A 144,179-nucleotide genomic window follows, 5' to 3' on the forward strand; every position below is an offset into this window, starting at 1 on the left:
TGCTGGTTTCATCATATCCCACAGACTGTAGGGAGTTGCCTCAGTGGCCAGAAAGGGTTAGATTAGGGCCCCTTCCAGCTGCCACTTGGCTTTACATGTCCCTTAAGGCCTTTTCATCCCCTATAGCACCTGGAAGAAGCTCAGCTAGCTTTTGTTCAGTTTAGTGTGTGACAGAGGATGTATCCACACTATAGAATGAACACAGTTTGACACCACTTTAACATCCATATCTCAATGCTATGGAATCATGAGAGTTACAGTCTTACAGGTCTTTAGACTTCTCTGCCCAAGTGTGCTGATACTTCACTAAACTACAACTCCCCTGATTCCGTACCATTGAGTCACAGTTGTTAAAGTAGTGTCAAACTGGATTAATTCCGCAGTGTAAATCCACCTAGAGCAGTGGTTCTCAACCTGTGGATCCCCAGATGTTTTGGCCTACAACTCCCAGAAATCCCAGCCAGTTTACCAGCTGTTAGGATTTCTGGGAGTTGAAGGCCAAAACATCTGGGGACCCACAGGTTGAGAACCACTGACTTAGAGTCAACAGCAAAAGAGTATCTCTACGTTTTTTTTCTTCACACGATTTTGAAGCTACACATGAGGCTAAGAAGGATATCTACACTGGCAGCTAAATGTGTTGAACATTAAGTGTGTTGAACATTGATTTGGAAAATGCATTTAGTTTCAACGTGACCTACCTCACAGGTTGGCACTGAAGGTAAACCAGAAACTCATCTGCACTGCTAGGGAAGAGCTTTGTGATCCAATGAAGAAAATGCAAGATATAAACACAAATGAAGAAGAAAGATGTAAATCTTGTGTGGTATCAGTTGGATGGACATACAGGAAGCACCCAAATTTTACCCCAATCCAAAATGACCCTGCCTCTGGATTTTCTCTTAGCAGGTGATTTTCTAAAATCAGGTTTCAATGTGCACAGTGCCCAAAGTCAGCACCAATTTATTTCTCTCTAGAGAGGATTACATGTGCCGTAATTCCTTGGTTTTACTCAGAGAACCCTGCAGGGAATATCCAGAAATAGGTCTATCAACCCCCAAGGGTTTTGAGTGGTCCATATGGCAGAAAGAGACACGAGGCACCACAGAAACCACACTTAACTGCCTTCCTGTGGTGGGCAGTATTGAGAGATGTGACTGTGGTTGACCAAGGAAGGGCGGGTGGGGTGAGGGCAGACCTTGAATGTTAGAAACACATCCTGGGCCTTGTTGGCTCACCACTCCAAAATGCCAGCTTGAGACTACAATGCTGTGGACGCTTACTTGGGGCTCACCCATTGTATTCATTGGAGTTTGTTTCTCAATAGCTCTGCCTAGGCATGGACTGCATGGTTACTCTGATTTTTTTTCTCTGACACATGCCTAGAATTGCAAGATTAGGATTGCCCCAAGCAAAACCTGAGATTTTTTTGATGTCATTGCCAGCTACTAAGACCCTAAAGCAGTGGTTCTCAACTTGTGGGTCCCCAGATGTTTTTCCTGCAACTCTCTGAAATCCCAGCCAGTTTACCAGCTGTTAGGATTTCTGGGAGTTGAATGCCAAAACATTTGAGGACCCACAGGTTGAGAATCACTCCCATAAAGGCATTTGATTCTTTCTGGTCTTGAAGCTAAGTAGGGTCGATCCTCCTTTCTACTTTGATGGGGACTGCTAATGAATATCAGGTGCTGTAAGCTGTATTTCAAAGGCAGAAACAATATTCTTTCTGTTTTTTAAAAAACCTATGAAATTCATGGGGTAATCAGAAGTCAATATGTGACTTCAAAGAATACACATAAGGTTGCCCACAGCTTATCATTCAAATGTATGTACACCCGGAGAGAAACTATGTCTGAGAGAGCACACTTTCTGATTAGAAATTAAGACAGAAATCTCAGCCAAATGAGGCGTTCCCAGATTGAGGTGAAATGAGATTATTATTCCTTCTCACTTACTTGGGAAGACTGGATAATGAACTTTTAATCTAGCCTAAGTGATTCTACTACAAACTGGATGGAGAGCAGAATGAAGCATGAGCCCTGGAATCAGGATGGTTATAAAGGAAAGGAGAAACTGGATTAATATATATATACAGACCACCTTGAGCATTTTGGCCGGTTAAAGCAACAAATTAAACCTTTGCTATTTTTAGCAAACTGTTGCTCTCCTACATGAACTGGAGATTTGCACAGAGCTATTTATTTATTTAATTATTTACGGTATTTGTAGCCCGCCTTTCTCAATCATAAGACGACTCAAGGCGGCTTACAAAATTGGCAGCGATTTGATGCCATAAAAAAAGGTAAAGGTAGTCCCCTGACATTAAGTCCAGTCATGTCTGACTCTGGAGTGTGGTGCTCATCTCCATTTCTAAGCCGAAAAGCCAGCGTTGTCCATAGACACCTCCAAGGTCATGTGGCCAGCATGACTGCATGGAGCGCCGTTGATTTGATGCCATACATTCATAAAAATACAATTAAAACATTCAACATAATATTATAAAAAACATACGTATCAAACCATTAAAAACATATGATCACCAGTGTCATCCTGTTTAACTCATTGCCTGGAAGGGAACCCAGCAAAATGAGAATTTACAGTCTCAGTATCCTAGCAGGCCCTTAAGTTCTACTAGTCCTACACATACATGTTAACCTACATTTGAACTCTGTATTGCTAGACAGAATGAACTTCCAATGTAATGCTTAGCATTTAATGTGATGTTTTTAATTGGTTGGTTTTTAATGTTTCAAAGTGTTGTTTATTTATCGATGATATGTGCACACGCAGCATCAAATTGTTGCCTTTGTAAGGCCGTCCTGAGTCCCCTTCAGGGTTGAGAAGGGTGGGGAATAAGAAATAATAAATAGCATTCCAAATTCTTTTACATTCCTTCTATTTCCGCAATCATAGCATACTGAACTGACATTTGCCGTGAGTTTTCCTCTCAAATCCTTTTTTACTGAGTGACCACAGCTAAATAAGATGCCATCATCATATACAAAGCTGGAATTGTTTGCTTGCTTGTTTTTAATATATGTGACTCATTTTGCACCTAATTTGAATTTACATTTCATTTTACTGGTATGGGAAATTCATATACTTGGGGTTTTTAATCTGAAAAATCTGATGCCATCTAAACCTTAGTCTGCTTTGCTCTTCAGTGGACCTGGAGTCCAGCAACATACAGAAACTTGCATAGAAGGAAACCTTTACTTGCTTGTGCAAAGATAATGAGGAAAGTAAACAAATGCCTAAGAGCCCTTCCACACAGTCCTATATCCCAGAATATCAAGGCAGAAAATCTAACAATATTGGCTTTGAACTAGGTTAGCTGAGTCCAAACTCAGATAATGTGGGATTTTCTGCCTTGATATTCTGGGATATAGAGCTGTGTGGAAGGGCCCTTAGAAATAACAGCAATTACAGGTCAAAATCTCAGTGTCTTCTTCTGATGTGTCCCTTTTGCAAACTCTACAAAAAAGGAGGAACTGATCAGAGGGACAGCATGAATATGTTGGAAGCAAACCACAGTGGGCCTTCAGTGTGTGAAGGGGTTTGCTTCCAGGCTGTCCAGTGAATACCAAAATCTATAGATGCTCAAGTTCCATTACACAAGACAACAAGTATTTTTCTTCAGATATTATTTTAAGTCATTCTTACAGAGTTTTTTGCGCTGAATTCAGATCTGTGTTTGCTAAAGCAGGGTACACATCCCAGTAGTGATTGGCATGTGACAAAGTCCTTTGGAATTTCTCCTCCTGAATATTTTTGAACCGTGGTTGGTTCAGCCTGTGAAAGCAGAACTCGTGGATATGAAGAGATGACTGTATATGGTCATTGAAGCAACCATTCATCCCATGCCTCTGCTAAAGGAGACTCCTCCTTTTCTGGCTAGCCATCTCATGCATGCATGGAAACAAAGGGCTCTTTATCATCTCCAGCAAACACTTGAGTTTTTTACAGTCATAGGCAGCCTTCTTTGCCCTTCAGGGTATACTATGGTAAGCAGACAAACAGGTGGAGACCACTCTTGGTATATGCAGAAGGTGGTGTACAGTGGCAACATACTTTGACAGATGGTGTGCTTTTTGGAAATTATGTATCAGTAGAAGGGGACAAATCATGCAAATAGACTACTGCAACGCACTCTATGTGGGGTTGCCTCAGAAGGCTGCTCGGAAGATTCAACTAGTCCACGTTCAGGAGCCAGGCTGCTTACAGGCTGGGTACAGGGAGTGCACAATGCCCTTGTTACGCCAGCTCCACTGGCTGCCTATTAGTGTCCGAGCACAATTCAAAGTGCTGGCTTTGGCCTATAAAGCCCTTAATGGTTCTGGCCCAGTTTACTTGTCTGAACGTATCTCCCGCTACGATCCACCTAGGGCCCTAAGATCATCTGAGGAGACCCTGCTCATTGTCCCCCCATTGTCACAATCGCATCTCATGGGGACAAGGGACAGGGCCTTTTCTGTGGTGGCCCCCTGGCTATGGAACTCCCTCCCGAGTGAAATTAGATCTGCTGCATCCCTCTTGACCTTCCGGAAATAAATAAAATCCTGGCTATGGGATTAGGCCTTTGGAGAATAGGCTGACCTACTGACGCGTTGACTTATTTAGAACTGATGGGTTGCCCTTGGATAATGATTTAAATTGGTGACCACTGACTATTTGTTGTCTGTTTTTATATATTTTTATATTGTTTATACAGTTTTATACTGTTTTATATTGTTGTTACTATTACATTGCTGTTAATTGTATATTTATGTTTTGATGTGGTCGCCATGGGGTGCCACTTTGTTAGCAGTCCTGAGTCCCTCTGCAGAGGTTGAGAAAGGATGGGATATAAAAGCCCTAAAAAAATAATAACTTTATAAAATAATAATAACTAATAAAATAATAACTTCCAACTTTATGGTCAGAAAATGATCACGTAACTTGTGGTGGGTGATGAGGAGGCACTGGCTGTCAAGCTGCTGCTGCTGCTGGACAAAGCAAGAGTGCCACATCTCGATCTCCTTCACGTGGCTGGGCAGATCCAGGTTAAAGACAATGACCGCCCCGTGGGAATCCTTTGTCAGAGTCTCGAACTTTTCATCGCCACTGCAGTCCCACAGCTCAAACTGACATCCTGCTCCTTTGCTGTTCCCGTTGAGATGTGGCTTCTCGAATTCAAGAATCCTCACTCCTGGCTCCTTGGGAGACACCGAAGACCTCCACTTGCCTCTTCCGTTGAACCGGCTGCAGCTGATCCATTCCTCCCTCAAAGAAGACCCCAAGGACATCCGGATGGAGTTCATCAAGTATCTCAAGAAAATCACCAATTTGGTGAATGAGAATCGAGACAGAGAGGAGATATCCATTATCGCTTAAAAGCAGGAGAACTATGGTGGTTGGATACAAAAAAGGATACTTTTTTGTTTTAAAATTTCCTGTTTTTGGCAACTTCACCGGTGACTTATTTTTTCTTTTTTGACAGACACTCCAGGTGCTCTCCTGTTCAATAAAACCGAAGCTGTGTGTGCATTTAAAAAGAAGAAGAAAAAAAGAAAATGATCACGTAACTGTGCTGGTGGATCACAAGTTTCCTAAAGAGAATACCTCCGCGGAAATTTATAGATTCTCTAGCACAACTCTGGTCAACTTCCAGCAGGAATTTATTGTAAAGTCACAGTGAGGCTGTAGAGATTTGGAGAAAGTTACTGCCTCTACTAATTTGTATTTCATTTAGATTTTCATAAGAGTTTTGTGCCCCCAACCCCAACAAATGTGGAGGACTGACTGTATATGCACCACAAACTACTGTAAGACATTTGTACTTGTGTACATTAAATTGGTAAATGTTTACAGCTTCCTTCATATATCTAGGCTAGACGACCCAGCATTATATAAACACAATAGCCAGCGCACAGTTATCTGAATTCAGGGGTCATGGGTACATATTTTAATTTAGACACTACAAATACATAAAGAGATTGCAGAAAAGTTATTTTTTCTTGGTTTCTTTTCCCTGAGGAAGATATAAATCAGAGGTTTTGTGATCCTTTAATTGACTTTTTCAGGAAAGAAGTCTGAAGAACTGAGCAAATTATCTTATGACGAGATAAAGTTCTAGGCTTTGTGGTAAAATTAAACATTATCAAGTCACCGGTTTCCAATGTTACAATTCAAGTGTTCTTAATGAACTCAAATGTTAAATTATCTTAATATAACATTAAGATTGTGGCACAATGGGTTAAATCCTTGTGCCAGCAGGACTGCTGACCAAAAGGTAGGCAATTCAAATCCGTGGGGTGAGTAGGGTGAGCATCTGTCAGCTCCAGCTTCTCAAGTGAGGACATGAGAGAAGCCTCCCACAGGATGGTAAAACATCTGGGCATCCCCTGGGCAACGTCCTTGCAGACAGCCAATTCTCTCCCACTAGAAGCGACTTGCAGTTTCTCAAGTTGCTCCTGACACAGAAAAAATCTTAATAGTTTGAACCAAACAATTGGATAACTGCACTGAGTCCCCAGGGCAGGATAAAAATAAAGTAGTAGTAGTAGTAGTAGCAGCAGCCAAGATAACACAATTAAGAAATATCAACCTGGCTTGGTTAAAGTAGTGAAAAACATTTTAAATGTAAATACCCAACATACAAATGACTTGCTGAGGAAATATCAGAGCTTCTTTAAAATGAAATCCTGTCTTGCTACATTTCTAGATTTGCAAGTGAGTGTCAACAAATAAGTGGGCAGGCATGACCAACTAAATATAGATGAACTTTCACGAAAGTTGGCATGACTAAAGAAAACTAAAGAAAACAACAAACAGCAAGTTGCCTTGAGTTTCAATTTTTGGGGAAGTAGCAGGATATAAAAAATTCCTCAACATGAATAAATTACAAAGTAATAGTTAAATCTTAAAAAACTAATATGTTTCTACCTGTGATACTGTTGGCACTCAATTGACTTAAGTAGGGGGAGAAGAAAGTGAAATCTTCTCTTCCCAGTATTCTCAGGCTAAAGCAAACTGCTGCCTAGATTGTATCTTCTTCCTTCTCCCCCACCCAGGCATCTAGCTGGGGGGGGGGGGCTGAGGGGCTTCAGCCCCCCCCCCCCCCAATTCTCAGGGTGGTCCGCAAGAAGACCTTACTGGTACGCGAGAAGGCCCATCCCTAACCTTTGTCATCTTGATCAGACTTGATGTTGCTGGGTCACCTCCTGTTTAGGTTTTCATCTATGGCATGCTCACAATGTTGTAGCCTATAATTGTGGACTTCTCTTTATTGTGACCCCTTTGCTAGCAATGAAATGTAGTACATGACACTATGTGATGTGTCTGGAGAAATTGTGTCACAGTGCAGGTTCACCATGTTTGTCCCTGTGTTATGAAATAAGGTGTTATATCCACATTTTGACCTTTCCCTCTATTTTTGTTTGGTCCTGTCGTCTGGTTTTCCCAGGTCTACACACATGTAGTAACAGCAATCTGCCTTACATGTGCTCCCTTCTTCCTCACTGTGTGTATTGTGTTTGGTCAGTCTTTTCCCTTGAGAACCGTGGCTTTAGATGTGGGAGGGATCTGTGGGCTTCCTTGGAAAGACAGGGAGAAATACAAGGCTTGTGGGTGGGAGGACAAACCTTGGGTCATCTCATCTGCCGCCACCGTTGCCACCACCACTGGTGCTGTGGTTTCCCTGCCCCTTGCACAGGGGCGGCTCCTGTTATGTAATATCAGCAGCCCACAGTGAGGTGGGGCACAGACGGTACAGCTCTGGCCACCTGGAGCGTGTATGGGAGTAGCAACGGCAGCGATGGAGGCACCCTGAAGGCTCTGATCCACCTGGCCTGAAGAGGGGAACACCGCTCACCTCTTGGCAAAACTGGGGGCCCATTGTCCTGCACATTCTGCGAAACTCTTTTATTCCTCTTGACCCCACCCCGATCTACATACCTGGCTGGTCATCCAGAAATTCCTGCAGGTAAGAGACTGTGCCACTGCCTCAAAGGGCACCATTGTTCCTATGCCTCTTAATGGAAGGGGGGATAATTTCTGTCTCTGAATGCATGGCTAGGGAAAGGGGGCAAAGTCTGAAGTTGGAACAGGAGAGGCACACTGAGTGATTCACATTCCCAAGTGAACATTTAGAACTGTAGAGGTGGCTATTGCTTTTTGGGGGGCTAAGCATCACTTTCAAACTTTCCACTGGACAGCAAGTCCTGCTGGAATGTGATTCCTGGCTGTGGGGACTCCCTTTCAAGCCCTTTTCTCTTTGCTGTTTATTTCTTGCTAGACTTTGCTAAATGGTTCTTAATCAGGCATCCTCAAACTGCGGCCCTCCAGCTGTTTGGGCCTTCAACTCCCAGAATTCTTGACAATTGAACAAGCTCATTAGGGCTCCTGGGAGTCGGAGGCTGGAGGGCCGCAGCTTGAGGATACCTGCTCTTAATAATTATAGATAGTCCTATTAACTTGTTGCTTATGTATTTTTGTGTACTCAGGAGAAAATATATCTTTCTCTCAACAATCTAGATCTAATATTGAGATATATAGGAGTAAGATTCAGATGCATGAATGTGTATGTGCTTTCAAGTCAGTTGTTGACTTTTGGGGATCATATGAATTTCATAACGTTTTCTTAGGTCGAGGATTTTTCGGAGGTGGTTTTGCCAGTTCCCTCCTGTGAAATACAGCCTGCAGAACTTGGTATCTGTTGGTTGTCTCCACATCAAAGTATTAACTAGAACTGTGATTAACTTCCAAGACCAGAGATGATCTGGTGCTTTTGTGATATTTATGTCTCGATGCATAAAACCCACTATGAAATATGGAAAGACAAAACCAAGAAAATGTGTGCTTGTGTGTATCTCTAAAGGCACCTGCGTGTATAGTCTTGTGTGCATCCACAAGAAGCCCAAGAAGCTGTGATAGGAAGCAGTTGGAGCAGAGAAAAGCAACTGAAGGGGAAAAAATTGATTATTTGCAGAAGGAAATTTTTATCACCTCGCTCAGCCCTAGGTTTGATAATGCTGGGATTCATAACAAGCATGTTTATGAAGTCCTTTTCGCCTTGTATTGCAAGATGATTAGGAAATATTAGAGAACATCACTGACTTTCAGACTCATTTATAGTATTGCATAATTGGAAAATTTTGCTTCAGGGTTCTGTATAGCAGGGCAACATCATCTCTTGTGAGCTATCCAGGGGCTAAATTTGAAGTCAAGGCTTAGTCCCCTTCCACACAGCTGAATAAAATCCCACATTTTCTTCTTTGAACTGGAATATATGGCAGTGTGGATTCAGATAATCCAGTTCAAAGCAGATATTGTGGGATTTTCTGCCGATATTCTGGGTTATATGGCTGTGTGGAAGGGTCCTTGGACCCTAGAATCTGTTTTGTATTTATGCCAGGTAGTCTGAGGACATTGCAGCAGGATGGTGCAATGGCAGGAGCATTTAGTTTGTCCAGCCTACAAAACACCATGAGGTGCCTAATCCAGGTTATTTTGAATAATGACTAGAGGTGGCCAAGTGGTGTATATGCAGTCATCTGTTGAGATATATTGCCATCTTTGCCAAAATACAAGGGATAATGTGTATTGGTTTATTCCACATTGGGTGTGAAAGTGACCGAATTATATTGTAATTTGGCAAAGTGGTTTTGTAGGTTTTATTTTTATTTCAGCCCAGAGGCAAAAGTTGTACAGAAGTGTGTGGGTTTTAAACAAAGCCTCTTTCAAATAATGTTCAGCCTCTTAAGACTGGTAGCCAATTTTTTGGTTTTTTTAATCGTGTCAGGAGCGATTTGAGAAACTGCAAGTCACTTCTGGTATGAGAGAATTGGCTGTCTGCAAGGACGTTGCCCAGGGGACGGCCAGATGATTTGATGTTTTTATCATCCTTGTGGAAGGCTTCTCTCATGTCCCCGTATGAGAGCTCACCCGCCTCTCCCCGGATTCGAACCTGCGACCTGTCGGTCTGCAGTCCTGCCGGCACAGGGGTTTAACCCACTGTGCCACTGGGGGCTCCTGGTAGCTACTGTCCTGCCACTATTGGCTTGGCAAAATGGTGAAGAGATTTCTTTCACTATTCTGTTTCTCTGGTCGTCTAAGTGGCTGCAGATGTATGGCTTTTCCTATCAGAATTCACATCTTAAGGTTGTTTTGTTAAGCTAAAACATGTGCGGGCACACACACACTGAGCTCCTTGGTAGTAAGACAGGATGAAAAATAAAAGAGAGTATCTTCAAACGTATTTAGTGTGCCTTTTGTTAGCTCACCCCCTCCATCCCCAATCTGGCATTTCCGACATGCAGGACGATTTGGGGTCTGGCATCTCCATTATTGCAAACTGTAGGAAGGGGAGTGAAACTTGTCTCTCCTCACTCCTGACAGATTATGGCAGGGATATCAGTATACCTCATGAAAGTTGTCTGCTTCCCCTAGTAACAGTGTTACTGAGTAGTAGGAGGTCAAGATGTGCAGAGAGCCCTGTGTTAAGATGAAAATTTTAATTAGATGGCATTTAGGTTTTTTTTCCTTTCCTTTTCCCTGAACTGGTGCCTTCTGTCCTTTGAGTACTACTTAAAACCTTCTCTTCTGCAGTATAGTTTGCTCGTTAAGGTAAGAGTAAAGATTTTCCCCTGACATTAAGTCCAGTCATGTCTGACTCTGGGAGTTGGTGCTCATTTCCATTTCTAAGTCGAAGAGCCAGCATTGTCCGTAGACACCTCCAAGGTCATGTGGCCAGCATGACTGCATGGAGTGCCGTTACCTTCCCGCCAGAGCGGTACTTATTGATCTACTCACAGTTGCATGTTTTCGAACTGCTAGGTTGGCAGAAGCTGGTGCTGACAGCAGGAGCTCATGCCGCTTCCCGAATTCGAACCTGCAATCTTTCGGTCAACAAGTTCAGCAGCTCAGTGGTTTAACCCATTGTGCCACAGTTTGCTCCTTAGTGATGTGAAAATATCACTATGTCGCTCTTTCCCCTACCCTGGCTTTTCCTGAGTAGCAGCCAGCACCACATAGGAGTATAAGAAGCCACTTCATAGTGAATCGGGTGGACATTGCTCCATGTAGCTCAGCGCTGTGTATACTGACTTCCAGCAGCTCCCCTTGGTTTCATACAAAGAGTTGTACTGCCTATGCCCAGAGATGTAAAGAAGAGACAAAGTCTCAGGGTGTTGACAAAGATGATTTTCATAGAATCATAGAGTTGAAAGAAGCCACAAGACTCATCCAGTCCAATCCCTGCCACACATGCATATACAATTGGAGCACTTCCAACAAATGGCCATCCAGCCTCTGCTTTAAAATCTCCACAGAAAGAGATGTCACCACACTATAAGGCAGCAAGCCTAACACAATGGCAAACAGCTCCTACTGTCAGGAAGTTGTCCCCAATGTTTGGAGGAACCTGTTTTCCTGTAGTTTAAATTCATTATTCTGTGTCTTCTTCTCTGGAGCAGCAGCAAATAAGATCTCAATATATGTTCAAATATGTCAACATAGCTGCTATGTCAGCTCTTAACCCTCTCTGCTCCAAACCAAACATAACTAGCTCCCTAAGCTGGTTTCCGTATCTTTTACAATGTTTGTTTCCCTCCTTTGGTACATCTTGGCAATATTGTTTTTGACTTGTGGTGACCAGAACATAATAAAGTATTCCAGGTAATATTTTTCCAAAACAGAGCACAGCTGCACAATTACTTCCTTTGATCTAGACATTATGTTCCTATTGATGTAGCGAGAATTGGCTAACTGCAATAATAAAACTGTCTTTTTCAACACCCTTTGGCTCTTCTATATATCCATTCTATTGGGTGTTGCTGCTTTTCTTTTTGGTGATGGCAAAGATCGGATCTCTACTACTAAGCCATACCCCTTCCTTCATCCTTGGCTGCCATATTATGTGGAATCATGAACTCATGCAACTATAGTCATCACTATAGCACAGTCAGTTTTAAGGTCCAACTCGGTATTTTAATGGTGTATTTCATATTGTATTTAATGATCTGGTTTCTAAGTATTTATTTGTTTGTCATATATGTGAAAGGAGCCTCCAGTGGTGCAGTGGGTTAAACTGCTGAGCTGCTGAACTTGCTTACCGAAAGGTCATGGATTCAAATCTGGGGAGAGGCGTGAGCTCCCGCTGTTAGCTCTAGTGTCTCCCAACCTAGCAATTTGAAAAATGCAAATGTGAGTAGATCAATAGGTACCGCTCCGACGGGAAGGTAACTGCACTCCATGCAGTCATACCAGCCACATGACCTTGGAGGTGTCTACGGACAACACCAGCTCTTTGGCTTAGAAATTGAGATGATCACCAACCCCCAGAGTCAGACACGACTGGACTTAATGTCAGAGGAAAACTTTTACCTTACTTATATGTGAAAGACCTATGGTCTAAGCACTGACTAAACTATGACACTAAGGAGGCATGTGCTTGATGGGCCAATTGGGAAGTATCGGTATAGGAAGCTATCATCTTCCAGGACAGACTATTCATATGTTTAACTCTGTAATGTCTACTCTGAGGATCTCGATGGGAGAGGGCTTTCCCAACGCATGCTAGCCAAGCAATGCATCTATGAGATCAGAGTTAGTGACACAGATCTATTTCAAGGAATCTGCATATATTGGGCCCACATACCAGTCACATATGTTTTCCTGCAGCATTGGATTATTGCACTGCAGTAAAGTTACTTAATTGTCAATTCTTTCCAATTCTTCTTTTGCAAGAAGAAATTTTTGGATTGCAGTGATTCTGTTTTAAACTTTGAAGGTGTCATTCCCACCTCCCACAACCTTTTCTACTGTTGTCATGCTGCTGGGGGATTCTGGGTGCTGTAGTCTACAGAAGTAACTTTCCTCCACACACTATTCTAATCTCGTCTCTTTCAATCACTACTTAGCCTCAATAAATCCACAAGCAAGACATAGAGGTGATGCTTTTCCCATGTGCTGGGAGAGTGGATAAAGCACCATCACAGAAGTGACACTTTACACAGAGAAGGCACCAGTTAATCCCTTACAAAGGATCCTTCTTGAAACTTAGAAAGCTGAAGTCAGTGTCAATAGCACTGGATTAGGTAGTCCAATAGTTTGACTGAAGGTAAGATATCTTCCTACGCCCTTAGTTACCACCTGGTACTCCACATTGCCTATGAACACAGAGGTTCAGCTTTTCTGTTGCAGATGTTCATTTCATACATCTATTCTCATGTTGCTTGATTAGTTTGTTTAAAACCATTCCTTTTTTTTAAAGCCCCCAGTGTTCCACTTTATTTATCGTGTCATCAGCAACCATACCATTATATTACAATTCTAACAGAACAAAACAAACACAGAGATTAAAAAGAAGAAGAAGAAGAAAAAACATACAGATTTTGCAAACTTGGTAGTTGGTTAAATGTCCTTTGACCAGTATCTGGCCACTTGGAGTGCCTCTAGTGTTGCCGCAAGAAGGTCCTCCATCGTGCATGTGGCAGGGCTCAGGGTGCATTGCAGCAGGTGGTCAGTGGTTTGTTCTTCTCCGCACTCACATGCCGAGGATTCCACCCTGTAGCCCCATTTCCTAAGATTGGCTCTGCATCTCGTGGTGCCAGAGCGCAGTCTGTTCAGCGCCTTCCAAGTCGCCCAGTCTTCTGTGTGCCCAGGGGGGAGTCTCTCATCTGGTATCACCCATGGATTGAGGTGCTGGGGTTGGGCCTGCCACTTTTGGACTCTCGCTTGCTGGGGTGTTCCAGCAAGTGTCTCTGTAGATCTAAGAAAACTATGTCTTGATTTAAGTCGTTGACGTGCTGGCTGATACCCAAACAGGGGATGAGCTGGAGATGTCTCTGCCTTGGTCCTTTCACTATTGGCTGCTACTTCCCGGCGGATGTCAGGTGGTGCAATACCGGCTAAGCAGTGTAATTTCTCCAGTGGTGTGGGGCACAGACACCCTGTGATAATGCGGCATGTCTCATTAAGAGCCACATCTACTGTTTTAGTGTGGTGAGATGTGTTCCACACTGGGCATGCATACTCAGCAGCAGAGTAGCATAGCGCAAGGGCAGATGTCTTCACTGTGTCTGGTTGTGATCCCCAGGTTGTGCCAGTCAGCTTTCATATGATGTTGTTTCTAGCGCCCACTTTTTGCTTGATGTTCAGGCAATGCTTCTTGTAGGTCAGAGCACCGTCCAAAATGACTCCCAGGTATTTGGGTGTGTTGCAATTCTCCAGTGGGATTCCTTCCCAGGTAATCCTCAGAGCTCTGGATGCTTGTCTGTTCTTAAGGTGAAAGGCGCATGTCTGTGTTTTAGATGGATTAGGGATCAGTTGGTTTTCCCTGTAATAGGCAGTAAGAGCACCTAGAGCTTCGGAAAGCTTCTGTTCTACCACCTCATCTGCAAGGACATTGCCCAGGGGACGCCCAAATGTTTTACCATCCTGTGGGAGGCTTCTCTCATGTCCCCACATGGGGAGCTGAAGCTGACAGAGGGAGCTCAACCTGCTCTCCCTGAATTCGAACTGCTGACTTTTTGATCAGCAGTCTTGCCAGCATAAGGGTTTAACCCATTGCACCACCGGGGGCTTCACAATGATGTTAATATTACTGTATATACTCGAGTTTAAGCCTAGTTTTTCAGTCCTTTTTTTAGGCTGAAAAAGTCTCACCCCTGCTTATACTCGAGTCAAGGTTATTTATTATTTTACTTTGTTGTTATTATTTTTGTTGTTTTACTTTATTATTGTTGTTATTACATTTATTATTGTTATTGTTACATTTATTATTTTACTCTATTATTGTTATTATTACATTTATTATTTTACACTATTATTATTATTATTATTATTTTACTCTATTTATTATTATTGGAAGGATACGTAAGCATATTTACATTGAAGGTTAGAATAATGGTTGAATCAGAGTTGGACAGTCTTATGTTGAATTAGTTTTATGTAAATATTCAAAAACATTTAACCAACTGATGTCTCAATTAATGTAATTTTATTGGTATCTATTTTTATTTTGAAATTTACCAGTAGCTGCTGCATTTCCCACCCTCGGCTTATATTCGAGTCAATCCATTTTCCCAGTTTTTTGTGGTAAAATTAGATGCCTCAGCTTATATTCAGGTCGGCTTATACTCGAGTATATACGGGCAACTTACATAATACACCCCGCTCCCCGGATTCGAACCGCTGACCTTTCAGTCAGCAGTCCTGCTGGCACAAGGGTTTAACTCATTGTGTAACTGGGGTTGAAAGATGTATACCCATCAGTAGTCAGAAAGATTATCCGAGCAATGCTCCCCTTTGTGCACACCTATCAATGCAAATCAGGTTTTTCAGCCTAACCTTATACCAAATTTAGAAGTTGGATGCCACTCCGTATTTATATATTCAGCCAAATTCCAAAACTGTTTTAAGTCCAAAAATGAAACAATTCCATTCATCATTATAGGCGTGAATACATTATTTCCCTGAACCAAAATCAAGATTCATGGTTATTTTTCAAATGTTTTCTCTTTCTTTCCAAACCTAATCTATATATATAAATTTGTTAGGGGCATCCAACGAGGAAACAAAACTCAAAAAACCCCCAACGAAACTTAACCAAAATTCCCATGCCCATAACACAACCCACAAGGTACAAACATATCTACTCAAAATGAAAAACAACACAACAACACACTCACAAAATGGCAAAACAACAAAACTCAAAAATCCCCCAATGAAACATAACCAAAATTCCCATGCCCATAACACAACCCACAAGGTACAAACATATCTACTCAAAATGAAAAACAACACAACAACACACTCACAAAACGACAAAACAACAAAACTCAAAAATCCCCCAACAAAACTTAACCAAAATTCCCATGCCCATAACACAACCCACAAGGTACAAACATATCTACTCAAAATGAAAAACAACACAACAACACACTCACAAAACGGCAAAACAACAAAACTCAACAATCCCCCAACGAAACTTAACCAAAATTCCCATGCCCATAACACAACCCACAAGGTACAAACATATCTACTCAAAATGAAAAACAACACAACAACACACTCACAAAACGGCAAAAGGATAAAACTCTAAAAAAAACAACGAAACTTAACCAAAATTCCCATGCTCATAACACAACCCACAAGGTACAAACATATTACTCAAAATGAAAAACAACACAACAACACACTCAAAACGGCAAAAAAACAAAACTCAAAAAAAACCCCAACGAAACTTAACCAAAATTCCCATGCCCATAACACAACCCACAAGATACAAACGTATCTACTCAAAATGAAAAACAACACAACAACACACTCACAAAACGGCAAAACAACTGAGCATGCGCATTGGTGCCCAGCCGCAAGTTCCCTGGCGAGCGCACATGCCCTTCCGGCCAACGTTCCCTCTGCGGAAACCATGGCCACTCCAAGCCCCACCGCGCCGCTTCCCGCACACACACACACCCCTACCGCACACACACACACAACCCCACACTCCATCACTCCCCCCGCCGCCACACACACACACGCAACCCCACTCCCCCCGCCGCTGCACACACACATGCAACCCCACACTCCATCACTTCCCCCGCTGCCGCACGCACACATGCAACCCCACTCCCCCCGCCGCCGCACACATACACGCAACCCATGCTCCATCACTCCCCCCGCCGCCGCACACACACACGCAACCCCACTCCCCCCGCCGCCGCACACACACACACAACCCCACGCTCCATCACTCCCCCCCACGCCGCCGCACACACACACGCAACCTCACGCTCCATCACTCCCCCCGCCGCTGCACACACACACGCTCCATCACTCCCCCACCCCGATCTTACCTTCTTTTACTTCACGCCCCCTCCAAACCCCACCCCGCCCCTTCCCGCCCTGTCAGAATCTAGGAAAGACAGGAAGGAAGGAAAGAAGGAAGAAAGAGAAAGGGAGGTAAAGAAAAAAGGGGAAGGAAGGAAAGTTAGAGAAAGAAGGAAGAAGAAAAGGAAAGAAAAGGAAAGATGGAAGGAAAGAAAAGAGAGACAGCAGAAAAGAAAGAAAAAGGGGGAAGGAAGGAAAGAGATAGAGAAAGAAGAGGAGAAGGAAAGATGGGAGGGAAGGAAGGAAGGAAGCAGGGAAAGAAGGAGAGAAAGAGGGAAGATTGGCCACAGCAACACCTGGCGGGTAAAGGTTGTTATTTCTATTATTATTATTATTATGCTATTGTTCCTATGAGACCCTTTTAGGGGGAATGGGAGAGGTGTCAGGTCCCAGAGGCAATGCATTGCATTATTGTTATTGTTATGATGGTGGTAAAATAAAAGGAAATAAAAAGTGAAAGAAGGAAGCAAACAGGGAGGGAAGAAAGGCAAAGGAAGAAAGGGGGAGGGAATGAAGGAAAGAGAGAAGGATGAAACCAAGTAGTGAAAGAAAGAAAGAGGTAGAGAAGGAAGAAAGGAGAGAAAGGGGGAGGAAAAGGGGGAAGGAATAGGTAGGGACCTCTCTTTCATAATAGTCCAGATATCTACCTCAACTTTGATAAGTTTTACTATAGGCCACAGCAACGCGTGGCAGGGCACAGCTAGTATGTTATACAAAACACTCAGGCTGTAGGAGTAGATGAAAGAACTGTGCATTCACAATGATTAGGAATAGAGTTATGGGTCCTGTGGGAAAATGAGGGACAGAGTTAGGATTACATGAGAGAGAGGAAAGTCTTCTCAAGGCTTCCATGACTGAAAACATTTGGGCACCTCTGGGTTGTTGTAGGTTTTTTTGGGCTATATGGCCATGTTCTAGAGGCATTCTCTCCTGACGTTTCACCTGCATATATGCGGGCGAAACGTCAGGAGAGAATGCCTCTAGAACATGGCCATATAGCCCGAAAAAACCTACAACAACCCAGTGATTCCGGCCATGAAAGCCTGCGACAATAGTTTGGGAACCTTTGCTCTAAACTAATGAGATCGTCAGCTCATCTTGTGATAATGTATCTCACCACTCTAGTTGTATATAATCTTGGATTCCCAGCTGTTGCTCGACAAAATTGTACCCCAATAATATCTGGAGATCCAAGGTTGCATACACTGTTCTTAAAGCATCTCATGATCACAGTGCAATGTGTTGTTGAAGGCTTTCATGGCCGGAATCACTGGGTTGCTGTGAGTTTTCCAGGCTGTATGGTCATGTTTCAGAAGCATTCTCTCCTGACATCTATGGCAGGCATCCTCAGAGGTTGAGGGGTCTGTTGGAAACTAGGAAAGTGTAGTTTATATATCTGTGGAATATCCAAGGTGGGAGAAAGAACTCTTCTCTGCTTGAGGCAAGTATGAATGTTGCAACTGAGCATATAATGGGGATCCTTTGTTGGGAGGTGTTAGCAATCAGGGCCAGCTAACACCTTCCAACAAAGGATCCCCAGGCTGCAATCACCAGGCTTTGAAGCTCTAAGGCCTTTAATTGCTAATTAATACGTGCAATTGCAACATTCGCAACATGTGTGAAACAGACGAGAATTCTTTCTCCCATCCTCGACATTCCACAGTTTGTTGCCTAATTTCCAACAAAACTCACAACCTCCGAGGATGCCTGCTATAGATGTGGGCGAAACATCAGGAGAGAATGCTTCTGGAACATGGCCATACAGCCCCGAAAACTCAAACCAACACAGTGCAAAGTCTTATTGTCTGGTTGCAGGATTTGGTATATAGCCTCTATTTGTGGTGGTTTTTATCTAGATTTGTGAATGAGATCATTGATAGAATGGATCTTAGACATGAAATCACTTTTTAAAATTTGCTTGATCATTTTTTTTGTAGGTAGGGCACTTGATTAAGCGAACTCAAAATATGGAAACTATGCTGAAGTCTTCCTCATATGAATGCTCTTGAGCTTGTCCAGAAAGCTCTGGGTGTGGTTGTCTCTCTCTTTTTCTTGTGCAACATCCCAAATGGAAGGCAAGGAAATTGCAAGGTTAACCTCATGTCGAAACATGCAAGACAAAAAGCAAAGGGTGAGAGGTGATAACGGACCACAGAGAAAGGATGGAGGAAGAAGTGGAGGCTGTGTTAGCTTTCAGATCTCTAGAACTTCCTAGAATAGCTTGCCTCACCTTCCAGAGAAAAAAGCCTCCATTTCCCAGGCAGAAGGGCTGGCTAAAACTAGCTATTAACTGTGGTTAAAGCCAGTATCCACAGACAGACTTGAATGGCTTGGTGCTAAGGCTCCAATTCACTTGGAGCCTTAGCACCACTCTAGCACAACTAGAGTGGTGAGATACATTATCACAAGATGAGCTGACGATCTCATTAGTTTAGAGCAAAGGTTCCCAAACTATTGTCACAGGCTTTCATGGCCGGAATATACTTCTAGACTTGGCATGCATAATTTGAGAAAGTTGTATATTTAAAGGGGATTTTGAGACAGCAAAACCCAGAATTCCCCAGTCACTGTTGTTCAAACAACTCAGTTTCCAAACTCAACTGTAATATGTGTAGTGGGACAGCACCGCTTGATGATCTGCTATTGCCTACTCTTGACTGTTGGGAGCCGTCCAAGATCACTAGTAGATATAAGTTTTCATCATTGCCTGTTGTTGTTGTTGCTATATTTTTCCTTCTGCATTTTGAAATACCAGAAATGGGATTCTTTTGCGTGCAAATCTTGCATTGTGCCGTGTGAGCTACAGTCCCGCCAAATTGTCTTAACAGATTTCACATTTGTTGTTTCTGTGTGCTTCACATCATTTCTGACTTATGGCAACCTTAAAGAGAATCTATCACGGGGTTCTTGGTGAGCTTTACCTTTGCCTTCCTCTGAGGCCCCTTCCACACTGGATTATATGGCATTGTGGACTCAGATAACCCAGTTCAAAGCAGATATTGTGGATTATCAACCTTTATATTCTGGGTTATTTGGCTGTGTGGAAGGGTCTTGAGACAGAGCGTAACTTGCAGAGTTCACCCAGTGGTTTTCCATGTATAAACAGGGATTTTAACCCTCATCTCTAAAGTCATAATCCAATCTATCTCTTTTTTCCATACCCCGGGCACCCCAGACACCTGCAGCTTGCTCCACCCTTCACTTACACCTTCCCGGTGAGGCGCCCCTTCACCTCACAATCGGGACCACGTTAAGTACACAAATCCTGATGAATGAATTTTCTTCTACCATACTTGTAATGCTTTCATACAGTTGCTGCATATGGCAGGGACGCAGCCACTGCCATTTTTGAGTTCTCCCCATAATATGCAGCAACCACAGATTCTCCAATCTGGATTGGAAGTTTCAGCACCCGCTCTATAAGACGACCCCTGGCATATAAGACTACTCCCACATATAAGATGACTCCCATGCATAAGGCTACTCCAGCGTATAAGACGACTCCAGCGTATAAGACGACCCCTGACTTTTGAGAAGATTTTCTTGGGTTAAAAAGTAGTCTTATACGCCAGAATATATGGTAACCACAAAATACAACAAGAGTCCCGTGGCAACTGTAAATGTTAGATGTATTGTGTAATGAGCTTGGTGGGCCACAGGTAATCATATTGGAAGTTGATTCTGGCTCAGGAAAGCTTTAGACCACAATATTTTTGGAAGACTGTCTCAGGGCTCACTTCTACTCTTTGCTGTTTTCTCTGGGATTCCTTGAGATAGCTGAAGTTGAGCGAGACCAATATTTATGTGCATAATCTCTCCCACTCCAAGGTAAAAGTGTTATGGAGTCATGCAAGATGTACTTTTACAATGTTTTTAGCCTTAGCTGCCAAAGAGGGCTGGTGTCTTAGCAAACTACTAATCCCAAGATTCCATAGCCTTGAGCCATGTCAATAACAGTGATATCAAACTGCACCCTTAGCTAAACAGTGAGGGCCCTTCCACACTGCCCCTATATCTTAGTATCTGATCCCAGATTATCTGTTTATCCCAGGTTATTTGGCAGTGGGGACCCATATATTCCAATTTAAAGCAGATGATCTGGGATCAGATCCTAGGATAAAGGGCAGTATAGAAAGACCCTTACTCTGTAGAGAGTTTCTACTTTTTGTGTTTCTTTTAACACTGAGACAAATGGGATGAGCAAGAGTTCCACCAGGCATTTTATCTTTCTTGGCATATGTTTGCCCTCCTAGTTTCATTCTAAGGGCCATATAACCCAGATTATCAAGGCAGAAAGTCCATAATATCTGCTTTAAACTGGATTATCTGAGGGCCCTTCCACACAGCCCTATATCCCAGAATATCACTGCAGAAAATCCCACATTATCTGAGTGTGGACTCAGATAAGTGAGTTTAAAGCAGATATTGTGGGATTTTCTGCCTTGATATTCTGGGATATAGGACTGCGTGGAAGGGCCCTGGGTCCACACTGCCATATAATCCAGTTCAATGTGGATTTCACACAGCTGTGTTGAAGGGGCCTAAGATACAGGTTTTGAATCCACACTCTTCCATTAAGTCCTGGTAACAATATGTTTCAAACTGTAGGAATAATTCATGCAAAAGTTAGTTATGTGGGTCCTTTCATGCTGCAGAGTCATAGAAATATTTTCATTTTTTAATTTAGTCAGTATACATACCCCACTTTTCTCCTGCAAATCTTTTGGGAATCCCAGATGTCATAAACTTTCCCCCGTATGTAACCCAACTCCCATTAGTCCCAGACAGCATTGCAAAGTGATGAAGCAGGTAAAGAGTTGTAGCCCAAAAAATATTTGGCAGGCCCTACGTTGAGAAAAGCTAGAGTAACTCTTTGAATGCCCTAATGGGAGTAGATAGTTGGCTCATCTAATGCTATCTATTTCTACTTAATTATATTTTGCCTTGCCATTCCAAATAGTGCTCAATTTACAAAAGTAAAAGAAAACCATATTTTAAAAAAACAGCAATTAAAACATATAAGTAGGTCCATTAAAAGTACATAAAAAAACAGCAGGCACCTGAAATACAATGCACTTTGAGGGTGCTTTATTCCGCCTACTCGTCCTTCTCCTCCATTAAGTTTTTCTTAAAAGCTAAAAAGCCGGTTGAATGAAATCTTTGCCTGACAACAAAGGTGAGGTTGGCCTGACTTTAGCTGGTAATGAATTCCAGGGCCCGAAAATAGCCACTAAGAGGTCTCCCGTGGAGCCTTAAACCCAGACAGCTTCAAATGGAAGGATGTGATTTTTCCATTATCCTAGTCCAGTGGTTCTCAAAGTGTGATCCATGGAGCCCTTAGGGCTCTGCGAAGCATCCTCCTCCTCCTCCTCCTCCTCCCCCTTCCAAACCTTTCCTCCTCTTTCTTACTCCTCCCCTTTTCCCCCTCCCTCACCACCAAAAGCCTTTTCTCATCACCTCCCTCATTCCAAAACCCTTTTCTCCTCACCTTCTTTGCCATCCAGATCCTTTCCCCCTTGCTTTCCTTGCTTCCAAAACCCTATTTCCCACCCACTTCTAAGGAAGTACTTTGATTGTGCTTTTTCTGCGTGGCAGAAGGGGGTTGGATGGGATGCCCCTTGGGGTCTGCCATTGAAATACTGTTAAGTTTATGTTGGTCAAATAGGCGCCCTTGTCATTCATATATATACATACATATATATACATACACACACACACACACGCTGTATCTATATACATAAAAATGTAATGTTCGTTTTTGAGATTAACCTAACTCAAAAACCTCTGGACGAATTGATGTGAAATCTATCAGGCCGAGTGACCATCAATAATTGAAACACTAAAAAACACAACAGAAGGGACTTAAAAAGCCAAAAAGCAAAAAGATGCTACAGCTCATATGTACAAAAACGAACCCCTGACAAACAAAACACACGATAGCATATCCACGCTCTCTTCCGAACTACAGCTCCCAGCATCCCCTAGATCAGGCCCTTTAGTAAAGGAGGATGATCCAAATGCACTGCTTCCAAGCTGCAAGCTTTCTTCTCCTTGGATTTGTTTTGAAGGCATATTTCCAATTTCCTATTCCTAGATTGCAACTCCCAGCAATCCTCCAGATATAGATAGATAGATAGATAGATAGATAGATAGATAGATAGATAGATTAGAGATAGGTAGATAGGTAGGTAAATTCATCAGGAGGACTGTTGGGAGTTGCCGTCTAAGAATAGGTAGAGAAGAAAGAAAGGGGAGAAAGAGAAAGGGAAAGAAAAAGGGGGGCCGAAGGAAGGGAAGAGGAAGAGAAGGAAGGAGAGAATGAAACTAAAAAAGGGAAGGAAGGAGAGAAAGAAAGGAGGAGAGAAGGTTGGGCACAGCAATGTGTGGCGGATACAGCTAGTATATAATATTATATTATATATAATATATAAACTTTTCTTTGGGTTCCATGAGAAACTTTTACTTCCAAAGGGGCTCTGTGGCTTTGTGTGTGTGTGTGTGTGTGGAGTGACTTGAGAAATTGCAAATCGCTTCTGATGTGAGAGAATGGGCTATCTTGCAACTTGAGAAATGGCCTGTCTACAAGGACGTTGCCCAGGGGATGCCCAGATGTTTTACCATCCTGTGGGAGGCTTCTCTCATGTCCCCACATGAGAAGCTGGAGCTGACAGATGGGAGCTCACCCCACTCCCCGGATGGGTTAAACCCTTGTGTCAGCAGTCCTGCCAGTACAAAGGTTTAACCATTGCACCACTGGGGCCTCTGTGGCTGAAAAAGTTTGAAAACTTTAAAAAGTTTGAAAAGTCCCAAGTCTACTGGGTTTGGCACCATCTCAGTAGGACTTCAGGTGGAAGTCTTTCTCATCCTTACCTGGAATTTCTGGGCTAAAATTAGAGCCGTTCAACATGCACTGCTTGCCATTATAGTTCCTCCCAAGTTGATGAGAATGAAATTGATTTTCAGAAGAGCCCTAGACTTTACAGTTCTCAAGAAGAATTAGCCTTCTTTCAGTAAATTTCCTATCACCCCAAAATTTTATAGAAAACCCATGGGTTGAGACTGCTGCTTAGTGGCTGCCCCAACTCTGTTGCCTTCTCACTTTTACCCAGGGGAGAAGGCATTCACATTGCTTCAATTTTTGCATTTTAAGTCTGACAGATATAAGTGGGGAACAGAATTATTGGCACAGAGATCTCAATGGAGAAGATATCTTCAGAGAAGTTCACCATTCACTCCTGTTCCATTGGTTGCAGTTGCTCCTATTGCTGAAATCATTGTTTTCCTCACTTCAATAGTGAGAGATGCCAGAGTGTGCCAAAGTGTACCACTGCGAACACCTCTTCACAATTATCAAGATGGCCAGACCCATAACAATAATAAGACCATTTCCAAGTAAATGAAATCTGTCAAAATGATTTATTGCCATTTTAGCTGGTTAATTGGGCACTTCTCCAGTTGTTTTTGTATATGATTGAAAACCATTATTCTTAAGCTAGAAGCGGATATACATATTAATATGGCGTCATCTTTGAAGATGCATTTCTCCAATGTAGGAAGAAAGGGAAAATGCCTTTCTGTGGCAGTTCTATCTGCACTTTTTATACAGTGTGCTCTGTAGGTAAAACAATTGGTTTGGTGTCTTTGGACTTCAGCTCCCAGAATCCATGATCACTGGCCAAGGCAGCTCAAACTTCTGGGAGCTGAAGCCAAAACACCCAGAGTATTAAACTTTTTCCTCCAAGTATCATGGTTGTGGTTCTCCTTCTCACTGCTGAAAGGTAAATCAAAATTATAAAACAGGTGAGGAATTGTTGATCATCCAGATCAGCATTTCCCAAGCTGAGCTCCTCCAGTGTTTTGGACTTCAGTTCTCAGAAACCAGCCAGCTTACCAGTGGTTATGATTGTGGGAGCTGAAGTCTAAAACATCTGGAGGAACACAGTTTGAGAAACTTTGCTCCAGATGTTTTGACCTACAGTCTTCATTCCCTTCCTATGCAGCAAATATTAAGAGACTGTAGGCGTCCTAATCTGAAACATCTTGAATGTCCAAGGGTTTTGGATACTGGAATCCCCTTCTGAAGGAGATTAAAATGGCCCCATCGCTGTCCTCTTTTAGGAAGCAAATAAAAATCTTCCTATGTGCCAGGCCTATGGAGAGGTGAATGGTTAAAGTGCTGGCCTTTGATGCAAGGAATGGAATATGGACATGGCTTTTAACCCTGTTTTTATTGATTTTGTATAATGTGTTTTATTGTTGTTATTGTGATTTGTTATCTGGTTGATTGTTTGTAGTGTTTATTTGTACTGCTTAATTTATGGATGTATTTTATGGCATTGAATGTTTGAGTCCCCTTGGGGAGATAGAGCGGTATATAAATAAAGTTTTGTTGTTGTTGTTGTTGTTGTTTTTATGTTGTGTGCCACCCTAAGTTCCCATGGGGAGATGGGGTGGGATATAAATAAAGTTTTACTTACGTACGTACGTACTTACTTACTTTTGCTTCTCCTCTGTAGACAATCCTATTTATAGGTCTCCCTTGTTGAGTCTGGTGGAAAGAACTGTGGGGATCATGGGCCTGTCCAGATGTTATGTCACCTCCTTCATCCACATGTTATTATAGCACATTGTAGGGGCATGAAAAGTACACAAGATAAGTGGTATCTCAAAGCTTTGACCTACCATGGAACTTCTTTTATACACTCATGACTTGGCCAAGATTTTGCTACCATGCACATAGCAGCAAATACATACACATCCCCAACTTCAGTGATATATTCAGTGCCAATTTGCTACTGAGCACAATTCAAAGTGCTGGCTTTAGCCTATAAAGCCCTAAACAATTCCGGCCCAGTTTACCTGTCCGAATGTACCTCTTCCTAGGAACCATCTAGGACAGTGGTTCTCAACCTGTGGGTCCCCAGGTGTTTTGGTCTTCAACTCCCAGAAATCCTAACAGGTGATAAATTGGCTGGGATTTCTGGGAGTTGTAGGCCAAAACATCTGGGGACCCAGAGGTTGAGAACCACTTATCTAGGAGCTGGAGATCGTCTGGGGAGGCCCTGCTCTCGATCCTGCCAGCCTCGCAAGTGCGATTGGCAGAGACGAAGGACAGGGCCTTCTCAGTGGTCGTCCGTCCCCCCCCCCCCCCCCCGCGCCAGCTATAGAACTCCCTCCCCAGAGATATTAGATTGGCCCCCTCCCTCCTAACTTTCTGAAAAAAATAAAGACCTGGCTCTTTGAGCAAGCCTTAGAGAGTGCAGCAGATTAGATAACACGGAACTATGAATGATGAACATGGAATGGCCAGACGATGTTACTGGATAACGTTTTTAACAGGATGACACCTATGATTATATGCTTTAACGGTTTTTATATATGTTTTATATTGTAATGTTGATTGTTTTTAATGGCACTTTTATGAATGCCTGACACCGAACTGTGCCAATCTGTAACCCACCTTGAGTCACCGTATACCCTGAAACCACCCAAACGGTTTATCACATGAGACAGAAAATCCCTCAAATGCTTCTCCTCATTCATAGGACAAATCAAACAGTAACAAGTCAAATGTGCGGTCTTTCTTAACAATTGTGATCTGCTGTCTATGACAGCTGCTTTGTTCTGCCTCATGATAGAGCTGGCCCTTCTGCACACAAACCAAGCAAATCTGGATACAAACCATCAAAGGGTCAGCACAGCTACTGAAGTAGATCAATGCAGCCGAAGTGGTGGTGTTAGAAGCACAAAAAGAGCCCTCACAATTCTTTAAATGCCGGTTATGCTGCATGAAATAAAACTCCCTGTATGGTTCCCATGGTATTTCCATTTGAATAAAATCAATAATTTATACATTCCCATTCATACCTATAAATCAGCACATACAACATTTATGTGTGTGTGCATTACATTTCTTAGCTTAGTTTGACAATACATCTCCCCCTTTCTTTTTGCAATGTGCAAGGGATCCTAATGCATATATGAGAAAGAGTAAATATGCAAGATAAATGAAGCAAATGTGCCATATTTTTCTTGTGTTGCACAATGCATTTTGTTTTTCTTAATCAAGACTCGTTGTATGATCTCCACCCTTAACCACAGGAAATCTTATTCAACAACTCCTCTGGGTTCTGAAATTTCACCAGGCATTGTCCACCCAATTCTGAGGCCCCTTCTACACTGCCATATAATCCAGTTTAAAGCAGATAATCTGGATTTTATTTGGTAGTGTAGAAGGGGCCTGGGTATACTCTTGCAGCCATTGGAACTAGTAATTTTCCTCAAATACAGAGAACTGTAGATGAAGTCAGGAATTTTAAACTATTGATCTTTAAACTATCGAAACTACATTTCAAAACCAATTTCCCATCCTTTGGCTTTTCTGTTCTTCCACATGATCATAAAATGCCTGACCACTAACTTGGTTCATGTTAGTCTCCCTGTATCTTCCCCCTCCCCACCCCTGAAAGATTGAATTAATTATTGTTTTGTGGTGTGTATCTTTTAAAGAAGTAAACCTAGACAGCTTTGGAGCCAGCAGACATCTCAATAGGTAGACAAAAGGAATTATTTCAGTCCTGAGCAGAAGCCAGGAGGAACCGTCAGGTCTTGCACCACCACTTTTGAGACCTGAATAGTCTCAAGCCTCTTGCATTCATGTTTCTTTAAGGTCAGATGTTGCTCTGTATTCTAGAAGATTTCAGTAAATGACTGTGCATTGTAGACAGCATCATGACATGCTTTCCCCACAAAAAAAATAGTAAAAATTAGTATCAGCAACATCAGATTTTGGCTTTGTGGCTTATGAGCGAACTCTATCATATGTCCTTCCAGCTGAGCCTGTGGCAGAATCAGGGCTGGTCCTAAATATTTTGCTGACTGTGATAGACAATTCCCTTTCCATCTCACACTGAAAAGCTGGCTGGATTGGATGTGAAAAGGACTTCAACATAGAGACTGGGAAAGCTTCTGTCACTACCCATAGGCAGCAGGCTAGCTTTGATGGGTTGAATGGTGTTCATAGCCCTGTTCTTCAGCTTCTAGGAAGGCCAGGAGCCTCTGCTGTGAGCCTAATATCTGTCACTGAGTGTTTGAATACTGAAAAATGGCTATTTTCAAAGGTTAGGTAGAAGAGAGGATTTCAGCTGGTGTTGGTTGCCATGCAACCTGGTAACAAGCACCCCAGCTGAAATTCTCTCTTACATACAACCTTTGAAAGCATAGGAGTCATTTCATGTTTTCCAAATGGCAACTCTAAAATAGTCATCTATCTCCAACTAATAGTAGAGCTGGTCATAGTACAAAAATGAGTTTTCATTGTTCAACATATACATATACATGAAACCGCTGGTAGAGGTCATCCAGAGTTTTGGAGTGTGGTGCCATCTATACACAGATGACACCCAACTCTATCACTCTTTTTCACCTAATTCCAAGGAAGCAGTTCCTGTGCTAAACCAGTGCCTGGCAGCTGTAATGGACTTGATGAGGGCAAAACAAACTGGAGCTTATTCTAGACAAAACAGAGGTGCTCCTAGTCAGTCATAAGACTGATCTGGGAATACGAAGTCAGCTTGTATTAGAGGGCTTACACTCCTCTTGGAAATGCAGGTTCGCAGTTTGGGAATACTCCTGGATTCAACTATGAACCGGAGGCCTAGGTATCAGCAGTGACAGGAGACAGGCCTGTAGCGAAATGTTTCAGATTTTTTTAAAAAAACCTGGTTTACTCATGAATTTTAACTGGTTAACCAAATCCCCATGCTAAGTCTATGAGATGCAAAAAATTAAGAGTCCCTCCGTTTGGCAATGCTCAAGCAAATATTGACAATTTATTCACACTGTTATTACTTGCAGCAATAGCCAATGTAGCAAAGCAACCAAGTTGGGGGGGGGGGTGTTGAATGCTCTCATTAAGGAGGCCAGACTTGGTGGAGGTGGTTGACAGGGGCGGAGCTCCAGGCTATTGAAGGCTGCTCTGCCCCTGTTGTGCTCTTTGCTTCAGCGTGAGCTAGGAGGCAGGTTTCAACCCCCCCCCCCCGTGAAATATTCAAAACCCCCCCCCTGAAATTTCAACCCCTCCCAAAAAATATTTCTGCCTACGGCTCTGACAGGAGGGCTTTTGCACAGTGAAACTAGTGCCCCAACTGCACCGGTTCCTGGAGAAGTCAAATGTGCCCACAGTAGTACATGCCTTGGTTACATCCCAGTTGGACTACTATAATGCACTTTACATGGGGTTGCCTTTAAAAGTGCTTGGAAAGTTCAGTTGGTCCCAAGAGCAGCAGCCAGACTGCTAACTGGGGCTGGCTACAGGGAGTGTACAGGTTATCTCTTTCTATGAACCTGAGAGACATCTAGGACCTACTGGGGAGGGCCTTCTCTCGGTCCCACCACCCATTCAAGTATGCTTTATGGGAACCCAGGATAGGTCCTCTTTGGTGTCTTCTCCCAGTCTGTAGAACTCCCTCCAAAGAGAAATCAGATTAGCCCCATCCCTGCTGGCCACCATTACCTTCCCGCCAGAGCGATACCTATTGATCTACTCACATTTGCATACTTTCAAATTGCTAGGCTGGCAGAAGCTGGGGCTAACAGCGGGAGCTCTCGCCACTCCTTGGATTCAAACCTGCGACCTTTTGGTCAGCAAGTTCAGCAGCTCAGTGGTTTAACCCACTGCGCCACTGGGGTCTCCATAAATAAAGATACAGTAATAATAGTAATTGTAATAATAATAATAGTTTGTAGTTAGATTTATAAAGAAATGCATATTCCTTGTCTAAGAAGACCCTATGAAATTAGTGGGGTTGACACAAGCTGACAGGTGACTTGAATGTGCATTCATACACATTAAGCATTTGTGGATTTTTGCATTTGCAATACTTTCTTGTGGCTCATTTATTTCAAGTGGTGTTCACACTCATTCTCTCGTTGACTTTCTTTCTCTCTTGCACTAACAAATGCACAAGTCATTAACCTTTTTGCCCTACTCACACATGCATTCACAGTTCTTGCACATATTTATCCCCCCCCCCATTCCCTGTTCTTCTGTTAGATTTATACACTGTCAAATATAACTAAGCTAATTCATGCCAAAGCAAATAATACCATGAAAAGCAGTCGGTAACTGCTTAAGAAGTTTTGATACTATTTGAAACTTCCAGATGCTCTTCCTGGGCAATCCAAAAAAAGAATGAAAAGTGTGAACATGGTCTGACCAAGGCACAGATTATTATGATCTCCTCCATTTTGATTATGAATTTCAGTTCACCAAGCCTATTACTGAACTCAGGCAGCTGAATGTTGCCTGCTACCTTGAAGTCAAGTGACAAAGAGCAATTCAGCTTGGTGGCATTTCACTCAAAAGTTTGGAAAACCTCCCCGAGGGCCCTTCCAGACAGGTCCTATATCTCAGGATCTGATTCCAGAGAACTGTGGTGATACAATGGGTGGAACCCTTGTGCCAGCAGAACTTCCGACCTGAAGGTCGTTGGTTCGAATCTACGAGAGAAGGTGAGCTCTCATCTGTCAGCTCCAGCTTCCCATGCAGAGACATGAGAGAAGCCCCCCCCCCCCATAGGACGGTAAAACATCCAGGTATTCCCTGGGCAAAGTCCTTGCAGACGGCCAATTCTCTCACACCAGAAATGACTTGCAGTTTCTCAAGTCACTTCTGACACGATAAAAAAAAATCCTGGTTTTCTTTTTATCCCAGATTATCTGGCAGTGGGGACTCCAATTTACTGCAAAAACCTGAGATCATATCCTGGGATATAGGACCTGTCTGGAAGGGCCCTGAGTGGGTTTGTATTGAGTAACAAGGAGGTAACAAGGAGGACTGAAAGGTCACAGGTTTGATTCCGGGGAGCTGCATGAGCTTCCACTGTCAGCTCTAGCTTCTGCCAACCTAGCAGTTTGAAAACATGCAAATGTGAGTAGATCAAAAGGTACCACTCAGGCGGGAAGGTAACGGCACTCCATGCAGTCATGACAGCCACATGACCTTGGAGGTGTCTATGGACAACGCCGGCTCTTCGGCTTAAAAATGGAGATGAGCACCACATTTCAGAGTCAGACATGACTAGACTTAATGTCAGGGGACAACCTTTACCTTTACCTAACAAGGAGGACAAGACAGAACGCTCTGAAATGGCATGAACCAATTATAATCACACTGGCCATCTGTCAGGAGTGCTTTGAAGGTGATTTTCCTGCTTCTTGGCAGGGAGTTGGACTGGATGGCCCACATGGTCTCTTCCAACTATATGATTCTATGATTCAATGAAAGTACTGGAATATAGTAGCTCTAAGGTCCGACCTTGCCCAGCAGTACCGAAAGCTATCAGGTAGTACTGAAACCCCCCCCCCCCTTCACTAGTTTTCTCCCTCCAGTTTGTACACAGCCTCTTGTCACCCCTGTGAGTAAGGCTGTAGAAACATCACTCCCAAACATCCAGTTACCGCAAGAGGAGAAGAGCTCCCACCCTTTCCATGGAAAGCTCATGGCAGCTGATAAGAAAACTCTTATCTTTCTCTTGCAGGCACAGAGTGGGTACCCTTGTGGCTTCATGAATGTCTGATCCAGGCAGCTGTGCGCTGCAGATTCACAGAGCCTGCTCTGAGGTAAGGCGGTGTGGGGAGGGAAGCAGGACACAGGGCACTTATCAAGGACCAGATGGGCCCACCCACACCAAGAAAGGCTGAATAGGATCCAAAACTATCCAGTAAGGGAAGGTCACCCACTGTCACTCAGATTTTTGTGAAGATGTTGGGTTCACTACAGCTATACTGGCATAGGCACATCCCTTTTTTTCTGTTGCCACTCATGGTCTTAGGGCTCATCTCTTGTTTCATGTACACACACTGTTCCCTTCTTGGACTTGTGTGTAATTGAATTCCTAAAAGCAAATGCTGAATCTTTACCAATGTAGCCACATATCTCAATAAATGTGATGCACAGTTTCAACCTTCCAGGAACAGTTGCACTCTCCTTATTCTCACTTGCCTAGGCTACTGGGAAATATTCTCAGTAGCCTATGCAAGCCTCTTGAGTCTCTTGTGGAGTGAGAAAATAGTATGAATAAACATTAAAATAACAATAAACATAATAATAAAAACATAACAATAAACATAACAATAAACATAATAATAAACATAATAATAATAATAATAATAATAATAATAATAATAATAATAATAATAAAAACAATCCATACCTTTTTTTACTGGGATCTGCACACATTACTCGCCAATACATCACACAGTCCTAGACACTTGGGAAGTGTCCGACATGTGATCCAATACAACAGCCAGCAAAGTGTCTGCTGTGGACTCCTCTTGTTGTGATTCAAATAATAATAATAATAATAATAATAATAATAATAATATAAATAATAATAAACTTGGGGACTCGGAGCGGCTTACATGGGGCCAAGCCTGAACAACAATTACAATAAAGAATGACCGAACACAAACCGAAAAGGCAAACAATAAACAATAAACAACATCATAATTACAAAGGACATATGAATATACAACAATATAAAATTACCATAAACAATAAACAAGAACAATAATAATGCAGATGGGTACAGTGCCTAAAGCTTTGGCCTGCACTTAAAAACAATCAGTACTGACAAAATTACCATCTGTCAGCTGCAATAGGCCACCTTACTTGTATCTGCACGCATTATTCGCCAATACATCACACAGTCCTAGACACTTGGGAAGTGTCCGACATGTGATCAAATACAAAAGCCGGCATAGTAATCTTGTTTGCTGTATCCTAATCTTGTTGTGTATCTAATAATATGGCGGAAATACAATCAAGGCTATCAACACCTGGGCCATCCCCATCATTAGATACACTGCTGGGATTGTGAACTGGACACAAGCAGAACTGGATGATCTGGATAGAAAAACAAAAAAACTGATGACAATCCACTACTCATTACACCTGCGTAGTGATGTTGACAGACTTTACCTGCCCAAAAAATCAGGAAGCAGAGGCCTTCTGCAAGTGAAACAAATGGTAGAAGAAGAGAAACATGCACTGGCAGATTATGTGAAAGGCAGTCAAGAACTAACATTGAGGGAAGTCAATAGTAGTAAACTTCTTCAAGTGCAAAAGACAAAGAGGGAATACCGTAAAAACACAATCCAGAGCAGAAGAAAAAACTGGCAAAAGAAGGCTCTCCATGGACAATTCCTGGGGAAAATTGAGAGCCAAATTGACAAAGAAAAAACATGGCTGTAGCTCACAAATGACACTTTGAAAAAGGAGACGGAGGGCCTGATTCTGGCAGCCCAAGAACAAGCCATTAAAACAAATGACATCAAAGCCAGAATTGAATAGTCGGCAACAGATCCCAAGTGTAGACTCTGCAAGGAAGCAGATGAAACAACAGATCACATCCTCAGCTGCTGCAAGAAGATTGCACAGACAGACTACAAGCAGAGGCATAACACAGTTGCTCAGATGATTCATTGGAACTTGTGCCACAAATACCATCTGGTGGGATCACAAGCCAGAAAAAGTTACAGAGAATGAACACATCAAACTACTCTGGGACTTCCAAATTCAGACAGACAGAGTTCTGGAGCACAATACTCCTGACCTCACAATCGTGTTATAAACAAAGTATGGATTGTCAATGTTGCAATCCCAGGTGACAGCAGGATTGAAGAGAAACAACTGGAAAAGCTGACACGATATGAGGATTTAAAAATTGAACTGCAAAGACTCTGGCACAAGCCAGTCAAAGTGGTCTCAGAGGTGATCAGCAAACTGGGTGCAGTGCCTAAAGACCTTGGCCTGCACTTAAACACAATTGGCTCTGACAAAATTACCATCTGTTAGCTTCAAAAGGCCCCCTACTGGAATCTGCATGCATTATTTGCTGATACATCACACAGTCCTAGACACTTTGAAGCATGTGACGTGTGATCCACTACAACAGCCAGCAGAGTGTCTGCTGTGGACTCAACTTGTTGTGTTTCAAATAGTAATAATAATCTGTGTGTGAATAGACCTAACACTCCCTGTTGCTGTACTCTTGAATTTCCAGTAACTAGGGTCCATTTAGCCCGAATCATGACTCTTCATTTTCCATAGCCAGATTTATTCCTATTTATACAGTATGGCTCTCTCTTAGCATATGCCAATTTTATACACATTTGTCTAGCGCCTAGGCCTTCCAATATTTCTATTCACACGGTCTATATATTCCTGGTGAAAGGTCAGTGGAGGCAGAAATAGATCCTTATCCTTATACTGCATTATGGTGTTTGAAGTCCGCTCAGGCTAGTCTTGGAAAGATAGTTTATGGTCGATGCATTTTATTGCTTCTTTGCAGCTCTGGTGCTTTAAAAGGGTCATTTGCATGTGCCCCTCTCTCACAAATCAGCATTAATGGCATTTCTGACACTAGTACCCTGCCCCTTGCTTTGTGATGGGTATATATATATTTGTGTGTGTGTGTTACATCATGATGGTGGGGCATGTTGTAATGTTATGATATCAGAAAACAATAAGAGCAAGAATCGGAAACCAGAGGAAGGGGTTAAGAATGGTTTAAACATATTAGAGATGTCATTTTCGCTGTCTGACCATCAGAAGTGATCTAGAACTTATCTTCCAGTAACCTGACCAGGCAAACACTTGTATTTTGGAGTATTGTGAATCTGTAGTTGTTGAGACCCATATGATCCAATTGCTTTCTTTTCCACCTTGCAGAGCTTTGCTGCCACGGCTGATTTGGGGGGCAGCCTGCTGGACCAGACACTGGGCAGGGCCCGGTGTGACAAGATGTCCCCTTGTCCATCCCAGCAAGGATGGCCACGGGGTACCCTCCTCCCCTTATATAACCCATTGGCAGCAGGGGAGCTTGGTTCACAACGGGAGCTTGGTTCACAGCGGGAGATGGAGCTCACCTGGCAAGAGATCCTGTCTATCTCGGAACTGCAGGTAAGCATGGCCTTGTCAGTGGATAAAGGGTGAATTGCTGGAGCAGCTGTATATGGAGTTTGTCACTCTAGCCTTCACTGCAGTCAAAGCAAGGAAAGAAATACTACTTTACCTTGCAAGAGGCAAAGAATAAGCGTTAATCCCACCGCTTGTCAACCAAAAATGTAAAGAAGCAGCGCTAATCCCACTAGATGCCACCAAAAATTATGTGAGGAAGTATTAATCTTCTTTAATGTCACCAATATTCTGTGAGGAACCTTCTTTTAAATATCAATTAAGCTGCCACCAATATGTTTAGAGACGCTGGTTTATGTCTCTGTTTATCCTTAGTTGTGTTGTGAGGTGATTTTGGTAGTGTGGAATGCACCAAGCATAAAAACAATGGAGGAGGCAGGTTTGAAATACAAAGAGAACAAGTTTTATTGTTAACAGAACGTAATTGTTGCAGTTTTGAGAATTTGAACTTGGCACAAGGCTTGATGTTACAAAATGGCTGGTTTGAGATACTTTCAGGCTTCTGAATGTTACAAATCTACAAACTCCTTCTTTAGTGAAGTGCTTATACTATCTCAGAGTTCCCTATTGTGAATATCCACACGGTTTGCCCTATACTCGGAACAAACCACTGATCACCAGTCTTTCCTTACTGGCAATCCTGAAAACCCCCCTCTGTTAGATTCCTTTAACCTAAGCAATCTAACAAGGTAACACCTTCAGCTCTCTTGCTGAAGAAATATTCACAAATTCTAGGAACTACTGAATTCTCACAGCTTCACAACAGAGCCCCAACTGGCTCTCCTCTTCCCCGGGTCCCTTCCACCGGACTAAACTACTTTCCCCCAGAGTCCTTTCTTGACTCTGCTATTTCCCAGAGCCCTTAACTGGCTCTGCTCTTCTCCGGGTCTCCTCCACCGGACTAAACTACTTTCCCCCAGAGTCCTTTCTTGACTCTGCTATTTCCCAGAGCCCTTAACTGGCTCTGCTCTTCTCCGGGTCTCCTCCACCGGACTGGAGCTTAACTGCCACACTCAAACCTTTTTTTCCTTAAGCTCCGCCCACCTTCTCTGAGGCTTTGTCTTGTCACCATGGCAACCTATCCCTCACAGCTAGGCCATGGCAATAAATGTAATACATAAATACAGATTCAACAAAGTACATTAAACACTCTATAATAAACATTATAAATACAGTTTAAACACATTATAAATAACACTTTATAATGAACACATCTCTACACCTTCCCCCCCAGAAATATTATTTTTTTGGACCATTCCCAGTCCCAGAATGGCAAAAAAATAATTCCACATATTATCCAACAATAAATACATATATATCAATTCTGAAAGGGAAACATATTATGGTTAAGTATATTTCAATTACCATACATACAAACCTTTAACCTATGAAATTCTAGTATCATCTATGGATGTGGTATCAAAGTCTCACATTTTTATACTTATACATATATTCGTAAATATCTATTGCCTATTGTAAAACATATATACCTACCACACTTTATTATAATGGGATTATATCTTATATCTATGGTATGAAACATATACAGTTCACCACTGTAATAACATCATATATTTTATAAGTCTATAATAAAACAGTATACCCATTTTGTTTAAATATTATACTATACTATTTTATACTATATTACACATACATTACCTTTATATAATTTGGATCTACCTGTGATCATCCTCTATCCAATTCTCCATATCAACATCAAATATCCTTGTCCAAATGTGTTTCTATCTCATTAACATATATAATTGACTTTCTACCTAGTCTGGTCAATTTATAAGACATTTATCTATATACCATACCACAACTTTTTTCCATACATATGGTCCCACTTTGTTAATAGCCCACACAATAGTTAAACTCTCACATTTGATCATTGACATAGATGTCTTAGTGTCCAATGTCCCATGGTTCAAACACAGCCTCGGTTGTACTGGACCAACTGTCCACAGCAATGTCTCTTTATGATGATCTTTTAGCTTCCTTTTTTCCACTTCTTCGTTTCTTCTTTTTAGGTTTCTTCTTTTGTCTGACCTTCCAATTATCAGGAACAGTTCTGCTTCCATCGATTTTCAGGGCTTGAACAATGGCTTGCTTCCATGAAGCATCAGGTTGTAGTGAATAATCTGGAATTCCTCGAGCATCTTTTCTTGGCACTGAAGAGAACTCACTGTCCTTGGAAGAACGAACACGAATATTGTCCTTCTTCATGGCAAGCTCATCACTGCTATCTGGACAAACTTCCAAAGCTAGAAATTGCAGCTTTTTCTTTTTATCATCACCAATATAGTCTGTGTATATTAGTTTTCTTGTCAGTCTATCAGCTTGGCTTTTATTCTCTCTTTCCTCTCCGTTCAAGGATAAAGGAGATCTCTCTTCCGACACATGGCCAAATCTTCTTTTTCTGTTTACTTTCTCTTCAGATGTATGGATCTTTGTTTCACAGAAGACCCCTGGATATTCTGAACTCGCATCAGCTTCTACTGTCACATCCAGAGTTTGTTTTCCTTTAGCTTTCTCTTTTACTTTTATTTTATTGTCTTTGTCAAAAAGTTCGGCTGAGGTAATTTCTTTATGTGGCGCTGAAGGAAATACATCTTTTAAGGTCAAGGATTCCTCTTTCTCCTCAGAGTTTATCACTTGTCTTTCCAGACCTATTGTTTCTATACTCTCTTCACTGGCTCTCAAATAATCAGCCACTGGAATCGGCTCTGCTGCAGGGCTTGTTCCTCGTTTGCATGGTCTCTTCTGGCTGTATACTTCTGACTTTATATTTGGAACACCATCTTCAGCAATAAATCTATAGGGTTGTTCTTCTGCTCTTTGTTCCTGTTGAATTTCTCTGACTCCTCCTGTCTCCTTAATAAGCTCAGTAACCGTAGCGCTGGATTCTGGATTTTCATCTCCATCCTGTTGTATGGCAAAACACAGGGCTTTCTGTTCAGGGCTTTCATTGCTACATTCTTTCTCCCCACACGCCATCTCACAGAATTTAATCTCCTCAGCCAAATCATTTCCAATTAAACATTGATATGGTATGTCAGGACTGACTGCAAAATCCCACATACCCTTCCATCCTTTATATTCTATTGGCAAGGTCACCACGGGTGTTGGGATCGTGGGACCTAAACCTTTTAATTTTATTTCAGAGGTTGGCTGTTGGAATTTCTGAGGTATTATTTCAGGGTGCGCGATGCATACTTCGGAACCTGTATCTCTGAGTCCTTTCCTGTCTTTGTTATCAATAGAAATGGTTTCTAAGTAGTCCTTAGATGGGCTGCCTGACAGGATGAACAGACATTGTTTCTCTTGAGGCTCTGAGCTTGAACTCTCCTTTGAAACAGTATCTGCTTCTGCCCTTGGTGTTTCTTTCATTTTATTCACAAAGAGGGTTGTTTTCTCCTTCTTTAACAGGGGACATTGATATTTTAAATGATTCCATTCTCCACATTGAAAGCACCGTCGTTTTACCTCAGGAGCAGTTGGTCTTATTACAGTCTGCCTCCTATAGGGGGTGTTTTCTATGTCAGCACCCTTTTCTTGCTGTGGGCGCTTTTGTTGTGAATAAAATGGCTGCCTGTTTATTCTTTTGTCATTTGGCAGATCTTCCCCTTTGAATCCTTCTTTCAAGGTTGTTATTTGATCCGCCATACCCGCTGCCTCTACAATCGTGGATGGCTTGCGATCTTGAATCACCCAACGAATTTCATAAGGAACTAATTGGAAAAATTGTTCCAATTTCAAAAGTTCCCTCAGCTGATGATAATCTTCTACCTCAGACGTCTTTATCCAACTATCGAACAGTTGAGACAATCTTGAGGCCACCTGAGCAAAACTTTGAGTTTTATCTTTCTTTAAGGATCTGAACTTAAATCTATAATATTCCGGAGTCAATCTAAACTCTTGTTGAATCTGCTTCTTAAACAGATCATAGTCTCTATAAGATTCTTCAGGCAACTGTCCATAAATCTGCAAAAGTTTCCCACTTATCTGTGGCCTAAGGTATGTCATCCATTTTTCCTTAGCCACTCCAAAATCACGACAACATCTTTCAAAAGATATTAGGAATTTCTCTGGACAATCCTCCTTGGTATATTTTGGGAATTTCTTCATCAAATCTGGGGTATCCCCTCCAGATCTCCCTTCCTGGACCTCACTGGATGTTTGAGATAAAGTCAATCTTTGTTTTTCTAGCTCAAACTCCATTCTCTTTAATTCTAACTCCTGTTCTCTCTCTCTTTGTTTTTCTTCCATCTCTAGTTCTCTCTCTCTTTGTTTTGCCTCCATCTCCAGTTCTAACCGTCTCATCTCTAATCGTTTTTCCTCCATTTCCAGTTTGTATTTATAAGCCATTTCTGACATAGGCACTGGCTCTGTCTCTATCTCAGAGCCCGAACTTTCTCCTTGGTCTCCCTCTCTTTCTTCAGCCAGCTTTCTCTGCCGCCTGGTAGCCATGTTTTCAACAACTTTTACCTCACAACTTATTTTAAAATTAAACTTAAGGCACTCGATTAGTTGTTACACGAATCCCGTCGTCTGCCACCAAAAATGTAAAGAAGCGTTAATCCCACCGCTTGTCAACCAAAAATGTAAAGAAGCAGCGCTAATCCCACTAGATGCCACCAAAAATTATGTGAGGAAGTATTAATCTTCTTTAATGTCACCAATATTCTGTGAGGAACCTTCTTTTAAATATCAATTAAGCTGCCACCAATATGTTTAGAGACGCTGGTTTATGTCTCTGTTTATCCTTAGTTGTGTTGTGAGGTGATTTTGGTAGTGTGGAATGCACCAAGCATAAAAACAATGGAGGAGGCAGGTTTGAAATACAAAGAGAACAAGTTTTATTGTTAACAGAACGTAATTGTTGCAGTTTTGAGAATTTGAACTTGGCACAAGGCTTGATGTTACAAAATGGCTGGTTTGAGATACTTTCAGGCTTCTGAATGTTACAAATCTACAAACTCCTTCTTTAGTGAAGTGCTTATACTATCTCAGAGTTCCCTATTGTGAATATCCACACGGTTTGCCCTATACTCGGAACAAACCACTGATCACCAGTCTTTCCTTACTGGCAATCCTGAAAACCCCCCTCTGTTAGATTCCTTTAACCTAAGCAATCTAACAAGGTAACACCTTCAGCTCTCTTGCTGAAGAAATATTCACAAATTCTAGGAACTACTGAATTCTCACAGCTTCACAACAGAGCCCCAACTGGCTCTCCTCTTCCCCGGGTCCCTTCCACCGGACTAAACTACTTTCCCCCAGAGTCCTTTCTTGACTCTGCTATTTCCCAGAGCCCTTAACTGGCTCTGCTCTTCTCCGGGTCTCCTCCACCGGACTAAACTACTTTCCCCCAGAGTCCTTTCTTGACTCTGCTATTTCCCAGAGCCCTTAACTGGCTCTGCTCTTCTCCGGGTCTCCTCCACCGGACTGGAGCTTAACTGCCACACTCAAACCTTTTTTTCCTTAAGCTCCGCCCACCTTCTCTGAGGCTTTGTCTTGTCACCATGGCAACCTATCCCTCACAGCTAGGCCATGGCAATAAATGTAATACATAAATACAGATTCAACAAAGTACATTAAACACTCTATAATAAACATTATAAATACAGTTTAAACACATTATAAATAACACTTTATAATGAACACATCTCTACAGGTGGCAATTAGGGATGTGAGCAATGAGATTGTCCTCAGTTCTTTGGCCCTCTCTAGGTAGACAAACTGTGGCTCTCAGATTAATTTCATATGTCCCTTCTTGGACTGATTTCAAAGGCCCCCAACAAATGATCAGTTTAGCCCTTGTGTGAAGCAAATCAGCTCTTTGTGCACCGTCTTGCTGCAATAGGGGTGAAAGAGTTCTTGTTTTAGATAGTGTCTGGAAAGGAAGATGTGGAAAGGAATGGCAGTAGCCAATGGTACAAATAAATGAATGGGTATATGATAGAAATTAGGAAGTGGGACTTAACAAAGGCAGAGAGAGGTGGCAGAAGGAGAATGGGCTCCCAACACATGGAAAGTGGTCCTTTCCAGGCCATCAACTGCCAGTCCATGCCTTACCATGTCATCCCAGGATGCCACAGTAGTCCATGCTCTTATTACATCCTGAATAGATTACTACAACGTGCTCTATGTGGGATTGCCTTTGAAGACTGTTCAGAAGCTTCAAATGGTCCAATGGGTGGCAGCCAGGTTACTAACAGGAGCGGCACTCAGGGAATACATTACTCCTCTGTTGCATCAGCTCCACTGGCTGCCAATTTGCTACCGAGCACAATTCAAAGAGCTGACTTTAGCCTATAAAGCCCTAAATGATTCCGGCCCAGCTTACCTGTCCGAACGTATCACCTCCTATGAACCATCTAGAAGCTTAAGATTGTCTGAGGAGGCCCTGCTTTCTATCCCGCCTGCCTCACAAGTGCGATTGGCAAAGACGAAGGACAGGGCCTTCTCAGTGGTGGCCCCCTGGCTATGGAACTCCCTCCCCAGGGATATTAGCTCGGCTCCCTCCCTCCTGACTTTCTGAAAAAAAGTAAAGACCTGGCTCTTTAAGTAAGCTTTTGAGAATGCAACGGAATAGATAACATGGAACTATGAATGATGAACATGGAATGGCCAGACGATGTTACTGGATAACGTTTTTAACAGGATGAACACCGATGATTATATGCTTTAACAGTTTTTATATATGTTTTATATTGTAATGTTGATTGTTTTTAATGGCACTTTTATGAATGCCTGATACCGGACTGTGCCAATCTGTAACCCGCCTGGAGTCGCCATATGGCTGAGAAAGGCGGGCTATAAATATCATAAAAAATAATAATAATATGCACCAGATATTTTTGTACGCCACATTGTACGATACAAAGCATTCAGCACTGAAAATAGTTTTATGGAGTAGCTTCTTGATTTTATAATGAATTTCTGCAAGATTTAAGATTCCTTCAAACTGCTGATAATCTCCCCGACTTTTCAGATGCTGTTTCTGTTAGCACGTATTACCTTATCTCACGCGTCTTCCTCTTGGCATGTTTCTCTCTTTCACCCTCCATATGTGCCTCTTCAAATTCTGCAGCACTGCTGGTCAGAGCCGACCTCCAGCTGGAGTGCTCAAGGGCCAGGGCTTCCCAGTTCTCAGTGTCTATGCCAGAGTTTTTAAGGTTGGCTTTGAGCCCGTCTTTAAATCTCTTTTCCTGTCCTCCAACATTCCGTTTTCCGTTCTTAAGTTCGGAGTAGAGCAATTGCTTTGGGAATGGTGGTCGGGCATCTGGACAACATGGCTGGTCCAGCGGAGTTGATGGTGGAGGACCATCGCTTCAATGCTGGTGGTCTTTGCTTCTTCCAGCATGCTGATGTTTGTCCGCCTGCCTTCCCAAGAAATTTGCAGGATTTTTCAGAGGCAGCGCTGATGGAATCATTCCAGGAGTGGCATGTGATGTCTGTAGACAGTCCACATCTCACAGGCGTATAGCAGGGTTGGGAGGACAATAGCTTTATAAACAAGCACCTTTGAAGAGGCACGTATTACTAATGGAATGGGGGAAACAACATGTGATAGGACCCATATTTGGAATTGTGTTCAAAGAGTCTCAGAAACCGAGTGTATCCCAGTGTGATAGTGTCCATAGTGATGGCCCTTGCAAAGACTTAAGTTTAGTGTGTGTGTGACTACTTTGTACTTGGTTTACCACTTTCTGGTTTCCTTTTTGCAATGTTAAGGCAGCCCCCTGCTGGATTTAGACTAGCTCTATCACCACCAACCCAGGAGTTCTTGTGCCATTGAATTCAATGAGATGTTCTTCTCTAAACTCACTGAAGACTACAAGAGCCATCCTGGACGGGATCGGTTTAGTCCAGCATTCTCTTCTGCCATTTGCCACTTAGATGGCTCAATGAGAGATTCACAAGCAGATATGCTGAGATACTGCTGTTTTTCAGAGATGTACATAGTTTTACCATAAAAATGCAGAAGGAGAGAAAAAATAGAATGCAGCAGCACCTTGAAAACTAATTGGTTGTGAGTCTTTATAGACAGAAATTCACTTCTGCAGATCCAGCACAGAATAACACTGAAGCCTCAAGTAAAAAGTCATGGGAGTCAAATAAAATGTAATAGGATCCAGAAAGAAATTTAGGGAAAGGGACATATTTTTTAAAGTTTCTAGATCTTATTACATTCTATCTGACTCTCACAACTGTATAAATATCCTTTATAACTCAAAGTTTTAGTATCGCTATATCTGAAGCAGTGGGTTTTTATCCATGAAAGCTTATGCTAAAATAGAAAAACAGTCAAAGCAGAGGTGCTGCTACATTTCTTTATCTTCCTGCCCGTCTTCCTTATTAAACCTACAATATTGGAGGTGGCATACAGACATCTTGAATACTAGTTACTGGGGACCCTCAACTTACAACTTACACCTAATCTTTTCAAAACTGCCCAGGTTGGCAGCAATAATGCTTTATGGCAGTGAATTCTGCAATCCAGATACGTGCTGGGTGAAGAAATACCTATCCTGATATTTCTGAGGATGGTTGAAAATTGTGGCGAGTACTCAAAGAAGAAAATATTTTCGACATAACTTTCATTATACCTTGCATATTTTTGTACACTTCTATCATGTCTTTTCTTAGGTGCGTTTACATTTAAGCTTTCCTCACTAGCAAACCAGGGAGCCCCCGGTGGCACAATGGGCTAAAACCTTGTACTGGCAGGACTGAAGACTGACAGGTCAGAGGTTCAAATCTGGGGAGAATGCAGATAAGCTCCCTCTGTCAGTTCCAGCTCCCCATGCAGGGACTTGAGAGAAGCCTCCCACAAGGATGGTAAAACATCAAAACATCCAGGCATCCCTTGGACAACATCCTTGCAGACAGTCAATTTTCTCACGCCAGAAGCAACTTGCAGTTTCTCAAGCTGCTCCTGACACAAAAAACAAACAACCAAACAAAACTATCAAACCAACCCAGCTTACTGCCCTTTTCTGCGCCTGTGGGTGCTTGCAGTTAAATTACTATATAGAGTCAGAGGTAGCACAGATGAGAGCAAGAAAACAGCTTGCTCCAAGAAGCCATTCACTAGCCATGCAGAAGCTGTGGTGTGGATGGAGTCTTAGAGCCCGTCTACACATACCTATATCTCAGATTATCAAGGCAGAAAATCCCACAGTTATCGGCTTAGATAACCCAGTCCACACTCAGAAAATGTGGGATTTTCTGTCTTGATATTCTGGGATATAGGGCTGTGTGGAAGGGCCCCTAGTTGTGGGGTGGTAGGTATCCATTACACACAGCTGCCGTGTTAATCTTGACTCTCCCAACACTGCCCCATTCAGCACCCGATTGGGGAAAAGGTGAGGTGCGTGTAGGAGGGAATGGCAGACAATGGGGGATCTGTCTGGAGGGATGAATTGGCCTTTTGTTCTCAGAGGGAATATTATCGAGCCATCCATTGCAGCAAGGTAGGCACCTGCGCAGTAACTTTAATTCCTCCCTCTCTCCCACACTCCTGAAATGTTGCAGAACAAGCAGAAGTGAATGGGATTGAGAGGTCGTGGGTCTACCTTTGGAGTTCTCAGTTCTTGGTAATAAAAAAAATCCAACATGTCTGACAAATCAATGAGTGCAGGCCTCATCTTCTGCCAGAGAAGAAGACTCCACCATGCTCTGAGGCAGCATATTTCACTGCAAAACAGCTCTCACCTTCAGGAAGTTCTTCCTAATGTTTAGGTGGAATCTTTTTCCTGCAGTTTTTATCCATTGCTCCATGTCCTCACCATTGCTCCGTGTCCTCACCTCCAGAGCAGTAGAAAACAAGCTTCTCTCTCCTCAATGTGACTTCCTTCCAGATATTTAAACATGGCTATCCCTCTCAGGTTTCTTTTCTCAGAGCTAAGCATGCCCATCTCCCCATAGGGCTTGATTTGCAAACCTTTGGTTATTTTGGTTGACCTTCTCTGGATACATTTCAGCTTGTCAATATCCTTGAAGTACAGGGGCACGCTATGCTGTCTGCAGTCTAGCATTTAGGGGGCCACATATTCCCTGTTCCCAACTTTTTTTTTACCAGGGACCACTCTCCAACATTAGTACTAAAAGGGTTACAAATAAGTTTTTGGTCAACTTTAGATTCAGTTTGGTTATTTGGGGTGCTGATTCAAAAAATTGTATTGGATAGACCACATCAGCTTTAGTTTCTGACACAGAACATATGCCACTCAGTAGTCGCAATTTGCTCGCCCACAGAAAACCATATTTAGCAAACTAGAGCTGATGTGGTAATAGTAATCTTTCGTGGGTAGTCAGCCGCTCCCCTCCCGACATCCCAGTTTTCTCAGCACTATCAGAGGGTTTCCTGAGACCAGTCGCTCTCATTGCTGTGTGGTTTTAAGGCGACAGTGTAGTAATGTTGAGGCCACTGACCATATTTTCATTCTTGCGGACCACTGGTTGGGAGCCCTGCCCTAAACAAAGCTTCTGGTGGAAGAGAAAGTGGTTAACATTTACAACCTGTTGACCTAAGTACAAGTTATTTGGGTGAAGGCAGGGTTAGAAGTGAAGCTTTGTAGGCTGGCAGTCAATTAATAGCTGAGAATTGTGAGATAGCAGATATTCCTGCACCGTTTTGAGTTCTGCACTTAAGTCTTATCTAAATGAAACCGCTCTCCTGCTGTTGGTCACTCATATGTTTACTTCCTTCTCAAGTGGAATAGATATTACCAACTGCTTTCTCTCAGCTAGTCTCTTATATACCCACAGGGCCTTGATATGCCAACGGAGAGTTGCTATGATCCCATCACATGTGGCCACCCCCAACAGATGGTGCCACCTGCAAGTTATGGACCCTGCACAGGGATGGAGGACAGCTCACTACCCAACTACAGTCAACCCACTCCTGTGTATGAACATATACATCCAGAAACTTTGCCAGGCTCTTGTTCTCTCCACAGCTACACAGGAATGCTGATCTCCTCCCTTGAGCCTCTGGGGCCTGCCAGCCTGAATGCATGTAAAGGAGGACCAGGGATAGCATTGGGCAACAGTGTTTATGGACCCCAAGGTCCCTGTAAGCCCCAAGAAGACATGGAATCAGACTCTGGCTTGTCACTCAACTACAGTGATGCAGAGTCCTTGGAGGCAGAGGGGCTGGAGCAGGCAGAATACACTTCCCTGTACCCCATGGAACATGCACCAGCATATCCAATGCTGGCTCCAGTGTCAGAGGTGCCCATCTGTGGCCCACACACAGAACTTTCTTTGGAGAAGGGACAAGGCCCACGAGGTGAACTGGCAGGTAGCCGGGATGAACGGCGGGCCCTAGCTATGAAAATCCCTTTCCCTGTTGAGAAAATCATCAACCTCCCAGTGGACGACTTCAATGAGCTGGTGTCACGCTTCCCCCTGAGCGAGCCTCAGTTGGCACTGATTCGGGACATCCGCCGTCGTGGGAAAAACAAAGTGGCAGCTCAAAACTGCCGTAAGCGCAAGCTGGAGACATTGGTGCACCTAGAGAGGGAGCTTGAGGATCTGAGTCGCGAGCGCCAGCGCCTGTTACGGGACCGTGGGGAGTTCAACCGGACATTGATGCTTACAAAGCAAAAGCTTGGGGCACTGTATCACCAAGTCTTCTGCATGTTGCATGATGAAGCTGGCAACACCTATTCTCCAGAAGAGTATACGTTGCAACTCACCGCTGATGGCAGCATCTTCCTTGTGCCACGGAATGAACAGCTAGATATTTCTACTGACTGAAGAGGATGAAGAGGACAGGTCCTTATTGTATAAGCAAGCACCATTTTCAAGTGCATACTCCAAATTTGACTCAAGATCATCCCAATGTAGGAAGTTTGGATTTGAAACTCCAAGCCATATGACCAGAATGGAAGACATTATGTTTTCTGATCTAGGACAAAGATGCAAAACCACTGCCATGTATTGCATACAGGTAGGATTGGGGACATATTATTCGAGTTTTAAAAAAGTTACCCCCCCCCCCCCATCACTCCCTCCAACCTGGTATGGTCCAGATATGTGAGTTATACTTCCTGTCTTGCACAGGCAACACAGAAAGCTCCACCACACATTTGGCTAGCGTAAACCTATTTTCTGGTTATTTCCTATCATGTTTCATCCTTTAGGTTCAGTTTGGGCCGTATCTGCCTAGTAGCAAAGTGTGAAACAGGCAAGGCTGAGATCATCCCTGCCACCTTGTTGGTCTCTTCCCATGAATCCACATGTGACTCTTTTAAGTTCTGAACATTTTTTAATTGTACTGTTTTTTAGCATTGCATGCTGTATGTGCCTTCGAGTTGCTTGTTGACTTATGGCATGAATTCTCTAGGGCTTTCTTAAGGAAGAAATACAACTCACAGGTGGTTTTGCCATTCTCTTCCTCTGAAATATTGCCTACAGGTATTCCTTGGCCTTCCATTGAAGTTCAAACCATGGTTGATCCTGGTTAGCTTCTAGACAGGTTCATGTTCTAGTACAACAGCTAAGCTTGGCTCAGCTGAGTGTTCATATTCCAGAAACTTAGGCCCCATCCACACTGCCCCTATATCCCAGGATCTGATCCCAGATTATCTGCTTATCCAAGATTATCTAGCAGTGGAGGCTCTATTTAAAACGGACAATCTGGGATCAGATCCTGGGATATAGGGCACTGTAGAAGGGCCCTTTAGTTGTGTTTGGAAACCTTGCTTTGTGGGTTTTATCTTTCAACTAGAGTCAACAAGACAGGATTAAATGAATTTGCACAAATCCAATTGTACAGGTATTATAACCAGATTTGTGTTGAATTCCAGGAAGGCAAAAGGTCATTTTAGGTTATCGCCCATTTATAAATAGTAATTCATCCAATAAACACAACATCTGGACAGTACTGTTATCTTTAAATGTAATGTTTGTTTTTGCTGACTGTAGTGAGAAATGCTCGACAGGCTCAAAGGCTAAACACCCTGTAAGTTATTTTTAGATTTCTATGAGAAAGTTATGATTCCATGGTATAAACACAGCTCTAAACACAAGCAACTAATATAATGGATTTGAGACAGACTTGAATAGCTTGGCTTTACAATACTGTTCCCTACGAGAACAATGCAGCCACCTCAATCTCAAAATAGTAAATAAATACAAGATGCATCAGAATGCATGGCATGGAAATACCATGAGTGTTGTGAGACCAAAATATTTGTAACCCACAAAGAAACATTTCCTTTCATAACCATGTATTTGTAAATAGTATATTTTCCTTTTCTGTAAAAATAAAAAAATGATCTGGTACACGATTCCCTTTTTCTCTGCTGCTGTGAAAGCATTTAGAGCAAGCACTTCCTTTTAGCAGTGTATCAAAGAGGAATGTTAGATCAAGAACTGAAATGAAAAACTTTGATTTCGATGGCTTTTTAACTGTTAAGACTTAATAGGAATTAGTAACCTATGTCCTTCAAGCTATTAGACTATGCCTCTCATTATGATGGACTATTTCCCAATGTCTGTGTAACTGCACTGAAAAGAAAGCTAATTCTCCCTATCTTCAAAAGCCAACATTGTTTTAATGAGAAAATTTGCATATTGAACTGCAATTGAAAGGTGTGTGGAATTTTCACAATTCTATAAAAATCAGAACTGTGGATCCCAACCCCATCCACTTAGCTCAATGTTTGGCAATAGTAAAAGGTTTCTGAATGTCATTTGCACAAATCAATGTGCAGTGTTTACAGTGGACTCTGCAGCCAATGCTTCAGATGCATTTCATAAAAAGCAAAATCAGCCTGTTTAGCAAGCCTTGCAAATGCTGATTTGGTTACCAGTAAATGTTAATTTGTATATTTTTATATATCTGGTATAAAAGTCTCACTTATCTGATCTTCTGTGTTATCCGATACTCTTATCCAACACCCCACCCTCCTTTTCCTCCAGCATTTCCCCTTTAGAGGCCATGTTTTTAGTTTCCTTCTTTCCTCCCCATTATGGGGGATACCACTGTGTGCAGCCCAAAGGAGGAGCACAGAGCATAATGGTTCTGCCCCCCCCCCCCCACACGCAGCAATGGTTCAATCAGAGTTGGAAGGAGGTGTCGTGGCTATGCAGGACTTTGTAGGAAATATGGGAAGAGAAAAGAATGAAGGTGGGCAGTTGTCTTGAAGATTTGCGTAAATGTATTATCTACCTTTTCATTACAATTCCTTGTTTGTTGCTCTTTTTTCCATCAGTGGCGAGTTCGTTCTCTTCTTCTGTCTGGAAAACCAAACAGAAGGAGAACTCACTCACCACTGATCTCTGCCAGGAGATAAGGACTTCAACTCCCAGAAGCTGCCATATTACTCAACCTTTTCATTTATCCGATGTCCTGCCAGCCCATTTATGATGGATAAGCGAGACTCTACTGTATATAACTAGGGTCTCATAAAAATTGCTCAAACTAATGGGGGTCCTGAGAGGGAAAGTGTTAAGAAGCTCTGCTTTAGAATACACTTAAGCAAGACAATTCTTGGGGAATTTTTTTTATTGCAGTATAAAAATATTCTTCATGAACAATACATAGATACAGTCTAGCTACCCAGTAGCCATTGAACTTTCGTTGAAAGAATTACTTTAAAACTGAACTGAAGACTCCTGTAAGACAGTAAAAAACAAACAGAGACATGATCAAACACAAGGGCATTCAGTTGCATTGTTTTGCTATCGAAAGACACTGAAACCTCCCTCTATGCCTACCATATCCATTTTCCTCATCAAGGCACATAATGAAAGTGTCAAATCCAGTTAACCCTTTCCTTAAGTATATTCATTTCATATTACCAATCCATTTTAGTAGCCTCATTACCTCTTGCCCCAAACAATTTCCATTCTTACCCTCTTAAAATGTGCTTGAAAGACATCTTAGTCCATTATCCTGGAAGGGTGAAATTATAGCCCTGGGAAGCTCTTCTTCTCCTATAAAAAGGAAGACATGTTAAATATCTCCCTGTGTTTAGCATTTATTACATCCAGATACTTTGCATTAAATACCCCAACCCCCTCTACAGCAATACAGCCAGTGCACTGTGATACTGTGCTAAATATTTTAAGGCCACCCAAAGAAGGGAATAAGAGGCACTGTTTCTATAAAATACATTTTATCCCAGTTTCAGGCTCATGACTGAGTGTTTTTAAGTATATAAAAATCATTATGATGTTGTTTGACTAATGCTCATATATATACAATATACATAGATTACAGCACTGGGAAATTTTAAAGCAACTGAACCAGCATTTACAACTCAGCCTCAGATATTTTAGCAGGATAACAAAACTATATAGGACATAAGTAAAATCTGTTCTTACCTACCAGTACAGTAATATAACCTTTCCTTCCTTCTGCGTCTGCCTGCTAGTCCTAAGAGCAAGGAGTCTTACTCTCGTCTGCCTCCTTCCTTCCGGTGGTCACTGAGCACTCCTTTCTAGTCAGCAGAAGCCTGCACCTGGCTTATCTGTCCACTCGACTCAACACACGTCTCTACTCTCAGCTGTGGTAGCGTCTGAGCTGGAGGTCATTCGGAGCTATGCTTGCTAGCCGTTCCTAGTAGCTCAACCATCTCCATGCCTCCCGGATTTGTAAAGCTACTTAGTTTTCAGGTGCGGATGTGCTCTCCTCTGTTGTGGTTATGCTACCATGCCAAAAGCCAGCATTACTTCATGAGTCCTGAGGTCTCGTCTCCCTCAACAGAATAAGGATCCACCTGCTATTGCAAACTCAAGCCAGGTAAAAACCCATCAGGACTATTATGTCTTCATTCTAGATCAAGCCATTGGCCAGTCAGAAACAAGGTCATATATATACAGACACCATATACATCCACCATAGTAATTTTGAACAGGTTTGACCTTCATGCACAAGGCAGTAGAACAGAAATATTAGATGTGCACTCAGCTGTGGCTGAAGATTAGTGGGATCAACATGTGTCACTATGCACATGTTGCCACCTCTGCCTTCAAATATCAATTGCAGTTCTAGTTCCAACCGATTGACACCAAGAAATTAACCCCAGAAAAAATGGCACCCAGAAGGCGCATTTTCTATTGCAGAACTGGACTGGGGAAGAATATGAGTTGCTTTAGAAAACAAGCCATGTGTTACGGAATTTGAAAATGGAAGCAGTCACTGTTTAAGACCCGTCGCAAACTAGCCTCCTGCGGGAGCAAACCTTGCCAGCACGTCCCTGACGTCATGAGGCTGGGCCTCTCGCCCCGCCTCTTTCTCCGTGCCAGAGTGGTTTTTCCTTTGCTAGGGCAGCATTGCCAGCGTATTCTCTCAGTTGAATTCTGCCAACCGAGAGAGTACGCTGGCAATGCTGCCCTAGCAAAGGAAAAACCACTCTGGCACGGAGAAAGAGGCGGGGCGAGAGGCGCAGCCTCATGACGTCAGGGACGTGCTGGCAAGGTTTGCTCCCGCAGGAGCCTAGTTTGCTTTGCTTAGGCTGCCTCAAGGAGAACGGCGATTTGCCAGTCAACTGACAGGTTGGCCGTTTGAATCTGGGGAACAGGGTAAGCTCCCATCTGTCAAGCTCTAGCCTCTCATGCAGGGACATGGGAGAAGCCTTCCATAGGATGGTAAAACCTCAATCATCCGAGCATCCCTTGGGCAACTCTCTCACACCAGAAGTGACTTGAAGTTTCTCAAGTCGCCTCTAACATGGAAAAAAAGTGGGATAATATGCTTGTATTTAAATGCATCTAGAAATACAGTTGCATCTTTTATACAAGGTATGGGCAAACTTCAGCCCTCCAGGTGTTTTGGACTTCAGCTCCCACAATTCCTACCAGCTGTTAGGAAATGTGGTAGTTGCAGTCCAAAACACCTGGAGGGCCGAAGTTTGCCCATAACTTGTTTTATACTGTAAAGCTTACTTGAGACTTGTATCAAGTTATATAATCATCTTTTTCCCAAAGGCATTGGAATCTGCCCATCACGACACCATATTTTGAAAAAGAGCCACACTCTGTAGCCACAAGGAACATATCTGTGGCTTTTAAAGGAACTTTTGCCCACTATGAAAGTATCTTCTGCAATAACTATGATATAATATTAAATGTAAGATCTGCTTCAGTTTTCTTTGCAGCCCCCCTAATCCTCATATATTTTTCTTATCTTTCCAATGGCAAACCCCTTTCACTTCCAGTTCCCTGGGACGAATTGTAAACAAGCTATTTGGGCCTGGCATTATCTGCTATAATTATTGGAAATGCCATAACCCAAGGCATAGTTAACAGAACTTCGAGATATATATATGACTTAACCAAGGATTTAAAACTTGTCTGACAAAATTTATATTCATATACCCCTTCTGCAACATCCCAAAACCAACTGGATTTTTGTGTGTATGGCAACCTATCCCAGCATGTGCCACAGCCAACACCAGAAAATATTTATTATGCCAGTCCCAAGAGCAATTTCTAGCTGTATCTTTGATGACAGCAATTTATACTGGTAGCTGTGTCTGTTTGCAAGTGTTGACAACTCAACTATTAATCTTTAATCCAACACACGAAGGACTCCCCCATATTCCAAGCTAAAACTGAATTCCAAATAGGCAGCTAAAACCAGCATGTTATAGTGAACTAACTTTACACAGCACATTTTAAAAAAGGAGACACATTTATTTAGCGTCATGATCAGTCTAATACAGTTAGCAGTCAACATTATTGGTGTGGAAAAAATAATCTACATAAAAACCCTTGTCGGAATGCTTTGCACTTTCCACAGAACACAAAAAAAACTAAAATATCCTGTTATACAGTTAGTCACAAATACAGTCCTGATGTTTGCAAACAAGCGCTTGTCTAACACATGTCTTCATGAGGCAGTTCTACCCTGCCACAACTGTGCTTGGCTGAGTTCACAACTGTGGTAACCTGTAGCTTCCCTGTCACTTCTCTGGCTCTCCTCTCCTGCTAAAGCTTTGTTTCCTGTTGAATAATATGGAATAAAGTTGTTAATCTAAACATATTGAGACTCAAGGCTATAATCCAACAGCAAGTTCGTTCCCACCAATAGCCAATCTACATCATTTTAGTCTAGACATACTTAAGCTATAATAACTTGCTCTGCTACATTAAAAGTTACTGTTACTATTCCAAAAGCACTGCATATTTATCTATGGGATAAAGGGAAACATCTTACCGAGTTAGAACCGCCTTCCGCCGCCATAGCTTCCTCCTCCACTGCCAGAGCCACCATAACCACCTGAAAGGGTAAGTGTGCAATTCTTAGAAACACCACACACAAGGCAAAAGTGGTAAATATTTAATGTACAAAATGGGAATCAACGCTGGATGAACAAAAAATCCCAACTACCCAATTCATTTAGAGAACACTAAACATTGGGAAACCAAAAGCTAAATGAGCCAGATATTCACCTCTGGTGTTACGACATAAATCGAGAAGACAAGGAAAAAACTAGAGTCTGGTGTAGCAACACTATCCTATTAGGTCCAAGTGCAAACTCCCAGGTACTTACCACCACCACCACTTCCGCCATATGGGCCAGAGCTCCTGCCACCAAAATTTCCTCCTTTCATGGGGCCAAAATTTGAAGACTGGCTGTTGTAACTGCCAAAGTCATTGTAGTTTCCACCGCTGCCGCCACCTCCAAAATTACTTCCTGGACAGAGCAAGAATCAACCACTAATCAGAGATATTTGAAAAAAGATCATTCATACACAGGTTCATTGTATTCAAATCCACCAACAAGGAGCCACAGACCTCTCCCCAGTTTGCACATATTCCTATAACCAGTACAAGTATCTTTTTCTCTGTGTAGCTATCACTTGCGTATTTTCTCAGCAAGTACTGTTTGAGGATGCCTGACATACAGTATTGAAGTGTAATGAATGCTTTATGGCATTACTCAAACGGGTTCCAAAAAGTCTCACTAGTGGCTAAAGCACATGGGTATTTTAGCAAGTAAAATACTTCAATTTTGTTCATTCCCTACATACGAAGAGAGCAAACATACCGTTCTCCAAAGATAACTAAACTAGCTCTCAGTCCTTGTCAACAGTGAGATCATGGGGACTGCACCTCCACCAACATAGATTTAATAATGGCCCTGCAATTCACACTTCAGGTTTAAGGAGTTTTTTGTACTCTCCCAAGACTATATCATTTTCTGAAGCTCATGGTAATGACACATTGTGAGCTCCTGATTCTAAATCCAGAGTAACTTTCATAACCATGTACGATTGTATGCAACCAAAATATCCCAATACAACCTTTATCTGACTTGTTTTCTAAAGATGTGATTGATGCTGGCATGTTTTTAAATCCTTAGAACATCTTATCAGCTAACATGAAATATACCTATCTGAAACACTTTCAATATTTGTTCCTGAGTGGTTTTTAAGAGTCAGGTTCTAAAAGGCTGCCTTTGTATAATGTCTCTGTATGATACGAAACATTGAATCAGCCTATTACGTACCGCCACTGCTGCCACCAAAGCCACCGCCTCCATTATTATAGCCATCATAGCTGCCACTGCTGCCATAACCCCTGCTTCCACCAGAATATCCAGGGCCACTGCCTCCATAGCCTACAGGACAGAAATGACACAGAAATAATAATGTTAAACTGGCATCATTTAAAATTTCCTGAAAGTCCATAAATGTCCCAGCATTGATTATTTATGAACTTACCATCATTGCCAAATCCATTATAGCCATCTCCGCTGCCTCCATATCCTCCTCCGCCACCGCCGCCTCCACCACCTCCACTGCGGCTGCCAAACCCACCTAAAACAGACAAGACAGCAGTTTATATATGGTGGTCTTTTCATTTAAATTGGTCCATGTCCATAATCTCCAATAACTTCACAGCAACATCATTACAAAGAGTGGAAAATAAAACAAATTATTTCGTTTGAGGCAGACTTTTTAGAACCAATCAAAAGTGATTCTGGAAGTCTGTTTGTGCCCAATCCTTACCAAACTAGATGCTATACTGAAAGCCAGTTTTACTTCCCAGCTTACCACCAAAGTTGTGGTAGGTATATGTGATGCTTGCAAGAATGAAATGGCTTATACAAAATGTGAAATTGTACTTTTTGAAATCTTCATGGTTAAATTAAAAAATTCTAGAAAATATAACTGGTTTTTATTCAAGCAACAATACTTACCACGGCCTCCAAAGCTGCTGCCACGACTGAAGTTGTCACCACCGCTGAAACTACTACCACGGCCATTGCTAAAGCTGCCAGAGCTACTGCGGCCTAACAACAAGAAGAACAGTAAGTCCTCTGGAGAAATAGCAAAAGTCAATTTTTACTTGGTTGCAAGCATTGGAAACTTACCTCTTTGGCTTGAAGAGGCACTGGCCATTTCCTGTTTTGACAAAGCTTTTCTGACTTCACAGTTATGCCCGTTCACAGTATGGTATTTCTGAACTAAAGGCAAGAGGGAAATTGACATTAAAACTGAAGGTCAGCAGTTTGAATCTGCAAGACAGGTGAGCTCCATCTGTCAGAGCTAGTTTTTCATGCAGAGACATGAGAGAAGACTCCCACAGGATGATAAAACATCCAGGTGCACCCTGGGCAACATCCTTGCAGACGGTGAATTCTCTCACACCAGAAGTAACTTGCAGTTTCTCAATTCACCCACCCGCCCCTAATATTTGCAATAAACAACTGGTACACTTACTGACAATCTTGTCCACAGAGTCATGGTCATCAAAAGTAACAAAGGCAAAACCTCTTTTCTTGCCACTGCCACGGTCTGTCATTATCTCAATGACTTCAATTTTGCCATACTGTTCAAAATAGTCCCTCAAATGGTGTTCCTCTGTGTCTTCCTTAATTCCCCCGACAAAGATTTTCTTCACTGTCAAATGGGCTCCAGGCCTTTGAGAGTCCTACAGAGCAAGGCAAGAAAAACTGGGTATCACACCTGTGAAGCTTTCTTTGCAGTTATTTCTACTGGAGAAAGTTATCATAGAGTTCATACCACTGGTTTAATTAAAAACTTGGGTTATCTGATATTCCAAAGATGTATGGTGCTACATTGTCAATCAAGGCAATAATCCCAATGTTACTGTATACTTGTCAGCCTTTTATTCAATAAATCCAGATTTCAGAATCAAGCAGATTTAAAGAAAGTAAAGGTCAACACAAAACTAAGGCTTCATTGTAACATTTTTATGTCACTGTTATAATGGAATAAATTGATCCCAAAACTAGTGAAGAGGAACATGGTCTTTTTATGGGCATCGCATTTTATGTTCTGACTTGTAAGTTGCTCTCCATAGAAGATTCACGGTCATCACTGGCACAGAGCAAATAATGATACCAACTCATAAATAGCTTAGTGAACTGGTTTATTTTTATTTATCTTATAAATTTTCCTGACATGGCTATGTTTCCAGTCTTCACCTATTGAGAAGGGCTTCAAACAGTCCCGAATTACAAAGATTCGATTTACAAATGAGTCATAGGCGAGTGGGCTTCGTAACAAGACCCTACTCATAAATGTACAGTAGTAACTTATCAGCAGCCGCGTGACCCAACACCAGTAGCCAAAAGTGATAAAAAGAACAAAAACACACAGCCCAATGTTATTTCTTCCATTGGAGGCTTTTCTTTATAGAAAAATAATATGGTTGCACTATTTACTAGGTTTCTGTAACACAAATAAATATATAGCAGCTTTACACGCAGCACTCTTCACACTGGAGCTCTTACACAAGACTTCGGCCTACTAACTCTTTCAGTGCTTGACTCCCACTTTTGTAATCAAAAATACTCAGTTAATTTTTTTTAAATATTTCTGACAGAGAGAGCAGGAAGTGAGAGGAAATCTATCCCCCAGAAGGGAAATTCACTCCCAGAAGTTATCATGAAGAAAAGGTGTCTCCATTGAACTTCAGCATCAATTCTTGTTTCCACAACAAACCACCTTTTTCGAAATCCAATTATCACAGGGACAGAAGATGAGAGGAAATCTTCTGAACAGGCAGTAAAACAAACACCACTCTTCCCTAGGCTATCCAACGCTTATATATTTGATATAATTATTTTAAAAATTCATGCAGTTTTCAAACATACATAGTTTTCCTCAGTGTCTCTTTATCCTAATTCACTTTTAGGACTCTACCTTCATATATCTAAAAACAAGAAAGGCAACCTAAGATGTTTGTAGCAAGAATTACAAGGAAAGATGAGGACCCTGTACCCATCTGACTATATTAGGTTGGCGTTATGATTTAATAAATATAACTGTTCCAACTTACATACAAATTCAACTTAAGAACAAACCTACAGAACCTATCTTGCTCGTAACTTGGAGACTGCCTGTACAGAACCTCAATCTATTCCTGTTACAATAAACTGAAGAGCAGTTCTTACCTCTCTGGATACAGCTCTCTTTGGTTCAACAACTCTACCATCAACTTTGTGTGGTCTGGCATTCATGGCAGCATCAACCTCTTCCACTGTTGAGTATGTCACAAATCCAAAGCCCCTGGAGCGCTTAGTATTGGGATCTCTCATCACCTAGAATGAAGTATTCAAATCAGTATTTCATTTTGCGTTCTGCATATACCAAGTGGGGGCAACCACTTTCCTTAAGGTTTGTTGGTGGTGTCATATATCAAGTATGGGTAGCACTGAAACTAATAGTGGATACAGAACAAATATATTAAAGACCAACCCTTTTCTCACAGATACCCCTCCCACTGAAGTTGCTGGGAAACAACCAGCAAATGCCTTGTTTTAAATGAATTTGAAATTATGGGTGCATTAAATCTTGTCAAGCCAAGTGCAGCCATAGTTCATAAGCCACACACACACACACACTCCAAGGATATAATACCCACCAAGCTCATGAGCTGGATTTCCTAAGATTAACTTGCAATAAGGTAACTTCACATTTGTCCTATCCAGTATATCAGATTTCATTAACACAAAAGGGAAAATCAAAGCTAGTACTAATTCCAACCCACCCCAACATGCTGGAACAATATGCCCCCTTCTTTTTCAATAGCTTCTCTAATACTTGTTAGGTGTGCTGTCCTTTAAGCTGCAATACCCAATCCAGTCCAAACCAGAAATGTTTCCCTTGTAATAGCTGTGCTCAAGATGCTGGAGATACTTACCACACAGTCTGTAAGTGTCCCCCATTGCTCAAAATGATTGCGAAGGCTCTCATCTGTTGTCTCAAAACTGAGGCCCCCAATAAACAGTTTGCGCAGCTGTTCAGGCTCCTTCGGGGACTAAAAGAGAAAAAAGCAAGGTGATAAAACAACAAGTAAAATTGCCCGGATGGTTCTGCAGAATATGTTCACTCAACTGTTCGCCGTCTACATTTTGTGTATTTTAGTACTATCCTCTCTTTAGGAATATCCAAGTCCTCTAAAATTACTCAATGGTCACCCTTTGCCAGAACAGAGTCCTAGAGGCATTTTCACAGGTAAAAAGAAAATAATTGTGATTCTCCCATTTCAGAGGGGTCCTGTATCTTTAACCCCTGTGAAGGCAGAGCTCCTACTGTAAATGAAAAGAAACACTCTTACCATGCCACAAGCATTTGTGAAACTAGCATGTTACTTACTCTTGACTACAAAGTCTTAAACTTCATTGGGAGCACTTAGGCACAGATTCCAAATATTACAGATTATGCCACTGTTTCTTTAAGTACTTTCTGGGTTTCTCTCAATTTCTACACTGAAACAAAGAGTGTTTTGCAGCATAATTTTGTAAGAGAGTTGAAAATTACAGCATATAGGTTTTGCTGACAATTGCCTCATTTCCTGTGTTTTCAGCACTTCTGGCACACATAATTGTCAGAATAATTAAGTTGGGCAATATAAATAAACTGACTAGCAGACCTGTTAAAAAACCCAGAATTGAGCCACTGAAAAAATAAACATACCATTGGGGGAAATTATTGCATTTTTAAAGACTCCACAGCAAATAATTTTTAAGGCATGCTACAATGAATGACTAAGGATATATACTATTGCTCAAGACTGCTGCCTGCAAATACAAGTGTTTTTTCTGGTCTATGTAAATATAGTGCAGAGGATCCACAGAAAGAGCACCATGGGTCTTGGCAACATGGGAATATGTTTTGCTTTCATGACCATGCACCAGATAACAGAAGCATAAAAAGCAGATTTTGGAATGAACTGTGTAACGACCACCTCGCCAACTTAGAAAGGGTGGAGTATGGAAGAAAGGAAAGGGATGTAATGGCATTCTAAAGGCTGAGGAAAACAGGTTGGTAGCATTAGCTTTTGTAAATTTGAGCATTATTATTTTATTTATTTATAGTCCACTCTTTAGTCACAAAGGCTCGGTGTTTTCCAAAATATTAATTTACTTTTACAATTACAATATAAATACGATATAATACAATAAGATAAGATGGAGCGATGTCTGGCTGGCTCCAACTCAGTGGGGAGAGCGGTCTCTCAAAAACTGATGGATAGTCAGGTAGTCTTTAAATTGCAACAAAATTGCAGATTGATATTCCAAAACCAACACAGTTCTCTCTAAATACTACAAAAGCAGTGTAACTGGCTGAATAATTAAGGTGCTTGAGTCCAGAATGCTTCTCAGGCAAGATGTCCATCTACATGGAATTTATGTAGTTTAATAATTTAATTGCTATTTTATTTATTTACTATACTATTTTATACCCTGCCATCTCTCACTCCGAAGGGGACTCAGAGCAGCTTACAAGTTATATATTACATTATTAGCATAGTACAATGCTAGCATCATATATTATTATATTGTACTACACCATTATGATGCAAAATTATTAGTAATATTACATGTACTATATAATTATTATATTTTATTATGTTACTAGCCACCCCCTGCCACGCATTGCTGTGGCCCAGTCTGCGTTTTGCGTGCATGTGTGTGTGTATATATATATATGGTTTGGCAAATGCGTTGTAATGTATTTTTTCTCTTTTAAATTCCCTTCTGCAGTGTTTTTCAGTGTTTTTATGAGTGATAGTCACTCATGGGCCTGATAGGTGTATTGTGTCCAATTTTGGTGTCAATTTGTCCAGTGGTTTTTGATTTATGTTAATCCCACAAACGAACATTACATTTTTGTTTATATAGATTATACTGTATTAGTATTATATTGTATTACATTATAATACTACAATCAATATTATAAGTACATATAATATATTATATTGCCTGTGTCTCAATGTTATGGAATCCTACGAGTTGTAGTTTGGTGAGGCACCATCACTCTTTGGCAGAGAAGGCTGAAGACCTTACAAAAGGCTATCTCTCAGAATGATACTGAACCGTAGGAGTTAAAGCTGTATCAAACTGCATAATCTTCGACACAATGAATCAAATGGGTTTATTCAAGTTCGAAATGGAATCAATGAGGATTCTGGGCTCAAGAGACAAAGCGAGCGATCACGTGGCTCAGCCCTTTCCCATCCCCCGCACAGAGCTCAAGGGGGAAAAGCTGTGCTCTACGGCGCGCATGCGCTCCAGAGAAAGCCTGCTGGACTGCACAGCGCATGCGCAGCCATTACAGGCGCCGGGGGAAAGCTTAGAACGCCACGCACTGTAAAAGATGGCGCCTGCCCCGGGAAGCCAGCGCGCATGCGTAGTGGCCGGGGAAGGTGGAGGAAAAGCAGGCCCAAGCGGCAAGGGGAAGGAGGCCGAAGCAGAAGCTCAAAAATGGCCAATAGGGGGGAAAAAACAGCCAGCATTGGCGCGGGGAGGATTTTTAACACTTACTTCGTTAGGAGACATATCGCACCCGTAATCGGACGATCCCTAAAGGCAAAGGAAACATAATTCCACAAAAACAAGCCACAGGTTTGGTTTCGAAACAACACGACACAAACGCCCGCGGGCGGACCTTACCTCAGACTTCGACATGGTGGCGATATTCACTCGGCGAGGCCTAGCCCGGCTTCCTCCCCAACGCGGCTTCTTCCTTCTTCTGCAGCTGAGGCGGAAAGAGGCAGAGTCAGCAGCGCCCCGGCGCTTCACTACTAAGGCCCGCCCCCGGCCAACCACGATTGGTCAGTCTCCTAAGCCGCTTCCTCTCCCATTGGGCAGCGGGCAGATTGGCCGCAACCTATTGGACAACAGAATAGTGACCTCGCCCTTTTTCGCACGGCTTGCCCACCTCCGTTCGCTTGCTATTGGGTAAGATACTTGTCACTCCTCAATTTTGTCCTCCGCCATTTCTGAGGCAGCACCCGCCCCCTCTCCATGGTAGCTTTCCCTTTATTGGCCAATTTAGAACGCATCTCTCTTGTGATTGGCTTACATACCCGGATTCCATTTTTCCGGTTGGTCAGCTTTCTTTTCATTCATTTTAACAGAGGCGGGAATTAAGTTGGCAGCCTTAGAACGTTTTTCCTTTAACGGTCCCAAGAACTGTATGCAACGCCTTTGGCGAAGGTGGCAGCGGGGGTTAGAATAAAAGAGGTGGAAAGGGCCATTCAGATCTATAAAAGCTTGCTTCCAGGCAGCAACAGCAGCAGCAAACGGTGAGGCGGGGCCTACAAAAGCCACGCATGCGCCTTAAGTTCACTCTTGTGTCAGACAGGAGGAAGGGAGGGAGGGACGCTGGGAGCGGTGCGCGCGCCTCACGCCAGCGCGAGAAAGGGGCGGAGGGGGGGGGCAGCTCGGCGCGTGCGCACTGCGAACCTGTTTTGGCGGGCGTTGCGCAGAAGCGGCGGTTGTGAGGGGGTGGGGGAAGTTGGTTCCGCACCGAGCCGTTACTTTTTCCACTCTCCCAGGTGAGCGACCACGGGAAATAACTCGGCGGGCGGCGTGCTAGCGAAAGCCGGTCCTTTAGAGGGAGGGGGCGTGGTCTCGGCGTGATTGGGAGCTTGCCTGAACCGCACTGTGGTACCGTTGGAAGAGGGGGCGGGGCCTGAGGGTGGGCGGGGCCAGCTTGCATGAGTGACAGCCTGGCGGGTCGAAGGGTGTGGAGGCGGCCCGAGCGAGAGAATGCTGAGAGGGAGGAGGGAGGGGTTGACCGAGGGGGCGGGCGCTTCTCATTCTTTCGCGGGATTGGTGGAATGCCTCTCGAGCGACGTGCGCGCTCTCCAATCAAGAGGAGTGTGGGTGTGGGCGGGCGGAGTTTGCGGCTTTCCCGCCAGGAACCTCCTCCCTCGTGGAAGTCAGTTGCCCTCTTGTGGTCTGTGCTGCTCATAAGGGCCTGCTTTTCAATAATAGTAATCATAATAATAAGAAATCAAAGTCTTTTAAGTAAAGTCCATGATTCAGTGAATGATCGAACTAGTTCTAATGCTCTTCTTGTTCAATCTCAAACCTTTTTGTATTTCCAGTATATCCAGGGACCTATGAATTGTCCATGTCCTTTCAGTACCTCTGCGGTCCGCCAACATGGCAGACCGTTCAGCCCTTCAGATCTTGTGCGTGTCTCTTGTCTTTTGCTCAAGAAATTGGCAATGCCTGCTAACGTTTGCCGGGGCTGCCCTCATTGCAAAGCGATAGTTTAAAAAGCTCGGAATCCCATAAACTTGGGTGACTTAAAAACAGAAAGGGCAGCGGTTTTCCCAGGGTCCTTCCACACAGCCATATAACCCAGAATATTAAGGCATAAAATTCCACAATATCTGCTTTGAACTGGGTTATCTAAATTCACACTGGGTTGTAGGTTTTTTCGGGCTAAATGGCCATGTTCTAGAGGCATTCTCTCCTGACGTTTGTCTCACTACCTCTGAGGATGCTTGCCATTGATGCAGGTGAAACGTCAGGAGAGAATGCCTCTAGAACATGGCCATATAGCCTGAAAAAACGTACAACAACCCAGTGATTCCGGCCATGAAAGCCTTTGACAATACATTAAATTCACACTGCAATATAATCCAGTTCAAAGCAGATAATGAGGGATTTTATTCAGCTGTGTGGAAGGGGCCTGAGATGATGCTAAATTTCAATGGAAATATTATTTCAGCAATACCCATCTTAACGAAAAATAATCTGTGTCATGTATTTTTGTAGTTTAACCTAAGAACTGAGACTTCTTCAGTGCTGAGTAGGTGGGTTTTTAATATTATTATTTATTGACTGTGTTTATACACCACTTTTCACAGGAGCCCCCAGTGGCGCAGTGGGTTAAACCCCTGTGTCGGCAGGACTGAAGACCGACAGGTCGCAGATTCAAATCCGGGGAGAGACAGATGAGCTCCCTCTATCAGCTCCAGCTCCTCATGCGAGGACATGAGAGAAGCCTCCCACAAGGATGATAAAAACATCCAATCATCTGGGCAACATCCTTGCAGACGGCCAACTCTGTCACACCAGAAGCAACTTGCAGTCTCTCACGTTGCTTCTGACATGACAAAACAAACAAAACCACTTTTCACACCCCGGGGGGTGGGGATAGGACTCAAAGTGGTGTATATCAAGTAATGGCAAGATTCAATGCCGAGATATATACACACCAAACATAATAACTAAAACAATACATATAACTATAAATGAAACCATTAAAATCATATTAAACAGAACACAAACATTTAGACAATTGAAACATAGCTTTAACATCTTAATGTTAAAATCACATAATCCAAAATTCAAAAATACTCATCGCAACCCTTATTGGAATATTTGGGGAAAGAAAAAAATATTTTGGTGGGTGGAATTTCACTCTTACCTTGCCCAGCCTTGCGTTAAAGTGTATTTTGAATTGTTTAATAGTTTGATTTTACTTTAATAGTGACTCTCAATGTTTTTTTTAAACTATTGTGATCATTAATTTGTTAGCTGCCTTCAGTCCTAATCTTGGGGGAAAGGCAGAGTAGTATAATAATGATAATGCAATTCAAGGGAAAAGAGAAGCAATAGATTTTAAATGTATAGGCAGTTGCCAGATAAATTAGGGTCTGGTTGCTTGAGAGTTACAATTTAAAATAGGTCTAGCTAATACTACATACTGTAGTATATCATATGCTCTGTATTGACTTGATATTCATACTGAAATACAGTAATTAAAAGCAAATAAAGCCAAACATAACATCACAGTTTTGCTGTATTTTAAAAATTGCTTTGTGTATACAGTATTACTTATTTATTTCAGGAATTTCTATACCGCCTTTCTCCAGCAGACCCAAAGTAATTCACAACATCATTAAAACATACAGTATAATATAAAACCATTGATTAAAACAACCCAAAAGAGTTAAATGGATGCTCCCTTATAGAAAATTAAAAATTACCATTAAATTAAAAGCAGTCTAAAATTTCCATATGACAATAAAATACTACAAAATACTAGGCTTCTGTTGCAGTTCATTTAAAAGGTATTTCAAACAGGTGGGGTCTGATCTGATTATTTCTTTGATAGCTTGAGAGTTCTGGTTGCTTGAATTCCAGTTAACTGAAAGTCTATTGTGCAATGTATAGACCCATCTACAATAGTCAAACATCATATAGTTATACTCTAGTTATACAGTATTGTAATATTTAGTGTCCCATTTTGACTTCTCCATTCTTACATTGCGACCCAAATTGAATTGAAAAGTGTGCCTGAAATATAATAACTTGAAAATCTTACCTAGTCTTGTGTTTCTCCGCCAAGACTTCGATAAAGTTAGTTATTGCTAAGTGTTGTGTAATCCATCAATAGGTGTGGGGTGTTGAAAAAATGGTCAGGAATGTCCTGAAGTAGACTAGAACAATGTATGTGCCTGTAAATTCTGTAATCTTCTATGTGGGAAAGCATTTACTATGAGGAGCAGCATAAAGAAATATTCTTGTGCAAGAACTAAGACCTGGAACACAACAAATATTCCTTTGCTTGACTTTCTAAATTTTGGCAGGTGGATTCTTTTGTGATCATTTCCTCCAATGTTATTTCTGCTTTGAATCTTATTTTTATTGAGTGTTGTAATGTAATACAGATTGCGCATCACTTAGCTGGAATTCCAAAATCCAATATCTTCCTCATAGGTGGCTGAGATAACATCTTTGCTATCTGATGGCTCAGCATACATAAGCTTTGTTTCATGCACAAAAATAATAAAAACGCCATTCTATATAATTATCTTTAGGTTATGTGTATATTTACAGGCTATCTCATTAAGTATATATATGCAAATGTAAGTATTCTAAAATCCAAAACACTTCTGAGCCCAAGAATTTGGATAAGAGTTATTCAATCTGTATAAAAGGGGGCTAAGGGTAATGAAATGACTCTGCCACACGCCCACATAGGAACTGATTTCAATGAAGTAAGTATATCAGGAGCAAGTACTGATCTTCATGGGATCAATGCCCATAGTTATTTGAGTATAATGCGTCATTGAATGTTATGTGCACCTTCGTTTTGAAGGTATGCATTACAAAAACAGGAATTGCTATCGAATGTAAATCAAAGTAGTAGTGGTTGTAAAAAGGCTGTTGGGAAGCTGTGCCTTCTGTCTGGCCTTCCTACCAGTTTTTTCATGGCTACCATCAGCTTCCTACCAGTGTTTTCACAGCCATTGCTGCCCCTCTCTCCTCTTGCCCAGCAGTGCAAAAAGGTTTAGGTATGTGATTCATTGGCTGTTCCAATATGCTTTCAGTGATTGATTACATGATAATCTCTGACCAAACTCTGCATAAAATGCCCTCAGAAGCACTTTATTTTCTTGTTGTGCAATTAAATCTTACCTCATCCCCCGGAACCCCTCCTTGATATTTTACAGTGTTTAAAAATTTTAATTCCTGAATTTGGCCCTGCCCATGGTGATCATTTTTGATGTCGTAATGTTTTGATTTTATATTGTTGTGTTGTTTATATACATTGGTTTTGTATTTTAATTTATTTTCTGATTTTCTGTTGTATTTTTGTGTTATATTGTGTATATTGTATTGATGGGTGTGGCCTCATGTAAGCTGCCCCGAGTCCCTTTGGGGAGATGGTGGCGGGGTATAAATAAAGTTTTTTTAATTATTATTATTATTAATGTACCATCGAATCTAATTTACATCGCTACCAGCAACCACCCCCCCCCCTCCAAATTTCTGCCCATTGTCAACAGTTGTTTCCTTCTCACTTGGAAGCTTGCCAGAGAACAGCATCCAATGTTTCAGGGACCAGCACTGGTTTGGGGACCACCACTTTGAGTCACACTGTTCTAAAATGTTATTGATATTGTCTGCTGTATTTAAAGGAGTGAATGGATTGTGGAAGCAATTTGGTGTTGGTTTGGTAAATGTATAGGGGATTATAGGGAGATGAAGAGAAGTGGAACAGATAGTCCAAGTTAGATCACTTCATTTGCTTAAGTGGGGTAATCTTGTACATCCTTGTTTAGAGGAAAACTTTTTTAAAAGTAAGAGTTGCACCCCAGTACCGTATATTTGCTATAACAAATATGTAACATATGAATGCGGAGGGGTAATTACTGGATATAGTTTTTTCAAAAGATAAAATTATGGCCCTGTAATTGTAGTAACCAGAAATAACATGTTTTTGAGCTTTCTTTTTGCAGTTGGGGGGAGGGGGGCATAGGATCACAGAACAGAATCCTTCTTTGAGGTTTCATAGGTGTCCCTGTTGCAATGCAACATGATTTCTTCAAGGTCCTGGTGCCTCTAATGTCTTGCGAGTTCCTAGTTTCAGTAGGGAGCCCATCATAATAATTGCAACATGTCATTTACCAGTGTTGTTTGCACATTGCTTTAAACCTGAAATCCTGGATTTTTGAACTATTTTGTGAATGAACAGTGGGCCATGCATTCTGTTTTCAGTTTGAGTGCCAGTGGTTAGTAAGCCAGAATTGCTGCTGTAGAGTAGCATAGATATGGATAGCTGTTGTGTCATAACTGATGCTAAATTTTACATCTTTTTCTTCACTGCTTACTTTCCATGTAATACAACTTATAGTTAAATCTGTTTTGTTAAATTGTCATGATACAGCTTTAGGAATGTTTGTGTACCATTCAGTATATAGTATAGCCCTTGTAGGAAATTGGATAATAACAAACCCTATTGAAAAAAACTGCCTCCACTGGAAGATACCTTAGATCGTTGCTGGGAGAAACAGAAAAGAATTTTTTAGTTATTCCAGCAATGTCAGTTTTTAACAGAAGCATACCATATTATTGTCTGGAGGATCTAGAAAATTCCGAGAAGGGAATGTTTTATTGGACCTAGGTGGGACAGCTGAAAGTACCAGACTTTCAGATATGGGGATTTTGATATAATTGTACTACATTCTGATTTCCATAATGGGGAGAGAGTTGTTTATTGTAGGTTTTAAGAATTAGTAGAATGTTACTAAAAGTAGAAGAATGAATTTCTAAATTTATAATAGTATTTAAAGAGAATAGATTAAAGAGAGATAAAAATCAGCATACAGTGAGTGAGAGATTGTAGACTAGTGTATGTTTGATTATTAGTATTCTTTTTGTGCAAATATCTATTCTTGTCTGTTTCATTTTTGTATTCATGCTGTGTTAGCTACAGTAGGCCTTTAGTAGTGGGGTAGTATTTGTTAGAATTTAGATAGTTTTTTTGTTGAATCTTGCAATTTGTATAAGCATACTTCTGTTTGTGTGTATGTTTTGTTTTTAAATAAAAACTATAAACTATTTTTTTTTCAAACTCCTGTGACATTGCTAATACTAAATCAGTATTTTTTTAAAAAAAAAAGTTAGTGGAATACAATTAACTGGAGGAACGTAAACTAATTCTTTAGTCAAGCTCTATGCTTTAGGTTTTCTCAATGTTTGCACAATAGCAATATTGCAATATTAACAGTCAATTGGTACAGCATTAGACTTTCTTAATGAATTTTTTCCATGAACATTAAAATAGAATCTAATTAAGTTGCAATGGTCAAAATGGCAACTATCATTTACCTTTTTTCTCTTTTTTTAATAATGTAACTTCTATCTGGTTACTGTATATTGTCTTCCTCAGCAGGCTGTCTGAGCACTTCCTGAACAACAAGCAGATTCGCTTATTAACTGTCCAAAGCTAACTTGAAATATGCAACAAAACATCTTTATTACTGATTTGCGGTACTAATAAAATCTTCTTCATATCCTAAAACAGAACTATTTTAGTAATTTAAGCGTATGAACTGCAAATGACTAGTGATATTTTTATTTAAATTACTGTATCTGCCAAAATAATGAGTTAATGTTTGAGAACCTTTTTTCATAGTAGGTTTATATTTCATTTTGAAGTTTAAATCAAGTTATGTGTCTTGAATGTCTATGACGCTTCTCAGCAAGATGGCTGCTGCTGGTTTGAGGATCAGAAATGGCCATTATCAAACATTATTTGTAGTTTGGTGGGCAGAAAAATGAAGAAGTTAAGCTATGTGTATTGTTTTCTGATGGAAGCATTTGCATTAATGGTATTGCAAAAGGCAAGATAAATTGCTTCTGAACATTCTCAAATGGATACATCATGGAGGAAATGCCTACAAGACAGCTGTATAGACAAAAGTGTTTTTTTATTCATGTTTTTTGAGGGTGCCTATTTAAAATAAGTATATAAAAATAAACGTTTCTACATTACTACATAGTGGCTTCACTGATGATAAAGGGTTTGAAAATATCCAATAATTTCTGTAATGAGCAATGCAACACTTATATATCCCTTTTTTATTCAGTTCTGACATCTCTCCTCACCTCCCCCTGGGTTCCCCTAATTTGCCTACCTTGGAGATAAACCAGGCCTGCACATCATCCGGCCCATAGGCCGGATGTGGCCCACAAAGGCATTTCCTCTGGTCAACGGGTGCCCAGAAAGGGCTCAGAAAGGGATCTGAGCCCTTGAAGTGCTCAGATCCCTCATCTTTGAAGCTGGGGAAGGGGCGGGGCTTCCCCTGCAGCAACATGCATAGGAGGAGGGGTGGCCCGCAGAAGGCTTTTTTGGTGAGTAAATATTGGCCCTTTACCAGGGCCAAGTTGTGCATGTCTGCTCTATACCGACCTAAGTGGTCAATGTAGATGGTTCTGCAGTGTGTGGTCCTGTGTTCCATTTCCATTGGGCCTCTTATCCATAGGAATGACTTTACTGGTTTGAGGGGATTCAGTGTGTTGCACGTGCGGAATGCAGCTTGCTTTTTTGGGAACAAACACTGAGGTACTGGAATGCTGCCGTTTTACCACTGCTTTTTAGCTCTATAGTGAGAATGTTTTTGAGCTATAGTAATGTGTTATTTGGTGTTCATATACAAGTGTTGTTAGAAGCTCAGCACAGTAAACATGCAATCATCCCCTTTCATCCTTAAAAGGTCCTGATGAGATGGATAAGGTTGAAGATATTTTTTTCCCTTCTCAAGAATACCTAGTGAACTTCATGGCTTGGTTTCTTTTCATTCTTTTATACCACATAAATTCAATTATAAAATGCAAATGTTTCCTGAACTATAGTGGGATTTTGAGGGCCTTCTATTGAAAAAACTGGGGAAAGCAGCAATTTTTTTATTTTGAATTTATTTGATGAGTAGGCATCCAAAATTTTAATCAGATACAAAATGAGAGGAACATACTTATTTTATCATCCCTAAGACAGCCATGTTCATCTTTTAAATGGGAGCTAAGATCTTAGTTTTCTATGCATCAGAAGATGGGAAGCAGGTCAAGGCACTGTGCATGCTTCATAAATCAGAGAAAGACTACAGTTATATCTGATTCAATTACAGACTTCAGAACACATCTGAGGGTGAGTAATTCCCATCCCTTGGGCAAATACTGGTTTGCTATCACTGCGTATAAAAAGAAACTGTTTCTTTAAATTGCTTCAGTTCTAATATCCCCCCATTAATAATGTTATCCTTAAATTATGTCTTAGGAATTCTATGTCAATAATCACCAGAACCAGAAGATTACAGAGCAATACGAAGCCACCTGAAAGTCAGGTAACTCGAAATCAAGGAAGGAAGAGGCATACTGTGTTATTGAAGGCTTTCATGGCCAAAATCATTGGGTTACTGCCAGTTTTTGGACAGTATGGTCAGGTTCCAGTAGCATTTTCTCCTGACATTTTGTCTGCATCTACAGCAGGCATCCTCAGTGGTTGTGAGGTCTGTTGGAAATGAGGCATGAGGTTTATATATTTGTGGAATGTCCAGGATGGGAGAAAGAACTCCTGTCTGTTTGAGGCAAGTGTGAATATTGCACTTATAAATATTGTAATCTCCCCAGGCAGCAACAGCCAGGCTTTGAAACTGCAAGGTTTTTAAATGCTAATCAAGCTGGCCAATTGCAGTATTCATACATTGCCTCAAACAGACTTCTTTCTCCCACCCTGGACATTCCACAGATATATAAACCCCCTGCCCCATTTGCATCAAACCTCACAACCTCTCAGGATGCCTGCTATAGATGTAGGTGAAATGTCAGGAGGGAATGCTACTAGAACATGGCCATACAGCCCCAAAAACTCACAGCAACCAAGAGGCATATTATTGACTGAATTTTCAACATCATTACAAGCTGAAGAAAACACACTCTAAATAGACTGCTGTTTTACAAAATATAAATTTGCTAATTCATGAGAAAATCTGTAGTTCATACAATGTATTCCTGAACATTTGGAACAGTAAGAATATGTGAACATATTGTTGAAAATCTGACTTTAAAATGTTTTTAAAACATATAGAAACATACTGCTTTAACAGTTGAGGCACATTTTGCCTTTGTATAATTACAGGCATAATTGGATTTTAAAGAGGTGGCTGTGTTAGTTTTATACAACATAATAAACAAGAGGGTCAGGAGTGGGGAGGAAAAAGAATTTAGCAGCACCTTTAGGACTAACTGGCTTTTATATTAGCACAAACTTTCATAAATACGATACCAGTTCTTCAGATACAGAACTGAAGAAGTGGCTTCATATCCATGAAAATTCATACAAAAAAATCCCAGTTAAGGTGCTGCTGTGTCCCATTTTGTTCTGCCCTCACCTCTTTCCTTTTTTAGTGCCTAATGTTTTTAATGTAGACTCTATGCGTACATATCCCTGTTCAGAAGTAGAATCATGAAGTTGAATGTATTGCTTTCTTTAAATTAACTAGGGATAATACTGCTTGGTGCTTTCTTGCTTTAGAAAAAGTTTGGTGTATGTACTGCACAGCACTGTGCAATGTATGTGTTAGAGGACATCTTCACATTTCATATAATATGTTGTAAAATAAAGTCTTACTAATTATTCCATTGTAGTCATTTTAATTTTTGTTACCTCTAAATGATGTTACCTCTAAATGAATGCAAACCAGCTAGACTGATACTTTTCTAGAAAAAAACAGCTTGAGTATGTGTTTTGGAGAAGATTTAAGATTGCTTCTGCACAGACTCACAATAAGCTAATAGTTTATGATGAATTCGTTCATCAATGCAATGTAATAATAAATGTGCAAAATTGGGCAAATACTAACATCTATATAAAAATATTAACAGCTCTCAGAATTCAGGGAGATTACCAGAGTATGTGGATATACACTTAAAGTGTGACTTTTATCATTCACCAGTCTATTTTAAAAAGTAAAATTATCAGCAGTTAATGCCATTGTTTAGCAATTTCGGATGTTCACCATGATGTTGGGGAGAGGGAGTTAGACAGAAAGGATCTTGTTTCTCCTCCCAAGATCTTTAGAAAGGAAAAAAAACCACATGTATATTATTCTGAACCTTTCATTATGAATAGGCAAAACAAGTTCCTATTTATACTTTTAGCCCTACTAATAATCAAAGTTTTCTGTAGTAATTTGCACCTTATTTCTATTTCTGGTAAAAAGATAGCACTAAAATCTTTTAAAATTACAGTACAACTCACCGTAACCATGGAGGATACATTCCCGGAGTTCAAAGGGGTACAGGAAATTGCAGATAATAGCAAACTCTTTTGGAATGAAGGATTTCTGGTCCAAGAATATAATGAAGTTGTACTGGAGTACCTAAAATGCCTAGGGATTATGTATTTTATTAAACATAGATAAATAAAACTGCAAGTACTGATACTGCGGATATGGGGATTGTATTGTATATGCTGTGAACCTTAGGGTAAATATTAACAGAATTTCGAATGGGCATACCCCTCTGTACATGACCAGTTCTCCACTCTTGCTGTAGAGCAGGGTGAGAAACGTCATATTCTGCAGATATTCTAGACCAGAGGTCCTCAAACTAAGGCCCTCCAAGGTCATTTACCTGGCCCTCACTCAGGGTCAACCTAAGTCTGAAATGACTTGAAAGCACACAACAACAACAATCCTATCTCATCAGCCAAAAGCAGGCCCACACTTCCCATTGAAATACTAATAATTTTATATTTGTTGAAATTGTTCTTCATTTTAATTATTGATTGTTTTAAGTGCTTTTTGCACTACAAATAAGATATGTGCAGTGTGCATAGGAATTCGTTCATGTTTTTTTCAAATTATAATCCGACCTTCCAACAGTTTGAGAGACTGTGACCTGGCCCTCTGTTTAGAAGGTTTGTGGACCCCTGTTCTAGACTATAATAAGACAGCATGGTTATTGGTAACAGATTGTGGAAATTGTAATTCAAGTGATCTGGACATGATTTGATTATATACCCTTGCTATATAGACAAGTTGCCATTGCCTGACAAAAGGAACTATGCTAAATTTTAATACGCTTGTGTCTGAAGGTGGCAGAATGCCATTTGCCATTCATATGCTCTCCTGGCAGGTCATGTTATTGATTCTAAGTAGATATTGTTTTCAGTTGTGGGAAATGTATGCAGTTGTACTTTTGTTACCTATTTTCAAACAATAAATTTTTGATTTTGTTGCCATTTTTGAAATAAAGCTGTGATGCTTCTCACTGGACAGATTGTGATGCATCTTTCATCCTCTTTTGAACTTATTACACACTTCTGTAGTTCGTTTGTAACACTGTAAACCCTGCCATTCACAAACTCGTATATGCTTGATGACACCAAAAGGGTCTGCATTTATAAAAAGAAATTTTAGTCACTTATATGGCTCTGGCTAGCGTTTCAGAATGGAGCTAATATTCAGTACTTTTCTACAATAAAGTGATTTTTAAGCATTTCAGGTAATATCCTACTAATAATTTAAAAAAACCAGAAGATAGTGTCATCGATAGTAATAATCTCATACTTCAAATTTGGAACTTCACATTATATCTTTTGTTGCATCGCTTTTTTCACATCAATTCCATTTAATATTGTTCCTCCCCCATATATATATATTGATTGGGGCCCTGTCTACATTGCCATATAATGCAGATCAATGCAGTTAAACCACCTTCTGAAACTGCATTATATTGTAGTGTAGATAGAGCCTGAGCCAACTATCTCAGACATATTTGGCTACCACTTGCTGGAGATCACAGTGATACTTTTAAATAATATGTTTATTTGAAAAATTCGTACATTGAAATAAAATTTAAACCTATATAGAAAAAGAAGAAATATAGCAGAAAAAATGATAATGGGTTGAATATGCCAACTCTAGATCAGAGCTTTCCAAACATTTCATGTTGGTGACATACTTTTTGGGCACGCATTATTCCATGACACAGTATTTCAGTTTAACTAGCAAACTGGAGGTTAAAACAACCCTTTATAACTTATGTATACGGAATGTTTGGGGACACAACAAATCTCATGAAGCTCTTTCATTTATATTTTTAATTAATATCTGATTTATTGCGTATTTCACATAGACTTAGAAGTTTCCCCTTATGTTTCCGCGACACATCTGCACTTTGCAGCCTTGACACTAACGTGTCACCACACAGTTTGGAAAGCTCTGCTGTAGAAGACTTTTCAACTAGATTACCTGTAAATGACCTTAACATAAAGGTTTCTTTTTAAATATTCAATCCTTTAATGCTCTCTTCTTGTCTTACAGTCCTATTTAAAACTGAAAGAGAGTAGATAAAAAACAAAGGGGGGAGAGGACATCCTTACCTTGTGCCTTTTTGTATTTTATGAGTTGGTTAATTCTTGATTGACTGTCTGTTTGCTGACTGGTTGCTTTTATCCAATTAATAAAATTATTTCTGCAGGCTAGCTTTACTTGATTCTAAATAGAAAAACTCAGTTCAAGTTATCAAAAGTCTTTCCTGCATCCAAAAATTTCAATGAGATAATTGAAATCACTTCGGTTTTTCAAGCCAACCAACTCAAAGGATTTGTTTGCCTGAGTTTTCTCTGGTTCTAAGACATATTGTTTGATTGTTGCATCATGATGAACAGCAGAGTTTTTTAAAAATGCTTTTGAGTTTCAACTCAATGAGTCACTCCACTACTGTAACAGTAAGATTGGGAGGTGTAAATTTTCCAATTCTAGATCTGTGGGTCACAAAACAAGTGTTCCAAAAAAAGTTTTGTGAAGACTGATCTGGCTATGCTAGTATTTTGGAGAGCAGGAGAGTTTTTAACCTAAGGTAGCCCAACAAGAGCCAGTGTTGTGTACTGGTTTGAATGTTGGACTAAGAGACCAGGCTTCAATTAACTACTTAGGCCAGTTTTTCTCGACCTGGGGGTCGGGACCCCTGGGAGGGGGGTTTGCCAAAACCATCAGAAATCACAGTATTGGTGTGGACAGCCACAGTATTTTCTGTTGGTCATGGGGGTTCTGTGTGGAAATTTTGGCCCAATTCTATCATTGGTGGGGTTCAGAATGCTCTCTTTGATTGTAGGTGAATTATAAATCCCAGCAACTACAACTCCCAAATGTTGATGTCTATTTTCCCCAAACTCCACCAGTGTTCACATTTGGTCATATTGACTATTTGTGCCAAGTTTGGTCCAGATCTATCATTTTGAGTCCACCGTGCTCTCTGGATGTAGGTGAGCAACAGCTCCAAAACTCATGGTCAATGCCCACCAAACCCTTCCAGTATTTGTGTTGGTCATGGGAATTCTGTGTGCCAAGTTTGGTTCAGTTCCATCGTTGGTAGAGTTCAGAATGCTCTTTGATTGTAGGTGAACTATAAATTCCAGCAACTATAACTCCCAAGTGACAAAATCAATCCGCCCCAACCCCACCAGTATTCAAATTTGGGCATATTGGGTATTTGTGCCAAATTTAGTCCAGTGAATAAAATACGTCCTGCATATCAGATATTTATATTATAGTTATGTAGCAAAATGACAGTTATTAAGTAGCAATTAAAATAATGTTATTGTTGGGGGTTGACAACACATGAGTATTAAGTAAGGGGTCACAGCATTCGGAAGGTTGAGAACATTGACTTAGGCGATCTTTGGAAAGCCACGTTTTTTTCTCTGAAAGGTTTGCCATAGGGTCACCATAAGTCAGAAATTACTTGAAGGCATACAACAATATAGCCAGACCAGCAGTAATATGAAATATAGGGGGACTGTGGGAAACGAGAGCTGGTTTAGAGAAATCTTCTGGGCAAGAAGATCACCTTTTGTGTCTGGTATTTATAGCCATATATGTGGAGATTGCATCAGAATGAGGTGTAAATTTCCCTTATTTATCTCAATAGAGTGTTAATGGGAAGGCCTAGTTGTCACAATTTAAATGCTAATGCTTCTAAGACAGTGGTTCATCTTGAGTCACTGGAATGTGGCTATAAATCATCCAGTGATCCAGACTTTGCTGTGAACTTCTGAAACTGTGATAAATGTAAGCTCGAAGTCTGTGCATGAAGGTGATATTCTACTGATATTCTTGCAATTCTTCTGTAGAACAAAGCCTTTTTCTAGGCTTACAGGCTTTCTGTTTAGTTTGCAGGGAGGCTATTCTGCTATTTTTGTGAAGTATTCCTTATGAACCAGTGTGGTTTTAGTGCTTTGAGCATTTGACTAGGATTCTAGGCGACTATGGTTCAAATCCCTACTTGGCCGCAAAAAATCACTGGGACCTTGGACCATTCTGTCAGCCTTAAAATAAAACAGTGCTAAAGTTCTCTGAACAAATGTCAAGAAAACCCTGTAATAGAACATTAGGGGTTTTTTTCCGTGTCAGGAGCAACTTGAGAAACGGCCTGTCTGCAAGGACGTTGCCCAGGGGATGCCCAGATGTTTTACCATCCTGTGGGAGGCTTCTCTCATGTTCCCGCATGAGAATCTGGAGCTGACAGATGGGAGCTCACCCTATTCCCCGGATTTGAACCACCGTCCTTTCGGTCGGCAGTCCTGCCAGCACAAGGGTTTAACCCATTGTGCAACCAGGGGCTCCAACATTAGGGTGAACATTCGCAAGAAAAAATGGGAAAGCACAATAAAAATAAAAACCCTGTGAAGCAGAATTCTACGCCATAGTTATACCTTTGTGATTTTTTTTGTCTATTAATACATTTTATCTGTGATCTCAATGTTAACTGGAATCATAAAATTTAGAGCTGGAAGGAATCACACAGACTATGTAGTCAGTTCCCTACCATACAGAAATATACAACTAAAGGAATCTCAAAAGATGGCTGTCTATCCTTTGAAGACCCTTAAATGAAGGAAAGACAGTCCATTCCTCTTTTAAACACCCCTCATTGTTCAGTTCTTCTTAATGTGTGGGGGTGTCTGTTTTCCTGTAATAAGATCCTGTATACTTTTAAAATTATATTTATTGTGTTATAGTAGCATCTATAAAACAAACATTACAAAGAAGGAAAGAAAGAAACATGGAAAGAACAAATGCTAAAACCCCAAGGAAGAAGTCAGCAACCTTCCCCACCCAATCTTAACAAATTAAAAATTGCTTCCCACCCCATCAATTAAAGATATCAGGGAAAAACAACCTACGGTGAACCATTTACAACATGCTCTTTCATAGCACAAAGTCATCTGGTGTAAAAGTTTGTGGAACGATTGAGTTTTGGGTTTATAGTCCAGAAGTATATGAGGTTGCAGGTTTCATTTTTTAAAAAAATGTTGGGCTGTGTTTTGGGATTTGATGGGAAGAAGGGCAATTTGTGTCCTGCGAAGCACAAAAAAAAATTCTCAAGACTGTGACCATGCCATGCCTAACGATGAAAAAAAAATCCATATTTCACTATTTCTACATTTTCATTCTGAAATCCAGGGCTGTTGGATTTTGTGTTTTTTAATCAACTGAGTAATATTAGGGTTGAGGCAGAAAACTCTGTCATTTGTTCAATTAAGTAACCAAAATTCCTCTTCCAAAGCAGCAAAGTTATAACAAAGCTTTCTCTTTCTGCAAGAAGGAGGTACTTCTTCTTTGGAGCTGATTTTTTTTAGGGGGATGCCATTTAAATAACAATATATCTGCAACACTGAGCACATTTTATGATATTGTGGCACAATAACTCACACTTAAATGTCAATAGAGACACTTGAGAGAACCTACAAGGTTCAATAACTTCTGGTGTGGTTTGTTTCTCCTGTCATCGGCCATTATATTTTTTACAGCTTTTAAATTGCTACAGAGAGAAATTGCTTTGGATTATAATGGATGGTTAAGAGGCTGCCAAGGGTACCCTTGCACGGGGTGGATGAAAGTTCAATACTATTTTGGTTTTATGTGTCTAAGTTCTAGGCTATATAGCTTAAATATAATTTGTTTGACAAATGCATTGGAGTGATACCAGAGTACAAAACTATACTGAGCATTTAAAGAGACACCGCAAAGCCCTTCATCAAATTTTGGGTAGAAGATTAAACTCCAACTATTATCTTTTTTCGAATATATGATCAAGAGAGCTTGTCTTTTGCAGGTTTATATTGGAGAATGGTTCTAAGGAGATCATGCTATTCCTTCCTTGTATTGTTCCAGAAACTGGGGCACCAGCTTACTGTGTGCTTGTTATGTCACTATGAATTTATGAACATAGTTGTGAGGGCAGAATCCACTGAGTTCATAGACCTCCTTTAAAACAGGAGTGAAGAATTTTGGGTTCTTGCAGGGCCACATTCCAATGATGGAATTTCAGAAAATACAATTTACTTTGACTTGAAGGACTCACTGCCTTAGAAGAGGTGTTTAAAATGTTCGTAATGGTGGAAAATGTAGTAAAAATGAGAAACCAAATCATGGTGGTAAGAGCGTGGATGGATTTGTCTCAAGGACCTGAAATTTCCCCACTCTGCTTTAGGAGCATAACACAGCCATCTATTTTAAATACAATGGGCTATTGGTAACCTCTGGGGTTTGGTTTTAGGACCATGTGTGAATACTAAAATCTCATATTAAATAGTGTGAAAAATGACAAAATGGTTTGACTGGGGCGGGGCAGAATATTTTCAACCCATAGATGGTTGAATCCATGGATACTGTGGGCCAAGTATACTAGTGTGTCAGCCATAGTCTACTAGAAATTTCTTGAACCAGGGTGGACAGGCTAGTAGAGGAAAATACATCATTCATGGTTAACCTTCTTTATCCAAGGAGGCAAAGCAGGTATTGTGGGTTATTCTGAATTATATGGCTGAGTGGAAGGACCCTGCGACCAGGTGCTTCCATCAACAAATACACTTAAATGTTGGAAAACATAACAAATGTATTGAGCATGGTGAAGATTTACACCAGACTTTGTTTGCTTCTGATTGTGCAAAGGAAGGGTGACCCTTTCCTCTCTCATCCATCTCCTGTTGATTTTTTCCAAGGTGTATTCTACTGTCTGGCATCCCTCCCTTCAATAAAGCATGTATTAAAAGTGTTGCATGTCGTTCATATGATAACAATGTTTTTATTCCCTTCAGCATTTACTGCTATGAATTCGTAGTTTGGAATATGATTTTACGGTTTGCTGATTCTTATAATGTTTTATCAATAATTTGTTTGGATATGTTTGTAGATGATACCTGGTTTTAAATTACAATAAAATTAGCCCCAAAAGGGCTTACAGAACACATAGTAAATGCAATGAAGAAAGCAGATTTGACTGTTTAAGCACGAAGGTTTTTGATGGGAAACTCAAACATTGTGCTCAAAAACGAGAAGATCCTGGGAGGGAGTTCTCCCCAAGTCCCCTCCTTGTCCTTTCCTCTCCTTCCTCTTCCCTTTGGGAGGCAGATAGTGAAGGAAAGACGGGAAACGTTTGGATCCCAAAAGAGTTAGCCTTGGTCAGGATGGGATGGTGGATGGAAAGAAAAATGTATCCATTAGACCCCTTGTCATGCAAGAAGGTACAATCAAAGCAATCCTGATAGACAGCCTCTGTGGAAAAGCCTCCAGAGAAGGAGACTCCACGACACTCCGAGGAAGCGTATGCCACTCTCCAGCAGCTCTTAGTCTCAGGAAGTTCTTCCTAATCTTTTCAGTCAGATCTCTTTCCCTGACATTTGAACCCATTGCTACCTTGTGCCCTGGTTTCTAGAGCACCAGAAAGTCAGTTTTCCCCCTCCCTCCCTCCCTCCTCAATGGCACACACTTTTAAATCTTGAAACGTGGTTCTCATGTTCCCTTTCAACCTTCTCTTCTGCCAGCTAAACATCCCTTAGGAGGAAAGGAGGAAGCAAAAAGAGAAGGAAGGAAGGGAGGAAGAGAAGGATGGAGGGGAATGGAGGGAGGAAGAGGAGAAGGAAAAAAAGACAAAAAAGAAGGTAGGAAGGTAGTGGAGGGAGGGAGGGAGGAAAGAGGGAAGGAAGGAAGGAAAGAGAAAAGGAAGGAAGGAAGGATAAAATGGTGAGAGAGAGGAGGGCCTGAGAAAAGTGTCCAAGGGGCTGCATCCGGGCCTGGGTTTGCCCATAGCTGTTCTAACATCTATCAGTGATTTCATTGTTTTGTTTCTCAACCAAGAGGAATCTCACTTCTCTTAACAGAATAATGACTTGGTTACATAAAGTACATAATTGTGTTTAGTTTGCCCAGTGTTACATCCTTAATGGGGATGTCCAAAATCTTTTGTACATATAATAAAAAGGATTCCTGCTTTAGATTTGGATAAAAGGATATGCATTGCAGATATCCGGTTCTAAAAAATGTAAACTTTCTAAAAAAATTAATATATAATCTTTATTTGAATTAAAAACATTATAATTTTTAAAAAGATAGATGAAAGTCAGTAGCTTTAGATAAATAGTATAGAAATAGAGATATTTTAAAGTTGTAGGAGAGGGAGTCCCCCAATCAAAACAAATATTTTGAGGGAAATGGAAAAATATGCAACGCTTTTTAAAAAGCATTCTTTTAGATCTAGTTATTTTCTTACTTTAGATAATAATAATAATAATAATAGCAGTCCTGATGGTCAGTACAACTGTTAGAGATGAGTAATACTTTTATTTCTTGCACTAAAATGTGACAAAAGTGCTATATGTGTTGCATAAACTTTTATGTTTTCCAGAACTTATTTATTTATTTACAGCATTTTTGCCCCACCCTTCTCAAATCCCCCCCCCCGGGGGGGGGGACTCAGAGCGGCTAACAAAGGCAGCAATTTGATGCCACAAAACAATAACACAATATAAAACCATAAATACATACAGAGTTAAAACAATAGCAATTAATTATAACCAAATTATCATAACAGTCATTAAATTAAAACAATACTCAGTCCACTAACCCATTGATAAAACCGCATCCTCATATATATATCGTCTTGCCAATCCATTTCCAGTCAAAGTGCAGTGTTATGTTCATTGTCCGAAAGCCTGGTCCCAAAACCAAGAGCTTAATTCATCCCTAATTGTCATGCTTCACGTCTGTTGCTTTAGGAGTGTTAAAGTTCATTTCTATGTATAATGTAAAATGCTCATAATATTCATGTTTGAGGACATTGAAAGTGTACCTTAATTGGATGTTCCTTGCACGTTTATTTACTGAGTTTACTACTAAGTTTTAAAAATTATGTTGCTAATGAAGCTAAGAACTGATAAACCTGAAAGTGTTCCATTTCTCACTCTTTGCTAGTTAGTGTGAAACAAGGGGAAGGTTAACATTGGAAACAGAAGAAGCCATCACCATTGAAGCAAAACAAAATTATTTTGTGTTTTCAAATTAGCCACCTCCACAATGTCAAATGGAGACAGAAAGTAGACATTTTCTGACAAAAGAACAGAGGGGAACAAATGGTGAAGTAAAGACACTTGGAGTACTAATGTTGCTCATGAAATGTATGATAAATCATGATTAGCACTTTCTCATCTCTTTTTTTAATAGTGTCTTTCTCAGACATGTAAAAATGAAAGGCTGGTGCGGACTAAGATGAGTTCTCCCCCCCCCCCCCCCCCCGCAAGCCATATGAGTTTATTTCTTAGTGTTTTTCCATGGTGTAGAGGATGAAGGAATGCAAAGTGGACAAGAAGAGTTGAGGCTGTGCTTAGAAAAGGCTTTGACACAATGTGGCAGAGGCGGGATATTCTTGGCAGAATCCAAACTGTATTGGAGGGTTATAAATGTGAAAATGGCCCTTTTTATGCAAAATGTGAAAAGTTCTTTCCAATATTTAGGTCCTGAGTGTGCTTAGAAGTCCTGGCTAGTGGGAGCATATGAATACACTGCCTTAAACATTTAGTTTTCTATTCTATCCACCCCTCAAATCCTTGGAATTTTTGGCCAGGTTCAAAGTTTTCCCTAGTTCCACCTTCATGATGTCTACATATATTGCTGTGTAGTTTCAGGGTTGGTACTAGGAGTGTTTGTGTATGAAGAAGCAGGGATGTGGAATCCTGTAGCTGGAACCAGCTCTTAAACTAGAAGTCAGTTTTTATGCATGTGCCATGTTTACTTGCAAATACAGAAAGTTTGGACTCATTTCAGTCTCAGATACACTGTCAAAATGCCATCTTATAATATATTTTAACTCAAAATTTTCAGAATTTAAGTGGAAAGAAAAGTATTTGCTTGTTGGCTTCTAATCAGTCTGTTCCTTGTGTGTTAATCCTTTTTACATTTTTTTTTCAAGTATACAGTTCAATTTGATATATGGGCAAACTCAACATGTTTTCAGTATCATAAGTTTGCCCTGTATTTACATTTAAAATCTTTAAAAGCAGGAGGCATTCTGGGGAATCACTTCTGGATCAAATAGTGTGCTATGAGTGTTGTGGGAAGCGTAACAAACATGGTAGACTAGAGTTACTATAGGACATGCATTATCTTGATTATGTTTTCGTAACTAAATGTTTAAATCTGAAATGGTCTGTTACAGGAATTGTTTTACAGTATTACTCAAGTATTGTAAATGCCAGTTCCATATGGCTTGCAAATAACAGATGGCACTCTGGCTTATATAAAACACACACATTTCTAATTATTTTTTCCTTTCTCCTATTATCACTTTCTATGGGTGAGCATAGAAGACTCGGTAATAGTTATGTTGGGGAATAAAGCCAGAGTTTATGAACCAGCCCTTGAGCTGCAAGTGGAAAACCGACTCATAAAATAATTTTTATTTTCATGAATCTGGGCCACAGTGCTGAGCTTCTTGCTTTAGTAGTAGCCCCGGTCTCTTATTTGGTAAGGCACCTAGCAGAAGCAGTTACAAATAGCCAGATTAAGTAAAACAAGATGAATATGTTGAAGGTTCATGCTTCGAATTTTGCATTGCAGCTGAAAAAATCCCCCATCCAACTGTGCCAATGGCCCTCCTGTTCTGGCAATTTTTGAAGAATGTATGCCTAAAATGTAACATTTCCAGACCCTTTGAAGGTTAAAATCTTAGTCTCTCTTTGCCCTTCAACGCCACCCCAAAATAAAAAAAAAGCTTATGACTGAGTATGGATGTAATACCATATGAGATCCATACCAAATACCTTCTCCCTGTGTATTCAAGTGGGTTGTACATTCTACAGCAGGGGTCCTCAAACTAAGGCCCAAGGGCCGAATGCGGCCCTCCAAGGTCATTTACCCTGGCTCAGGGTCAACCTGTCTGAAATGACTTGAAAGCACACAGCAGCAACAACAATCCTATCTCATCAACCAAAAGCAGGACCATACTTCCCATTGAAATATTAATAAGTTTATATTTGTTAAAATTGTTCTTAATTTTAATTATTGTATTGTTTTAAAGTGGGTTTTTTTTTGCACGACAAATAAGATATGTGCAGTGTGCATAGGAATTCATTCATGTTTTTTTTTTTCAAATTATAATCCGGCCCTCCAACTGTTTGAGGGACTGTGACCTGACCCTCTGTTTGAAAAGTTTGAGGACCCCTGTTCTACGGTATTGAATAAAAATAAAATAAAATGGCAATTTGTTTTTTTATGCAGCATGAATATTGGTTTTCAAAAGATTCTTGTGACTAAACTTATATTGATGTGATTGGATCCTTCTTATTCCAAGACTGGATGTGTTTGCTTTACATTACAAACTCCTTTATTTTTAATCCCTTGCAGAACTTGTAAAAGATACATATTTGAAGCTCTTCAAGCATTCTGGGAGTTGTAGCTTGAAGCAGTAAGATTTGTGTTGCCCGTTTTTTAGTCTTTGTTAACTGGAATATCACAAGGTTAAGTAGTCTTGAAAAAATATATTTGCAAATGTTTATTTTCCAACATTCTCCTCTCAGAATATTTGATAGGGATCATATTTTCCTAGGAGCCCCTGGTGGCACAATGAGTTGAACCATTGTGTCAGCAACACTTCTGACCAAAAGGCTGGCAGTTCGAATCTGAGCTCCTGTCTGTCAGCTCTAGCTTCACATGCAGATATGAGAGAAGCCTCCCACATCCGGGCGTCCCCTGCACAATGTCCTTGCAGACAGCCTCACACCAGAAGCAACTTGCAATTTCTCAAGTCACTCCTGACACAATTTTTTAAAGAGATATACTTGCTTTTCAAAACAACAAATTTAAAACTGAGTACAAAGTGTTATAGTGGTTGTATGTTGTAATAACTGAGTCACCAGTGCCAAATGCAGGTATATCCATTGTGGAGACACTCTCAGCCGTGGAAGAAGGCAATGGCAAACCCCCTCAACACATTTTGCCAAGAAAAGCCTCTGGCACCCAACACATAATAAATGCATGGACACAAAGAGTGACTAACAGCTTTGTGTTAACACTGCTGTAAGATATCAGCAGGATTGCAGCCTTTGTTAGCAATTTAGCTGGCCTTCCACATAAAGCATTCACCTTTTTATTCTGTCCTTGAACTTTAATGCCTCCAATGCATAATTACATCCTAGGCTATCTTTTGGATGGCTCTCACAGAAGAAGAGTAAAATCTCAAATGAGTTTTTGCTTAGTATTTTCACCTGTTCATCTCCTTATGAGTTTTCTCTTTATGTAGAATATCAGTTTTGCATACCATGCATAATTAATAAAAAAAACCCAATCCCCATAGGGAATGCACTTGTCCAAGACCACAAAGAATACAGTTAATGTTCCTATTTGGGAATGAAGCCCTGCCAGTTGCTGCATTGCTTCCTTTGGTGGGTGAGGATACCTCTGGACCCAAGAATGTGTTGTAGTAACTGCTCTAGTATGTTAGCTGCCTGACCCGAGCTGACAAATAAGAAAATTCCAATTCATAAAATGGAGCCTGTTTGAACCTGAAATTTCCTTGGTTCCTGTCAGAACAAGCCTTGTTGTTTTATATTAATTTGTTTTAAAACATTGTGAAATGTGTTATTTAAAAAAATACGTATTTTCCAAGAGGCTAGTAACGTCTTTCTGATTTGGGAAATTATTAAGCACTCCCATTTATAAGCTCTTATACTTCATTTTGTGCAAGGCTACAACACCGACCTTCCTGTCTGCACATGGAGTGCGTAATTAATTGTGATGGTGGTGCATGCTCCACAGTGACAAAGGTTTGCAATAAGGGTGGGGCTATGGGCACAATTTTAAAATAAAAGTTAAATAACATTTCTGTACCAAGCACAGCTGGACCACACAGTGTTTATGGACTAATCATCAGCTAAATTCAAACTTATTAAAATTGGAAGCTGTGTAATCTATAAGAGCACAAAGCAATTATAACTACTCCCTTCCTCCTTCAGTCTTGTAACTGAAATGTTGTAATTGATTTCTCTTCCACAGGCACATTCCTTTTCCTTTTTTTTTGTTGGAGGGGTGGGGGTATTAAACATCAGTCAGGGCTGAGACCTCATAAGGCCATATTTCAAGCTGCAGTGAATTTTTATGGCCCTGTTATAAATCCCTGGAAAAATATGCCTTTTTATAACTAGCTGTGACAGAACTTTAACTACTGATCCATGAATACCAGCATGGCCATAGTCCAGTTTATTGTAGTTGGAACAGTAAGGCTCTACTGTTGAATAAGTCAATTTCAGTTTTTTCATTTCGGTTTCTGGACCCAGCTTTCTCTTGTTTGTGCAGCACTTCCTTTGAAATTTATTTACTTAAAAATAGTGTTAATGCATGTGGCACACATGCATATATGAAGGAATGCATATACTAGAAATAGTATGTGTGTAATACACATACACACCTCTTTTGTGGGTAATCTTGATTATACAGAGGAGTCATGCGCGTTTTGGATAATGTGACATTTGAACAATAGTTTAAACAGGATAAAATAATCTAGATCTCCCTTTTTTGGCCTCTCTTCTTCCTACTCCATTACAAAAGAGGATTGTGTTCTTTTTCTAGGAGTGCAGATTTATAATTATATTCATTTGAGTGTTGCATGTATTTCCTAGATTTCCTTGAGAAATAATGACTTAATGTTTTGGGGGCTCTTGGCTCTGGTGCAGCAGTGCCAATACAAGATAGCTTTCTTTACCAGTGCCACCTGAACACCAGCTGTAGAAGGATGTCTTGGCCTTCCAAAACACATTTTGGGGATATTGGAGGGCTGCCAGGAGGAGGAGAGATAACATTCTCCCAACTCAACTGATGGAGGCAGTTCTGTTAGTTGTTATCCCCTCCCCCATTGCATTTAGGCCATGAGTGTATGTATCTTCAAATTGCCTGTTGATTTATGGAAACTGTTATTTTCATAGGATTTTCTTGGGCTATGCATCAGTACTCAGGGGTGGTCAAGCATTATTCAAGTCTCCCATTCAAGCACTTTACAGAGCTGATCATGCTGAATACTCTAAGTGTACCAAAACAGACAGGTCACGGGAGTTGTACGGAAGGGGCAGAACAAAACCTTACATACAGTAAAGTCTCGTTTATCCAACATAAACAGGCCTGTAGAATGTTGGATAAGCAAAAATGTTGGATAATATGGAGGGATTAAGGAAACGCCTATTAAATGTCAAATTATGTTATGACATTTATAACAAATTGACAGAAAAAGCAGTTCAATACACTCTTAACATTATATCGTAATTACTGTATTTACAAATTTAGCACCAAAACGTTGCAATGTAATAAAACATTGGGTCCAGAGATTCCTATTTCTCTCACCCTGTGTGGGGAGGGAACTAGAAAATGCCATAAACATAGCTTCAGTATAAACAGTTTTGTTGGTGTAATCCTGGATTTACTTTCTCAGAGTATTTAAGATTGTGTATGAGCTATTTGAAAGAGTTTTCCCCAAATTTGGGGTTCTAAAAGTCTACCATATATAAGAGTCTACCTATATTTTAAAATGGGGTGTACATGAACACACCTTCTTCAGCATCTCATTGTTCACATCATCACCATTTAATAGTGACGGGCTCAATGATCCAGGGTCCCTGGAAATTGCAGGTGACAATTCCATGGATCTAGAGGGCCCACTGTACTTTCCTTTCAGTATGAACTATCAAGGTTAGACCCACAACTATTATAAAATTGAATACTTTTGTAATGAAATAGGTGATTCAGCATTTTTATGGTTTATTTCAGCATTGTTCTGTGTGGTCAGATGCAAAAAGGAGCCCAGTTCTGTACTCCTGTTAAAGGGCTAGGAGCTGGTTGGTAGCCTTAGTTTTGGGGTCCAGTCCTGAATCTGGATTCAGATCCTAAAATGGTGTTCCCATGTACTTCTGGACAATATTGGCCTGCTTTTTTAATTCACATGTTACACTGGGGAAAAACTAGGAGCAACCTTGGAGGACTGTGATAAAAATGAAAGCAAACCATTTCATTTGATAAAAGCTATGTCTTAAATATAAAATGTAACCAGGAATTTTCTGCTCACCTTTAGAATGGATTCCCTTTTGCAAGATGTGATAAGCCAATGAGAAAATCTGTCTTGGATTTTGAAGTACAAGCCCATTAATTAGGAGATAGGTATTGATAATGAGCAGCCAGACAATTTTTCAGACAATCAAGTCTGAGCACACAGTGCTGGCATTTTAAATCTTATGAAATAATCTTGTCTTATTCTTCAGTTCCCCTGTAAGGCAAATACGGTTTCATCTTACTGCAAAGCATCACTGCCAGTTCATGGGGAACACTGCTTGACATTTCATAGAAGCACCATAGATAGTTCCCCTTAATGTAGGTATGCGTGACCTTAGCACAGGTGTACGTCAGTTAACAAAATCAATATGTTTGTGGCATTACATGTTTAAAGAAAATTTTGTAGCAGAAGCAGAAATAACATGGAACGAATGGCATCGGTTTCTAAACCAACTCAATTCCAGAGCAGTTCAACATATTTTGGCAAACATTTTATTTAAAACTAGCCATATGTACATGTGTAATGAAGTAAGTAAGTCATGTTAAGCTTGCTTAAGTAAACAAAAACATTTTGAAATTTCTAGAGATCACTTGAAGGGCTTATCTTAAATTCACTCAGAGATGACTTTTTCTATCACTAGCCTTTCCCTAGGATTTCCATTTGGTGTCCAAATGACTATATCTATTTTTTACTGGTGAGGCAGACTTATCTGCCCCATTCCTTCTCGTCATACAGGCTTGGTTAGGAAACAATTGGGGGAGCTGCTGTTTACCTTGCCTCTTCTTGGCAGGCACCCACAGCTACAGTCAAAATATCATTCTTTCCCAGCTCAAGTTTTATTGTGTTTCTTAATATAGATATGCTGCCACCAAAAATCTGTTTCTCCAGCCCTCTTTCACCATGTTTCCAGTGCTGATCTTGAAAAAAAAATACCTTTCAAGCTAAACAGATTAGAAGGAGGAAAAAGGTGGTTGGACAAGTGTAAAAAGACTTTGGGGGGGGGGGGGGGGGAGCTTCTTTATCAGATGTTTTGAAAATAGAGTTATGGCTAAATGTTACATTATAGAGCATTACATTTGTATCAGAAATCTTTACAAAATTATCCAGTTTGAACCTGAAAGAAAAGGTTAATATTGTGTATCATGTGTCTCCTCATGTATTGTCACTGTTGGTCTCTTCTCCCGCTTGATGTTTCCTGTAGATTCCCAGGGTTAGCAAGCATGAAGTGAACCATTTGAGATGTATACCATTCTGGTGGGCAATTGCAGTGTGTGATTTCTGGAAACAAGCCTGGTTTTCAGTGACCACCAATTAACATTTCACTTCCGATTTGCAGGAATTGGGTAGCCTTGGTGCATTAGGTGCAACTTCTGCGCTATGGGAAAGAGAAACAAGAGGACAGCAGATAGTTCGTCCTCTGAAGAGGAGGAGGAATATGTTGTGGAGAAGGTTCTAGACAGGCGTGTTGTGAAGGGTCAAGTGGAGTATCTTCTCAAGTGGAAAGGATTCTCTGAGTAAGTCCAACTTTCCTTCTGGCATGGGCTTTGAACTTTCTTGGTAGCAGTGCTCCAGGCAGAGCTTCAAATTTGACTTCCATTGCCCTCATTCAAGCTTTCCTTTAAGAAAAAAGCCTTTGTGGGTGGGAACTGCTTTCCTCACTCCAGAAAAGAGTGGCGTGCATCCATTTAAATAAGTGGGTCACGAGGTGAGGGCCTGGGGTCATAAAGCATCTTTTGGAAATCCTGGCATCTGCGTTCCCTCTCTCACTTCACAGAGTTGGTAGTTCCACTTGAGTTATTCACCAGCACTATCGTCTGAATAGTCTTCCTCCTCATTTTGGGTTTTCCGATTTTTGGGGAGAAGGGGAAATTTGGTCAAAACCTCTGGTGGCCCTTCTTTGGATTATTTTTAAGCTGCTGATTAGAAAAAGGAATGATGACTACATGCCCTCTAAATAGGGCTCTGTTAATATTTCCAAGTATAAAACACAGAATTTGGGAACTGGATGTGAAGCTAAGCATCCTATGCAGTTTTGCTTTCATTACAAAAACAACAGCAACAATTTTCTAGCTCTTAAGATTAATCTTTTCTTAATCTTTAAAGTTGTACTAAATCTCAAAGCCAAGAAGGGCCACACAGAATTGTTGGGGATCAAGCTACAGAACTTCACATTTGATGGAGGATTTTCATTTTGTTTATTATTTTTACCATTACCATATCATGCACAGCCCTTCTTAGTTGTCCCAATCCAGAATAGTTGTTCTTTAGTGTTTTTTGTGAACTTGGTTGTCTCTCTGTGTGTACATATATATGTACGTATTCTGGATATTTGACCCAATATCTGGCAGATTGCTTTACAAATTCCATAAAGTAAGGCCTGATATGGTATCTACCGTGTTTAAATGGATGCACACTACTTAATTTCAGGAAAGGCAAGTTACAAGCAGGTGCTGTAGCCTTGCCTCGCTGTGCAGTAGTTGAGGGAGCAAGTTTGCATGACCTTCATGAATACCACAGCTTTCTGCACTCCATAAGTTTACAGCATTTTAGTTAATCAAAAGGATTTTATGTCTCCCTAAAAATTTCAAGCCTTGGGTCTATTGGAAGCTATGATATGTTTTTTATTATTAAAAGGGCGATTTGTCCTTGCTTCTCTTTTCAGTCCCCTTATGCTTTTGTACAACCTGTGCTCTCATATATGGGGTACAAACTATCCAGATTGGTCTGCAAATACTTTTTCTGTCTTTCATTTTATTTCGCGTTCTTTCTCACTCTTTGTTTACACTCCCTTTTCTTCTTTATCTCAAAACTGAAAAGAGTCCTCTGAAACTCAAACACTTAACTCATTGCATTTTGATGGTCAGATTGACTCTAATGAAAATAATTTTACACTACTATTATTTTGAGGCACTGTTCTTAGGGCAGCTTCAGTTCAGGAATATGTCCTCTGTGTTTTATCATTCATGCAATTGTGAGTGCAGGAAGTTCTCCTAACCATAATTGATTGTGTGATGATGATGTCTTTACAACTTACTATTGTGAATAATGTTTCTGTTACTGCTAATATTCTTACTGGGAGAAACCCTCTTAATATTAATACTCTTACTGAGAAAATCCCTCTTAAGAAGTAAGCCAAAAAAAGTAGGGCTAAAGAGGTGTTTCAAATGCCAAAATATTAGGAGTCATGTTTAAAAGGATCAAGCCAATGTAAAAGGGTCACAAGACCAGATAACACTATTTTCAGCAACTTTATGAAACATTTAGAGGCCCTCTTTACTCGGGAGTTCTTCCTGCCATTATAATAACTACCCCTAGTTTACAATGAAATTGTGTTAAGTCACTCAGATTTTTTTTTAAAAAAACTATTGGTGGTAGAGTATAGGATAACTAGAACCAACCACACTGGCTTTGTCTTACATGGAAGCTTGGAACAGTTCTTTCTTTACTCTCATCTGTGTGCATGACAAAAGTTCAGTCACTTCTTTGCTGATGCCTTTTACCATTGGATGGGAACATTTTCAACCTTTCTTCTGTTTCTTATTTCCCACCCCATTGTTGCCCCTTTTTGTTGTGTCAGGGAGCACAACACTTGGGAACCTGAGAAGAATCTTGACTGCCCTGAACTGATTTCTGAGTTTATGAAAAAATATAAAAAAATGAAGGAAGGTGAAAACAAGCCCCGGGAGAAATCAGAGGGTGCCAAGAGGAAGTCAAGCCTTGCCAACAATGATGACATCAAAGCCAAAAAAAAGAGAGAGGTGAGTTTCTGTTAACTAGTACTTAAGATCTTTCTTTGACACCCCCTTCAATAAGCCCTTTTTTCTTCAGCAAATAAAAAGTATCAATAAATATATGATAGTGGCACACGTTTTTTCACATTTGCATTGCTTATACAATTTTTAAAATATAATGGGAGCTGGGCTTCATGTGTACTCACTTTCACATCTCTGTCAGTGAAAACTACCTTGTAAATTAAGGCAAGCTAATTGTCACCATTCACGGCAAAGTAAAGAATCACTAAAATAATTATGGGCGTTAAAATATCATAAAGATTAACAATGAATCTGGGAGTCTCTCAGTATTATCTAGAGCAGATTAGGATATGAAGAAATACAATTTACTTTTTTCCTTTAAAGGAATTCTCTGTCATTGTTTTGTTTTCAAGAAGTAAATTACAACAAATGAGTTTGAGAATCCTAAAAATGTGCTGATCCTGGAACTCACTCTTTTTGCTAATTTTCAAAGAGATAGCCATGTCAGGGTTTTGGTTTTTTAGCATAGCAAGAGGAGACATGGGAGGAGAGTCCAGTGACTAACTATTCAGTTCCTCAGTTATATTGATGTAGAACAGTGACTCCCAACCTGTGGTCTGTGGACCACCAGTGGTCCGCAAGAACTAAAATATGGTCTGTGGCCTCACCATTACTACATGGTTTTCTGTTGGTTTTCTGTGGGCAAGCAGATGGCGATTACTGGGTGGCATATGGTCTATATCAGAAACTAGAGCTGATGTGGTCTATCCAATACAAATTTCTGAATCAGCACCCCAAATAACCAAACTGAATATAAAGTTGACCAAAAACTGATTAGTAACCCTATTGGTACTAAGGTTGGAGAGTGATCCCTGGTCAAAAAAAAGGTTGGGAACCACTGATGTAGAGTGTGCAAACATCGGTTATCAAGTTATGGTTGAATACACATAGGAGTAGGATTACAGTGAAATGAGACAAAAGTTGTCTTGTTGGTTACAAATTTTCGAAGAGCTGGTCTAGTATAAACATTCTGGTAATTGTGCAAAAGTAATACATTGTTCTGTCAGGCAAATTACTGATTCAGTTGAAGGTGCGAAGTCTTTTCTCAAAAATTATTTTGGAGATTTCCAATGTACCTTTGAAATTCCTTTGTTCCCTAACAGTCCATTTGAGGTCTGTGGGGAGAGAGCAGCAGAGAGAGATATCCTGCATCAAATCTAGAAGCTCCCAAGTTCCTTGTAAGGCAGTAGTTCTCAACCTTTGGGTCCCCAGATGTTTTGGCCTTCAACTCCCAGAAATCCAGCTGGTAAACTGGCTGGGATTTCTGGGAGTTGTAGGCCAAAATACCTGGGGAGCCACAGGTTGAGAACCGCTGTTGTAAGGAATGCTACAAAAGCCCGTTCCATACAGCTAAATAAAATTGCACATTATCTGCTTTGAACTGGGATATGTGGAAGTGTGGACTCAGATAACCTAGTTCAAAGCAGATGTTGTGGGTTATTCTGCCTTTATATTCTGGGTTATAGGGCTGTGTGGAAGGGCCCATAGTCTTCTCCAAGGGTGCAGTAAGAAAAGACAGGCCTTATTTATGAGACATTACTCCATGATAGAAAACCTCCATCTGCTTTGAGCTTAGCATGTTATGCTATAGGAAATGGATTTGTGCAGTAATTCTTTGTCATTCACATAGAAAAGCCACATGGCCTTATAATTAAGCCTGTGTGTATTTTACTAAAAAGATCAATATCCTTTTACCTGTGTAAACAATGATCACATAGTTCCCCACTCCCAACCATTGCTTTTACTAATGGTAGAGCTGGTTGTCAGGAAGATACGGAAGGTGGTAAAATGCTATTCCCTGCATTCTTCCTACTTCTGAGATTTTACAAGGAATTCTACACTTGCTTTCATCCTATATTTGCAATCTTATGAAACAGAAGCTTACATAAAGCCAAGATGCTGGGGAAGCTGATTTCTGCCCCACCATGCAATCTCAGAATGACAAAATACATATGCTTCTGTATATGACGCTGTAAAGACACCGTTCTTGCCGACTACATTCTATATATTAGAAGTATTGTGAAGGTCAAATGTATTACCGTGTTTAAAAACTTAATGACATTTCTCTCTTTTTATATTTTAATTTGCCATATTCACTAGCAAATGCATGAGGAGACATGAGAACATGGGTTATTAAAACACATCTTTATAGGAGAATGTGAACATATGAAACTCTGTATAAATGAGGATCTGTTGAGTGACATTTTATGTCCTGCCTTCCCTTTCCTAGAGGAGAGAAATCTCCTGCAGTTCTATGTGTTCGTTATTTTTTATAACCTTATTTGAAGAAATGCCCTGCCCTTTACAGCTGTGTCTGTACAAAATTATGGCCAAGTCACTGGAGATTCAAACCTGCATTGCTATAGTCAGCCCTTAATGAAATCATAAGGGGTAATAAGGTCATATATTTCATATCCAGCAGGTTATCCTTAGTGCGTTTGGATTACAGTTTTATAACCCATTATGTATTCTCCTTAAAGTTTGGGAAGTAAAACTGTCCACTGTGAAAATGAGTGGCTTGGTTCCTCCTGAAACATCCTAGCTCCTTGGGCATCTTAACTTACTGTGATTTCCTTTTGGACATGGTGCTTTCAGGTCTTTGGTGTTAGAACTGTAACCAGTGCTTAATGTTACATCGGTATCCATGGTTTAACTTCAGAGGTTTAATAGTTCTTATGGTTTGCAGCATTCAGTCAAGTTACAGTTTAGACTTAGATTGTATTTAAGCAGTTGGAATGATAAGATAGTAGGAGCAGCAAGTTGTTTATCCGTGATTGGGAGTATTTCGGAGTGCCCCACTCTTTGTAGATTCTATGCCCATAGACAGGTACAGGTTGGGTATCCCTTATTAGAAATGCTTAGAGTCAGAGATATTTTGGATTTTGTTTTATTTTGAAATACTTGTATTTGCATATATACATATACATAACGGTTGATGACCAGCACCAAAAAATGAATAAAAATTGTATTCATATATATGCACATAATGACATATCTTGGAGATGGAACTCAAGTCTAAACATGAAATTCATTTATACACCATATACACATGTTAATTTTATACAATATTTTAATTATTTTGAGCATGAAACAAAGTTCACATATATAGAACTGTCAGAAAGCAAAAGTGTTACTATTTCCGCCTTCCGTGTGCATGATTGGATTGGAGTAATTTGGATTTTTTATGCCAGTTAAGGACTGCTCACCTTTTATATCACAGAGTAATTTTCCCTATCTTGGCATCTTCCTGGATTTATGGACTACACCAGTGATTCCTATGGTGTTTGGGGTGGATTGGGGTTGTAAACATCTGGAGAATATAATATTGTGGAAATGTTCACTAGGGGATACTGGACATTTCTGGAGTGTCGGGAGTAGTCTGCTTCCATTCTCTGATTACTTCTTCTGCAGGTGATAAGAAGTGAATAACACAGATGCATTAAAAAGATTGATATGGTCAAGATTTCTAGTAATTTGAAACATGAAAGTCACGATGTTTTTAAAAGAAACTAGAGGCTGGCTTTAGCATATCTGAGGGGAGAATTTAAGACATAAAAACAAGAGGAATTTATTGATCTAGAAGTATAGAGGGTTAAATAACACGTGCATAAACTCTGTGAGTATCAGTGATGGAAACCAAGGGGGTGAGTTGCACTGCGGGCAGGTTGGGGGGCAACTGCATTGTGGGTGGCAGGATGTTTATGTATATGGATGTGTACATGTTTGTAATGTCTGTTGTGAGTTTGTTACATTTATATACACACACACACATTAATTTTTTAAAAAGATTGAAATTTTTCAACTTGTACAAAAATGTCCAGCAGGTTGGTGTTGCCATGAAGGAATGGCTGCTGTAGCTACAGTAAAACACATCAGTCATTTGGACTGCTAATCTCAGAATTGCCTCAGGATCCTAGGAGTTGCAGTCCAAAAAGTAACTTTTTCAATTGCCAATATTACAAGAAAGGAAAAAGGCACAATGAGCTGTCTTATTGGCACACTAGTTATGCCTTTTTCTCCTGCTGTGATGACCTTGCCACCTGACAATGCAATAACTCAGTTTTCCTGCTTTCCTCATAAAACTCTGTCCGGTTGCTTCTGGTACAACTTTAGCTCATAGGCAGATATGTTGTAATGAGAAACCTAGGCTGGAGCTTCCTTGCCAGAAAGAAGGAGTGGGGGTAATCATTAAAAACAAATCAAGACATAAGACTACATTTCAGAAGCCTGGGGTGAAACTCCGAAAACATTACTTTTTAAAATTGGTTTGTTTCTATTACTTGTTGCAATGTTTGAAAGGTAACCTATTACTATATGCCATACTGACTCTGTTACTTATCACTTATAATACTTTTGAAAGATAACTACTCCTGTAACTAATTTCAGTCGAGAAGACACTGTTGGCAATTTATTATATCCAAAGTCTGATTGAGGCCAAGTATCTTGTGTTAACCACAGCTATAACATTGCTCTTGAAGTAAAAGGCGAGGGCAGTGAGTGGGAGGCAGGCATGTAGCTGTGGGGTGGGGGTGGGGGTGGGGGCTTGGGGGGCTTCAGCCCCCCCCCCCGAAATTCTCATCGTGGTCCGCGAGAAGGCCTTACTGGTATATTATTTAAACTGTTATGTTTATTCATATCATGATCTGATCACCATGCTCAATATATCCCATATGCATGGGGGTATTGGGGTAATGATACAAAAGGTTTGCTAGGGTAGACCCTCTGTACAGAAGTGTTTATTATAATGTGTTTAAATCTGTATTTGTGTTTTACATTGGTTGCCTATGGCTGGAGCGGCCCAGCTGTGAGAGATATGTTGCCATGGAGACAAGGCAGAAGAGGAGGTGGGAGGAGCTTAGAGAGAAAAAGGTTTGAAAGTGACAGTTAAGTTTCAGTCAGGAGGAAGAGACCCTGAGAGAGAGCAGCAGAGTCAGATAAGGACTCTGAGAGAGTAGCAGAGTCAGGGAAGAGACTCTGAGGAGTGAAGAAGTGTAGAGTTAGTTAGTGTTCGTGAATATTTCTTCAGCTAGGGAGCTGAAGGGTAAAACTTTGTTAGATTTCTTTAGTTAAAAAGAACTAACAGAGGCTTTGTACGATTGCCAGTCGGTGGAAGACTGGAGTTCTATTATTTGATCCAGTATAGATCAAACAGTGAGAATATTCACAGCAGGGAACACTGAATAATAGACACCTTCACCAGAGCAAGAGTTTAAAAGTTGTAACATCAAAGGCTGAATTGTATCTCTACCAAGTCATATTGTAACCATCAAGTATATGCCAAGCATAACCTCTCCATATTGTAACCATCAAGTATATGCCAAGCTGAACATCTTTATATTGCAACCACAAGCTTTGTTCAACAATAAACTTGTTCTCTTTGTTATTTTTAAAACTGCCTCATCTCCATTGATTTTACGTTCGGTGCATTCCACTCTACCAAAATTACCTCACAACGCAAACAGAGACTAACAGAGACTTTAATACCAGCGTCTCTATACATTATGGTGGCAGTTTAATTAGTATTGTCGGAGGTTCCTTACAGTTTTGGTGGCATTCGGTGGCATTAATACTTCTTTACACCCTCTTTCACTCAGACTCAGCCCCCTCCGAATCAAATTCAGCTCCCCCCGAAACAAAATCTTGGCTACGGGCTTGGTGGGAGGGTAAGCTAAGCATCTCTGGAATTCCCGTAGGTTTGGTTTACTGCTGTGCCTTCCCTTTTGTCCACGCTACTCTTATCTTTCTTAGTGTCCAATGAAGTCTGGAGTAAGCCTGGCAGCAGAACAAACCCCTTCCCTCTTTGCTGCAGTATCCTATAGATCACACTTTTGAACCCTGAATTCAGATCAATTTGTAAAACTATCCATTACCTCTCTCCCCCCCCCCCCCCTCCATTTGCCCCTCTATACTCCAAGGAAATGTATCTTCCAGCTCTAAGACACTACTACATGATCAGAAGCATTTACTACTGATTGTCGGGTCGCTCCTCCCTTATAGGTTTTCTTCATAGATATTCATCCTGTAAGAGCAGGCAGCTTCCAGTTTCAGAAGAGAAGGGCCAAAGTAATGTATTCCTTCCAAGATCTTCAGAGTGCATTGCATATCGGAATATCCCTACAAAGTTCAGGTCACTACATTATGAATACTGTATAGCTAGAAAGATGCAGAAAACATCCATCAGAAATCAGAAGACTTACCATGTTTGGGGTCGTTATAGCTTAAGAAAAAAGCAAGTGAGAAAGGACATAATAAAAGTGTCTAAAATTCACCATGATAAGGAGAAACTCAAAAGATGGTTTTCTTCCTTCTTTCAGAAGTTCAAACCATTCTGGTGTTATTTCATGAAGCAGAATATTTGGCAGTTTATGCCAGGTATAAGCTATAAAATTAGTTACAAGATATGTAGTAATAGTCTACAACTGAGGTGACTTGCAAATCAGTGGTAAACAAACTTATGGAAGATAAGGTTTGCATTGAAGCTATGATGGCAGTATATTACATCAGTTTACATCAGTGATAAAAAGTTAGGTATCCAAGTAGAAGAATGGTAGAACACGTACATTTTATTTGTGGGATTTCCATAAGCATTTGCTTGTCCACTGCGGAACAGAATTTGGTGCTAAATAGATTTTTGGACAGACTCAGCAGAATTCCTGTGTATGACTGTGGTTTTCAATCTATGGGTCCCCAGATGTTTTGGCCTTCAACTCCCAGAAATCCTAACAGCTGGTAAACTGGTTGGGATTTCTGGGAGTTGTAGGCCAGGACACCTAGGAACCACAGGTGTAGGTCATCAACCAGTGTGATTGCCACAGTTGGAGTACCCCTCAACATTGCTCATACCATGCACTGGGGGTTTTGAGAGCAAGGAAAGCTGCTGTTCCCACTCATACTGTGTTTTATGCTAGCTTATGTATGAATGTTAGTCCGCAGCTCTTGGTTTAAGATCTATCCTCCATCATCACACTCAACTGGCACAGATGTTATGTCTCAACCAGCTTTCCATATGCAATTAAATTAACGCCTTGTAAGAGATCCACCTGTTTTCTTTCTTTCTTGTAAATGGCTGTCCAAATATAATGCAGCTGTTAAGGTGCAGGTGAAAACCAGACATCTGCTAATATAAGAGATGGTGTTTGTGATGGAAGAAGGTAGTTAGTCTTGGGGGACAAGGGAATCATTTTTCCAGACGTGCTGACTGGTGGCATTTTGGTTTACTTCTGCCTTTTACACTGAGCCTATTATCACAGATGGGCTTACCAGGAATCACACCTGCTGTTCCTGCAGTGTTGACTGATTATCAGCCTACTCCATCCAAAACTGAAGGGTGTGATGCTCATGAACAGCATTACTGATTATGTGCCATCTGAGGGCACATGCGATGGCTGTTCTCATAGTTGCTGGGGTAAGCATGAACAAGGGCAAATGGATTGTGCAAAGCCAATGCATGTCCTTTGTTAGGCAGGGGACAAGGCAATACAGAGGGGATGTTGTATGTGGGATATAGCTTGCAGCACTTTTGGCATCTCTCTTTTCAAAGCATCTGCTAAATGAATTATGGGAAAAATACTACATGCACCATTGCAAAGATGCAGATGAATGGGAAGGTGAAATTGAAGGCTGTTCCTTACATTGTCAGATGCTTTACCACTTATCACCTTTAATGATCACATCCTCCAAATCGCTGATAGTTTTTATAATTTAGGAGAACATGAATATAATCCAAAAACTTGTGACTACAGGTATCTTTGCTGCCTCAGTAATAACCCGAACAGGCTGAGTGCCATTTGTTCCAGCAAGTACCTGTGTTTGAGAATAGAAGCACAGCCTTAGCCATTGTTTACCATTAGAATGGTTAGAAAACTTGGTTGCAGCCATTTTACACCCCAATTTGCAGTCAGTCAGTAGCCATAGTAAAAGTAAAGGTTTTCCTTGTCTGACTCTGTGGGTTGGTGCTTATCTCTATTTCTAAGCCAAAGAGCTGGCGTTGTCCGTAGACACCTCCAAGGCCATGTGGCCATGTGGCATGACTGCATGGCATTACCTTCCTGTCAGAGTGGTACCTGTGGTACCTGCGCCACTGGGGGCTCCTTGTCACTACCCATAGTGGATGTAATTTGAAGACAAACAACTCTAGCAACCCTGTGGCAGTATGTACTGGGTGATTTTTTTAAACTCAAATTAGCCGATTGACATCTCTGATTTTGTTCAGTTCTTGGATTTGCAGTTGTGGTGTATGGAAGAAAACAAATCACAGCCTTTTGGGGTGGTTTGTTGTTTGTTTGTTTGTTTTTTTGTTGTTGTTTATTTTCAAAACAATGGTATAGTATCCAGTGGATTGCAGGAGCTGAAGAGATAGGGGCATAAAGTCATTGGTGGGCTTTATTTTCTCTTATTTGGGTAATGCTTTAGTTATAATTACACATTATATCTGACTGTTCTTAGAAGAAGTCTGAGTAAAAAAGAGAACATGGCTCTTTAATAATTGCATTGAAGAAGGGATTTCAATAGAGGGAGTATATTGTGGATGCCTCACCTGCTTAAAATTCCCCACAACCTTTAAGGCATTTTTCTAGAGCAGAAGCCATCTTAGAATAGAGGCTCTCCTGGATTTCTTTAAGTTGCCGTGAGTCAGTTTTAGATGTAGGAGAAAGAATAATAAGTGAAAAGCCATTTTAGCAACGCTCCCCTTCATCCCACACCTATGGAGGTCAGTATGGTGGACTGGATACCAAGGTTCTATAAAGTTCATTAGACAGCTTGTACAAGTTACTCTATTACTCTTAATCCAGTTTATTTCTCAGGGTTGCAGGGAGATTAAAGTAAGGTAGAGATATCTGTTGCCTTGGGGCCTTTAGCAGGAGAGCACGGCACAAACAAATGTGATTTGTGAACAGGAACACATGTTATTTAGGGTTCTAATCTGTACTTTTGCTGATCTCCAGGGTGTGTTATAGCTGCTGAAGTATCCTTATTTGTTTTAAAGGGTTGCTGGCAAACACCAAACATCTTGTGCAAGTCATGTAGCAGCCTGATTCAACTACTGACACTTCCTTTCTAGCTCCAGTATTTACATTTCTGAGAGAGGCGATTTTTGTGGTAGGAGAGCAACTACTGATGTGTCCACAGGCTGGCAAGCTGCATACACAACTGGTACACACATGATTGGTTGTAGATGCTGCATTTCAGTCCATGATGCTTTTTTAGGAAGTGAACACAGGGAGATCTGTGGAAAGGTGTGTGTGTTTGTGCCAGATTGAAGATCCACAGCATCTGACAGAGTACAGTATAACAGTGGTTAAAGCAAAACATTGGCTGAGCTCTTGAACTATTGTTGTTGTTTTACTGTGCTTCTTGATGTGTTTTATTTATTTTGTTGCAGGACACTGGTAGTTCTAATGAACTATAGTGTATTTTTAAATACAAATCTACAAATCATATGCAACACAGGGGAAGAACATAAAATTTAAAGCATAAAGAGAGTATTTAAATGAAGATGCTTTCATTAGACTTTCTGGAGTTGAACTCAGTTTGATTGGACAGAAATGACTAGTTTGCTTTCCTTCACTCCATGACCTTTTGGGTGTTATTTTTTATATTAAATATTTTTTTATAAAAGTATTTAGTCCTTACCTTTTGGCTCACACCAGATCTAGAAAGAACATATAAGACAAATTAAAAATAACAAACCAAATTAACAGCAGAGATTTCATTACAACATCAGAGAACAGAACCTGCTCATATCAGAAATGACTTGAAGCCACATGCTTTGCTTATCCTGCTAGGAATGAAATGGTAGAGAGGAAACTGGGAAGTAAGGCTGTTGTCAAAGAGAAGGCCCTGACTTGCATTTCCACCAACCCAGACTCTTGGTGCTGGGACATATGAAATTATATATCCAACCCATGCTTGTCATGTGATTGGTTCAAGTCCATCTGTAAAATATATGTTATTATGTGTAGCTTCGTCTGATGCACTGATCTATTTGTGGGTGATTGTCAGCTATTAAAGCCATAGTCTTATGGTATTCCACATTATGATTCATTTTTAAAGGGAATATAGGAAATCACAGCAACAGGAGATTAGTATTATTATTTTTATTTATATCCCACTTTTTCTCTCCACAAGGAAACTCAAACTTTACACTATAAGCATTTCAATACAACTTAAAATATCATAAGGTAAAGGTTTCCCTTGGCGTTAAGTCTAGTCGTGTCCAACTCTGGGGGGTGGTGCTCATCTCAATTTCTAAGCTGAAGAACAGAAATTGTCTATAGATGTCTCCAAGATCATGTGGCCGGCATGACTGCATGGAGAACCATTATGTTTCCGCCGAAGCAGTACCTATTGATCTACTCACATTTACATGTTTTCAAACTGGTAGGTTGGCAGAAGCTGGGGTAACAGCGGGAGCCCACCCCACTCTCCAGATTCGAACCACCAGCCTTTCAATCAGCAAGTTCAGCAGCTCAACTGTTTCAAATATACTTAAAATACTTCAAATACACAAATATTAAAGCAGGGTACTGTTTTATTATCTGTGTGGAGGTCACTGGGGGCAGTGGAGACAAGGCTAGTCCATTTTATCGGGTTGGAGGATGGGTTAAAGGCATTAAACCAGGCATGGGCATAGTTCAGCCCTCTAGGTGCTTTCGACTTAAACTCCTACAATTCCTAACAGCCTACAGGTTGTTAGGAATTGTGAGAGTTGAAGTCCAAAACACCTGGGGGGCCAAAGTTTGCCCATGACTGAGTTAAACCATTTCCTCCTGTTATCCCCCCCCCCAAAATGTCTCCATCATGGATGTTTATGATATAGGGAGAGGGGGGAGGGAAATAACAGAAAAACGGATAAATGTTTTTCCTCCTTCAACTCCCCCCTATTAAATGGACTATCCTCTCTCTAGTGTCCCCAGTGACCTCCACCTGGCTAATGGAACAGTACCTAAAACAGAATTAAACATCATTAGTATTAAAAAATAAGTTCTGTTAAAATCTATAAAACATCTACAGATAATAGATGTTTTTTATAAATCACAGCATCTACAGAAATGTACGCTGAGCTGCTGAATTTGTTGACCGAAAGGTCACAGGTTCGAATCCGGGGAGCAGTGTGAGCTTCCGCTGTCAACCCCAGCTTCTGCCAACCTAGCAGTTCGAAAACATGCAAATGTGAGTAGATCAATAGGTACCGCTCCAGTGGGAAGGTAACAGTGCTCCATGCAGTCATGCCGTCCATAGGTGTATATGGACAACGCCGGCTCTTCGGCTTAGAAATTGAGATAAGCACCATATCCCAGAGTCGGACATGACGGGACTTCATGTGAGGGGAAAACCTTTACCTTTACATAATATTATTTTGGCTAGCAAGCCATCCAGACATCTATGGACAGCAGAATTCCTTTAGATGACAGACCGTTATTTTAAAACAACTTTTTTGTCTGCTATTTAAAAAGGCAGCAGGTATCCCAACTTCGAACAGTATGAGAATTTTCTTGAATCTGATTTTTTAAAAAACAAATCTAACCCTTTGGAACATATATAGATATGTGTAAGCACTTTGTATCTCTGAATAAACTGATTTGAGATGCCCTCCTTCATCTTGACTCACATGTTGCACCAGCATGTTTTTGGTAATGCCCACCGTCCACCATCTTTTAATTCCCACCACCAAGAGACACAAGTGAAGACTTATCTCTTCCGGCAGACCTAGCAAAACGGTTTTAATGACAAATTTTAAACCTACATCTTATGTTTAATCTCTGTTTTGTGTATTTTAATATGTATCTTCTGGAAATATGTTTATTTTAAAGAATGTTTTTAGGTGAATGTGTTTTGCAATGTTGTAATCTGCCGTGAGGCGTGAGGAGAGGTGGGCAAGAAATAAAATGTATTATTATTATTATTATTATTATTATTATTATTATTTACATGTACATAACACGGCAGACATGCACATTAAGTCTAAGTGTCTGGGATTTGTCTCTGAATGTTGGGGTCTTCCCAAGGGTTTACGATATTAGAGGAATTTTTGCAGAATGTGCGCGGTTCTGAGATGTGCCTTCTACAGCATGTGGATTGATGTTATGTCCAAACTAAGGCTTTTCAAGTGCTTTTTGGGGTTTCTTGGAATGCCTCCAAGAGCACCAACCACTATCAGTACCACTGTTGTTCTCTTTTGCCACAGACTTCTAATTTCAATATGTAAGACCTTGTATTTTGTGATCTTTTCCACCTCTCTGTCCTCTACTGGTACTGCAATGTTTATAACAAAAACAAGTTTCTTTTCCACAACCGTTATATCTGGTGTGTTGTGTGGCAGATGTTAATCTGGATTCTAAAATCCCAGAGTATTTTTCTTCTTTGTTATAGCCTTGTGGTCATCCCAGGTTTTACTGCAGGGTAGGTCATACTTCTTGCAAAGGCTCTAGTGCATCATTGCTGCTAGCCTGTTGCAACGTTCAATAGCCTGGGCTATTTTCTTGCAGCTGCAAATGAGGTTCTGTGCTGTCTCATCATGCTCTTTACACAAACACTTTGGGTCATTGTAGGACATTTGAATTCTTGTTTCTGTTGCAATATAATACAATATAATATAATATAATAATGCAACTGGTTTTGCCCTGGTGCACAATGGTTTTAAATCCTGCCAAATGTAATCTCTGTATTTTATTATGTTATTATTGGTTAGTTGCGATGTTTTTTTATTTGTTAGGTATTATGTATGTTATTTGAATCCCTGTTGGCACAGCAGGTTAAGCCGCTGAGCTGCTGAACTTGCTGACTGAAAGGTCAGAGATTCAAATGCAGGGAGTGGAGTGAGCTTCCACTGTTAGGCCCAGCTTCTGCCAACCTAGCAGTTAGAAAACATACAGGTGTGAGTAGATCAATAGGAAAATAATGGTGCTCAATGGAGTCATGCTGGTCACACAACCTTGGAGATGTCTATGGACAATGCTGGCTCTTCGGCTTAGAAATTGAGATATAGCACCATCCCCCAGAGTCAAATACAAATACAACAAATACAAGGGAATACCTTTACCTATTACGTATTATGTTTTTATTCTTGCTTGATGTGATGTTTATTTGTTGTAAGCCACCTGAGTCCTTTTGTAGAGGGGGTGGGATATAAATAAAGTTTATTTTGTTGTTGTTGTTATTTTTATTATTTGAAACACAACAAGATGAGTCCACAGCAGACAAGATCACTCTGCTGGCTGTTGCATTGGATCACACGTTGGACACTTCCCAAGTGTCTAGGACTGTGTGATGTATCAGCGAAGAATGCGTGCAGATCCCAGTAAGGTAGCCTTTTGCAGCTGGCAGATGGTAATCTTGTCAGCGCCGATTGTGTTTAAGTGCAGGCCAAGGTCTTTAGGCACTGTACCCTGTATCGATATCCACTGGGACCACCTTTACTGGCTTGTGCCAGAGTCTTTGCAGTTCGATCTTTAAATCCTCATATCGTGTTGGCTTTTCCAGTTGTTTCTCTTCAATCCTGCGGTCGCCTGGGACTGCAACATCGAAAATCCACACTGTTGTTGTTGTTATTATTATTATTATTAACATTTTACTGACACAAAAACACAGTATGTCACAGCCAACGAGATCTATATGCTGGATTTCATATCACAAAACCACAAGTTGTCTAGGACTGTGTGATGTGTTTTCAAATGATGCGGGCAAATCCATGTAAGGTGGCTGTTTGCAGTTGACAGATCATGATTTTGTCAATGTTTATTATTTCCAAATGCTGGCTGAGATTTTTGGTATGGCACCCAGAGTACTGGTTTATGCCAGAGCTTTTGCAGTTCGATTTTGAGGTCCTGATAACGGCTGGGTTTTTCCTGTTGTTATTACTTTTGTGAACTAAATTTTGAGGAAAAGGTTTCCCACTCTAGTCAGAGGTAGAAGTGATGTGAAGGGCTCTTCCAGGCAGGCCCTAAATCCCAGGATCTGATTCCAGGTTTTTCGTTTTAAACTGGATTATATGAGTCCACACTGCCAGATAATCTGGGATATACAGATGCTGGGATACAAGGCCTGTCTGGGAGGGCCCAAAGTCAGCCCTGACCAGGAAGTTGCCAAGCATCCTATCATGGACTTGCTTTTGCATTATGGAGAATCAGAATGAATGAATGACTGTGGCCATCCTCTTTGATGTTGTTAATGTCTTTAATTCCCCCAGTTGTGGGCTCAGCTTAGTTGCAACCTGTAATTCTCCCACCGAACACACGCCCAAGACATATATGTAAAATAATAATAATAAAAGAGGAGGAAGAGAGTGATTGTCTGTCTTTGGAGAAGCAAGAAATAATGTGCCTGGATGAAGCGGCGCCTGGTGCCTTTTCAGTGCCTGGTCTGCCTAGCCGCATCTGCTGCTAGCTAGTAGACAGTATCAGTGTGAGCCACAAATGTGTGTGGATCTGGGTAGAGTCGCGCGTGGCGGTGGGGCTGCTGCTTGCAGAGCAAGGGAGAAGGCACTCGCTCCAGGCTTGCAGCGACTGAAAGCTGTTACCAGCCTTTCAGATGGTATGTGCAGAGAGGGAGCTGACCCACCCTTGCCTGGGGCCCCGGCGGCGCTTCCTCCCTTCCTTGCTTCCAGCTCTGGACTATCCCCTCCCCACCCCCCAAAAAGAAGGCCCAGCCCCTCCCAGGCCCCGCTTGAATGGGACACACCCATCGGCGGCGGCGGTGGCGGGCACCGGCACAAAGACCTCCAGGACCGCGTGGGATCCCATAGAGGTGTTGCGCTCTGGAGCGGGGGAAGCGGAGCAGGGATGGGGAGCTCTGGAAATCACGAATGGCTGCTGCTGCTGCGGCTGCGGCTGCAGCTGCGAAGGCAAGAGGATGGCTGCAACCCCCCCCCCCCTTGTTTTGCTCACCCATCTTCATGGCGATCCTCTTCCCCCACTCTCTCCCCCTCTCCTCTAACATTGAATCAATGTTTTCTAATTACCATTATTATTATTAATAATAGCAACAATCCAGGCAGGAGAGCTGGGAAGGCCTGCCTCTCCTAATTACCGCCAAGCCTTGTGCAGCATCTGTTTATCACCTGGTTTCTTGGGTGCCCTTTTGAAACCCTTCTCTTTATGGTTGAAGGAAGCTCACAAATAACTCAGGAAGAGGGGGGAGACATGGAAAGAGGGGAATGTGCCTTTCTTTAACTCTTATTTCTCTCTCTTTTTTCTTCTTTTTCCACCAGAGCACCGATATTGCCAGGGGCTTTGAAAGAGGACTGGAGCCGGAAAAAATCATCGGAGCCACAGACTCCTGTGGAGATTTGATGTTCCTAATGAAATGGTGAGTGTGCCTTTTTTTGCTCCGCTCCCCAAATACTGTGTCAAGGAGGCAAGGCCATTGTTTGGTCTCTGCTCTCTAGACTCCATGCTTAAATGACCCAAGGATGGTTTCCTCTTTGGGCCCTTCCACACAGCCCTATAATCCCGGAATATCAAGGCAGAATGTCCCACAATATCTGCTTTGAACTGGATTATCTGAGTCCACACTGCTGTATATTCGAATTCAGATAATGTGGGATTTTCTGCCATGATAGTCTGGCTGTGTGGAAGGGCCCTTTGTTCTCTTTCACATGGGTGTTGCTACGAAAATGCTCTCAAGTTCCTGCTTGTGGCTTTCCCCCTGCAGCAAGATACGCCGCCATCTCTTGAACCCCATCACCCCCCTTTTCCCAGCCCAAATGCAGGGAGAGCACAGGAAATCCATCTGGAAAGGTTTTGACTTGCCTCTTGTTTTTGCTCCTGGGCTTATCTCAGTTGGAAGCCTCTCTGTGGACACAGAGAGAGGAGGCAGTGCTGCATATTGCAGAGGCTGCCCCTCCTCCCACAACTGAGAGAGAGAGGGAGCGTGAGGCCGAGACAAAGAGCTCTGAGCCTGGCTTATCTGCCTGGCAGAGGTTATAGCACAGCTGTGTTCAAGGGAGCTGCAGTTTGTGCCCTCCCTCCCTCTCGCCCCCACTAGGTTTCCATCCTGGGAGAGCCCTTGTGTTGTCTGCTCTGGCTTGGCAATGCAGCAGAGGAAAATAAGCCCCTTGTCTTCCTCTGCTTTCTCTCCGACTGTCTGGGCTGAGATGGATGGCAGAGTGAAGGGAGGCAGCAGGGAAGGGACCCATCTGCGCACAGCCTTTTGGCAAAAGGGTTGGAGGGAACAGGGAGGAAAGACACAAGGCTTCACGTGGGGCTCGCCCGAGTTCATTTGCTGTATAACCAAATGCCATGGTTTGTGAGAGAAGAGCACTGGCGCTGGGGAATATTTTGGCAAAGCAAATATTCTATCAAGCCTGATAGTTTTATAGGCCCCTTCAACACCTACTAATACAGCAACATTAGATCAGCCCCCTCCCTCCTAGCCTTCAGAGGGAAAATAAAAACCTCACTAGCTCTGAGGATGCTTGCCATAGATGCAGGTGAAACGCCAGGAAAGAATGCCTCTAGAACATGGCCATATAGCCTGAAAAAACCAACAACAACCCAGTGATTCCAGCCATGAAAGCCTTCGACAATATAATAAAAACTTGGCTTTGGAATCAGGCCTCTGGAGAAAAGTGCAGTGCAAATAACAGATTATGTGCAATGACTACGGAACATCTTTGGACTATGATTATGGATTACATGATTTGTATTTGAATATAATGGAGCCCCCGGTGGCGCAGTGGGTAAAACCCCTGTGCCGGCAGGACTGAAGACCGACAGTTCGCAGGTTCGAATCCGGGGAGAGGCAGATGAGCTCCCTCTATCAGCTCCAGCTCCTCATGCACGGACATGAGAGAAGCCTCCCACAAGGATGATAAAAACATCAAAATCATCCAGGCGTCCCTTGGGCAACGTCCTTGCAGACGGCCAGTTCTCTCACACCAGGAGTCATTCCTGACACGACAAAAAAAATGAATATAATGTTTTTCAATGTTTTAAATGCTTCATATGTATTAATTTTTATTTAATTTTAATATTACTGGAATTTTATGTGTTTTATAAGGCATTGAATAATTGCCTATATGTTAGCCGCCTTGAGTCCCCTTCAGAATAGAGAAAGGTGGGGTATAAATAGGGTAAATCCATGTTTTTATTTATTTACCCTATTTATACCCCACCTTTCTCTATCCCAGGGAGGACTCAAGGCGGCTTACATATGGCAACTATTCAATGCCTTAAAATACATACAATTCTAGTAACATTAAAATTAAATAAATACACTGCCATATAATCCAAATTATCAAATCCAATAATCCACATTATCTGATTTGAACTGGATTACATGCGCCTGCACTGCCATATAATCCAGTTCAAAGCAGATAATTTGGATTTTATATGGTGGTGTAGAAGAGGCCATAGTTCATATCACCTAGGTTATATTTGCTGTGAAACAATGGCTGCATAAATGAAGCCACTGGGTAATGCATCACAAGGAGATTTAGTGATGGGTTGCTGCTTAATGTCCAGGATTCTGAAGAGCAAGCAATCCATGCAGGGAGGCGACTGCCCTCCAGATTAGCATGATTGCATTTCACATGCACTATTTTTAATGGCTATGCTTCTTTACAGAGCTTACTACAATAGTCATCACGCTTTGAGGCAGGCTGCTATTACAGCGGTTTTACAAATGGGATTGGAATTTCTGAAAATGTGGCTTGTTCATGGTTTAGATTTTATTCCATACCTTGCTGATTCACAATAAAAAGGATCCCCTGCACCACCCTTGGTTTGGTGCACAAACCACTCAGAAAAATCTAATCTTTTTCAAGATAGAGAGAGTAATCTTTCTTGTAAAAACAACAAGCTGATTGTGGAGTTTGGCTCGACCAATTTGAATTACTCTTATCACTTTTTAATTATCTATCCAATTATCATAGTGCTGTGCTTGTTATTCATAAAATGCAGCCACTACTGTTTATTCCCCCCCCCCCCCCCCCCAGTAATAATTGTGTTAAAGTTGCACTTGCCTTTGCTCAGGAGTAAGCCCAATGGATGTCACAGATTCTGTTATGAAGCTCTTTTACGGCTTATACTTAATAAGTAATAGTTAATGTTCCTTGTTGTAAGAACAGGCAGTTTAAATATTATCTTTTTTGTCAAATGCATAAACTTGGCAATATGGACACATACAGTATATTAAGCAAGCGTAAACCCCAGCTACAATTGCCTTTCTTTTGTCAGGTTTAGTACAAGTTGGAGTCAGTGTGGCACAGAGGTCTGTAAAATGGCCCCCAGCTGAAGATTTCTGGTCCCAAAGCATTTCCTTGTTGCACTGTCTTTTTAATTGGCTTTGGTAATGGCAGATCGATGTTAATTTGTAGTGATACTGCCAGTTGATTGATGCCATTAATTAATTGGTTGATTGATTTTGCAGCCCTAATATGTGCTGTATTGTCTGTACAGGTAACTGTTGTATGATCAGATAGGTCTAGAAGTGGGCGCTGTAGTTTAAGAAGCTAGGTCAGTGGACCCTCTCCATTGGGTGTGGAAGTTGCAAATGCAGATCAAGCCAGTGAGTTGCCTGAGGTTTTGTTTTGCTGTTACCCCATCACCCATTCTTGATATGCCACAGCCTGGTGTTTCATACCCCAACTCTTAAGCCTAAAATGAAGCATAGAAAACACATTTAGGTGGACATCTAGGGTAACCTCCATCTTGGTTTTGGTTGCAGAGTATTGGCTAAGATGCTATTTTTAGCCCATGTATATTACTATTTAATACAAAAGGTAAGGTTGGGTTGATCCAGTTTTTCCCACTTTGTGGGATGTTCATTTTTCTGTGTTGTTTCTACATTGAATCCATATGTTTTTCATAAGACATCAAAATGGAAAATATGAGGCTCCGTGAGAGGTGAACAAATGTTTATGTGTGGGTCTGTGTGTACTACACATACATAGAGTCCATCTCCCTTTCAATCAGTCCTCCCCAAAGAACAATGAAAGAAAATGGTGTTAACAAAGGGGTGTACATCATTGGATTGTGTATACTGCCTCAACAGTTCTGAAGAGTCCCTATGAACCCACAACACACATTTATATACAGTCAGCCTTCTGTATCCATGGATTCTGCATCCACTGAGTCCAACATCCACAGTTTGAAAATATTTTTAAAAGCCAACTTGAATTTTGCAGTTTAATGCAAGGGACAACATTTTATTACACCATTGCGTTTAACAGGATTTGAGCAGCCACAGATTTTGGTATCCACAGGTGGCCCTGGAATCAAACCTTAACAGATACCTCGGGTTCACTGTGTAGCAGATTGGGAATCATGCGGTCATGTTGTTGAACTGTAACTCTTATATAATTACTCACTATTGACTATTCTAAGTAGAACTGATGGGAGTTGTAGTTCAACCATATCTGAAGTACTACATGATTCCCATCTCTGTGCTATAGTTTATCAAAGGGTTATTTATTTCATGTCAAAAGCATTGCATACATACGTATAAAACTGATAAAAATAGGCGCACAAGTAGCTAAATAATTTTTGACCAAAACCAGGCAACAGCGACCACACTGTCTGTAGCTTTAAATAATTCTCTGTAAATGAGGCAGGGCATTGTGGACAAGCATACAGGTGCAGAGTTGTTTGTTCTGCTCCACAGTCACACAAAGTGAAGGATTCTTCTAGGTCAGTGGTTCTCAACCTGTGGAGGTGTTTTGGCCTCCAACTCCCAGAAATCCCAGCAAGTTTACCAGCTGTTGGGATTTCTGGGAGTTGAAAACATCTGGGGACCCAAAGGTTGATAACCACTGTTCTAGGTAGTTCAATTTTGTTCTAGGTAGTTCAATCTTTTGATCTGCTCACTTCACTTGTTAATCTGTTCAGGGACTTCCAAGTTGCCCATTCTTGGTTTGTCCCTGGAGGCAAGAGTGGGAGCCAAATATTGTGCTAGTAGACAGTCAAATTACAAATCATTTTGCATGGCTTCCTGTCTTCTAAGTTAAAGAAATTGTAGACATTCAGTCATGCAAAATAATTTGTAATTTGACTGAGATACTTGATGACTAATACATTGATTTAAATTTGTATATGGTAAGTTAAAACTGCCGATTTTAAAAGTGCTTGCCATAAAAAAAATGTGTTATACAATTCTGCTGCTTTCTGAATTGGAGGCAGATTGTAGGCGATTAACATTTTTAAAGCCTTTGATCTAAAACCAATTAACTGATTAAATATTGTTTTACCTGAAAAACCACAAAGAATGGAGGGGGGTTATAATGCTGTCTTTCCGTGGACAAGTAAATACTTTTTAAAAAATCAAAACATGTTTGAGAGTGGAAGGTTTTGGAAGAAAAGGAATCAACTGTACTCTTTTAATTGCACTGTTTTAAAACAAATTTTAATCACTGTTAATTGCATGTTTTAACTTGTTTATAAATGTTTTGATAGCTTTGTTCAAGTTTGCTTTTTTGTATGTTTATTTAATAATGTTTGCCTTTATTTTAATTTGAAAATGGCTTTGAGAGCTGGTTTGGGGGGAAAGGGAAGGCATCAACAACATTAATGATCTGTGTCATCAGAAGAAAATAAGTTGCAACTAGACACTCTTATTCCCCCTTTTTTAAAAATCCAGCCAAGCGAAATATATAAAATGCACACAAAAATATATATCACCTGTAGGGACTGAACAACTTTGCCTTCTATACTGATTCCAATGTAATGGGCATCTTAAATGAGGTATGCCTGTTAGAATTCAATCCCATGCTACCCAAGTCTCAAGTCCTCAGTGAGGAAAAGTTTAGTTAGCTTAGTATAGACTAAGAGTTTCCCTTCCCCCATGTCTCCTGTATGACAGTTGGGAATGTATCTATTTCTTCTCTCCTCTGTTTCTGCTCTCGTTCTGATTGGTTGTTTAAAATGGATATTTTTCTACTTGCAAGCCTTTTTGAATCTGCCTTCTGCCTTACACATCTCTATTATAGAAAATGTGTGCTGTGTTCTTTGAGCTCTCTCTCTCTCTCCTTGTGTGCCAGGAGAGATGTAGCAATTGAGTTCTTCCTTCTCTTGAAACCTTAGAAGAGATGGCTCAGAGTAGCTCAGACCCAGTTCTTAATTATTAATAAATGCAGTTATTTCTTATTATTGTAAATAACCCTTTTGTGGTTTTTTAAAGATTGGACTCTGCATGTTTGCCTCTTAAGCTCTTAATTTTTTACAGCCACATCACACAGCACTTCACGCTCTGCTCACTAATGAGCTGAATGCTAAACTTTTGTATCCTGTTTGCTTTTGGATGCTCTGTATATTTCAGGGTAGTTTTTCCCTTACAATGCTTGTGTCTGTACTGTCCTCCAGTCATGGCTGCTGTCTTCAGTGGGGTTATAGGAGCCCAGAACGTAACTTCCATTCATGTTGCACCACATTCAGTGGAATGACCTGCCTGACCAGGCATTGACCAGTCCTTCTTTTGTTGTTCTTTCTTTCTTCTTCAGGAAAGACACAGATGAGGCTGACCTGGTTCTAGCGAAAGAAGCCAACGTGAAGTGCCCTCAAATTGTGATAGCATTTTATGAAGAGAGACTGACCTGGCACGCATACCCAGAAGACGCTGAAAACAAAGAGCGGGAAGCAGTGAAAAGCTAAAGTGGCTGGGCTCCTTCGTCTGTCCGTATAGTTGTACATATCTGCCCTCTCTCCCCTCCTTTCAAATCCATCCATTAAAAGTGTGCTTATTACTGTGCTCGACAGGAGAAACGTTGATATTTGTTGGTTTAGTCATAACATGAATAGTGTGAGTCACATTCTGGTTTCACTCCCAAGAAATTGACATGCTGTGTGTGTTCTTCTTTCCCTTCATCTCAGAATCCAAGAAATGGTTCTCACTTTGATATCTCTTTTTAAGCCTCCTGAGGTTTTGTCCTCCTCTGCCTGGCGGTTTCGTTTGGTCCCTTCACCAGTTTGCATGCGGAGAGATGTCATCTCCCATTGCTCTAGAGTGTTACAGTAAAAAGGGAGTCAGGAGGCTGCCTACGTTCGGGGAAGACTCCTTTCATTTGGTGTATGCTTTGGATTCTGAGATTTCCAAATGTCCATTAAGCCAGAATGGTGTGGGGGCTATTTCTAGTTGTTTTCAGAACTGCTGATCTTATTCTGGAACAGGGTTCCAGGATGTTGAAACACAGTTCTCATCCTGGTTCCTTCTGCCATTATCACTTGATTCAGGCCAACCCGTTCCCATACAACATATTTCATTTTTTATAGTGTTAGGGCAAAACAGGTAAATCTGAGGATCTCGTCCTTAGAGACAGTCCCCATCCATTTCAACCTGTCAGATTTAGTAATCTTCCAACCCACATCCCTTTGTGTTTCTTGGCTTGCATTGACACAGCACCATTTGTTGTGCAGCCCAACCACATTATGTCTTCCTTGAGATATTCCTCTGTCTCTGCCTGTTCTAAAAAAAAAGGCCAAAAATTGTGATTCCAAAATTAGTTTGAATCCCTGAGATGCTGCTTTGTGTGTGCCAAACTTCTCTATCATACCATTGTGCGCACAGTTGATCTCATCTGGTTTCAGAAGGTAAGCAAGATGAGACCTGATTAGTAGCTAGATCACCAGGTAGGGTTAGAAAAAAAAATCTTGCCACAGGACTGTTACTACCAAAACTGGGCTCGGAAGATCTCACATAATATGAGGCAGGTTTCCATGTTCTTCAGCCTAGTAACCTTTTCCCCCCAAAAGAGCTCTTTTGTTCTGGGATCTGGGCCTACTCCTCATTTCATGAGAAACAATTGATCAGAGGTACAAAATCACATGAACATCATTTAAGTATCATATATAGCATACCAATCTAGATGCAGCTCAGGTGCAAGAATTGTTCCATTTTGGCCTTGGTGCTCTTTGTGCTTGACAGTGTTTGAATCAGCAGGTGAACAATTCCACAGTTAAGTTTTTTTGGGGTGGGCTGTTGATAATAAGTCATTTCAGCAGTTGTTTTCCTCTTGTTCCTAACGACAAAGGACTGGAGGACCAAGTGACCGAAAACAAGTAGAGTAGCATTCCCCTTGGTAGTGTGCCCTTTCCCCAGTGCCCATGCATGTTTTTTCACATGGAATGCCTGTATTGTGTAGAATAGATGAGATTTCAGGGCTCTGCTTTCGTCCGTCCCTCACTGCAGATAAATTTGCTGCAGCTTTTGATAGTAAAAGGCAACACTGACAGTATTGATCAACACTAGCCTCTCACCTTCTGAATTTTGGAGTGCTCAAAAGCAATTCAGGGTCATGCATGCTCATAGTAAACTTGATGGGAGCTTGCAATTTGAAGTAGGCTAGACTTAGTATACTAGAGAATTATAATGTCGCTACTCCTTGTGTTTCCTTTAAGTCCTCTTCTAGGATCTAGGACTTTTAATTAGGCATTTTACCTCTGTCTTATTACTTCCTGCTCTCCTTGACAGATACTTTTTGGGTGGTAAGACAGAGCTGCCAACATTAGCAAAATCACTAGTACCTCTGCTTATCCGTTTTCACTGTTTTTGAATATTTACATTTTCTGTTTTCCTACAATTAACGATAGAAGTGTTTCATCCATCCAACTTTTCTACCTTTGTAGCCCCATCCCTGTCAGGAATTTATACTCATTTGCAGTTGAGCTGTAGCAACCTCAGGGCCATTCCACACAGCCATATAACCCAGAATATCAAGGCGGAAAATCCTACAATATCTGCTTTGAACTGGGTTATCAGAGTCCACACTGCCATATATTCCAGTACAAAGCAGATAATGTGGGATTTGATTCAGCTGTGTGGAACAGGCTTCAGTTGACTTTTTGTTGCTTTAGTGACTTTCATCACCAGTAGAGTTTTGCCCTCAAAACAATTGGTAGACATAACAGTTGGAAACTTCCTCCAACTCAGTGGCTAAATGTAATCAGTACAGTTGTACTGTATTTAAAGGAAATTTGAAGCCATGGAGATTGGGGAGAGGTGGGATAGTATTTTTTACATATTGAAAGATCCTCTCCTTTTCTTGCAAGAATGGAAAATGCATTATGTGTAATTGGGTTGGACATAAAATTATCATATTTGATCAATAAAAGTACAATTTATTCAGGAAAGAAATACAAATTATTTTTGTAAAATTGTGGCGAATGAAGCTACAGGATCTGGGATGATGTGAAATACCTGAGCTCTTGAAAAACCTGTTGGGTTTTGCTGGTAGAACCTGGGAAACGTAGAACCCGGGAAATGTAACCAAAACAAAAGAAACCATCAACATTAGTAAAACAAGAACAACTGTTTTGTCTCCTCCACTTCATAATGTCATACAGATATAAAGTACTAGTTCCCTTAAAGCAAGACCAGGAATTACAGCATTGTTGCTGTACATTGCCCTAAATAAAAGTCTTCCTGTTATTTAGTGTACATACTCATGCATAAGTCTACAAAGGTTAGCAAAAAAAAAACTGACCAAAAGATCCTGGGTTGACTTATCCTTTGGTCACTGTAAGTGCAGTATCTTACCATCTATCTTTGGGTAGAACTGTGAAAGGTGAGAATTACTTAACTCCTTGTACTCTTTCTGCCATATTGCTGCTTTGGAAATGCCTAAGCAGAAAATGGCAACTTTGGCAGCTGGCCTGTCTGAGGCAGTGCTGGCACTTTCCCCTCTCTGCAGAGTGACCTTTAACTTTCCCATGAGTTGCATCAAAATCCCTAATTTTGACCCCAAAACCTATATTTGATGTTTACACATGGTTGACTGATACATGGGTATATATAGTAATTTTAGAAATTTTTTTGAAATAGCTATAAATAATTCCATCCATTATTATGAAATTGAATATTTCATACTACATTCTTCCCAAATTTTTCCAGTTCTTTTGGGGGAAGAGGCTATGGAGAAAAGCCCTATGCTTAGCTCCCCCTCCCCAACCCTGATGCTTTCATGCCTCTCACCATATTCAAACACAAAACCATTTAGAAGAATATGCATTTCCTTTGGCTAGGACTTGCCAGTGATTCTTGAAATGTAGAATGGGAATTTGTGTTACATCCAGTTCTATATAGTTCAGCGGTCTGAGGATGCATACCTGATTCCAGTCCCTATGCACAATTGCTGATACTAAATAGGAAGACCCTCTTCTCCCTGTTCACATAAAAGACAAGAGGGTGGGTCGGTTGTGAGCTAAATTTAGGTTGTCACATCTTTGCTATTTTCTATGTAATTGAAAAGGGAGCTCCAAGATGAAATAATGTGGTAAGAAAGCATGGATTTGTAGAAAAATATTTTTTCTTTTGGAGTCCTGAACATGACATGGGGAGTCATTTTGAGAAGGGATTGAACCTACAAAATAGATAGCTTTGATCACTTAGAGATAGGTAAAGTAGAGATAGGTAACGGTGCTGCTCTTCTTGTTCCTATTTGAAAATTGTCATAGGCAGATGGGAGAGCTAACCCATAGGCTGGTCTTCCTTGCTTGATACTGAATGCTGTACATTCATCTACATTCAACTAGTGACCAGCCTACAGCTTGCGATTGGCAAATCTATTATGCCTGATTCCATCGAGATGTTTATTGTCCCACTGCCAAACTGTTGGTTTTGTACAGGCTTTTTTCAGCACAAAATGTGTATATAGTTTGCATTTTTGTACTCGTGCATCTATTTACTAAAGCTGGGTACATTTAGCATGTTTCTGCATTGTAGAATTTTATGCAGTTTTCTTTGTATAGTTTCCAGCTATATGCTGAACTTTCAAATGGTGTGTCGCATGCTCAGAAATATAAGATTTCCAAACACAATAGTGTTGGACTCAGTGTTTGGTTTTAGGGGGTGCAAATTGGGTAGGTTTTTTTTTTTAAAAAAATCCAAATCTCAATGGAGTGGCTTGTCTTACTCATCCATCCCTACAGCTGTTTGAATCCCATTCAGGTTTTTAAAATGGCATTAGCTTTTCTCTGTGCTCTTCCACCCACCTCTTGCCACACTTGTATGTGCTGAGGCAAGAGAATATCTCGGACGCTAAAAAGGATTTTTGAGGAAGGATGAATTTTCTATTTGGCTGCTTAGATGTAGTCTTTACATCTAAGCAAATTTGTCTGCTTAGATGTAGTTATTGTAAATAATCAGTCACTTTGAGGATTTTTTGAGATAAGAGGATGCCCAAGCTGTCTTTTTCTTTTGGAAAAACTATAATTAGTGGAGTAGAGATAGTCATTCTTTATATTCCTGAAATGGAAAAAGAGAACACGCGAGTTAAAGTCAGAGAGCTTTCTTACTCAGCCATTATTATTATTATTATTATTATTATTATTATTATTATTATTATTATTCAGTCATGCCACTTTTAAGATAATCGGTTTAGGTGTGAATTTGTGACACTACAGCTGTGAAAGGGGAAAACAACTGGAATTCTTGGATGTTATTTCTCTGAAGTGACAGGAAGTGGGAAAGGAGATCGTGTTTGATCTAGGGGAAAAAGAAAGATACACTAGGTTCTTGCTGACCTAGATTATCTGCGCAAGTTCTCTGAGGTTCTGTCCCCCTTAGAGAGGACACCGCCTTGCCTCTTGGTCTCTTCTTTCTTTGGATGCCAGATGATCCTACACTGCCCCTCTACTGCTTTTTAGAATAGGCTGCTGATGACTCAGATCACTGCATTGTATTTTGGGTAAATAGACACAGAACCAGAGAGCCAGTGTGGTGCAGTAGTTTGAGTGATGGACTTGGACACTGAGAGACCAGAGTTCGAATCCTCAATCGATCCTGGTCTCCTCATGGGGACCTTGGGCAAGTTACTACCCCCCCACCCCCACCCAACAAATTCTACCAAGAAAACCCTGTAGTGGTTTTGCCTTAGCATTGCCACAAATCAGAAATGACTTGAAAGCACACAGCTTGGAGAGGAAGTGTCTGGAGGTGGCTACGATTCTGCGGGATAACCTCTAAAGCAGTGGTTCTCAACCTGTGGGTCCCCAGATGTTTTGGTGTACAACTCCCAGAAATCCCAGCCAGTTTACCAGCTATTAGGATTTCTGGGAGTTGAAAGCCAAAATATCTGAGGACCCACAGGTTGAGAACCACTGCTCTAAAGCATACTGAGATTTCCCCAGCCCACACCTTGAGTAGCATCAATTGCCTTGTGTATTAAGTGTGTAGTTCTGAAAGCATGTGGACTGTATAAAAGAAATTTCCTTTTGGGCAATTAGGGTCTGAAACCCCTTCTTACAAAAAGTGTACCAGCTTGGCCAGGTGAAACATTGCTTCTTATTCTTATTTTTACAAAAGCACTTAGAAGAGTTCACAGTTGAAAGCTTTGGGTGAACATCTTCTTTCTTTTTTCTATTACCTGCTTAGATGCATACAATTGCACACATAACAAATCGTAAAATAAAGCTTATTTATTTATCATATCAGAAGCAAACTGAAGGTACAGTTGTAATGTATTTAAAAAACACGAAGTTTAAAAACTTTGCATTGTACTAAATGTCCTGTGACCAGTAGCTGGTTACTTGGGAGTGCCTCTGGTTTGCTCTTTTCCACCCTCGCCTGTCGTGGACTCCACTTTGTGGCCCCATTTCTTAAGGTTGGCTCTGCATCTTGTGTGTCAGAGCGCAGTCTGTTCAGCGACTTCCTTTGCAAGCTGCTGATAATAAATGGCCCTATCTAGAACTAAAAAAATGAAGACTTCTAGCAGTTAGAAGCACATGTGTATCAGTTTGAAAAGTAAGCAAACTAATGATATGTTAAGAAATTAGTAGGCATTTGATAATTATCATGTTCACCATTTTAAATACGTCCCCCTTCCATGAAACTCTTTGGCATCTCTGTTCTTATGCAACTACTTGTGCTGTGATTTTTTTAAAAAGTGTCCATACATCTCTGTAACGATAATTATCATGTCACCCTCCTCCCCTTTACTTTTTTTTGGGGGGGGGGGGGATATTTCATTAGAAATTGTGCACAAACCCTTCTCAGTTGGACACATTAGATAAGATTTGGAAGGTGTTCAAAGCACCTTGTCAATTTAAACGCAACAACAAAATGCATCAGCAGGGACCATGGGAAAGCAACTTAAACTTGCTGTAGTGTAGACATTGAACATCTTTCTTAGCCTTCTCAAAGAGCAGAAATGCAAGGAGCAAACTATGAAGGTTCACAATGTGAACTGGTGTTGTGCTGCAGCCCTGTTCAAAAGAGCTCTTTTTCTAGAAGAACTTTTTAAAAAATTAAATCCAAAAAGCATAGCCAGGTACTTAAGTCCAAGAAAAAAAGAGAACTGCTTTTCAGTTCCCTCCCTTCTGCTGAAAACCCTGTAAAGTGTGTGTGTTTCTTAGGACAGTAGAATTAGCCAGCTGATTCAGAACATCCAGGATTTCCAGCCAGACATGCTGCATTTAGGTGGCTTCTGAACTGATCCCACCTCCTCACTCTTTGGCTCCTGGTCTCAAATGTTTCAATGGCATAACAAAGCATATTGATGTTAGCTTTTTTGGTGTCGTCTTGCATTTGGATGGGAAATGTGTGTGGGAGGTTTGAATTTCAAATCTGGGCTTTCACTAGTGGTATGTAATTAATGTATTCATCGTGTGATTGTACAAAAAAAAAACACCGTTGAATCTTATTGTTTTGTTTTGTTATAGAAATTGAGTGCTTCCTTCTCTGAATTCATCATGGTTTAACTTCATGGAGAGACATTCAATTTGCAGGTGCAGTCTTCTGACGCAGCCTATTCTTAGCATGCTGTCAAAAAAAATGAATTGTTATCCCCAGTCGCCTAGGAGAATGAGATAAAATACAGAGAGTGAGAATTAATTTTGTTTTAATTAAACTCATTAATTTTTTGATTAATGGTCTAATTTTTACCTGGGGTGGCATCTAAATCTTTTCGTGCTGTACTGGCTGTAATGACATTCTGTCTCCTCCCATTAGTGGGAACAGTCGAAAAGGCGGAAGGAGAAAGAGAAAAAAAAACCCGCCTTCGTTCAGCACAAGTTAAATTTTCTCACCTTGCTTATATCACAGCTGTCTTTTTATTGTAAGGTGACCTAGTTAATTGAGTTTTACTTGGAGTTTTGGCGAAAGCTAATGGGCCCCCATCTTACTGCTCAATGCCATTGCACAATATTCAGCTGCATTTTTGCTTTTCTGATTCCATCTTTGAAAGCCATTTAATCCCAAATTCGGAGGATTTATTATGTTTTCTGTAGATTCTTTTTTTCTCCCAAGAGACAAAAAGGCAAGTTCTCTGGGGATTTCAATTCTGCCAGCTCCTTCGTATTGGATTTGAGCTAAACAAAGACACATCTGGATTGATACCTCACTGCATCACTTCAAAAGCAGATGCCCAGATTTGTTTTCCTCTTGAGACTGAATTCTCTGGTTTAATTTTAACTCCTCATACCTCCTTCAACCATATTTTTAGTAGACAAAGTCGCCTGGGTTGACAGCCTTTGTCAGTTGGCGTTCCTCTATGCAGGTCTCACCTTTATCATGGTAATGTCTAGGAGAGATGGATACAAATCTGGAGAAAGATGGATCATAACATACTGATCATACAATTCACCTTGTAAATTTTCAAATGACACATGAATATTTGGCTGGATCCAGACTGGAAAAACAAGCACAACTAAATAAAGTGTTATTGTGCGAAAAGGTCTTGGTGGTTTGCTGCTATTAGTGCCAGGCAGAGAAGCCAGACTATAATTATTAGCTTTATTATTTACAGTTATGTTCCACCTTTCTTTTAACGAGCTGAAGGCAAAGTATGTACTTTCCTCCTCATTGTATCCTCACAGGATTGTGACACCAGTCAATCTCTCTCAGCCTCACCTATTTCTCACCACAACTATCTTAAGATAGGTCAAGCCAAGAGAGTGACTAGGTTTTGGATCACCCGGTAAGTTCTGTCAGTAAGGACTAGAATCTGGACTTTCCCAGTGCCAGTCTAGTACTCTTACTGGGAAGAAGACCTTATCTGGGAGATAGGTGAGGCATGGAAGGGTCAACTTCCTCTCAATCATAACAACATGCTTCCATCCACAACAGATCATTGATGATCTTCTGAGTGCGTGCGTGCGTGTGTGTGTTAGCCCTCCTTTTTGGTGACATTTTAGCCAAGCCCTTTAATTCTGAGCTAATGTATGTTACGCTGGTTTTTAAAGTGTGAAAATGATTTTTAAACAAGGAGCTATTTGTTGTACAATTTGACATGTTACGAAAACAACCCACAGTCCTCTGCCCTGTATCTCCCACCCCTCTCTTTCATACTTCTTGTATTGGTTCTAATAAATGTTTACTTTTCAATATAGGCTGTTGTCCTTTGTTCCTCCTCTTTTAAAAAAAGCTCTTTAATGTCTGCGTTTCAATTTGTTTGCTACATAGATATAGGATGTCTTCCAGAAGAAAGCGGTGCTAATAATTCAAGTAACACTGGATGCTTTCTCTACCATTGCTGAGACCCTGCAGCGTAGGGTTATGATACATGGAAATAGGCAAGCTTTTCAGAACTAATCATCATAGGCCATCCCTCATGGCTGAGTATGATTGACTTCCAAGGGTAGAGTCTTGCATCCATAGGTCACTGTGGTCTTTCACATTGATGATGTGGATTTGCAGGTGGAAGGCAGTGACGACAAAGGTTTTCTCTGGGCACATTTCTCCCTTTTGCTTTTTATTTGTGCCTCTTCACATCCACAACTCTTTGTTAACAGCTAAGCTCCAGTTAGAGGGCCAGGGCTTCCCAGTATTCAGTGTTTATTCCACATTTTTTAAGGTTAGCTTTAAGCTCATCTTTAAATATGTTTTGCTGTCCACCAGCTTTATGTAAAACAGCAAGAACTACGTAAGTGAGTGTGGAATGTTGCCAATAAGAAAGAAGTGATAAAGATCCTTTATAGGCACAATGCTGATTTAATTCCAGTGGTTTGCAAAGGTTAACAGTGCACCTGGTAGTGTTTTCCAGAAGACTGTGCCAGGCATAGGTACTCTCTTGAGATAGCTTGGTTGTACAAAGATAAAATTACACTAAAATTCAATTTCTGGTGCAAATATTGTACAAATAAAGTAGTACGAGTCTTTACGACAAATGCCCTTTACTCCAGATGATTATTTATTTATTTATTTATTTATTTACATTATTTCTATCCCGCCCATATCAGCCCAAAGGCAACTCAGGGAACAATACACAGTTGGCACAATTCGATGCCGTAAAAATACATACGGTACATTGATAAAGCAAAAACATTAAGTGCAATTAAACATAAAAGACAGTGCATCATAACAATTTTAAAAAGAACTATGTCCTCGTTCAAATTCTCATCCGTTACATTGTTTGGCCGTTCCTGGGTCATTTTCCAACTCTAGTTTGTCGAAGAGCCAAGTTTTTACTCTTTTTCGGAAAGTCAGGAGGGAAGGGGCTGATCTAATATCCCTAGGCAGGGTGTTCCACAGCCGAGGGGCCGCCACAGAGAAGGCCCTGTCTCTCATCCCCGCCAGACATGCTTGCGAGGCAGGAGGGATCGAGAGCAGGGGCTCCTTAAATGATCTTAAGTTCCTGGAGGGTTCGTAGGAAGAGATGCGTTCAGATAGATAAGCTGAGCCGGAACCATCCCAGCTGTAGCTCTCTCTCTAGTGTGTGTGTGTGTGAGAGAGAAATAGTGATAGCTCTTTCTATATATATAGAGAGAGAGAGCTATCACTCCAGAGGATTATGTCCCAGTTGTATTGCGCTCTCTCTCTCTCTATATATATGTGTGTGTGTGTATATATATATAGAGAGAGAGATATATAGCGATAGCCCTCTTTATAGAGAGCTATCGCTTTATGTGTGTATTTGATGCGTCTATACACACACATCACACACACACATTTTATGTCATGTTTCAAAAATGCTTGTGATCTTTATGGGGATATTGTGGATACAGTACTGTGAACTCCCTCCTGTATCTTAGATCCCAAACAATCTTAAATAATATACTCCAGAATAGCGCTATCTGTTGATATGAGGTTTTCTGTAAGATGGCAGAAGTAATGTCAAGTGGGTTGCTGTAAGTTTTTCGGGCTGTATGGCCTTGTTCCAGAAGCATTCTCTCCTGATGTTTCGCCTGCATCTATGGCAGGCATCCTCAGAGGTTGTGAGTCAGACTTCTCAACCTCTGAGGATGCTTGCCATAGATGCAGGTGAAACTTCAGGAGAGAATGCTTCTGGAACATGGTCATACAGCCCAAAAAACTTACAGAAACCCAGTGATTCCGGCCATGAAATCCTTCGACAACACAAGTCATGTCCAGGTCTGTGCAAGAAGATTGGCAGTGATTTGCAGTGAAAAAAAATCACTCTTGTTCTACATTGCAGTCTGCTGTTATAAATTGGCAGCAGGAATCACAGAGAAGCTCCCTTGGATAAGACAGACATTATCCTTCAAAACAGCGTATTATTTTCCCTATAGGGAAAAAAATAACTATTCAATGATGCGAGATAAAAATAAGGCCTCAGGAACACCAGTAGACCTTTGTGGCTCTCTGTGACCTCAGACATAAAGAATTACACAGCATATACATTTATAGAATTCAAGAATGTATTCAGATAGCTTGAAAATGGAAATTATGTAAGACAGGTCCAACAACAGTTGCTAGTCACAGTAGTGAAAGAAAGCATTCATAATCATGGGTAGTATTTCATCCAAATGATGTCAACTCTTGTTGGCTATCTGTTCTGTATTTGGGCTTCTCAGAAGCATCTAGTTCATTGATGCTAGATCAGTTTTCACCGGTGTGGGTCCTTCATCATGCATTAAAGACCAACTCCTATCAATCCCAGCCAGCTTTGTCAATGGTGGGAGATGACATCTGTAGTCTTAAGATATTTGCAATGGTGGGAAAGGCTGCATTCAACAGATCTAGCAGGGCTCTTCTTTTTGATAGGTACTCAACTGCTCTAGCCTGTTATCTGTTAATTTGGTTGTGCTACAGACGCTCCTGCAAAGAAAAATGTGGTGCTGGCTCCAATTCCAGCAAAAGTGTTTCTTACCTACAGCCTAAATTATCTGCAGGGAAGATTCGGCACAGAACTGGTAGCTCACTGAGCCAACCTTTATAATGGAAAGGCACAGAAGAAATTGCAGAAAACTGCAATTGAAATCCAGTAAGCTTTCATGAAGGAAGCTTTGTTTGCCTTTGATGATGTATGTCTGAATAGTGTCTACTGACAATAACACGTTACTTGTGAATTTCCTATGAATTGAATGTTCAAAACCAAATATATGCTGGTTTGGGGGTTCTGAGCATAGCAGCTCCATGGTTTCCTGTTTCCATGGTATGTTCAGGAACATATCCCCTAAGGATACTGTACTTGTTCAGTCAGCTTTACTGAAGAATTAAAAAAAATATTGTTAATCTGTTACATTCCAGTGTTTTTCACATGGACTTGATTGATTTTGGACAAAAAGGAAGAAATAGCAAGTCTAAAGTGGACAGATATAGTTTTATTAGGAAATGTCTGAAATTATGACCCGGGATACAAATGGTAAAGCTGCCATAGCGGATTTAAATGAATAAGTATTGCACATTCAGGGCCCGTCCAGACAGTACCTTTATCTCAAGAGCTCCCGGAGCAAACTGAAGGGTGGCCAAGCGCCGTTCCCTGTAAAAGTGGAAGCAATTGCTACAAACTGCAAAAAACGTGAGATTTTCAGGTGCAGGAATATCCCGGATATGAGCTGAAAATCCACATCTTTGAACGTCTGCATGTCCCTGCACTCGGAAAACAGATTTTTTTATTTGGGTTTGTCCTCGAGTTTTGTTTGTTTGTTTCTGGGTTGTTGTAGGTTTTTCGGGCTGTATGGCCATGTTCTAGAACAGGGGTCCTCAAACTAAGGCCTGGGGGCCGGATGCGGCCCTCCAAGATCATTTACCCGGCCCTCGCTCAGGGTCAACCTAAGTTTGAAACTACTTGAAAGCACACAACAACAATAACAATCCTATCTCTTCAACCAAAAATCAGGCCCACACTTCCCACTGAAATACTAATAAGTTTATATTTGTTAAAATTGTTCTTCATTTTAATTATTATATTGTTTTAAGTGGGTTTTGCAATACAAATAAGATATGTGCAGTGTGCATAGGAATTCATTCATTTTTTTTCTCCAAATTATAATCTGGCCCTCCAACAGTTTGAGAGACTGTGACCTGGCCCTCTGTTTAAAAAGTTTGAGGACCCCTGTTCTAGAAGCATTCTCTCCTGACATTTCACCTGCATCTGTGGCAAGCATCCTCAGAGACTCAGAGGTTGTTTGTTTCTGATTGCTCGGTTCCTAAAAAAGAAGGTGACAGTTGAGTAGAAGGCGAAAACTTTTGTGTGCCAGAAACTTCATGAAACATGTGGAAGGCACATTTTTCTCTGGCCAGGACAAAGTTGTGGCCCCCTGGCCAATGTTGTACATCTTTTCGCTATAAGAGCAATCAGGAACAGACACGTATAAGCCAGGAACAGCACCCTGTTGTTCCATGCCACAAGTACACCACAAAACCTGTCTGCTCCGATGGCCCTGTGGCTTCTATAACACAGGAACAGCACTTATACAATGATTTGCATCAGGCATGTAGCCGGGGGGGGGGGGGGGAGGGAATTCTCATGGTGGTCCGCGAGAAGGCCTTACTGGTGCATTATTTAAACTGTATGTTTATTCATATCATGATCTGATCACCATACTCAATATATCCCATATGCATGGGGGTATTGGGGTAACGATACAAAAGGTTTGCTAGGGTAGACCCTCTTTCACTCAGACTCAGCCCACCCCACCCCCCGAATCAAAATCCTGGCTACAGGCCTGATTTGCATCTTAATTTTTTTTAATGGTGAAATTTCCAGCGGAAGTCCTGCAGAAGCTATCTTGGGGGCTGCAAAATCACAAGACAAAGCAGCAAGTATGGATGACGGAGGCAGAAATCTTGGGACCAACAGTTCTGTATCTGGATCTTTTCTCAGATCCTGGGGTTTTATTTTACCCTTGACTAAAGCGCACAATTTGGTGCTGTTTGGAACTTCCCTCGGTGGTTCTTGAAGCACAACATTATATAGACAAATTGAAAAGTCCTGTAGAGAGAAAAATACTGCAGGTTGACTAAGTATGAATAGGTTGCTCTGGATAATTGATTTTTTGGGTATTTTTCTGGAATGGTTGAGTGGATGAGAATTTGCTGGGTTTTCCTTTCCTTTAAGGACGGTTCTTGAACGACTTTCTCCTCCTCCCTCTTCTTGCTTGTTTGGTTGCTTCTTCTTCCATCTCTAAGGCCGGAGCCGTCCTGACTTGTTGCCCTTCATTAATCAGTTCCTGTTCCCTGCTGGGACACCAGCAGGAGAAGGGACTTTACGGGCATCCTCTTTGCAGCTAGAACAGTGGCTTATATCACATATTTTTATGAGTGCAATTTGCAATCCTGTTCACAATACAGTAAAATAAAATAATTAACGAGCAATGGTTCTCTCCTTTCATAAAGCCCCCCAACCTAGCCGGAGACAGGAGCTGACTAATTCGGGACAGTCTAAGATTGACACAACTTGCTTGAATTGATGAGCTGCTTCCAAAATAAATAAATAAATAAAAGGAGAGAGAGAGAGAAATAAGTAAATAGATGAAGTGAAATGTGACTTTTGCTGAACAGAACTTATTAGGAGTAAATGTTAAAAGGAATGTTGGCCTTGGAGAAATGGCATTTTGGGGATGTTGTTATCCTCCCTTTCAGATGATTATTTCTTTTCCCCAGAGAATTTCTCCCACAGAAGAGAGTGCAAAACTGATAACAAGGCCTATCTAGCAGAAAAGACAAAACACACAAAGAAAGGGGAGTGTGGGAAAGATGCAGGAGAAGGCCAGAGATCGGGACTTCAAGGCTTGAACAGAGTAGTGAGCTCATAAGTAGGTATTCATATCCAATTAAGGCTCTTTCTGGCAAAAAGGGGGAGCGAGGTCCTCCTTTCCTGGCCACTGAAGGGGGCCAGGTTATTCTTCCTCTTGCCTTGATGTTGTTTCTGGGAAACTATGTGGGAACACATGTGAATGCATGCACTTCCACAGCCCGCAGAGTGGTCCTTTGTCTTCTGGGTGCTTGCAGAAACCAGCATACTTATGTTCTTCTCTCTGGTCCTAGTATGAACCTTCATCTCTGTTAGAGACTGGGACTTTTAAAAAAGCTATACGGTACAATCTCTGTGTCCTTGGAATCATAATATGTGGTTTCACTCATCCACAGTTTCACTTATTCACTTAGGCTTGGCCTTCCTCTTACCTCAAACAGGGATTTGTTAATGCCCCAACCTTGTTTTCCATCTTCATCACTATGATACTTCATCTTGTTGATGGGAAGCTTCCCTCCGGAGTGGAAATCATCTATCGGACAGATGGCAAGCTATTTAACCTCAGCAGACTGAAAGCCAAAACCAAGGTCACAACAACATCTGTTATAGAACTCCTGTATGCTGATGACAATGTCATCTGTGCGCATTGAGAAGAAGACCTACAAGCCACTCTAAACACCTTTGCAGAAGCATACGAGAAGCTCGGCCTGTCTTTAAATATCAAGAAAACCAAAGTGCTCTTCCAGCAGTCACCAGCCAATCCCTCTCCAATGCCAGAAATACAACTTAATGGTGTAACATTAGAAAACGTTGACCATTTCTGCTACTTTGGCAGCCACTTCTCCACAAAAGTCAACATTGACACCGAAATACAACACCATCTGAGCTCTGCGAGTGCAGCTTTTTTCCGAATGAAGCAGAGAGTGTTTAAGGACCGGGACATCTGTAGAGATACCAAGGTGCTTGTTTATAAAGCTATTGTCCTCCCAACCCTGCTATACGCCTGTGAGGCGTGGACAGTCTACAGACGTCACATGCAACTCCTGGAATTATTCCATCAGCGCTGCCTCCGGAAAATCCTGCAAATCTCTTGGGAAGACAAGTGGACAAATGTCAGCATGCTGGAAGAAGCAAAGACCACAAGCATTGAAGCAATGGCCCTCGGCCATCAACTCCGCTGGACCGGCCACATTGTCTGGATGCCCAGCCACCGTGTCCCAAAGCAGTTGCTCTACTCCGAACTCAGGAAAGGAAAACAGAATGTTGACGAGCAGGAAAAGAGATTTAAAGATGGGCTCAAAGCCAACTTTAAGAACTCTGGCATAGACACTGAGAACTGGAAAGCAATTGGCCCTTGAGCACTCCAGTTGGAGGTCAGCTGTGTGTTTTCCGGGCTGTATGGCCATTTTCCAGAAGCATTCCCTCCTGACATTTTGCCCACATCTATGGCAATCATCCCCAGAGGTTGTGAGGTCTGTTGGGTTTAATTATTTGTGATGTATGTGTCTATTTATCTACCTCTCCCACCCTGGACATTCTACAGATATATAAGCCTCACTTGCCTAGTTTCCAACAGACCTCACAACTTCTGGGGATGCTTGCCATAGATGTGAGCAAAACGTCAGGAGAGAATGCTTCTGGAAAATGGCCATCATGGAAGATTATCCTACTCGGACAATGAGGAATCGCCTAAGTAAGTAAGTAAGTAATATTTTTCAAAGCGTTTTGAGTTCCATCTAATCAGCACTTTAATTGTTAACAGCAGCACTTTGAGGTTGATCTGTATTCTAATGGCCGGGTCTAAAGTCACAGGATTCAACAATCTGTGAAAGGTAAGAAGTTCCGGATCTGTCAATATCTGGATGGACAGACTTTTTTGCTTTAGAAGCCCGCGTCTTTTGTCTTGATTTTGACAAAAGCAAGTGAATGGACTATAAATGCAATATGCAAACAGTGTTCAATGGCAGTAGAATGATGGCTTTCCTGCCTGAGTCCCAAAGAATGGGAGATGGGATGCGTATAAGGAAGATCAAGTGATTTCCTGGGCCAGGGCCATTTGAAATGCTGCAGCTGCTACAGCCTTGGAGATGGTGGCAAACAATTGCAGGCGATGCACTATAGCTCCCTTATCAGCAGGGCTTAAATGCTTAGCTCAGTACACTGATAACATCTCTCTTTCTCTGGTTATTATGGGAGAGAGAATTGGGAGCCAACTCAGCGCTTTTCCCCTACCGCCACCTGAGCTTTTCCTCTACCGCCACCTCGTGGTCGAGATGGCGCACTGCAATGCAGAGATATAGTGATGCAAACAGGGCTGTTCTTCTTCAACTATTGTGAAACAAAAGGGGGGAAAAGACAAATGCCCCTTCCACATAGCTGAATAAAACCCCACTTATCTGCTTTGAACTGGAATATATGGCTGTGTAGACTCAGATATCCCAGTTCAAAGCAAATGTTGTGAGATTTTCTGCCTTGATATTATACGGCTGCGTGGAAGGGCCCAAAGACATTCATTGTAGAAAGAAAACACCTTTTTAGATCTTTTGTCTGCTTTATACTGGATTATATGAGTCTCCACTACCAGATAATCTGGGATCAGATCCTGGGATATAAATAGAGCAGTGTAGGAAGGGCCTGGGGTACTTGAAAACATATGGGTCTACTTTGTACAAAAGATCTAAACAGGTGTTTTCTTTCTGCAATGAATGTCTTTGGGCCCTTCCACACAGCCATATAATATCAAGGCAGAAAATCTCACAACATCTGCTTTGAACTGGGATATCTGAGTCTACACAGCCATATATTCCAGTTCAAAGCAGATAAGTGGGATTTTATTCAGCTGTGTAGAAGGGGCCTTTGCCTTTCCCCCCCTTTTGTTTCACAGTTGAAGAAGAAGAGCCAGCTTATCTGGTAGTGGAGACTCATGTAATCCAGTATAAAGCAGATAATCTGGAATAAGTAGATAAACTGGTATCAGATCCTGGGATATTGGGGGAAGTGTGGAAGGGGCCTCAGAGAGAGGAATAAATATAAAATAAACTCCATTTTACTTTCTTTAGTTCTGGTTAAGAATGTTTATAATAGCATTGGTATCTGTGTTTACTTCAAACACAAAGTACTTGGAGCTATACTGACAGTCATGGAGGCTTTCAATTACACTATGTGTTTATTTATATATATATATAGTGTATATATGTGTATATATATATATAGTGTATATATGTGTATATATATATATAGTGTATATATGTGTGTATATATGTGTGTGTGTGTATATATACAGGGTTAGTCAAAATGCATAGGCCAATAAGCCATTCAATTGAATGGCTTATTGGCCTATGCATTTTGACTAACCCTGTATATTACATAGTGTATATATGTGTATATATGGGTATATACGCATGTGTGTGTGTATATATATATATATATATATATATATATATATATATATATATTAGGTTCTTGTGGGTTTTTTCGGGCTATATGGCCATGTTCTAGAGGCATTTTCTCCTGACGTTTCGCCTGCATCAGGATTCGATGCAGGCGAAACGTCAGGAGAAAATGCCTCTAGAACATGGCCATATAGCCCGAAAAAACCCACAAGAACCTAGTGATTCAAGCCATGAAAGCCTTCGACAATATATATATATATATATATATATATATATATATAGTGTAATTGAAAGCCTCCATGACTGTCTCTCTCTCTCTCTCTCTCTCTCTCTCTCTCTCTCTCTATATATATATATATATATAAAATCTGTTCCTGGTTTGAAAATGTTATTTCCTGTTTAATTGTGTGGTCCTTACATTGAAAGTAGTTACACTCCAGAAATTTTGTTTTTCTGGCTGCCACAAACAATGTTGAATTGGTAGAGACTCGATGAGATATTCATTGCAAAACTATAGCAAAATGTTCTGCAGGATATCCCGCAAAAACAAAGTTTTTGCAGGGTTGCTGTTGAGTTTTCTGGGCTGCATGGCCATGTTCCAGAAGCATTCTCTCCTGATGTTTCGCCTGCATCTGTGGCAAGCATCCTCGGAGGTTGTAAGGTCTGTTGGAAACTAGGAAAATTGGGTTTTGCATTTTAATAAACTATTTCCATGTTTCTATGACAGAACCAATTAGGAAATGACATTTATAACCCAGGAACAAAAATAGTGTTACGTCGTGTCATTATCATACACAACAATTATACTTTCACTAACTCAAACCTAGGACTGCTGGTTTAGGATTATCCTAGGTTTCTGGGTCGCACCCTGAGACCTAGGTATGGCCCTGGTGTTGACTCCAAGACGCCATCTACTGTACAAGGACTATTAAATGCAGTTCAAAACTAGCTTCAAACTGCAGCAGCCAGACATCAAACTTCCACAGAAGCATGAGAAAGAAAGCCCTTAATGCCCATCAGCGCTCTGTGGTTTGTATCACCACCATCTGAGCTTCAAACTGGTCTCAGGACTTCCTCTGTAATCATTTGCACACCTTCGTCAACGCCGGTTTGAAACTGCATTAAGAGGTTAGTGTAGATTGTGTCAATGTGTTTTGCATTATGTTCTCAAAGGCTTTCAGGACACGAATCACTGGGTTGCTGTGAGTTTTTCAGGCTGTATGGCCATGTTCCAGAAGCATTCTCTCCTGACGTTTTGTCTACATCTATGGCAGACCTTCTCAGAGGTTGTGAGGTCTGTTGGAAACTAGGAAAGTGGGGTTTATATATTTGTGAAATGTCCAGGGTGGGAGAAAAAACTCTTGCCTGCTTAAAAGCTTCCAAAGAAGGAGCCTCCACCACACTCTGGGTCAGAGAGTTCCACTGCTGAATGGCTCTCACAGTCAGAAAGTCTTCCTCATGTTCAAATGGAATCTCCTTTCTTGTAATTTGAAGCCATTGTTCTGCATCCTAGTCTCCAGGGCAGCAGAAAACAAGCTTGCTCCCTCCTCCCTATGACATCCTCTCACGTATTTATACATGGCCCTCATCATATCTCCTCTCAGCCTTTTCTTCTTCAGGCTAAACATGCCCAGCTCTTTAAGCCGCTCCTCATAGGGCTTGTTCTCCAGACCCTTGATCATTTTAGTTGCCTTTCTCTGGACACATTCCAGCTTGTCAATATCTCTCTTGAATTGTGGTGCCCAGAATTGGACACAATATTCCAAGTGTGAATATCCAAATAGGATATTCACAGTTGCTCAGGTCTTATCATTAATACACATATAACATACACAATGATTGTGAGAGGAGAGGGGACGTATTTTCCCATTTGGGAATGAAGACGGAAATCTTAGCAGAAAGGGGCTATTGCCAGGCTAAGGCCCCATCTAAAGTGCCATATAAACCAGACTATTAAAGCAGATAGTCCACATTATCTGCTTTGAACTGGAGTATATGAGTCTGCACTGCCATATAATCCAGTTAAAGCAGATAGTCTGGATTTTATATGGCAGTGTCGAAGAGGTCTTGGGAAGACTTTATCTTAAAAAGCCAGACACATGCAGACTCAAAAAGGTGAATACAGAGCAGAGCGAAGGGCAATCCCTGGCGCCACAACAAAGGATGGAAGGAGGAAGCTAGCTAAGTAAATATAAAGCCTGCCCCTGGAGTAAATCAAGTAAATCAATCAATGCAATAAATCAATTAAACCTGGCAAAGTGCAGCAAACTGCTGTCCTAATAGGTGAGCTGGAGATTTGCACTCATCTGGCCATCTTGTCTGGAGCAAAGATGCACAAAACGGGAGGGTATGCCCTCTTTTTCCCACCTGGAGATGACCACTAAAAGTGGAGATCTGGCTCTGCTACTCAAGCCCCCCTTGTTACAAGCTTTTAGGTGGTTTTCCAACATTTCCTCATTTCCCTTGGCCTTTAAACACACTTATTGAAGAGTGGTTAAACAACCAAACTATTTTTATTTGCCTATTTATTAGAGCCTTTTACTATTTTTTAACTACTTAATATTGGCAAGTTTTGCATGATATGTTGTTTTGGTTTTGCAGCTTTATACGTTGTTCACGAAACTACTTGGAGCTTTTCTTATAAAGATGGCCAGAACGTATCTTAAATGACCAACCCAATAAAATAATGTCTATAGTGTCAATTTACTCCCAAGGAAAGAGAAATCAATGGGATTTCCTGCCCCAAAAGCTGCTTTGATGGGAACTTTGCTTTTAGAGGGGGCCAATAAGTATCTTGAATTAATAACCAAATCAAATCATGTAATAATTGTGTATTTATTCCCAGAGAATGAGAAATTGGTTGGATTTCTTACTTCAGATACTATAATAGCTTCACTTTATTTATTTATTTATTTATTTCTGCTGCTTATAGCCCGCCCTTCTCACCCCCGAGGGGGGACTCAGGGCGGCTTACAAAAAGAAGGCAGAATTCGATGCCCTTATCCAAATACATACAAATATAAAAACAATTACAATAGTTAAACAATTAACAGATTAAAACATCAATATATAGCACAATAGCACAACAATAAACAGTCTCATGGTCAGTGTTTCGCGTTCCATAGGTCCAATAGGTTTCTTCATTATTTGCCCATCATTATGGTCTTTCTTTTTAGCTGCCAGAGTTTCCAAAAGCCTGGTCCCACATCCAAGTTTTCAGCTTTTTCCTGAATGAGAGAAGGGAGGTCGCTGATCTGATCTCCCCGGGGAGCGAGTTCCACAGGTGGGGGGCCACCACTGAGAAGGCCCTGCTCCTCGTCCCCGCCAGTCTCACTTGTGATAAAGGCGGGGTCGAGAGCAGGGCCTCCCCAGAGGATCTTAGGCTCCGAGGTGGGATGTAGAGGGAGATCCGTTCGGACAGATACACTGGGCCGGAACCGTATAGGGTTTTGCAGGTCAAAACCAGCACCTTGAATTGTGCTCGGAATTGGATTGGCAGCCAGTGGAGCTGGCATAACAGGGGGGTGGTATGCTCCCTGTATGCCGCTCCGGTGAGCAATCTGGCTGCCTCCCGTTGGACTAGTTGAAGTTTCCGAGCAGTCTTCAAAGGCAACCCCACGTAGAGTGCGTTGCAGTAATCCAACCGGGATGTGACAAGAGTGTGGACCACCGTGGCCAGATCCGACTTCCCAAGGTATGGGCTCACTGCTTTGGAGTGAAAAGTGAGACCGAGTTGCTGTGAGTTTTCTGGGCTGTATAGCCATGTTCAAGAAGCATTCTCTCCTGAAGTTTCACCCACATGTATGGCAGGCATCCTCAGAGGTTGATGGAAACTGGGCAAGTGGATTGTCCAGGGTGGGAGAAAGAACTCTTGTCTGCTTGAGGCAAGAGGGAATGTTGCAATTGGCCATCTTGATTAGCATTGAATGGCCTTGTAGCTTCAAACCTGGCTGGTTCCTGCCTGGGGGAATCCTTTGTTAGGAGATGTTAGGAGAAGGGGCCTGTTAGGAATTGTGAGAGTTGAAGTCCAAAACACCTGGAGGGCCGAAGTTTGCCCATGTTTGGGTTATACATTTCTCCCTTGCACTGCACTCAGTTTCTACTCTCTTTGCATCTTACATGTAACATTTGAAGTAATGGCCCATCCCGTATTCAGCCCTGGAGACCTTCAAGAATCCTAAGCTGTGTTATGGGGGCATAATTACAAAAGATCTCCCTGGGAATGATTCCCAGATAAGGTTCGGCATTTACGTGCCTTTTATTAATCAAAGGAACAGCAAGCTTTAATATTGACGTTAAAACGGATGTACAGAAAAGCATTGTCATTTAAAGTGGCTGGAATCGTCGGGAAGCCGGTTTTATTTTACCCCATTCAGTGATAACCTATAACAACACACACATCTATATCTGCATGTAATGAAAAGTGAACGTAGAGCACATAATTAGAATATAACAAACTCTTTTACTGCCGGTCATATTTTACACCCTTGGTATTTATACACTGTCAATCTACTCCAAGGAGGTTTGGCATTTATTGCTACTTTATAGTATGCGGAAACTTTATGAATTTACCGTGCATATTTATTAATTGTCAGGTATTAATCAGCCTGACATGCCTTTGTAGGCTGAATTGACCTGCTGTTTCCTGAATGGCCACCAGGTGGCGCATGCGTAGAGGGAACCAGGGAATCCCTCGATTTGTAGAGGGTGCTGGAGTTTCAATTGAAGGAGAGGCTGTCAGTCAAAGGTTGAGCCTGGCTAATACTCCAGGTTTTGCAGTACCACGCATTGGCTGGATCTACACAGCCATATAATCCAGTACAGAGCAGATAATCTGGATTTTATATGGTAGTGTAGAAGGGGCCTAAGATCTATATATAGATTATCTGCTCTGTACTGGATTATATGGCTGTATAAGGCTGTATAACCATATATATACATGGCAGTGTAGAAGGGGCCGAAGATCTATATATATACACTGTTATATATATATATGGTTATACAGCCTTGCTGGCCTGGATGGAGGAAGAACCAGACCTGATGTCAGGGAGCCTTCAATATTGTCTTTGCAAACTTAGTTTCCTCTGGATTATTGTGTGTCCACAAGTACTTTCTGACTTTTAGCAAAGTAAAAGGTAAAGATTTCCCCCTGACATTAAGTCCAGCCGTGTCCAACTCTGGGGATTGGTGCTCATCTCCATTTCTAAGCCAAAGAGCAGGCGTTGTCCATAGACACCTCCAAGGTCATGTGGCCGGCATGACTGCATGAAGCACCGTTACCTTCGTACCTGAGTGATACCTATTGATCTACACATATTTGCATGTTTTTGAACTGCTAGGTTGGCAGAAGCTGGGGCTAACAGCGGAAGCTCATGCCACTCCCTGGATTCGTACTTGTGATCTTTCGGTCAACAAGTTTAGCAGCTCAGTGGTTTAACCCACTATGCCACCGGGGGCTAAAAGCATCCGGGGGCTTTTAGCAAACGATGTGAATGTCAGACTACACAGAGAAGCTATTGAAATCCACAAGCATGTGGACAATTTCAACAGAAAGGAGGAAACCGTGAAAATGAACAAAATCTGGCTTGTTGTTGTTGTTCATTCGTTCAGTCGTCTCCGACTCTTCGTGACCTCATGGACCAGCCTACGCCAGAGCTCCCTGTCGGCCGTTACCACCCCCAGCTCCTTCAAGGTCAGTCCAGTCACTTCAAGGATGCCATCCATCCATCTTGCCCTTGGTCGGCCCCTCTTCCTTTTGCCTTCCACTTTCCCCAGCATAATTGTCTTCTCTAGGCTTTCCTGTCTCCTCATGATGTGGCCAAAGTACTTCAGCTTTGTCTCTAGTATCTTTCCCTCCAGTGAGCAGTCGGGCTTTATTTCCTGGAGGATGGACTGGTTGGATCTTCTCGCAGTCCAAGGCACTCTCAGCACTTTCCTCCAACACCACAGCTCAAAAGCATCGATCTTCCTTCGCTCAGCCTTCCCTAAGGTCCAGCTCTCACATCCGTAGGTGACTACAGGGAATACCATGGCTTTGACTAGGCGGATCTTTGTTGCAAGTCTGATGTCTCTACTCTTCACTATTTTATCAAGACTGGACATTGCTCTCCTCCCAAGAAGTAAGCGTCTTCTGATTTCCTGGCTACAGTCTGAAAATCTGGCTACCAATACTAAAAAAAACTCTAAATTTACAACAGCAAAACAACAAAGGGGAAACAATCAGGCACATCTAATCACCTCTCAACAAAAGATTGCCCCAGGCACTGCCAGGCCATCAAATGCTAATCAAGGTGGTCAGTTGAAACATTCACACCTAGCTCCAGCAGACAAGAGTCCTTTGTCCCACCCTGATCATTCCACAGATATATAAACCCATTTTCCTAGTTCCAACAGACCTCACTACCCCTGAGGATGCTTGCCATAGATACAGGCAAAACGTCAGGAGAAAATGCATCTGGAACATGGCCATATAGCCCAAAAAAACCTACAACCAGCTAATGTGAATCTCCCTCTTGGTTTTCTTGTCAAGGTGTGTTCAAAAAGGGTTTCCTGTTGCCTGAGACTGAGAAAGTGTGGTCTCCCAGTGGGTATCCATGGCAGAGCAGCAATTAAAACCCCGATCTCCAGAACTGTAGTCCAATATAACAATAATAATAATAATAATAATAATAATAATAATAATACACTTTATTTATATTCTGCTTTATCTCCCCGGGGGGACTCAGAGCAAATTACCACATACACAGGTAGACAGTTATTTATTTTTCGTATCAGAAGCGAACCAAGGTTACACTTGTAATGTATTTAAAAAACACAAAGTTTTAAAATTTGGTATTATGGTAAATGTCCTTTGACCAGTAGCTGGCCACTTGGAGTACCTCTGGTGTTGCTATAAGGAGGTCCTCCATTGTGCGTGTTGCAAAGCTCAGGCTGCATTGTAGTAGGTGGTCTATGGTTTGCTCTTTTCCACACTCATATGTCGTAAACTCTACTTTGTAGCCCCATTTTGTTTTGTAAGGTTGGCTCTGCATCTCGTGGTGCCAGAGAGGAGTGTGTTCAGCGCCTTCTAAGTTGCCCAGTCTTCTGTGTGCTCAGGGGAGAGCCTCTCATTCGGTATCAGCCATGGCTTGAGGTTCCGGGTTTTAGCCTGCCGCTTTTGTATTCCTGCTTGCTGAAGCAACCAGAAGGCAAACATTAAATGCCTTAATATAATGAACTAACAATGTCACACAAATACACAGAACAAAGGTAAAGGCTTCCCCTTTCATCTCTGGCCATGGGGAGGTGCTCTTTTTCCATTTCCAAGCTGAGGAGCCTGTTCTCCGTAGATGCCTCCTGGTCATGGCTGCATGGTCATCGCTGCATTACCTTCCCACCAAAGCGGTACCTATTGATCTACTCACATTTGCATGTTTTTGAACTGCTAGGTTGGCAGAAGCTAACCAACTCCCCTATCACAGGGCCTACATTCACAGATTCAACTAACTACAGCGTGAAAATATTAGAACAAAATATTCCAGAACGCAAAGCTTGATTTTGATTTTGATGTGCTGAGTATGGACACGTAGGCATAACGCCGCTATAGCTTTCCCCACCATTTCAAAAATCCCAGGTTCTCTCTGGAATTTATTTTGAATTGTTTGCCATATTATATCATGGATGGTATTTCCCTATGCCATTGTATATAATAGGATTGAGCGCCTATGGATTTTACTATCCATGGGGAGTCCTGGAAAATGGTTCTGGACAGCCCATTGCACTCTACTCCGAGCTTTGCCTGCCCATATCTGTCTCTGCCACTCCACATCACAGGTGTCAGCAAATGTAGGGCTGGTGTCAGCAAATATAGGTTGGATGGACACTGCCTGATATTCCAGGATCAGATCCCAGATTATTTTCTTATCCCAGATTTTCTGGTTGTGTAGACTCATATAATCCAGTTCAGTGCGGATAATCTGGGATTGGATCTTGGGAGATAGGGCAGTGTATGTCCAGCCGTAGACTGGGGAGTTCAAAATCATGCTTTGAACTCAACCCTTTCAACCATCTGCAAATATTTGAGGATGAATCTACACTGCCATGTAATTCCATATCTGATTCCAGATTATCTGTTTTGAGCTATATTATGTGAGTCTACGGTGGCCCCCAGGTGGCGCAGCAAGTTAAATCGCTGAGCTGCTGATCTTGCTGCCAGAAAGGTTGGTGGTTCGAATCCAGGAAGCAGAGTGAGCTCCCACTGTTAGCCCCAACATCTGCCAACCTAGCAGTTTGAAAACATGCAAATGTGAGTAGATCAATAGGTATGGCTCAGATGGGAAGGTAATCCATGCAGTCATGCCAGCCACATGACCTTGGAGGTGTCTACGGACAACGCCAGCTCTTTGGCTTTTTTTTTTGTCATGTCAGGAGTGACTCCTGGTGTGAGAGAATTGGCCGTCTGCAAGGATGTTGCCCAGGGGACGTCTGGATGATTTTGATGTTTTTATCATCCTTGTGGGAGGCTTCTCTCATGTCCCCGCATGAGGAGCTGGAGCTGATAGAGGGAGCTCATCCGCCTCTCCCCGGATTCGAACCTGCGACTTGTCGGTCTTCAGTTCTGCCGGCACAGGGATTTAACCCACTGTGCTACCAGGGGCTCCCGCTCTTTGGCTTAGAAATAGAGATGAGCACCACCCTCCAGCGTTGGACTCGACTAGACTTAATGTAAAGGGGAAACCTTTACATTTACCTTTATATGAGTCTACACTGCCATATAATCCAGTTCAAAGCAGATAATCTGGATTCAGATATTGGATTATATAACAGTGTAGATGGGGCCTGACTATTGGCATGCCCTGTACAAACCGTGGTTGTGTAAAATTATTGCTGCTGTTACTTGTCTTGAGATTGGATTCAACTGTGGCCATCCTCAACATTGAAAAAGACAAAAGAGACAAAGTAGCATCTTGGAAGGAAGTTGTCAGGAAATGGATGCTGGCAGCTTCTTTCCTCTTTACGTCTCCCACATCCCAATTATGTTTTCAAAACCCTGTTAAATCTAATTGATTCAAACCATCTCCATGTCCATTAATGTGCTCCATTCAAACTTTTCTTCCTCCATAGCAACCGTTCTCTTACCATTTTCTCATACTCCCAGCTGAATTATGGGAAATGCAGCACACGGCCTTGTAAAATGTTATGAAGACATCTGTAGCATTGCCTGGGTTTATGATACGTGACCCTGCCTTGCTGGCTGTAAACGCACCGGCTGTGGTGGGGCGGCATCTGGGAGCTGTCAGCCGTGTGGCTTCAGGCACATTCCTCAGGTGTTGGTCAGGGAAAGAGGGAGAGAATATGGTTTTCCCCACAGGCTGATTGGTTTGGCTGCGGGTACCGGGTGGAGGTGGCTCCTTCCCATCATGGCCACACGCTTGCTTGTCGTTCGTTTCGGTTTGTCGCTTCAGCAGCAGGCAGTCGAACAACATCTCAGTGCTGGGGTTGCAACCTGGTGCTCAATAACCCCAAACGCCAGTGGGCCAAAACACGTGGCATGTGCATTTGAATGTGATGATGGAGCATGCATGAAACACTTTCAAGGATTAGTGCTTTACCCGTGAACCATGGCACATATAAAACAGAATAAAATTGAATTAAGGCTCATCAGGAAGCAACTGCAGGGCATGTTTTTTTCATGCTTAAACATTTGCAGCATGGCTTTCCTCTCCCCCAGTCAGCAGGGAAAGACCATAGCTCAGTGGGAAGGACATACTTTGCATTCAAAAGGTTATTTGCATCGTATTGTCGAAGGCTTTCATGGCTGGAATCACTGGGTTGTAGGTTTTTTCAAGCTATATGGCTATGTTCTAGAGGCATTCTCTCTTGATGTTTCGCTTGCATCTATGGTAAGCACCCTCAAGAGGTAGTGAGGATGGGACTCAGAGGTAGTGAGTCCCAAAAGGGGACTCAGGGCAGCCTAACAAAAGCATCATATGATGCTAGCATCATAAAGACAACCACAGTACAATCAAAATATTAAAATGTATTGTCGAAGGCTTTCATGGCTGGAATCACTGGGTTGTTGTAGGTTTTTTCGGGCTGTATGGCCATCGTCTAGAGGCATTATAGCCCCAAAAAACCTACAACCCAAAATATTAAGAATTAAAACAACAATTAAAACAATTAATTAAGACACATCCATTAAAATTGAAATCCAAAAACAGGCCCAGGGGGGCCACTGCTGAGAAGGCCCTGTCTTTTATCCCCATCAACTGTGTTTGATGGTGGGATCGAGAGCAGGGCCTCTCCTGAAGATCTTAAACTTCGTGATGGTTTGTGGCAGGAGATACGTTTGGACAGGTAGTCTGGGCCAGAACCATTTAGGGCTTTAAAGGTTAAAACCAGCCCTTTGAATTGTGCTCGGAAGCTGATCCATAGCCAGTAGAGTTGGCGTAACAAAGAAGTTGTATATTCCTGTACATTCCTCCGGTTAGCAGCCTGGCTGCCGACCGTTGGACTAGTTGAAGCTTCCGGGCAGTCTTCAAAGACAGCCCCACGTTGAGTCCATTGCAGTAGTCTATTTGGGATGTAACAAGATCGTGGACCACCGTGGCCAAGTCAGACTTCTCAAGGAATGGTGTTACTCAACTTCTCAAGTTACTCCCTTTCCCCACTGCAGATTCATATTGTTGGTATTTTGTTGGTTTTTCTTTTTTTCTTATTGCCTAATGATAGTGTTGGGTTTTATCCCAGGACTGCACAAGCCTCAAGTTTCCTCAATGAGTAGCTAGGCTAGAGACAGAGCAAAGCTGAGGGATTCCTTTCTCCATTTTGCAATGCGTGTTTCCCGAAAGGGCTTTGTCTTTACTCCTCCTACTAGCCACTGTCTCCTCTCGCTTTTGATGATACAGGAACGGAATTCTGTGAGGGAACTCCCTCTTTAAGTTTTATTGCCCTGGGTTGACCATGTGGCCATCCTCCATTGACCTTTTCTGCCTTTTCTGTCTTCCAATGAGGACACATTTTGCCTCTCTATTTAGGCAAACTGTAGCTACATTGATTTTTTTTTTACTTTTTACCATTTTTACTTCTTTAGAAGATAAGTTTAGTTAAGCTAATGAGCTCCAAGACCTTTTCTATCTAGAATGTATTTCTTACTTCAATAAATATTTCTGAACCTAAAGTTTTGACTCTGCAATCCTGTGCCATCCTAAGAATAGAAGCTTATCCCAGATTCAACACATATAAGTTTCTGCTGGATGTGAAGTTTACTTCTGTTTGTTGTTGTTCATTTGTTCAGTTGTTTCCGACTCTTCATGACCTCATGGACCAGCCCACACCAGAGCTCCCTGTCAGCCGTCACCACCCCAGCTCCTTCAAGGTCAATCCAGTCTTCTGTACTTCTGTACTTTGATATATTTGTGGTGGAATCACCCCAACTGAGGGTTATTTTTGAGCCTAACAGCTCAGATTCCCCAAACAGATAGAAATCTCCTTAAGCACTGGGGATATAACATATTATTGTTATATTTATTGTTGTGTTGTTGTTGTTGTTGTTGTTGTTGTTTTTACTGATGTATGTGGGCTCGGCCTCTTGTAAGCCGCACCGAGTCCTCCGGGAGAGGGTAGCGGGGTATAAATAAAGGATTATTATTATTATTATTATTATTATTATTATTGGCATTTCTCCATGCTTTATTTTAAGATTTTCAATGAAAGACCTCCTCCAGATATCCATTGCCATCAAAGGTGAATAGGACAGTGATACAAAGAAGGGACTTCTTGGAGATGGTACTGCAATCATTGAGCCTTTTTCCAAGGTAACAGTATGGTCAAATCATTTTAGACCTTTGGCTTACTGGCTTTACAGCAAAAGCATTGGAAGAATGCAATGGTAACGTTTGTTACTTACATTTCTCCAGAATGCGGCAAGTTCATCCTGTTGGGATTCACCCTATTGATTCTGTTGGACTTTAATCCAGTGCAGAACTTGGACAGCCTCCTAGATCACACTTTCTTTTCTTTTCTTTTTTTAAAAAATATTTTAAAAAATCTCAAGCATTTTGGATGTATTTATTCCTTCAGAAACAGTCCATTGCAGTTTTTATAAACATCTATGTTTTAAATTTTTTTTAGATCTGTCTTTTGAGTGGTTTCATTTTTCATAGGAGGGAAATAAATAGGATATAGGATATAGTTAGCCTTCTGTATCCACACATTCTGTGTCCAAAAAGTCAACCATGCATGGCTTAAAAATATCCAGACCCTCCCCAAAACTTACTTTTTTCAAAGTGCCAAGCACTATACCGATGTACATGTATACCCTGCTGTAGCTATTTCCAGATCCTTAATGTCTCTTTGGCACTCATTTTGAATTGTCATATGTGAGTTATATGCACTTTACTATGCCTCTGTATATAATGGGATTTGAGAATCACAGATTTTAGTGTCCATCAGGGGTCCTGGAATCATACCTCGGTCCACTCTACTAAATAAACGAAGTGGATATTTTAGATGAGCCATGATTTCCCACTTCTCTTCCCTTCTCAGGGAACTGCCTTGGGTTGACCACCGCCTGAGACTTCAAGGAATTATTTCAATTCACAGCAGAGGAGTCAATCTCCAATCTGCATTGCTGAAGCAGTGTGTTCTCTTGGGAGCAAAACAGGATCCTGAAACCAGTTGTAGTTTTCCTTCCCTTTCAGTTGGGTGGATTAAATGAATACGGTCCATGACAGAATAATTCCACATTGGATATTTTGGGGGCAACTGTAGTTTGTTTCATCCTGTCAACCCTATGTAATCTGCCAAGAAGATCATAAAGGAGTTCTTGTCTTATATTTTGTACCTGGCTTATGACTCTATGGGTGTTTCCAGACAGCACAAAAATGTGGGTTTAAGATGGAGGACAAAAGAATTCTGGACGTGAGAGCAGATCCCTACACAGATTGGTGGGTCACAGGATTGTGTCCTTTGTCGTCATTACAGGCTTCCTCTGTATTGGAACAAGATGGAGGGTGGACAAGGGATATCTGGCAGAAGTTTTTTTTAAAAAATAGTTTTATTTATTTGTTTATGATATTTCTATCCCGCCTTTCTCAAGCCTGAAGGTGACTCAAGGCGGCTTACAAATTGGCAGCCATTCAATGCCATAACAATACACAATATACAATTAAAACATTTCAAACAACATTATAAAATAAAAAACCCCATTAAAACCATATAATAACCAATGTCTTCCTTGAATCTCATTTTCCAGTAGCATCGTCTAAGCCAGTGGTTCTCAACCTGTGGGTCTCCAGATGTTTTGGCCTTCAACTCCCAGAAATCCTTATAGCTGGTAAACTGGCTGGGATTTCTGAGAATTGTAGGCCAAAACACCTAGGCACCCACAGGTTGAGAGCCACTGGTCTAAGCAGGCATGTAGCCGGGGGGGGGGGGGGGGGTCTTGAGGGGCTTCAGCCCCCCCCCCCCAAATTCTCATGGTGGTTCGTGAAAAGGCCTTACTGGTGCATTATTTAAACTGTTATGTTTATTTATATCATGATCTGATCACCATACTCAATATATCCCATATGCATGGGGGTATTGGGGTAACGATACAAAAGGTTTGCTAGGGTAGATCCTCTTTCACGCACAATCAGCCCCCCCCCCCCGAAACAAACTCAGCCCCCCCCCCCAAATCGAAATCCTGGCTATGGGCCTGGGTCTAAGCCATTCCATGTTTCAACTTACATAATTCCGTATTTGTCTATTGCACTGCATTTCCAAAGGCTTGTTCAAAGAGCCAGATTTTTACTTTTTTTTCGGGAGGGGGCTGATCAAATATCCTAGGGAGGGAATTCCACAGCCGACGGGCCACCACTGAGGAGGCCCTGACTCTCATCCCCACCATTATGCGCTATGCACACATGTGAATATCTTAATATAAATATAAAAAGATTCGCATGTGCACATATGAAGGTCAGCACATAACAGAGTGATTTTTTTAAAAAAAAACTCAACTGGATTTCTCCCTTCCCCTAATTGTTTATTCAAGCTCTGTTAAATTGCTCTCCATTCATGCTTCCTTTAAATCAGCTGTGTGTCCGCTTGACAGCCCAATCAGCTGATCAGCTGTTTTGGGCTTTTAAAAAGCAGATGTATGCTGGAGTAGTCTCCACAGGGGAAGGAAGGAAGGAAAGAACATGTTTTTGGTGAGTGCAAATATGCACATTTTTGGCCAGAATCGGGATAAAGGGGAAACTTTATCCCCATGTGCCATTGCAGCGAATCAGCATGCATTTAGCACTAATGTCATGTAGATACCTCTCTTTTTAATCCGGTAACATCCGTGTTTTATTTTTTTTTTTAAATAATTTTTATTAAAGTTTCAACAAGTCCACACAAGGAAAGAGGGGGAACAATAACAAGAAGACAGAACAGTAG

The 144,179-nt window shown here is 41.1% G+C and overlaps 3 protein-coding genes across 8 annotated transcripts; 2 read left to right on the forward strand and 1 right to left on the reverse strand.

Moving 5' to 3' along the window:
* The first annotated feature begins 7,595 nt into the window (after positions 1–7,595).
* NFE2 (nuclear factor, erythroid 2) lies at positions 7,596–48,159 on the forward strand. The gene is made up of 4 exons (XM_060762897.2): positions 7,596–7,963; positions 31,413–31,494; positions 34,607–34,837; positions 45,632–48,159. Exons 2-4 carry the CDS (start codon positions 31,444–31,446, stop codon positions 46,622–46,624), a joined length of 1,275 nt encoding a protein of 424 aa, XP_060618880.2. The 5' UTR covers positions 7,596–7,963; positions 31,413–31,443; the 3' UTR covers positions 46,625–48,159.
* Positions 48,160–49,361: 1,202 nt separating this feature from the next.
* On the reverse strand, positions 49,362–60,875 carry HNRNPA1 (heterogeneous nuclear ribonucleoprotein A1). 3 transcript variants are annotated; one of them, XR_009630666.2, is made up of 13 exons: positions 60,754–60,875; positions 60,625–60,663; positions 57,999–58,115; positions 57,250–57,396; positions 55,550–55,760; positions 55,201–55,293; positions 55,027–55,119; positions 54,548–54,643; positions 54,334–54,444; positions 53,374–53,517; positions 53,037–53,099; positions 49,730–49,810; positions 49,362–49,489 (listed from the first exon to the last, which is right to left on the reverse strand). XR_009630666.2 is itself a non-coding variant. In XM_060762898.2 (12 exons), the coding sequence occupies exons 1-11, from the start codon at positions 60,766–60,768 to the stop codon at positions 53,041–53,043; spliced, it is 1,125 nt and encodes a 374-aa protein (XP_060618881.1). In that variant the 5' UTR covers positions 60,769–60,875; the 3' UTR covers positions 52,493–52,822; positions 53,037–53,040. The 3 variants fall into 3 exon arrangements, 2 of the variants coding, with proteins under 2 accessions (XP_060618881.1, XP_060618883.1); XM_060762898.2 differs by lacking the exons at positions 49,362–49,489; positions 49,730–49,810 and adding an exon at positions 52,493–52,822; XM_060762900.2 differs by lacking the exons at positions 49,362–49,489; positions 49,730–49,810; positions 60,625–60,663 and adding an exon at positions 52,493–52,822.
* Positions 60,876–61,218: 343 nt separating this feature from the next.
* CBX5 (chromobox 5) lies at positions 61,219–120,830 on the forward strand. 4 transcript variants are annotated; one of them, XM_060762901.2, is made up of 6 exons: positions 61,219–61,388; positions 69,671–69,737; positions 88,106–88,283; positions 90,347–90,527; positions 105,790–105,887; positions 112,015–120,830. In XM_060762901.2, the coding sequence occupies exons 3-6, from the start codon at positions 88,147–88,149 to the stop codon at positions 112,163–112,165; spliced, it is 567 nt and encodes a 188-aa protein (XP_060618884.1). In that variant the 5' UTR covers positions 61,219–61,388; positions 69,671–69,737; positions 88,106–88,146; the 3' UTR covers positions 112,166–120,830. The 4 variants fall into 4 exon arrangements, with proteins under 4 accessions (XP_060618884.1, XP_060618886.1, XP_060618885.1 ...); XM_060762904.2 differs by lacking the exon at positions 61,219–61,388 and adding an exon at positions 61,557–61,640; XM_060762903.2 differs by lacking the exon at positions 69,671–69,737.
* The last annotated feature ends 23,349 nt before the right edge of the window (positions 120,831–144,179 follow it).

Source organism: Anolis sagrei, chromosome 2 (assembly GCF_037176765.1).
Source record: "Anolis sagrei isolate rAnoSag1 chromosome 2, rAnoSag1.mat, whole genome shotgun sequence".
In the NCBI taxonomy this organism is placed as follows: domain Eukaryota; kingdom Metazoa; phylum Chordata; class Lepidosauria; order Squamata; family Dactyloidae; genus Anolis; species Anolis sagrei.

Coding starts and splice junctions, on each gene's coding strand:
- HNRNPA1 (XM_060762898.2), bottom strand. Junction 55,294..55,549: donor CTCTGTGGACAAGATTGTCA/GTAAGTGTACCA, acceptor TCTTGCCTTTAG/TTCAGAAATACCATACTGTG. Junction 55,120..55,200: donor TGCCTCTTCAAGCCAAAGAG/GTAAGTTTCCAA, acceptor TCTTGTTGTTAG/GCCGCAGTAGCTCTGGCAGC.
- CBX5 (XM_060762901.2), top strand. CDS start 88,147: ATGGGAAAGAGAAACAAGAGGACAGCAGATAGTTCGTCCTCTGAAGAG. Junction 88,284..90,346: donor AAGTGGAAAGGATTCTCTGA/GTAAGTCCAACT, acceptor TTGTTGTGTCAG/GGAGCACAACACTTGGGAAC. Junction 90,528..105,789: donor AAGCCAAAAAAAAGAGAGAG/GTGAGTTTCTGT, acceptor TTTTTCCACCAG/AGCACCGATATTGCCAGGGG.
- NFE2 (XM_060762897.2), top strand. CDS start 31,444: ATGTCTGATCCAGGCAGCTGTGCGCTGCAGATTCACAGAGCCTGCTCT. Junction 31,495..34,606: donor TTCACAGAGCCTGCTCTGAG/GTAAGGCGGTGT, acceptor TCCACCTTGCAG/AGCTTTGCTGCCACGGCTGA. Junction 34,838..45,631: donor TGTCTATCTCGGAACTGCAG/GTAAGCATGGCC, acceptor ATATACCCACAG/GGCCTTGATATGCCAACGGA.